This window comes from Peromyscus eremicus, chromosome 16_21 (assembly GCF_949786415.1).
Source record: "Peromyscus eremicus chromosome 16_21, PerEre_H2_v1, whole genome shotgun sequence".
Lineage (NCBI taxonomy): Eukaryota > Metazoa > Chordata > Mammalia > Rodentia > Cricetidae > Peromyscus > Peromyscus eremicus.
Genome location: NC_081432.1, coordinates 17196047 through 17340225, shown reverse-complemented (window position 1 = coordinate 17340225; position 144179 = coordinate 17196047). Strand labels below are relative to the sequence as shown.

The 144179-nt window shown below is 45.0% G+C and overlaps 1 protein-coding gene across 3 annotated transcripts; it reads left to right on the top strand.

Moving 5' to 3' along the window:
• The first annotated feature begins 54566 nt into the window (after positions 1–54566).
• On the top strand, positions 54567–134895 carry Rhobtb1 (Rho related BTB domain containing 1). 3 transcript variants are annotated; one of them, XM_059281305.1, is made up of 11 exons: positions 54567–54694; positions 61375–61425; positions 90376–90577; positions 91171–91274; positions 108846–109031; positions 112769–113739; positions 115651–115769; positions 122772–122922; positions 129087–129175; positions 132028–132133; positions 132656–134895. In XM_059281305.1, the coding sequence occupies exons 3-11, from the start codon at positions 90386–90388 to the stop codon at positions 132823–132825; spliced, it is 2088 nt and encodes a 695-aa protein (XP_059137288.1). In that variant the 5' UTR covers positions 54567–54694; positions 61375–61425; positions 90376–90385; the 3' UTR covers positions 132826–134895. The 3 variants fall into 3 exon arrangements, with proteins under 3 accessions (XP_059137288.1, XP_059137290.1, XP_059137291.1); XM_059281307.1 differs by lacking the exon at positions 54567–54694 and adding an exon at positions 58691–58782; XM_059281308.1 differs by lacking the exons at positions 54567–54694; positions 61375–61425 and adding an exon at positions 65346–65544.
• Positions 134896–144179: the final 9284 nt, after the last annotated feature.

Here is a 144179-nt window from a genome sequence, read left to right as displayed (position 1 = left end):
ATCATGATTTCTCCTCCCTCTTCTTCTCCCTGATTCTCTCCATCTCCCCACCCTTTCAACTCCATGACTTCTTTCTCTCTCTCTTAGGAAAACAAACAGGAAAATAAAAACAAACAAAAGAAGCAAAGAGCACAAGAATTTCATACACACATAAATACATTCATGCACTTGTGTGCCTGCACACACACACACACACACACACACACACACACACACATACATACACGCACGCGCGCACGTGCCACACACCTTAAAAACTCAAAATTTGGGCTAGAGAGATGGCTCAGCTGTTAAGAGCACTGGCTGCTCTTCCAGAGGACCTAGGTTCAATTCCCAGCACCCACATGGCAGCTCACAACTGTCTGTAGTTCCAGTTGCAGGGGATCTGACACCTTCACACAGGCATACACGCAGGAAAACACCAATGCACATAAAACAAAAATAAATTCTTTTAAAAACTCAAAATTAGAAAGCATAATATATAAGCAAATTACCTGTAAAGTAAAAACTGCCCAAACAAAGCAATATGAGACAAAAAAAAATCTTCAAGTTTGTTTTGTGTTGATCTGTTTCATGTGATATTGCTGGGTATGGGGCCTACTCTAAAGAGTGGTTTGTATACCCAGTGAGACTCCCTAGGAGAAAACTAATTTTTCCTTTGTGAGCAGTTTTCATTTAGAGATAGCTTCTTGGTTAAAGATGGGAACTCTTGTCCAGCTCCCCATCTCAGTGCTGGGACCTCAGCTGGTTTGGCCCTATGCACTCTACCATAGCCTCTTATGACTTCATATGTGTGCCAGTCCTGTTATGTCTGGAAGACACTGTTTCTTTGATGTCTTCCACCCCCTCTGGCTCTTACAATCTTTCCTCCTCGTCTTCGACATAATTCCCTATCACTGAAGGGAGGGGTTTGATGAAGACATCCCATTTAGGACTGCGTGTTCCGAGGTCTCTAACTCTCTACACGTTGTCTGCTTGTGGATCTCTGTATTTGTTCCCATCTACTGTAGGAAGAATCTTCTCCAATAGTGGATGAGCAAGACAATGATCTATGGGTACAGAAGAATGTCATTAGGAGTCATTTTATTGCTATGTCCCTTTCACAGAACAGTAGTATTTGTTTTTCCCCTCAGTCCCTGACCTATCTAGCCTCAGGTTCTTGGTCACTCAAGCTGTGTCAGGCATCTCACACAGTGAGCCTTAAATCCAACCAGATAAAAACTGGTTGCTACCACAACTTTTGTGTGACTCTCACACCAGTATATCACGTAGGCAGGTCGTCATTGTAAATGGAAGGGTTTGTATCAGGGTTGGTGTTTACCTCGCTCCTCTAGTAGCATGCAGAGTTCCTTCCAGTAGTACTGTAAACATCAGTCAGTAGAAGTAAAGGTTCTAGTTAGGCACCAGCTTGACTTCTCTGTGTCCAGTGAGATACCTAAGTGTTGTCTCAGGCAAATGGATCTTGCCATCAGCTTGTGGAGAGCAACCAGTAGCTTTAGCAATTGCCTTAGTTGTTTGGGGGTTCCGTTGGGCTCCTTTAGCCAACAACTCAATTAGACACTGGAGGTTTTCATTTTCTTTATCCAGTCATCTGACATCTAGGCTGTTTACAGTTCCTGGCTATTATGAATAGAGCAGCAATGAATATGGATGACCTGTAGTAAGATATAGATAGAGTCCTTTGGATTTATTCCCAAAAGTGGTGTACCTGGATCTTAAGGTAGATCTATTGCCAGCTTCCTGAGAAATCACACTGGTTTCCACAGTGGCTGTACTAGTTTGCACTCCCACCAACAATGGAAGAGTCCTTATTCCATATCCTCACCAGCATGAGCTGTTACTTGCTTTATTGATCTTAGCCATTCTAAAAGATGTGAGTAGTTTTGATTTGCATTTTCCTGATGACTAAGGATGTTTAACATTTTTTTAAGTGTTTCTTAACCATTTGAGTTTCCTCTTTTGATAATCCTCTCTTTAGAACTGTACCCTGTTTTTTAAATTGAATTATTTTTTAATCTAGATTTTTAGTTTTCTATATATTTTGGATATTATCCCTCTATCAGATATGTAGTTGGTAAAAAGAAAAAATCTTTTCCCATTCTGTAGACTGCCATTTTTTTTCCAAATGAAGGTATCCTTTGCCTTACAGAAGCTTTTCAGTTTCATGAGGTCCCATTTATTAATTGTTGATCCTAGTGCCTGTGCTAATGATGTTCTATCCAGAAAGTCTTTTCCTGTGCCAATGAGTTCAAGACTATTCCTCACTTCTCTTCTATCAGGTTCAGCATATCTGGGTTTATGTTGAAGTCTTTGAATCACTTGGAGTTGAGTTTAGTGCAGGATGGTAGATATGGATCTATATGCATTCTTCTACATGCAGCCATCCAGTTTGACCAGCAACATATTGAAGATTCTGGGTTTTTTTTTCCAATGTGTATTCTGGTATTCTGGCTTCTTTGTCAAAACTCTGGTGTCCATGGATATATGGATTCACGTCTGGGTCTTTAATTTGATTCCATTGATTGATGTGTCTGTTTCTATGCCATAATTGGTGTTATTACTATAACTGTAGTACAGCTTAACAGTGGGGATGGTAATATGTAATGAGTCTTTCTCTGTACCGCAAGCTCCCAAATAATGACACAGAGATTTATTATTAATTATGAAAGCTTGGCCTTAGCTTAGGCTTGGACCACTAGATCTTATAGCTTATATTAGCCCATTTATTTTATCTACATTCTGTTGCATGGCTCATCACCTCATCTGCTCATTCTGCTTCCTCTGCATCTGGCTGGCAGCTCCGCATTCTTCTTCCCAGAGTCCTCTCCCTGCCCTGAAGTCCCGCCTAGACCTCCTGTCTAGCTATTGGCCATTCAGTTTTTTCTTACACCAATCACAGAAATACATTTTTCACACAGTGTACAAATATTCTACAACAGTGATACCTCCAGTAGTTCTTTTATTTTTCAGGATTGTTCTAGCTATTCCATTTTTGGCTTTTTTTTTTAAGTGTGAAGCTGAAAATTGTCCTTTTAGTTTTGTGAAGAATTGTGCTGGAATTTTGATAGGGGTTGTGTGGAATCTGTAGATTGGTTTTTATAGGATGGCCATTTTCATATTAATCTTACTGATGAATAAGCATGAAAGATCTTTTAATCTTTTGATATCATCTTTGATATTTTCTTCAATGTCTTAATTTTTATTATAAAGGTTTTCATTTTCTTAGTTTGAGTTATCCCAATATATATACTGAGGTTATTGTCAGAGGTATTGTTTCCCTGACTTCAGTCTGTTGGTCAATTGTATATAGGAGGACTACTGATTTTGTTAATTTTGTATTGTGCCACTTTGCTGAAAGTGGCTGTAGAAGTTCCTGATGAAGTTCTTAGGGTCTTGTGTGTATAAAATCCTTTCTACTTGTATTCTCTTGATCTCCTTCAGGTGCCTTCTTGCTCTGACTAAGACTTCCATTATTATATTGACTAGGTAAGGAGAAAGTAGACAACCTTGTCTTGTTTCTGATTTTAGCAGAAATGCTTTGCTTTTCTCTCTGTTTGGGTTGATGTTGAATGTAGGTCTGCTGCAAATCACCTTTATTATGTTGAGATATGTCCTTTACATCCCCAGTTTCTCCAGAACTTTCATCATGAAGTGATGTTGGATTTCATGAAAGACTTTTTCTGTATCTAATGAGATGCTCATGTGTTTTTTTGTCTTTCAGTCTGTTTATGTGGTGGATTACATTTATCAATTTATATATGTTGAACTATCTCTGCATCTCTGGGATGAATCCTACTTGATCATGCTAAATAATCTTTTTGATATATTCTTAGATTCAATTTGCAGGTGTTTTACTGAAAAGTTTTGTATCTATGATCATAAGGAAAATTGGTCTACAGTTTTCTTTCTTAGTTGGCTTTTCCTGTGGTTTAAGTATCAGGGTAATTGTAGCCTTATATAAAAAATTAAGCAATGTCCCTTTTGTTTCTATATTGTGGAAGTTTTTTAGGAATATTGGTGTTAATTATTTTTTGAACCCATAGGTCTGGGTATTCTGTGATTCATTTTCATTAAATTCTAAAAAGTTTATAAGTTCCTTGTTAATTTCTGTTTTGATCTATATTTCATTCAGTAGTGAACTGCTTAGCTTCTATGAGTTTGTAAAATTTCTACTGTTTCTGTTGTTTCTGATATCCAGCTTTAATCAATGATGGTCAGATAGGATCCATTTTCTTGTATCTGTTGAGACTTGCTTTGTGTCCAAGTATGTGGTCAATTTTGGAAAAAGTTCCATGAGGTGCTAAGACTAAAGTATATTCTTTTGTGTTTGGGTGAGATGTTCTGCAAATATTTGTGAGGTTTGTTTAATTTATAAAATAATTTAACTCCAGCATTTTCTCTGTTTAGCTTTTGTTTGGATGACCTGTCTGGTGGTGAGAGCTGGGTATTGAAGTCTCTATCACTGTGTGAGGGTCAATATGTGATTTTAGTCACAGCAATGTTTCTTTTATTAACTTGAGCACCCTTGTGTTTAGTGTAGAGATGTTTAGAATTGTATCCTCTTGGTGGATTTTTCCTTTAATGACTATGTAGTAACTGTTCCTATCTCTTGTAATTAGTTCTGGATTAAAGTCTATTTTGTGGGATATTAAAATGGCTATACCTGCTTACTTCTTGGGTTGATTTGCCTGAAATATTTTCTTCCATCCTTTTACCCTGAGGTTGTGTTTATCTTTGATGGTAAGTTGTATTTCTTGGATGCAGCAGAAAAATGGATCCTGTTTTGTAATCCAATCTGCCAGTCTGTCTTTTTATTGGGGAATTGAGACCATTAATATTGAGATTTATCAATGAGGGGTATTTGTTGATTTTCATTATTTTGTTGTGGGAGATTGGGTATTTTCCCTCTCTTTTGATTTGCAAGTCTGAGATTATTTATTTTTTGTGTTTTCTTGGGTGTGGTTAACCTCTTCAGGTTGAAGTTGTCCTTTTACCACCTCCTGTAGAGCTAGATGTATAGTTAGATACTGCCTAAATTTGGTTTCATCATGGAATAGTTCTCCTTCTATGACTATTAGGAATGATAGTTTTGCAGGGTATAGTAGTCTAGGTTGGCATCTGTGGTCTCTTAAAGTTTGAAAAGCTTCATGTTATAGCAGGCCCAGTCTTCTTCAGGGTCTTTGAAATATCTTATTCCTCTCATGGAATATTCTTTACCTGGATCCTGAATAACCTTATTCCAAGTCACCTCCTCAATGAACTCTTTACTGATGATCCAGTCCACTCAATTGTTTTTTCTGGGTTTTTTTTTTTTTTGTTAGTCTACAAAACCATGGGTCTCCAGAGACTTTAGCACATACTTGTCACTTACAGCCTCCCACTTACGTTGTCATTTGATTAATTCTTACCCTCCTCTCTACTGGACCAGAAGTCCCTGAAGCCAGAGGTCACACTGGTAAGCCTCCTTTTATCTTCCCAGCATACCTTACAGAACCAAGCATCTAATACCTACCCAACAGACAATAGATCAATCAATTGGATGAGAAAAACCAAAATCAGAAGGTCTTATGGGGCCAATGTACTACAAAGCAATTTTTTAATTTTGGGAGTCAGATTTGCCTTTCAGAATTGGATTAAAAATTTGAAACTCTCTCTTATTAAAAGTTGAAGTACACAGTTTTTTATAATTAATTTTTAAAGGGTCCATGGAGCCTAGGTTAAGAATTAAATATTAAGAACATCTAATTGTACTTGGTAATGAAATATCACAAAAATTAATTACTATAAGTAGCAGTATTTTAATGTTTATGTGCTGATGGTAATCAATTATACGTTGCCTTTGGAATATTTTGCAACCCTCCATAGGGGGAAAGGAACTATCTATAAATGTTATATATTTTATTTATATTCAGGAAAGAATTTAAGGCCTGCAGAGAAAGACTAATAAAAACACATACTGCAGTATAATATAAAATATATTCCAAAAAGGTAAAAAAAAATCAGTCTAAGGAAAAAACTAAGGCTAAGAATACAAGATAGGGCCAGGGGAGAGATTCATATTCAAAATTTATGACAAGAAATTCAACACCCTTGCTGGAAGACAGTAACAAATTTTATTCTCAGGTTTTCAGCCGCCAATGTAGAGGAGAAAAAAATCAGCTATGCCTTACAGAGGGTCGTATTTTATATATGCGTCTGTATGAATACATGTATGTGTAATTTAATAGAAAATGCTTAAAAAAGGGGCCAGTATGCCATGCTAAAAAGTAGGGAGGCGATATTTCCAACCTGCTTGGGCCTAGAACAAGACATAAACATGCTAAGAATGACCAGAATTTGAGGGATTTATAATTAACAGTTCACGATTTTCTGTAATTTTTGTCAGCAGTAGATACTTGGAAAGAGTCTTCATTAAGCTAGGAGAATCAGACATCTGGGTGTTCCCCAACAACCAGGGATCTCCACATCTCCATTTATTACAGCCCCATCTTTTAGGATTTTCATTTATTTTGTGTGTGTGTGCATGTGTGAGAGCATGCACACACAAGGTGCAACACCTTTGTGTGTGTGTGTGTGTGTGTGTGTGTGTGTGTGTGTGTGTGTGTGGTCAGAGGACAAGCCTCTGGTTGTCTCTCTTGCCCCCTTGTGGGACTTGGGGGTCAGACTCAGGTTGCCAGGCCAGCTTCTAAGTGCCTCCATGCAGAAGCCACAATTCCACTTTGTCCTGTATGCAGATACACTCTATTTATTTAATGAAAGGCTTGGGGGCTCTTGCTCCCCCTTAAAAGAACACACACCTAGGATGCTTACTCTCAGGACCTCATCTGAGCCTTCTCAATCAAGCCTCTCTACTTCAGAGAGCTAGTACAGTCACCACCCTCTCCTGATTGAGGATGGGACACTGAATGAATCACACCAACAGGTTTCTTTCTTTCTTAAGTGGAATGCGTTTCTCCCCGGCTCCTTTGTCCTAAATTCAGATCAGACTTCATTTCTTGTTTCAAAAACTGTGGTTCGGACTCTCATAATCCCAAGAGTGCACTCAGGACCCGTACTTGTCCCCTTTAATAATGTGTGTTCGCCAGGGACTCAGAAGGTCTGCATCTTGGATGTAACTAGGCAAAAGTAACTTATGCAACGTTTTAGTTTTTGCCTTGTTATTGAGATCCTTATTCAGTTGCTAGGATTCTGTCACCATATGGAAGTGGAGACAATTATATTACATTTGGTGGCAAGGGTGGTGGGAGCGAGGAAATAAAAAGACATTCCCCAGCACAGCGTTCACAATCCAGAGACTTCAGCACTTTAGAAATCTTTCTCTGCCTTTCTCTCCCCAGCATGTCTCCGCCCTGAGTCCTCCCTTTTCACCTTCCAGTGTCTCCAGCCCGGTGTGAGGAATGACGAAGACGGTCACACTAGGGCTGGAGAGGATGATGTTCAGAACTAGCACATCTTACATAATGAAGCTGAGTGTTCCTGCATAAGAGAAAATTTTGTTTTAAAAAAGGAAAAAAAAAAAACTCTACTACTGTCATCCACCTATTATCTGAGTGGCAAAGGAAGTTCTCCCTGCCTTGATTTCTTAGGTCCACCCAAAGCCATTAGTGGCCTTGCATGGTCTCAGAACCACACCGTCTTTGGATAGTTTAAGCTTGAGACTGTAAGTGGACCTTTCTCACTGCACCTATATACCTGCGTTTAGTTTCCATAAAACATCTGAGTTGATTACCTACTGCCTGCCAGACACTGGTGGGAGGGGACGAATTGCCTCCAATGTCCCCTGCCTTCACTTAGACTGCAGACTAGTGGGGAGAAAAAGAAAAGAATGGCACAAATTAACATGGGATGGAATTGATTTCAAGTGTGTCATGGGAGGGGGAGTGATAGAGATGTAGCACACTTCAGAATGCTTGCCTAGCATGCAAACGGCCCAGGTTCTGTTCCCCAGCACCTCACAAGCTGGATGTGGTGGTATACGACTGTTATCCCAGCACTGTGGAGTTGGAAGCAATGTGTGTCAGAAGTTCAAGGCCATCCCCCAATATATAGTAAGTTTATGGCCAGCCTGGGATACATAAGATGTTGTCTTAATTAGAAAAAGAAAAGAAAACAAGTACTTCAGAAGGAATAGAAGATCCCGGAACACGAGATACAAATGGCACACAAGCATCTCCAGATCCAGAGGGTAGGCAGAGGGCCTGGTGCATTGAGGTTTATAAGACAAGCGTCTAGCAAGAGAGAGCATGCGCAGTATAGGAGCATGAGAGGGAGGGCTGAGCTGCCTGATTCCAGATGTACTCAAGGGCCATTGCCATGGAAACCTCTCCAGCCATGTGCAGTAACCTGCCATGATGCCAGGACTAGTGAGAAGGTTGGGGCTTTATGCTCTTGTTTTTGTTTGTTTGTTTGTTTTTTCTTGGTGGGAGAATTGTGCTTAGTTACTTCTGTTTTCTATTCTGAAAATGTATTTCTGGCTACAACCTGGATGATGAGTGAGCAAAGGACAAAAGTTATATAATGCAGTTGAATGTTTTCAGTGGAGAGATGATGGACCCTGAGCTTGTCAGGGGAAGCAGGTGAGGTGGGTGAGTTTTACAAAGTGGTTAAAGTCAAGGGACTTGGGGAAGGTACTGATGGGGCCATCTTCTGCAGAAGTTATGTGGAGACAATGAGGAAGTGTCAGAAACCAGTGACAAGTGCTGAGTTCAAGGCTAGGTATGTTGATGACACCACAAACTGTCACAAGCAGGAAGGGGATTGTACTCTGGGTGTGGAATTGGTTTAAGGTGACAGGATTTGGTGGCATGATGATGTCACAAGACATCATGCACAGACACTGGATTGTATTATGGTCATATTATGGGTGTGGAGTTTGTCAAAGAAGATAAGAACTTATGATATAAACTTATGAGTCATCTTCCCACTCCTGAGTCTGGTGATGGAGATGATTAGAGAGAGAGAGATTGTAAAATGAGTCAACAAGAAGTCTGGGACAAAAGTCTACAGGAAGTCAAACCCACAATGGCCCTGTATGAGAGGGGGACTCAATAAAGAAGGAAATAACCACAGAAGAATTAGAAGGAGATCCAAGAAATGACTGTGTCATAATGGGCTGGGGATAAGGGTTTCTGAGAGGTGGGAGTGGTCAACTTCCTCAGATAAAGAGGATGGATATACAGGGGTTTTTTTGGGGGGGTGTATGGTGACTCACATTCAGTACTTGGAAAACAGAACCAAGAAAACTGCAAATTCTAGGCCTTATCCGGTCAAATAAAGAAAGGAAGGGAGGAAGAAAGAAAGAAAGAAAGAAAGAGAGAGAGAGAGAGAGAGAGAGAGAGAGAGAGAGAGAGAGAGAAGGAAGGAAGGAAGAGAGAGAGAAAGAGAAAGGAGAGAGAGAGAGAGAGAGAGAGAGAGAGAGAGAGAGAGAGAGAGAGAGAGAGAGAGAGAGAAATAACACTTTGTATATGTTGGGAAACTTTGGAGTTTTTATTTTTCTCTTGAGCTAAGGTAGAGAAGACTGATTGGTAGATAATTGCTTTTGAAATAAAAATAATTGTAAAGCAACATGTACTAAAACTACAGCTGTAATTCATTCTGCCTATGGTTCTTTTCTGTTTTATAATATTTTTTACCTAATCAGTTTTACATGTATCTTTAACCTGTACTCAGGAAGGAAGCATGACGTAAACATGTGACAGGTTGGTGACCATAAGGAAAGGAGAAAAAGTGAGTGGTGTGTGAGCAAGGAACAATGTGGGGTTGTGTGGTCTCAACTGCAAAGAAAATGTGACCCTGGATTCCAGGGACCTTGGCACAGCCCCACCTGCTTCTGCTATCAGTGACCTATTTGTGCCTAGTGTAAATAAGCCAAGGACTGTCCACAAAACACTGTTGACGCCTCTCCTGCTGCTTGGCGTTGCTGTGTGGGGGAAGGTTCCCACAGGCTGACATGTGGAAGAACACATGCTCAGAGACTTCCGTGGGGTGAGTGGCAGTCTGTGTTCCCTCCCTGCTCCTGATGCAACTCGGACATTTGAACCCTCCCCGAGAGACGGTGCAGCGGAGGTCAGTGTCCCAGCACAGTGACCAGGTGGTAAGACAGACGTCAGACTGAAGCATAAGGAGCTGATGATGGAAGGTAAGAACATGGAAGTGAGCCCTGGTGCTTGGTTCTGTGTTTGGGATCTGAAGTGAAAGTGAGAGGTTGGGGACAGGCAGCTGGACAGACATATGGGTAGGTATGCATTTGTTCAGTCAACGAACAGTGTGCTGTCTTACACTTGGTGGCACTTAGGAACAGGAGGCAGGGGGATATTTTTCTGTTCCTTGTGGGAGATCTATCATAAGCATATTGGGCCATAAGATATATGTCCAGGATAATCTCAAATGCATTTACAAATGTGATTTACTAAATTCAGCACTTTTCCTCATAGGTACACTTTTTTTTTCTTTTCTTTTTTTGCTGTTGTCGTTCTTGAGACAGGATTTCTTTGTGTAGCCCTGGCTATCCTTGAACTCATTATGTAGACCAGGCTAGCTTGGAACTCAGAGATCCTCCTGCCTCTGCCTCCCAAGTGCTAGAATTAAAGGCATGCACCACCACGACCCAGCACAGTATGTACACTTTTAACGTGACCTTTATGTAAAGGTCAAACCCATTTGTATTCAGAACAAAGAAATAAGATAGCATGCCCCCAAAAGTATTCCTTTTTTTTTAATCCTCTCTTTTCATTCTTTTTGTCTAACCAACTTGAACAGTCTTACTGTTACCACTTAAGAATCAGAATATATTTTCTAAATAGTATTCTGAACTATATCTTCAGAGTCTTCCAAGGTGCTTTTGAAAAATCAAGGAATTACCAACATTATATCATGCCCACAATGCTTAAGCAGACTGTGACCTCCATGGATGTTAGAAATGTGAATCAATAGGGTGTCTCCAGTTGGGCTATAAACTTCTTGAGAGCAAGGGCTTTGCTGGGTTAGAACCATCCCAAACAAAACCAGAGACCATAAATACAATTGTCATAGAAAAATGCTTAGGGTATCCTTGGTTTGCAAAGGAGGACTCAGCCAAGGATTTAAGAAGATACCAAAAGGAAGTGGTAATGAACTGGGGTAGAGGTAAAGATAGACACAACAGATGAAAGAATGTTATTAACATAGGCTTGAGAGAAAGGAACCAACCTTTCCAGGTGGTGGTGGCAGTGTGGGGAGATAAAATTAGTGACACCACAGAGGTCCTGGGTAAAGTGGTTTGTTCCTGTTGATCTCAGCTCCTGGGAAGCTCTATTGGATGAAAGCTTTGGGCTGGTTCTGTGGGGGATATGTTGGGAGCTATTAGAATTCTCAAACAGAAGGACTTTGAGGCATAGGAAGAACACCCAGACCACATAGAAAACTGAGAAATAATGGAGCTTGGGAACTGGAAGGGAGATGGTAGATGAGGATGAGCTCTGACAATGACCTTGGGTATGTAATGGGAAATCCAACCTCTATGTACAAAGTGGCCATGTTTCAATTTGATGCGTGGAAAATGAAGAGGTACCATTTGGAATGGAGAATAAAGATGGCACAGCCTTTAAGCCAGAGAGAGTGATAATTCCACTATTTAGGTGTAGAACGAAAGGGAAATTCTTCAGAAGAGGGTGAAGATGGGGATCTGGCCCCAGTAAAGATATCAATGACTCTCAATTTGACAGAAATTGCTGCCAGGTGGAGAGCCTGTCAACAGCCCATGCCCGAGGGAAGGGGAATGGGAAGCGAATGTTAGATGAGTGTTCTGGGGGAAGGGCATGAGGTTCCGCAGGAGCCAAGAGAAACATGTGGGTTTGGGGAAGAGACCTTCCCTGGGATGCCTTTCATTGATTCGATCATCTCGTGAGATCTTTTCCCTTTTTCTCCCTCCCCCTTTGGAACAGCCCCACGAAGTGTCTGAGCGGCTGTCAGCAGCATCTCAGAGCTGGGACACAACCCATCTTTCCAGCTCAATGCCCCATTTACTAATGAGCGTTGACTGACCTGGAGTTCCTACAGACTCTCCTCGGGACCGAGAGAGGGATCTCCACAGGGGATCCTGTGGGCCTGAAGAGAGAGCTCAGTGGGTAAACACTTGCTGTGCAGACATGAATCCCCACACAAAAAGCTAGCTGTGGTGCTGTGTGCTTATAACCCAGCACTGAGGGAGCAGAGACAAGAAGATCCCTATGGCCCACTGGCTGGCTGGCCAGCACGGCCTACTTGGTGAGCTTCAGGCCAGTGAGTGATCCTGTCTCAAAGAAACAAGGTGGATGATCCCTGAGGAACCAGAGCCAAAGTTGTCCTCTGGCCTCCATACATATGCATCACACACACACACACACACACACACACACACACACACACACACACACACCACATACATGCACAGAGACCCCACTTCCTGTCTGTTTGTTACAAAGACCCAGAGAAGGGGGAGAGACAAATGATTTACTAATTGAATATTTCTGGCTTACATTTATGATGCTGCTGAGCCAAACTTCAAGTTCATCTCTAGGAATAACACCCTTTTTATAGAAATAATCACTGCCTCCATGAAAAAGTGCTATTTTATCTTTCAATTTTCACATAGTTATTTTATACTTCTAAATAATCCATTTTATCTCAATGTCCCTGTACATGAAAAAAAAATCCAGCAGGATGAAATACTTGCTTTCTCTAGAGAATGTGATAAAGTGACATGACTTCTTCTGAAGGATATTAAAAATTTATGCTTTCCCTTTCCCCAAAGTACCAAGAAATTCAAATACAAATTCTACTTTCAGCTACTTTGACTACATTGACCAGAGTGTGTGTGCATGTATGTATGTGTGTGTGTATGTGTGTGTCTCTGTGTGTGTGTATGTGTATTCTCCTTTTTATTCTCAACAATGCTTTCTGATTTTTACCCCTATCTAACTAATTCTATTTTGGAAACCACATCAAATCCTTAAGGTAGAGTGTCAGGGTACAAACACACTAAGCACCTATTAAAAGAAAACTGAGATCAATTAGCTCTAACAATTTATTCTAGCCTCGTTTTTATTCCCAGCACTACATAAGAAAAAAAAAAAAAAAAGAATGAAGAAAGAAATGAACAGAGTTTCTCCGACCTGACAGCATTCTGGGCCAGATATGTCCAGAAGATCACATCCTTCTGCATAGATAAGTTATATTATAACCAGAGAAAAGAAACCTGGTTGGCTGCAGCTGGCACATGCCTTACATGACCATATTTTGACAACACTCGGCCTCTGATTGGCTGGACGGCTGATGGCTGTGGTTGGCTGGAACGGCAAAGACGCTCTTAGGTGTGCCTATGGTCTGTTTGCATATCCCCTTCCAGCACAGGTCACGATAGCAGGGCGCGCTTTGGGCCAGCCATGAAAATACAGAGGCTAGTTCAGTGCAGCAGCCCCTGTAGTAATAACTGGATAGCTCGCCACTCCTCCTGAGTAGCTGAGGGCATCGTTTCCACCCGAAAGGTGAGGGAACTGAGCACCAGCGATCAAGTTGAAGCATTAATGACACTGGTATAGGATAGAAGTCGGTTGGCACAGATTGGCTGGGCATGCACAAAGCCCTGGGTTCTATTCCCACCACTGTATAAAACCAAGCATGCTGCTGTTGGGGCTTGCCTGTAATCCCAGCACTGGGGATGTAGAGGCATAAGGGTCCAACATTTAAGGTCATCCTCAGCTACATAACAAGCATTGAGGCCAGCCCAAGCTACATAATTTAAAAAAAAAAAAATCCCTTGTGTAGAATTCACTCTGATACCCTGCTTCCAAGGGAGGCCCCTTTGCTCCAACTCTCACCCCCTCTTGCTCTAACTCTTTGGAAGATTTCCAAATGGCATGCCCTGGCTGAGTGGTTCTCGTGCTGACGAAGACTAATCACCGACATATGGAGCTAATATTGTTTCCGAAGTTTCTCCTCATGCTTCCATCTCCTTCCTAGGTTTTACGACAAAGAGCATCTAGAAGTATGCCCTTCATCAGGCTGTCTTCAGTAATAAAAATGGAATCGAAGTTTATTCTCCCCTTTTGCAGGGTAAGTACTAATTTGAGTAACTGAATTAGCTTTGCACTCCACAGTATTTAACCAAAAAAAAAAAAAAAAAAGTAGAAATGTTGCTTGTGCTTTGTAAAGATGGCATGCCTTATGAATAATACCCAGATTTGTCTTAAGGGTGTTTGCATTTAAAAAGAAAAGAAGAATGTTCCATTTTTAAACATTACATTGTGGGTTTTTATAAATTGCAGTTGAACATGTTTCCTCTGATCTAGAATTTGAGTCATTTTGACCTACATAGGAGTTGAGATCATGAAAATAACATGAGTCTTCCTTGCATATTTTATACACAAGTAGAGTTTTGTGCATAAAACTGACATGTGGTCTCTGAAAAGTCATGACCACATATCAAGGAAGATTTAGAAATGGACAGATTGCTGCTCTGTAGCATTGTCTTTCTTCCCAGATGCCCTAGCTTGGTGTATCCACCCCTCTTGGCCTCAGCACTGGCTGTCTTTAACTGGAAAATGCATGATTACTCTGCAAGCAGCTAGAACAAAGATCGGCCCAAATGGGAGAAATTAGCTTTTGAAGAAAGGGCAATGTTGGTGGGTTGTTTTTTTTGGATTTTGTTTTTTTCCCCCAGAGTGACTCTGCTTTGTCTACCTACAAAATCATGTGTTAATTTCAGTCCACATGTGTTTTATTTTTATTTCTGTATTTAGTGTTCCAATGCATAGTTTAAAGAAGAGCCTTCTGTGTGTAACTATAAATATTGTAAACATTTGAGTTATTCCAGGCTTGGGGAAGTGAACATACCTGAATGTGTGTGAGGACTGAATTACAGATAACTCTTAAACAAATGTAGCTTTTATTACGTTTTACTACATAGAGTAACTTCAACAAAACATTACAAAGTAAAAGTCCTTAAGGGGACCCTTTGCAATAAATCATACGAACATTCCATTATTAGCATATAGATTGGATGTATAGAGGAGCTCGGAAAGGGCCAAGGTTCCCTGAAAATGGTTTATTCTGTGTCAGAAAATTATACATAATGCTGAAATTACATGTTTAAAACACCATATCGTATCTACCCATAAATACAACATTTGCAAAGCAAAAGTAAACATAAGCCTGTAAACAAATGATCGGAAGGTTTTTAATGTGCCAGGGCCCTATATTAACTATATGTCATTATGTGTGCATAAATAACTTAAAGAGTAGGTAAGGGGGTGTTTGCCCCTACATCTCAGATTCTGGGGCTTGCACTAATGAATCAGGATCCTATTTACACTATTAATCCCCAAAGTAATTGCTTATTTGAAGAAGTTCTGTCTTGGCAGTTTCTGTTAATTAAATCCATTTGCAGTGTATGCACACTCTTGAAATTCTCCAGTCCTGTTTTTCATAAGCCAAATTCAAATAGGTTCATGTCATAATGTCTTTTATTAAGGCACCGACCTTTCGGTTTTAAGGACATCTCAGAATGGCTATGTACATAAAAACTGCTAAATCAAATTCCCCTATATTTTAGAAAAGTCAACCTATTAAACGTTATTATGTGAAATGTTCTCTTCAAGACGATGGGTAGAGGTTTATGCCGAACACATGTCTGATTTCTAATGTTTCAGTAAGTGCCATTTATTCTGTGGGTTTTTTTTTTTTTCCGGCTTTGACTCTGCAAGTCTATTTTTAACTGTCCCTGTGCCTTCAGGATTTCAAGCAAGCTTCTCAGGGTTCGTGTATTTAAATATATTTTTATGAATTCTTTGAGAATGTCACACACGCTTGTAATGTATTTAGATCATATTCAACCCCTCCTCCCCATAACCCCCATCTTTTTCCAACTTCATATACTTTTTTTTCTTTTATAGATTATAGATAGGGGAAAGAGATGGGGAGAGGAAGAGAGAGGATGTGGGGGATGAAGTGGCATGGTAAATGGGGACTTCAGAGGAAAAATAAGAAAGTACAAGAACAAGTATTCTTTTTTTTTTATTTTAACAACCCACTGAGCCCAACATGTGCTGCCCATATACTCCTGGGTTTGGCGCCTCCATTGGAGTGTGGTTGGCCTACTGGGGGCCACACTCTTAAAGAAAACTGACTCTCCCTCCCCCAGCAGTCATCAGCTGTCAATAGCCCCTCAGCTAGGGCTTGGGGGCCTCATGAACCCCTCCCATCCCATGCTGGAATGCTGACTAGCTTGATCTTGGACAGATCTTCTGCAGACAACCACAGCTGCTGTGAGCTCATGATTGTATCTGTCCTGTGGTCACAGGGCTCCAGACCTTATCACAACTGACTCCATGATGGAAGTACCATTGAGGCCATAACAACTCAGCATGTAGATAGTACCACCTGCCAAAATGAAAACAAAGACCTAATCCATCCAAGCCCATAGTTCCGAAGAAGTTTCTAAGTGTGCTAACCTTGCATTTTGGGTTTTGTGGCTCCATTTCTGAATAACTGTTCTTGTTAGCTGAACTATATCAAGCCAGAACATGGTTTTTGCGCTTTAAAGCTCACCCTGAGAAAGGCTAAGTGATACCCTGCGATCCCAAACACCTAGTGTAGTCACCCAGCTAATAAAGACTTTCTATTGGCTTAAACCCATGTACGAGCAGTCTTATTTGGTGAACACCCCACAATACTGTCATGTCCAGATGACCTTGTTTCCACTCTGTTACTCCATGGCCCCTGACTCTTACAACCCTCCCATTCCCTTTATCCCCTCCCCAAATGGTTCCTGAAAAGGTGCATTTAAAAGATTGATCTGGTCTACCCAACTGGGACACCACAAAAATATGAAGCTAATTCTCATGCTGAAGGGTGAAGTATAAGAATTCACAAAGTTGAGGGGGGTGTTTTAAAGGGTAGAGTTTCCAGAGAGCTTTCAAATATTTGACTGAGAAGTTGGGAAATAAATTCTATAGTCTCTCTACACTACAGAAGTGTTTCTGCCCACCCTTACTTAGAAGCTTGAAAAACATGCTCAAGGGGCAAGAGCAGAATTTTTTAAAGAGGGGGAAAAGTAGCAACCAGGATGGAGGCAGCGTCTGCGAAGTGCCCAGGGGTGGCAATCAGAGTGTGGAAGGGTAGACATGGGCAACAGGGAAAACAGATTTGAACCCAGTGCGGAATCGTGCCTAATAAAACTATCTGGAATCAGCTGTTGCATGCCTATCTAGCTCATTGTGTGCCTAGGCATAATACAGTGTACCTAGTTGTATTCCTCTTTACAAGGAAAACATAGAGAGCAGAATTCAGACACATGTGGGTTCAAATTCCAACATAAGAGTGTACACAAATCAAAGGGGGTGTGTAACATGCTGTCTCGGTTACTTTTCCTGTTGCTGTGATGAAATGCCCTGACAAAGGCAGGAAAGTTAGGAAAGGGAAGATTTGTTTTAGCTTTCAGTTCAAGGTACAGCCCATTGTGGTAGGATACTCAAGAGAAAAGGAACTTGAAGCAGCTGGCCACACTGTGTCCATGAGGAAATAGAGAGGGATGGATGCAAGTTAGTATTCAGCTTGCTTTTTCTACTTTATATAGACCAGGACTCCTGCACAGGGAATGAATGGGTCTGCTCACAATAAAGATAGGTTGTCCCACATCAGTTAATGTAATCGAGATAATCCCCCACAGGCATGCCTACAGGCCCATCCTCAGATAATTCTAGATCCTGTCAAGTTGACAATTAACACTAGCCATCACACAATCCAAACTGAAAAAAAATAAATAAAAAGACAAAGATGGAAAGAAGCGGTACCCTAAAATCGGAGGGAGCCTTACAGTAGCTTTGCCCTAGTTAGTCCTAAAGGACTGTTACCATCTTAACACAGGATTATACTGAAGGTCTAGAAAGGAAAGAAAGCTTGCTATCCTGAAAAACTCAGGTTTCTTAAAAGAAAATAAATTGTATTCAATTAAGTCTCCTTCATTAAGCAATGATCTATGTAAAACTTAATACTAATGGTTTCCTAAGAAGATCCAAGTTTCTTTCTTGCTGGAATCACCCTAAGGAATCATTTTCTCTCACTCAGAGAAAGTACTTGTGTTACCATTTGTATAAATTTTTAATACTGAATAAAATATTAGTGTTTAGCTTAATATTGATTCTAAGCGTAATAGTCCTCCATAATGACACACTAATTGGTTAGAATTAAATCAGACAGATTCAAGAACCCTGAGACTATACCAACTAATACTTGTAATTTTTTTTCATTAGTTTCCAGAATTCCAATTAAAATGGAGTTAATCTGTTGAGTAAAAGATCATGGGACAATATAAGTTCTATGCAGTATGTCATGGACAGCCACTTCCTTCCAGCTCCTCCATCTTCACTATGGAATAGTGGAGTGGAATGGGGGAGGGAGAGGAAAAAGGAGCAGTGAAATTCATATGTGAATTTCATCCATGGAGTAAGAAACTCTGAAGTCCAACTACACCGAGCAATTCATATGCATTGAGATGGTGTACATGCACTGAAGCAGTATCCACATATTGAGGTACTCTACTGAATTAAGGTGGTCTACTATATTGGGGTAGTCTACACGTGTTGAAGCAGTGTGCATGCATTAAGGGAGTCTACAGTATATCATCCTGATATTTCAAGTTGGTCTCTGAGCACTGAGCTCTTTAGCTTACCACCATGATATCTTAGATATCCTCCTTAGACTTCCTGGAGCCATAGTGTTCCCTTCAGTAATATTAGTCCAATAGTATTACCTCCTAAAGTCCTTGAGGAAGCAAGACAGTGCTCAGTGGGTGAGTACCTTTGATCCGCACTGATACTTCATAAGGACTAGAATCTTGATTGCCACCATTAAAGAATACACAGTTGGTAGCTAGTGATTGAGTACAAACCTCAGATGCTGCTGAATATCCTTAGACCACAGGTCCCCACAACAAAGCCTCCTCAGGCCAAGAGGTCAAGGTAGCAAGGCTTAGAAACACTGAATTAAAGACATGCATGGAATTAGCATGGTGTCTGACATAATCGCTCCTCATAAAAATACCAGAACAGGCTGATGTTCTTGTTACCATAATGGAGTTGAGAAGGAAGAAAATCATACTCATGGTGTTAGCCCTGAACACTGCAAACAAAATAGCCAGCCCTTTCGGGGACATCATGCTGACCCAGCCACGTACCTGCTTGAGGTGGCCTGTTTTTAGGTGATGACCCATTTAATGCGTAACTGTTCTAGCCGGCCTGAGGATAGATGGTATCAAAGTTCACCGTCTATCATGTGGTGTCTATGTTCTCAGAAACCGGAATAAAATAGGAAAAGACAGAGTAAGCATTTGGTACATTTTAACTTCTGCTACTAATGGGTCAGGAGTCTTTTGGTGGTCACGTTTGTTTTAAGAAATAGACTGCTGTCTGGACAAACGGAGTTCAGTAAAGTTATCTTCTGCCTAGTGTAAGATCTCATTAACTAGTCTCATGATACATGGCTATTACGATCTCAAACCAAGTTGAATACAACCAAAAAAAATGTTTGGCTTAATGTTACGCTATTTTAAATAGAGATGATTCTTTCTTAACACAAGAAAGGGTCTAAAGACCTGAGCTTACATTTCGGTGTTGGAACCAGTGAGCTCTGTGACCTTGAATAATTTACATAACTCCTCTGAGTTGTTTCCTTGCCTCTTTAATGAGTAGATCATTACCTCATAGGAGTGTTGGGAGAATGAAATGAGACATAAAGCATTTGGCAGATGTTACACAGTTAATAAATGATAATGGTCATTGATTTCATTTTTTTTCTTTGGCTCAAAAGCAATTCTGGGTGTCTTGCATTGACATGGTGGCTGTTGTGACCTTCATCTGTCATTATAAAGGATGACTGTGATGCTTAGAGACATTTCTTTATGAAAATAAACTCAAACAACATCCCCTGTCTCCATAAATAAGACCTTCAACTTAGCCAGGCGTAGTGGCACATGTCTTTAATCCCAGCACTTGGGAGGCAGAAGCAGGCTGATCTCTGTGAGCTCAAGGCCAATCTGGTCTACATGATGTGTTCCAGGACAGCCAGAGCTACGTTAGGGAGACCCTGTCTCAAAAAAAAAAATCCTTCAATTCACTTCACTTAAGTTGATTTGAAAAGGAAGTGCCAATCATAGTGGCACACATTTCTAATGCCACCATTTAAGAGGCTGAGGCAGGAGAATAATGAATTTGAAGGCAGTCTGGGGAACACAGGGAGATATTGCCTGTTTCTAATTTTTTTTTAAGGGAGTAGGTGGGGGAAGAAGAGGAGGAAGAGAACATGCGTATTAAACATGTAATTTCTCAGTGAGAATTTTTCTAAGAAAAAAAGGTGGATTTCCAAAATTAAAGAATAAATGATGTGCCTCTCTTTATGACATATTTAATATAGCTGATAATCCCCTTCTTAATTAGCCATGTAATTATAACTCAACGGAAAATTTCCCTGATGAATGTGGTAACCTACTTCAGAGAGGAAATCGGCACCCTGTGGCCACCCCTACCTCAAACTGTAACACTTTTTCAACCCTAATTTGTTCTTAACCTGAAAAGTCTCAGGAGAGATGAGGAGCAAGCTATTCATAATCTAACATTCCAAGGCCTGAGTGTGGGTTAAATTCACCTGTCACTGGTGTGCTCCATTTCCCATTTCCTTTATTCCTTGGAGACTATTTAATCCTTTTGTGTTCTTGCCACCTGTACGCTCTAAGTCTGAAAATAAAAACAAGACTAAGCCATCCGTGAAGACATAAAGTAATCATTTACCAGTTCTTCTTAACTAAGCAAGAGTCCCTCATCTCTATCTCTCCCAAAGCAAAGGCCTGAACAGCAGTATAAAAGACTGCCTTGACATGTGATGCAGCACTTCTTTCTTTTTTTATATTAATAATTTTTTATTCACTTTACATACCAGTCACAGATCCCCCTCTTCCCTCCTCCCACCCCTCCAACCTCCCCACACACACACACACAGCCCACAACCCCCCATTCCCTCCTACAAGAAGGTAAGGCCTCCCATGGAGAGTCAGCAGAACCTGGTACATTCAGTAGAGGTAGGTCCAAGCCCCTCCCCCAGCCTCAAGGCTGTGTGAGGTGTCCCATCGTGGGTAGTGGACTTCAAAAAGCCTACTCATGCACCAGGGATTGAGCCTGATGCTACTGCCAGGGGGCCCCTTAAGCAGATCAAGCTACACAACTGTCTCGCTTATGCAGAGGGCCTAGTCCAGTCCCATGGAGGCTCCACAGCTGTTGGTCTAAATTTCATGAGTTCCCATTAGTTGGGTTTGGTTGTCTCTGTAGGTTTCCCCATCATGATCTTGATGCCCCTTGCTCATAGAATCTCTCTTCTCTCTCTTCGACTGGACTCCTAGGGTTCAGCCTGGTGTTTGGCTATGAATCTCTGCATCTGCTTCCATCAGTTACTGGAGAAAGGCTCTATGATGACAGTTAGCATATTCACAGATCTGATTACTATAAACCAGTTCAGGCACCCTTTCCACTATTGCTAGTAGTCTAAGCTGGGGTCATCCTTGTGGATTCCTGAGAACTTCCCTAGCACCCAGTTTCTCCCTATCCCCATGATGTCTCCCTCTATCATGGTATCTCTTTCATTGCTCTCCCACTCCATCCCTGTTCCAGCTCAACCATCCTGTTCCCTGTTCCCATATGTTCTTATCCCCCATCCCCTACCCTCCATTGTCCCCCCTCACCCCCAGTTTACTCTTGGAGATCTCATCTATTTCCCCTTCCCAGGGCGATCCATACTAGGGTCCTTTTTGTTAGCTAGCTTCTCTGGAGCTGTGGGTTATAGCCTGGTTATTAGGGCACTTATTTTTACACAAGATTAAGGGAAGGAATTTTTTTAATCTACTCTAGCAATAGATGCTTGAAGTTCCCAAACACGAATGGTGTTTTTATTTCTATTTCTTTGGTTAGTTTTTGGTTGGGTTTTTGTTTGTTTTTATTTTGAGACAGAGTCTCATGTAGCCTAGGCTGGCCTCAAACTCATTATGTTGTTAATAACGATCTGGAACTTGTGACTTTTTCCTTCCTCTACTTCCCCAATGTGCCACCACGCCCAGTTTTAGGCAGTGCTAATGACTGAACCCATTCTAGCTTCTAGAATGCTACGCAAGTACTCTTTTGTTTTGGTTTGGTTTGGCTTTTCATTTTTACCATGTGTTTTATCCGTAGTTATAAATGTGTTCAAACTTAGTACCTGGTTCTGTGAAAAGGCATTGATAACATCACTGAATTCTCACTCATGACAAATTCTACACTTTTGTACCATTACAATATTTGAATGCGTTTTCATCTCATTGCAAAGTCTTATCTTTGGTTAATTTCTGCCTCGGACCCCTTCAGGGTAGGCAGACACAGAATTATTTGTGCTGGTTCATTTCATCGATGTGTGGGCCACCATCTCGCTCACCGCAACCTCTTTGCGATAACAAGTGCTCATCATTTCCTTCTTTGACTCCAAGTCCTCCAGCAGTTCCCTCGTTCATACAGAGTCAGCAGCTCTGACCTCCCTCAGCTCTTTTCATCTGGCTCTCTCCTCCCCCATTCTATTCCATTCCAGCCCCTCTGGAGCCTTTGAGTTCTTCCTGCCTCAGGACTTGCACTTCCGTGGACTGTATCTGCGACATTGGTCCCCAGGAATCCACGTGACTTGATCGCAGAGTCTTCATTCTAGATGTTCTCAACTTCTAGTCTTTGTCGAAATGTTGTCTTCTCCAGATGATCTTTGTCGTCCCCTCTCCCTGAACATGCACTCTCTCCCTGCCCTTTTTCCCTTCCTGATTGATTCCTCTGGCTGGTATCTGTCACCCTCTGATAAACTTTCTAATTAACTCCCTTTTCCTGTCTCCCTTCTTAGCACATGAACTCAAAGAGGACATTGATTTCTGTGGGTTTTGCCCGTTGAATCCCAACCGCTGCACTCACTGATGGATATTAGTTACATGGTTTATAACTTTATTAACCTTATTTCTCTACCCTCAAAGATTTGTTTCCCTCTTACTGATTTTTTTTGTCCTGGTATTCTACCTTTGTCATGGTTCCATTATGCTAAGACCCCCAAGTTGCTTAAGTAACCCTAAGCAGAAAGAATAACACAAGAGGTGGTACCAAACCTGATCTCAAATTGGGCTTTACTACAGAGCCATAGGGACAAAGACAGAGTGGTACTGGCGCAAAAACAGACACTTTAACAGTTCAACCAGGAAAACGTTGCTCCCTTCTAGATTTAGGAAATAGAAGGAATTTCATTTTTCTTGCTTTTACCCCTGTGGAGTTTAACAGGGCAAGTTTGCATTTCAGCCATGCTCCTCTCCCTAGTATTTTTCCTATCAAACAAGGACACAGTTATCACCTAAATGGTAAGTTAGTTAGGACAAATTAGATTCCCGATGAGAATACTCACGGGTGAGTCATAATGGGGGGGAGGGGGTGTATGGTGTAAACACCAAGTCTCCAAATAGTTAAATGAAAGAAAACATGAAGATAAGTTTCGTTCAAAGCTGAGAATATTTTTCCTCCACACATAGAACAAATATTGGGCACTTAAAACCTGATCCAAGAAAATATCTACCTTCCCACAACAAGAAAGCTGTAAATATAGCTCATGACCAAAGATCACTCACGGTTTATTCTTAATGATAGCACATGATACGTTGGGAAGACTAGCAGACATCTCTGGCCAGCTGTTCATCATTTTGCAGTAGAAGAGGAAGAATTTTTGTATCTATGTCCTCCATTAAATGACTCAAGGAGAGAAACATTTATGGTGTTTTATCATTTAGCAAAAGGACCTTGGAAATATTAAAGATGTGGTGAGCGGATTCCAGATTTGCTGAAGTCAATCTTCTTGATAATAAGCTTCCGTTTAGAACAACAAGAAAGGAATTCCAGCCTATGCTGCTCAGTCCTCTCTTGTGCCCTCGAGTGGTGTTTCTAAGCATGAGGGAAAAAAGGCAGATTTATCTCAGAAAGCCTACAACATTTTGAGCAGCTCCACAGCTATATGACCTTGATTCGCCTCCCTGATGCTGGCCCTGCCCTGTAGGTTGGCACTACAGGTCTGTTTAATGCAAATATGCAGAGATCCACTAGCCCCAATTTCACATAACTCTCCACCTCAATCTGTAACTTGCAATAAAGCAAAGCCCAGAGCATGTTAATATATCTTCTACCTAATTAAAGAAAACCTCAACCTCTATTCCCTTTGCCATACTGTGTCCTGACAAGTGAGAAAGCTTATGCCCTTTGAAAGAAGCCTTTGGGAAATGTCCCTAGGGATATGAACAGCTAAGAACTTTGTCTCAGAAAATGGTGGAGTGAGCCAGGAAAGTGTTTTAACATAACCAGTCTCTCCTGTGAAGCTTTGAAGGGTTCTGAAGACACCATTAAAAATTAAATAAAAAGCCTCAGCTTGCATTTGTGCATGCTTCAATAGGCAAAAAGTTATATTTAATGCAGAGGGTGTTGAATCTGAATTAGTACAAATATTATTAATTTAATGTTCATACTGCATTTTATGGTTTATAAACTGGTTTGCCATAATTTTATACATTTTCCTCACAGCAGCACTATAAAATATATCAGCATTTTATTTTTTCCGCTTGATGGATGAGGCAAGCCTTAATAAGTGATTCATTTCTTTCCTGTGCATATTGGTTAACTGGTAAATGATTAATTTATGTCTACATGAACTTCATCACTCAGAGTATTTATTTAAGTGTGAGTTGGTATTTATTTTGCCTGCAAAGCATCACAGTATCCAATTATATATGCATGCTTTAAAGGCAGTAAAGCAGCCACCAAAGGCTAATGCAACATTAAGTCAGATTTTAAATCCATAGTAAATTCCAAGTTAAGGTATTTAAATCAGCCACCCTCCTTTCTCCCCACTCAGGTTCATATGGGTGAGAAATGGCTCCTCCATTAAATGGCAAAGTGGCACCTGGGTAATCACCAAGGAAAGATGCATTGAGATTTTTCAGAGTTCAAATATTAACTAAAGAAAGAACCCAAAGACTGATCCACTGCACTCAGTGAGGGCAGAAGAATAATTGAATCCTTTCATTTGTATCTGCCTGCAGAACGGTTTCGCGAGTGTGAGGATCTGATTTTTCTCCCTTCCTTCCTCTTTTAGGGATCTTCATCAACTTCACACCCATAAAATTGCTCTTTCTGTGGTCTTTCTTTAGCTTCCTAGGGCCCTGATAAAATTTTCTGACAGAAGCAGCTTACAGGAGGAAGGGGTAATTTTAGCTCACAGTTCAAGGTACCACCCATTGTGGTGGGAAAGGCAAAGTGGCATGAGCTTGAAGCAGCTGGTCACGTGACATCCACAATTAGGAAGTAGAGAGGGATGCATGCTTGCTATTCCTCAGCTAACCTTCTCGAGTTTTCATAGTCCTGGATCCCAGGCAAGGAATGGTGCCACCCACAGTTAAGACGGGTGTTCCCATATCAACCCAGCCATCACCCACAGGCATCCCAGAGGTCCACTCCCCAGCTGACCATAGGTTCCATAGAGTTGACAATGAACGATGTCACAGTCTGCTCATGTAGAGAAGTGTGGATAACCACATACAGGTGATGTGCTGAGATTTTCCTTTAAGAAAGTAAAAGTTCTTTGTATCATCCTCAGCATCACTCACTCTTCAGCATCATCCAGGGCTGCTTTGTATCATCCTTAGCATCACTCACTCTTCAGCATCATCCAGGGCCATTGAGTTAAAATCTTTCCCAGTGTATGATGTGCCCAGAATCCAGGATTTTCAAAATGCTCCCTCCCTGAGCACTTTTTCAGCTGATGGGTCTTCTACCATGCTGCTCCAGATAACCCTATCACAATACTTCTACCATGATGCCCTTGTCATATGTCATGATGCCCCTGAAATAGTGTTCCTACCACAAAGTCCCTCTCATGTTGCCCCTACCATGACACCCCTGAAATGATGCTCCCATCATGCTGCAACTTCAGTCCTACAACTTAGAATGGAGAATCCCCAGAAAGCTAAGCACTCTTGTTGCATCAATTGTTTTAGAGGCAATTAGAAATGTGCTTTCTTTACATGGTAACGTGTGATGTTTTTGTCCTTCATCTACAGACCTCAGTGCTCTTCAACTGAGGCAATAAAACTAACAAGATTTTCTTTTAATGTGTGCCAAAGAGTCCCTGTCCTAATCTCACCTGCAAGAATTTCTCAAAAATTCTAAATATTGACATCCTGTGAGCCGTCAAAGGGAGCTGATGGAAAACACATTGTGTGGGCAGAATACTTAAACTCTTCCAGGATTCAGAAATTCTCTCTCAAATTTAAAATACTCTTGGAATCACTAAGTACTTCAAATCCAGGAAGTGCTCTGAGGTGGATTTAATGGAAATAGTTTTATTTTTTATGATTTCTGTACATATGGAAATACAAAAATCCATCATCTTAGGTACACCAATGAGATGGCCTGGTATCACATTTCTTAGTTCATGTGCTTTGCTATGGAGCCTTTCAATCATAGCAGAGAAAAAGCTTAAAACAAGAGGCATTAATAGAAAGAAATGTCACTGAAATCTTCTCTGTGGGCTTTTGCTTAAGGATTAAATATAGCAACAACAAAAGGAGTCCAGAATATAGCTTCCTAACTCAGAATTAGCTGACCGGGTTTTTCTGGATTATTTTTATACAACAATGACTACACATATATAGATTATATGTATGGAAAGAGAAAATCTGGACTCTCTAGTCATTTTACTCTGTTATAAAAAACAGAAAAAGACATACATGCAATGAAAATAAACATTCCAAATATAAACATATAAAGTATAGAAATCCCATGTTTTCAAAAATCCCCTTCAGCTGGCGAGAAGGCTGATAAGATATTCTCCCAGCTCTCTAGCTATCCCAGCGTTCCTTGTGAAACAAGCTGAGAATTGTTGACAGAGCTTGCTCTCCTCATGTACTTTTATTCGACATGTATTGCAGGTTCCAAATTGGACATATCATTTCCCCTTGGGAACTCCATATCCTTACCCAGCCTTACAAGAGAGTTGGGAGCTTACACACTTTCCAGTATACCAGTGAAGTGAATGGGTGGAGAAGCCGATGAGATTTCTCCTGTGCCCTCCTTCTCCATCGACTGTCTCATAACATGGGACGCAAGCAGGCGTGGTTCCCAGTTCTCCAGTGCTGCGCTTGGTCTCTAGGTTCTCAGTTTTGCAATACAGGGACCCATCAATATGGCCTTCTCTGTTCCCTTGCCATCTTTGTACATAATTCAGATAGCTTTTGCCAAAAGGAAACTTTTCAACGGCTTTTTTTTCTAATTTATCTATTTTTAAGTTTCCATAAAAGTATGACGTTGATTGTGTTTGCCTTTCTCTTTGTCCTGGCTCCTTTTCTCACGAGTCCCCTTCGTTTCCTAGACACTTTCCCCTGTATTTTCATGTCCCATATGCATACATGATTTTAGGTGTCTATATAAATTCTGGGAACCACGAATGAGAAACTGTGACGTGCATCATTCTGAAACTGACGATTTGCTCAACATTCTTATGTGGAAATGTTGAAAACTAACGGCGGTCACAAGTGAGAACCCTGTATTCTCTTTGAAGGCGAGCTGATATTGAATCAGGTCGCCACGATTTATCAGAACAGCGCATGGAGAATGTGCTGACCCTCGTTTGGCTACCTGATAGAGAGTAGAATGTTTACACAACTATTACCTAGAATTTCCCTTTCAGCTTAACACTCTCGTGTTTAATCCATTCGTGTGTAACTTAAAAGTCCTCATGAGTAAACATTCCTATCCCTCAGAAGTTGGTGTATTCCTTATTGGAGTGGGGAGATTCAAAAAGTTAGGTAAGAATAGTATCTTAATGTAGAAAGAAGACCAAGAGAGGGTAATATCAGGTGATGAGGAGGGATGGAGAGTAAGCAAAAAGATATATGGGACATGGAAGAGGGACAGAGTCCAGCCTAGGAAGGGCTACAAGGGAGACAGGAGTAGAGGAGCTTCAGGAGAGGGAGGAAAGAGACCCACAGAACACAATCAGTTTAAGAATGTCATGATGGCGTCTAATACGTCATACGCTGATTTTGAAAAGATAGTCTACAAAATCTATTGTATCTTTCTAGCAGTTGAAAGAGTAAGATCCTAGCCTAATATAGGAATCCCTCCATGGGAGGAAGGCAGAGAGAGAGAGAGAGAGAGAGAGAAAGAGAGAGAGAGAGAGAGAGAGAGAGAGAGAGAGAGAGAGAGAGAGAGAGAGAGGGAGGGAGAACAGCATTAACCTCTCATAACTCTAAAATACTGGCTGTTTCTGCCTTCCATCTTATCCCCATGCTCTGGACTCGGACTGTGGAACCTATTCATTGATTACAGTTCCCTCTCCTGTGAGTACATCTGCTGCTGAGTAGAAAAACACACCAATGAGTCGGTACCACTCGTTAGCTTAATGCTGCTTCTCTGTCAATAACGTGCTGGCATTCTGCTGTAGAGACAAATGTGCTGTAACCAGCGAGATCATTGCAGATGACACAGCTCTCAGACTCTGCCATATGGAGAAGGAAGTCTTGTTTCTAGAACATGAGGCCAGAGAGCTATTTCTCATTCTTTTTGCTCGTAAAATATAATCTTCCCCATATATGCTATCACCACGCCTTCCATCCAACAGAAAAAAAAAAAAGAAGAAGAGTATTTGTAGGCAGTTACCACCAGTTCAACACTGTCCTTCGAGAAGCAGGTTCACCTAGCCAGTAACAAGGCACGTTTAGCTCCTCCAGTCTCGTCAACTGGACAATCTCTGCTTAGAGTCCATCATCCACAACACAGGACAGACCCAGGAGAACTGAACTGGGAATGAATCCTTTGGCTAATAGACAGTAAATACCCCTTCTAGTGACTGCTTCTTTAAAAAATAATAATAATAATAATAATTCAAATCCCATGGCCAGAAAAATAGGTATTCTGTGAATGACCCTATTGTTTCTTTAGACACATAGCAAAACTTTGTATATGTACACACAAATAAATGAAGTGGTTACCAAGACGTGATTCAGTTAGTGGAGTGTTTCTGTAGCATGTGTGAGGCCTTGGCTTTGATTACCAGAGCCATGTAAACTGGACGTGTTAGCTCTTGCCTCTAGTCCCAACACTTGGGAGGCAGGGACAGGACTTCCAAGGTCTCAGCCTGGGCTACATGAGACTGAGACCCTACATAATAAATAAATGAATAAACAAACAGAGTCTACTGAATAGTCCTTATTTAACTAGTTCAGCAGAGGTCCTAAGCCTGCCTGATGGGAACTGGCGGCAGAGGAGAGAGGACCCAATGTTGAGAGGCTCTGGGAGCTCCTCAAGTGAAGTATCGTGGGTTCTGCTCATGCATATCAGACATTCAGAATATCGTGTTTCATGTTACATATAAAGAGAGTTCTAGAAATTGCTTCTCCATTTCCAGAAACAATAGTCATCAAATGACCTGCATTTGGCCACTTTTATTTGATTCAATAAGATCACCCTTAAGCTCACAGGTAAATTATTTTGCCTAAACTGGCCTAAAAGTCTAAGAAGATATCATCAGAGGTTGAAGGTTTTACCCCCTGCATCCTTACCTCACGTCAGTGTGTGGTACCCCTCCTCACGTTGAAGACACCCATGCTAACGTATAGCTCAAGCCATTGCCCATATGTCCCCGGGATTCCTCTTACACAAGGCACACAACACTAACTCTGGTTATAGTTTCTCATCCTTATCACACTAGGCTTAAACTCTGAGCTTGTCAGGGCCTCCCAGGCTCCAGGTTTCTTCTCTATGCATCCCCCACAACTCTGACAGCATCACCCAGGTCTTTGATGTTATTTCCCTCAATCACAAAGCCCAAATGATGAGGCATGGGGCTTCAGCTCCGCAGCAGACTGCTTTCTGAGGATACACAAGGCCCTGGGATTGGGGTTCTGATGTTTTTAATGATTAAATCCCCAAACAACATTTTCAATATCCCTGCAGGAATGAAGTATTGATTCAAAACAAAAGCAAAAAGAAGCCTCCATCCAGAAGCGAGGAGAGGGGATGGTTTTTCTCTCTTGGGTGCTATTCTGAATAGAGACAGGAAGCTGAGCTCAATGACCTCATGGTGACCTGGAAGCTGTGAAATTTTGTGATCATTGATGCTCCTAGCATCCCATCCTCATCCAACGCTAACATCTAATCTGCTCTAAGCTATGAGCGTGTTTAACAGATGAAAACATCTTCACTGAGGATTCCGCTTGTTTTCTCGGCAATGATTTCCTTAGCCATCATTTACATTTACAGTCAGGGAAGTCACTATCCTATCCATAGGAAGCTATAAAGGAAAAATCACCAGTCATTCTGTGTAATGATCCACAATCTGTCTTCGACTCATGCCTTTATCACTGTTTTAGAAATATTTAGGCATGGTTAAAGGGTTCTCATGTGCTACATTTTTTTCCCCTAAGAACCTACGATGATTCCTACTTTCTACACTCCGATTGTTTCTATTTAAACACGGCCTTTTTAACATCAGTGGCCCTTCTACTTCCAAATGAGACTGCCTTCCATAGAGCAGACAGCATCTGTCAAGGTGACGTGGGGAAGATCAGCAGAGGCTGTGTTAGCCAGTGCCAGCCCTTCTCAATTAATCCACCAGGACTGAGTTTGCGTACTAAGCCCGTGACGCCATTTGGAACACAGAAGTTGGGTTATTCATCTTCATGATGTTGAGTCAGCTGTTTCTTTACGGGTTTGTTTTTATTATGCGTGTGTGAGTGTATCTCAAACTGCCTGTGCATTTGTGTAGTGCCCACAGAGGCCAGAAGAGGGTGTTGGATCCCCTGCAGCATGACTCAGCAGGTGGTTGTGAGGTGGCTTCCCATTGCAGGTGCAGTGAATCAAATTTGGGTCTTCTGCAAGATTAGTCAGTGTTCTCAACTGCTGAGGCCTCTTCCCAGGCCCTGGGCTGTTTCAGAATCTGTGGGAAAGTTCAGTGGTTGTTTCCACAACCCAGAATGAATTACAGAATCCACATGCATCTGTCTGAGTTCCAGTATTACTGTTTGTTAGATTATTGCTATTAATGAGGCTATGAGCAGAGTGTTCCACAAAAACGTCCCAACCTGTGGCTGGGGAGATGGCTCAGCTGGTAAAGCCCTTGTCATACAATCACAAAGACCTGAGTTCAGATCCCCACGAATCCACATACAAAGCTGGGCGTGTGGGTGCATGCCTGTCAACCCAACACTAACAGAAGAGGTGGAAACAACAGGCACATTCAGGCTCACTGCCCAGCCAGTTGAGCCAAATATGTCATGTCTGGATTCAGTGAAAAGACTCATGTCTCTAAAAGACAAAATAGTACAGAGGTTGACCTCTGACCTCCACATGCACACATACACATGCACCTACGCACACAAAGATGCATACACATAAACAACTACACACACACACACACACACACACACACCCCTTACCCTGACCATTACATGTACTATTCTTATTGAATCGTTGTAACAATTATTTGAAGTGTTACCACATGAAAACAGTGGACCATGTGTATAGTCTGGGACCTTGTTTTCTGATACTGACTTTGACTGCTCATGAACATTTCCACAAGCAGTTGTCCAGTATTCAGCGTATTATTTTGTGGTTGTTGTCTGTTCCAACTGTAGCTTGGATGCTAGGGAACAAACACAGCAAGCCATAGCATTAATCTTCAGTTGTAAAAGCCCCATTTGTGTTGTGACACACATACCAATATAAAGCAGGCAGGAAAGAAAATGCTTCGCAAGCTCCTTTCTGAGCTTGGTATTGTTGAAGAATAATGGGCTCTTACATTATTTGGTGACATCTTGGAAGGGCAGAAAGAATTCTACTCAGGTCAGAAATGATTCCAACATTACCTACTGGACTATTTTTAAACAAAAATTAGTTCCTTGGGTAAGTATGTGTCCTTGAACTTAGCACAGTTGCTAAAAAGTGATAAAATATTGAATTAATGTTCGGTACATATCCTAATGGAATTATCAACAAATACCTAACATTAAATAGAGAAAATACACGGTAGAATTCATAGTTCCGTCTCTTAAATAAACACAGGACTACTGGGCAGAATAATGAGTTTCAGCCCTGCAGGAGGTGGCATCTGTCCTTACTGAATATAAATAGCTACCCACCGTTCACATCACCTAAACTTTGTGTGCTCGAAATGAGGAGTAGAGAGAGTTCAATGGTTAAGAGCGTATACTGCTCTTGCGGAAGACCCTGGCTCAGTTCCCAGAACCCATGTTGGGTGCTTCACAATCACCTGTAACTCAAGTTCCAGAGGATCTGCAACATCTGGCCTCCACAGGCACCTGCACTTGTGTATGCACGCACATACACACATACATTTACACACACACACACACACACACACACACACACACACAATGTAAAAATGAAACGAATCCAAAAGAAGTACTAAAAGGCATTTCTAATGCAGTATAGCTGTCACCACCAACTCTCTGTGGGGACACAGACATGCACACAAAGCCCTCAAACCAATATTAAGTAATACAAGCATTGCTGACCTTTATGACATCATGCTAAGTGACAGTACCACAGGCTCACCATAGGCTGGCCCCTCAGACATATAGAGCAGGAGATGAAACGGGAAACCAAGTCTCCAGGTGGTGGGGGGGGTGGTATTTTCAGTTGATCTTATATCTATCAATCAGGCAGTGGCCCATTTTTTTTTCCTTGCTGATGTCAAAACTGAGATGACTTAGCCCAGCATGGTGGTCCATGCCTGTATTCACAGTACATGAGAAGTAGAGTAAAAAGAATGGAGAGTTGGAGGCCATCCTGGAAGCCATGTTCAAAGGAAAACAGTGATGTGGGTTGATCAGCTGGAAGCCCTGTAGTGCCCTCCAGCAGTCACCCTGAGGTCAGAGGATTTAGTCTAAGAACATCCTCATTCTTTTTCCCCAGCTCCTCAAAGTACATAATACAAGCCACCCTCTGACTAATCAGAAATAAAGGGTTGGTGAGCAACTCTCAACCTGATGACTGGAGATTAGAAGAAACCCCGGAGGCCACGACTGTCCTACATCCTCTCCTGACGTCTGTCATGAGCTAGAAACTTCATGAACAGGAGGAGTTCTATCCTAGTTAATAGGACGTCCAGCATTTCGGACATGATGTGTCTCTGTAGACCCCACTTACTGCTCTTAAACTTAAGCCTTGCCACTAACGAACTGCTGGCTTCCTCCATGATAAGCTCCTGTCTGTTCCCCTCTCTCCCTTCGGTTTTTCTCATCAGCATCTCAATCGCTTTCCTTAGAACATTCTCTGAGTCGCTTTAATGTTGGAAAACATGGGGTATCGTCTAAAAAGCGCTCTCGTAAAACACCAGCAGCAATAACTTCCTTTTAGCTCGGTCTACGGCTGAAGTTGGCATTCATGGCTGCTCCATCAGACCAAACGTTCCTCACGTATCTAGTGAGAGTCACACATGCCCCACCCAGTGGCTTCAGGGTTAGGATTCGTCTTTTGGAATTTCTTTCTGTGAATGTTAGCTCATTTAATCTGATTAAGACTGATTTTTTTTTTAAGACACTGTTTCCTTCCCCCTTTTAAAAAATCAGACCCCAGTTGCTACACCTTCTTCCTCCTCCCCAACTCTTTCCCAAAGACAGAGGACAATGGGCCAGTAAATCTCACTCTCACTGGAAACTTCGGTTCGTTCATTGTCCCAACTGCCAGTTTGGGAACATAAGGCGTATCCTACTTTTAAAATCAAAACACTCAAAATCTGGTAATTTGGGTATATTCCTATTTTAAGACTTAAGAATTATCTCTATCTGGAGACAAAATTCCTATTTATACACTAGCCACTACCATTTTGAATTGAATCAGGCCACATGTCACACCCATGTGGCACTCCTCCACAGTAGCTTCCTGTGGGCATAGTTGGCATCCTCCATGTTTCTAGAACCATCATTAGAATCTGTCTGGGGAAAGGCAGAGAACCTCAGAGAGCCTGTTTCCCTGTGGTCAATGGATGGAGTTATATACGAACTAGTTATAAGAGAAAAAGGAGGGCTCAGCCCAGCTCTTTAACAAAATTGGAAGAAAACTGGGTGAGGGTATGGAGAAAGAGGCTGAGAGAGAAGATTCAACTCAGGTCCTTGAGGTCTTGCTCCTCTGGGTTCCAAAGAAGAAAACCCCTCTGCAGGGCCAAATTCTCTCAGGCCATGACCTCTCTTCTATGAGCCCAGTATGACCCGTACTTCTTCCTTCAGGAAGCTTCTTTGGAAATTGAAGGCAAACGGGAATTTCACTGGGGTTACTTTTGAAGATCCAGAGAAAGTCCTGATGGCCACACCTCGCATTCAATAAAAGCCTGGTCATCAACAGAGGTCCTTCAAAATCACTGTTTGTTCCAGGGTGAAATCATTTCTAAAGAATGGAGACTGTACACCCACAGGGACCAAATTCCCACCAGCCAGATCATGAAGGCGCGGAGCACGGGAGCTGTCCTCCTAACACCCACCAGGCGGATCATGAAGGCATGGAGCACGGAAGCTGTCCTCCACACTCTCCTTACTCATCTTAGTAAATCTCTGCATGATTTTCTCAAGGACATCTTTGTCCCTGACACAATCATGCAGAGATTTATTTTAGTTTCTGACTCGCCTGGACTATCATACTTCGGGATTTTCAAAAAACCCATCCACACTATGTAAGCCTCTAGTTAAGACTCCTACATCCCCTTGGAGGTCAACTGATCCCCATGTCTGAAACAATCACACTGCTTCACTCCTTTGCCCAGGACCCTGCTTGATTTTGATTTTTTTTCTAAAAAGTGCCATTATTGTCCACTTCATTATTACCACTCCAGCATCACTTAGAACCAAGGATTTGTTCCTATTTGTACCTAGATGATGTAGACACCCAGAAGTTTCCCCATAAGCAGATGTTCCAGCCATGACGTGAAAATGGAGCGTAAAGCAGAAAAGCACATTCCCAGGGAAAGGGATCCAGAGCCCTGGTGGGGACTGCTTCATCTCACTCTCAACTGTCTTTCACTAGTGACTCCTGTGTGAAATCATGGGAGAACTTGGTTGACTGTTCCCTTTGTTTGGGTGTTTACACTACAATCAGAATTATCCTGATCAACTGAAAAAATCAAATCAAATTACTTGATGGGAATGGCAGGATGGCTCAGCCCAAAGGTTCTTGCTGCCAAGCTGTAAGAAGACCTGAGTGTGAGCCTCAGGACCCGTGTGTGACAGAAGAAATAAACCAGCTTCTGGAAGTTTCCCCCTGACCTCTGTGTGTGCAAAGTGACATATGTATGCCCCCCGCAAAACAATAAATGAATAAATAAATAAATAAATAAATAAATAAATAAATAAATTATGTAAATTTTAAATCACTTGACACACAACCGTAGAAAGTTTAAACAAAATTACTCATGGTGCCAACACCAGAAGAAGCTAGTACTAAAAGGTCGATGATTTTTTTTTTAAGGATGTTTGGAATTTTTGCCAACTTCTCTATCTTTTCCAGGCATTTTCTCTCTCACATTCTGCACCGTAGAATCCTCTAGTCTGTTCTCTGAACTTTTAAAAATCTGTTCTCATAAATTTGTCATAGTTGCCTGATTTTTTTTCAGATATAGTTCATCACTGTTTCAAAAGGGAAAAAAAATCTGTTTAGCATTCTTTAAAGTTCCTGTTTCTTCTGGGTGGCCGACTACTTCTTACCTGAGGAGTGAGAATTTGATTTTCTTTTTAAAATATCAATTCCTCTTTTTATTTGCTCACGTTTGGGGAGGAGGAAATTGCCAATGGCAAGTCGAGGGGCCCTCAGAAATCCCGAGTTCAGCAGAAAATCAGTTCCAGAATCCATGGATAGAGGCTTTCTCATCAAAATGCTTGTCCCATTACTCCAACACTGTGAGAACTGAGGTGCTGGGGGGGGGGCCTCACTGGTAGAGGATGCACCATGCATATTGCCCTTGGTTCCATCCCCAACATTTTGTCGAGGCTAAGAGGTGCTCAGCAGTAAAGGACATTTGTTGCCCTTGCAGAGAATCTGGGTTTGGTTCCCAGCACCATGTCAGGCTGCTCACCACGGCCTGTAACTCTTACCCCAGGGGAATCCAACACCCAAATCTGGTTCCTCTATACAGGTGGTGTGAGTAAACTCACACAGGGTAAAACACACACACACACACACACACACACACACACACACACACACACACATATTTTTAAAAGAAAACCTATTTTGTGCCAAATACTGTCTCAAGCAGTTGAGATGCTAAAATGAAAGCACCACTCAAGAAAAGTTCATAATTTTGCACATATTTGTAGACCACCTATTATGTTCCATGCATTATGCTAGGTACATAAACTGGAAGGAATATAATTTCAACAAGAGTCTGCACACTCTGGCTTATAGAATGCTGAATCATCTCGGGGTAGAGCAATAATGGCTCAGTGATTAAGAGCACTTGTTGCTCTTCCAGAGGACCGGGATTCAGTTCCCAGCACCAACATAGTGGATCACAGCCATCAACCATCTATAACTCAGTTCTAGGGGAGCAGATGCCTCTTCTGGTCTCTGTCATCACCAAGCATGCATGAGATGCACAGAAATGCCTGCAGGCAAAATAGTTACACACAAAATAAATAAATCTTTTTTTTAAAAAATGCTGGGTCATTGTATTGTCTAGGGTTTTTTGGTTTTTTGTTTGTTTGTTTGTTTGGTTTGGTTTTTTGAGACAGGGTTTCTCTTTATAGTTTTGGTCCCTGACCTGGATCTTGCTCTGTAGAACAGGCTGGCCTCAACCTCACAGAGATCTGCCTGGCTCCGCCTCCCAAGTGCTGGGGTTAAAGGCATGTGCCACCACCGCCCAGTGTATTGGCTAGTTTTATGTCAACTTGACATAAGCTTGAATCATCTGAGAGGAGGGAGCCTCAATTAAGAAAACGCCTCCATAAGATCAGGCTGTAGGCAAGCCTGTAGGACATTTTCTTAATTAGTGATTGATGAGGAAGGTCCAGCCCATTGTGGGTGGTGCCATCCCTAGGCTGGTGGTCCTGGATTCTCTATAAGAAAGCAAGCTGAGAAAACCATGAGAAGCAAGTCAATAAGCAGCACTCCTCCATAACCTCTGCATCAGCTCCTGCCTCCAGGTCCCTACAGTTTGAGTTTCTGTTCTGACTTCCTTTGATGATGAACTGCGATGTGGAAGTATAAGCTGAATAAACCCTTTCCTAAGTTTCTTTGGCCAAAGTGTTTCATCATAACAATAAAAACACCGACTGAGACCAGTTGGTACCAGGATAGAGAGGGATGCTGTGACAGACCTGACCATGTTGTTTTGGGGAGGATTGTGGCAGGACTTTGGAACTTTGGACTAAAAGAGCCAATGAGTGTTGAGAACTCAGTGAGCTGTTCTGAGGGAGCTTGGAAGATAAGAATGTTAGAGCAGTGCAGACAATGGAGGCCTGGCTTGTGAAGTTCCAGAGGGAAGCAAAGACTCCACCCTCTCCACCGGGCCACTTGTGTGAAGAATCTGTGGTGTCTGGCCAGCTGGAGCTGACGAATCAGCTGTGATTAACAAGAGACCAGAACCACAAAAGTGAAAACTTTGCTTTGCTGGGATAACCAGTGCTGGTCAGCTGGAGCTGAAGAATCAGCTGTGATTAAGAAGAAACCAGCGTCATTGAGGTGAACTCTTCTGGGAAGTGTTTCCTGAGAGTCAGCACATACAAGCTGTGTTCCAAAGGTGCCCAAGGTTGTACCTCGTATTGGCAGCTGAACTTGGTAGTGTGAAGAGTCTCTCTGGTGGTGCTGGTTTTGAAGGCATGAAGGGGTCTTGTAGAGCAGCTGAGGCTTGGCATTGTGAAACACCAGGAGAGGCCATTGGTGAAGGTGCAGCCTGGGGGCAGGGGGGGCAGTTGAAGGCCCAGGATTGAAGGGGTCATGCTGAGAAGTTGAGGCTTGGCACCATGAAGAGAAGCCATTGGTGAAAGTGCAGCCCAGTTGGAGCAGAAGACTCTGGCATTTTAGAGATGCCAGTACCATGAGATGACCACCAAGAACAGCAGCAGCCTTGGAATAGAGCCAGCAGAAGCCTGGAAGACAAGCTGTGTGTGTCACAGAGAGTGAAGCCAGAGAAGTGACCCAAGCCTCTTAGAGGAGCCCAGAAGACTGTGAGTGAATCCCAGATAGTTGGACATTGAGTTATTCACACTGTTGGAATGTGGTTTTGCTATGTTCAGATTGTGACTGTGCCCTGGCTCTTCCCTCTTGAAGTGAGAAGGTATTTAATTTAATTTTGATTTTTACAGGAGCCCACAGCTGAAAGACTTGAACTTTTATAACAGATTTTGGATTTTTAGAGAAATCGGATATTTAAAACAGACTGAAGTTTTAATGTGCTTGAATTTGTAAGGACTGTGGGACTTTTTTAAGTTATTAATGTTTTATTGTGATACCAATATTAACATGCTATCTTGGAGATAAATGAGAAAGGAAAGTCCTAACTGAAAAATGATGTGTTTGTATGTCAAGTTGACAAGGGGTCAGTTGTGCTGGCTGGTTGTTTTGCAACTTGACACAAGCTAGAGTCACATGAGAGAAGGGTACCTCAATTGAAAAAAAATGCCTCCATATGATCTGGCTGTAGGCAGGCCTGTAAGGCATTTTCTTCATTAGTGATGGGGGAGCGCCCAGCCCATTGTGAGTGGGGCCATCCCTGGGCTGATGGTCCTGAGTTCTATAAGAAAGCAGACTGAACTTTGGGGAGCAAGCCAGTAAGCAGCACCCCTCCATGGCCTTTGCTGAGCTCCTGCCTCCAGGTTCCTGCCCTGCTTGAGTTCCTGTCCTGACTTCCTCTGATGATGAACAGTGACAGGGGAGTATGAGCCGAATAAACCCTTTCTTCTCCAGGAATTTTATCACAGCAGTAGTAACCCCAACTAAGACAGCCATGCTGTTTATCTATAAACCTGAGATAATCGTTTCCACCTAAAGGACTATGAATGGGTAAAGAAAAATAAACCATTCTGGATCCTAGCAGTACAAAAAGGAGCAACTGGGATTGGGGATTTAGCTCAGTGGTAGAGCACTTGCTTAGCAAGCACAAGGCCCTGGGTTTGGTCCTCAGCTCCGGAAAAAAAAAAAAAAAGAGCAATTATATTTCCTATTCTCGAGATACTTGAAGTCTAGTAGATAATATGCATAAAACAAATTGTTTCAGCAGTACTTACTGATCCCCTTAAATTCTGTGTAAGAGTAAAATGTGATGCCCTTGGCTTAAGTTGAAAATATCATAGGTCAAAAGGCATTCGAGGCTGGGGAGATGGCTCAGTCAGTAAAAGGCTTGCTGCGCTAGCATGGGGATCTGAGTTCAATCCCCAACACCTCCATAAAATCCAGATTGTGACAGCAGTATTGGTAACCCCGGAACTGGGGAGCTAGGGACTGGTAGAACCCTAAGGCTTCATGGCCAGGCAGCCGAGCTCAATCAGTGAACTCCATGTTCAGTGAGAGACTCTGTCTCAAAACATGAGATGGAGACCAGTAGTGGAAGACACTAGATGTTGAACCCTGTCTTCCACGGGCACACATGCATGTGCACACACACACACATGAATCTCACGGCTTCCCAACTCAGTACTGTACAGCATGGTGCTTGACCTCCAAGACCTCAGGCAGTTGGGCGTCTTGTTGTCAATGTCTGCCATTGTAAAAGAATGCCATGCTGAATGTTGCTAGCCCAAAAGAACACGAAGATTTTAAAAAAAAAAAAAAAGTGGTTTCTGTTAAGTATATTTATCACTTTCACATCAACTTAAAGACCAAAGATCCAAACTTCCGAAATGGCGCCTTCTTTCTCCTGTATGCTCGGATTTCCTTAACATATAGTGCCTGTTGAGCAAGGACAAGCTCAACCAATGCTAAATGGATAGGCAATTAGATGTCCTGGAAGTAGCTTGCTTTTCCTGAAGTTGTGAAATTATCCCCCAAACACAGAAGTTTCGTTTGTAAGTCATTTAAACTCTCCACTAAGATTTATGGGGGGGAGGGGCTGGAGAGACAGCTTAGCCATTAAGAGCATCTGTTGCTCTTCCAGAAGACCTAGGTTCTGTTTCCAGCACCCACATGGTAGGCCACAACGTCTGTGACTCCAGTTCCAGGGGATCCAATGCCCTCTTCTGTTCTCTGAGGGCACCAGGCCTGGAAGCAGTACAGACATACAAATAGACAAAACACTCATACACATAAATATAGAGAGTACATATCTATATATGGATATAGATATATACTAAATATAGATATAGATAATATAAAGTTAGGGGACGGAACAGATAGTATCCCTAGTTTTCCAAGTGTTTTCCAAAGAAGGTTGAAGTTGCATCGCTGCGTAAAAAGAAAAAAAAAATCACGAGTTGATGTTTTCCCTATGTGTGAAATTAGTAAAGCTTCTTGCCCAGAAATAAGTATCAATTTGGCAAGTGGGGAAATGTTTGCATATTTTCCTCTGAACGAACTGACTTCATGAAAAGGGAAGGAGCTGGAGTTTCTGGTTTCTGGGGCCCTGGAAGCTAAGAGCTGAAAGTATAAACAATGACTAACACATTAGTCATCATCCACAGCTGTTCCCTAGCAGGACAAGGAATAACAGCCTTGAAGAATCAGGCTTGGCAAGACAAAGAATGTATCTGAAAGAGTGAGTGTCAGTTAGATGGCCCTGGAAAAGCATGTGGCCCGAGGGATTTTACTCTGTGTTGTTCGGATAGATACCCACGAACCGATTTTGATTAGTTTTTAATTGTCTTCCTTCATAAAAGCTGAACAGATGAGACAATTTTCCAGAAACTTGACTCATTTCTCACATGTCCCCTAGAGGGCAGCAGTGGCCCAAAACACGGGCCAAGACCGAAATCTTTGGCGCCAATCTGCTTCCCCCAGTCAAGTTGTCAGTGATGTGTTTGTTTCTATTAGTGTCTATCTAGGGGAACCATTAAATATTAGAAAACAATGTAGTGAGTACATTTTACAAAGTTTGGAGGGAGTTATGTTTTTTGTTTTGTTTGGTTTTGTTTTTCTGTATAGGAACTGTACACACCTAGGGGTCAATGGTGACCTTTCACAGGGGTCACCTAAGACCATCAGAAAACGCAGGCATTTACATTACAATTCATAACAGTAGCAAAACTACAGTCACGAAGGAGCAACAAAAATAATTTTATGGTTGTGGGGGGGTCACCACAACATGAGGAACTGTATGAAAGGGTCTCGGCGCTAGAGGGTTGAGGACCACTGCTCTAAGTGATCCTGTTCCTGTGGGTTTTGTGCATGTAGAGAACAGAGGTGTGAGATGGCTGAGGAGGGTGACAGGATGTGTCAAAGTCCCTGCCGTTTGTGGAGAAATCGAAACAACCCCCAGGTCTTACCAAGCAGCCGTTCCTTCATACTTTCACCCTGCAGTTACCAAGTGTGTAAGAGTTGGTTGTCTGGCACATTTGGTACGGCGGATTGCAAAGTACTTTAGGTGGCTCACAATTTAGAAACGGAAGCGGCATGGTTTGATACAGGAAGGATGACCATTCAATTTACAGACTGTAGTAGCAATGTTCATTTCAGAAACACTCCTTTCATATACTTGGATTTCTTCAGGAGCAGCACAGCTCTGAAATACTCTTCCTGCCGTGGTAGGACACAGGGCTTGGTGCTGAGGAGGTGGTAGCCAGCCAGCGCTGCGGGCATCCCAGACAGACGAAGGAAGGAGAACCTGAGTGTGCGCTTTCTGAATGTTGAGAACTTCCTTAGTTAATGTTGCTCTTTAAATATTTCATTGTGCCCAGAGACATTTTTTTGTGCAAAGAGTGCAACTTTGAAAAGACAGTGAGGTTACCTCCAGAGCTTCCCATAATCCCTGTGAATTTCTCTTCCGGGATCTCTCCTGCTGTGTTCAGGTTGTTTGCCAAGTAGACTCCTTTCTTCTCTTTCATGTAGTGAGTTAAGGGCAAGACGGAAGCCACAAGAACTCAAGGAAGGGGTGCGCGGTGTCAGAACTGTGACTTGGTCCCTATGGGGTGAGCCAGGTGGGGTTCTATACGGAATGCGGGGCAAGGAAAACCGTCTCCCCACACAGCAGTGTGTGGCTCTGAGGACCTTTTTGCCATAGCTTTTCCTCAAATCCAGTGGTGTGTCCTGTCCCCACATGATGGCTTGTCTGAGCTTGTCACTCACTGAATATGACATGTGTGGGAAACTACTTCAGAGCAGCCACTGTTTCCCTAGCTGCCATCCAGAACTATGGCAGCCAGAACTTTATATATGTGCTAGGAAATGATCGCAATTGCAACAAGCTGGCTGGGCAGTGTCTATGATGGTCTACTGCTAGGTTGGGAATGACGGCCCCTAGTCCCTTGGAACTGGTGGCTATTTTAAGTGGCATTGACTCTGAGGAGTCAAACAGAATCACAAGGTTGACAGTTTGATACTTAGGGCAAGTCTGACTTGGGAAGGGGCTGAAACTGACAAATGGAACCAGGGCCTGTGGTTGGTTTACTTTGTTTGTGTTGTTGTTTTTGTTTTGTTTTGTTTTGTTCTGACACAAGGTCTTAGTCTATAGCCCAGAGTGGTCCAGAGCTCCCTATGGAGCCCAGACTGGAGCTCATGGCAGTCCCCTCACCCCGGACACCCAAGAGCTGGAGTCATAGGTGTGAATCATCCCTCCCAGCAACCATAGCATTTAAAAAAAGAAATTATACTTACCCCAAATTGGCCAGCCCAGCAGTTACAGTCAGGATAGTGGTGCATTGTCTAAAGACTTTACCAGAGAAGCCTTTAAATACTTCTGGGATGAAAACTTCTCTAAATAAAAACAGAAAATTATTTAAGAAAAAGACCCAGACCATTTAAGATCTATTTTACTATTTATTTGTGTGTGTGTGTGTGCATGTGTGTTTGCACAAGTGTGCATGTACATATATCTGTGGGTGTCCTCGGAGGCCAGAAGAGGGAGTTGCATTCCCCTGAAGCTGGAGATAAAGATGATTATGAGCTGGCTGGTGTGGGTGCTGAGAACTGAGCTCAGGTCCTCTGCAAGTACCATCAGTGCTCTTAACTGCTGAGCCTTCTCTCCAGCCCACATCACATTTTTTTTTTTTTTTTTTTTTTGGTTTTTCGAGACAGGGTTTCTCTGTGTAGCTTTGCGCCTTTCCTGGAACTCGCTTTGGAGACCAGGCTAGCCTCGAACTCACAGAGATCCGCCTGGCTCTGCCTCCCGAGTGCTGGGATTAAAGGCGTGCGCCACCACCGCCCGGCCACATTTATTTTTTTATGGGAAAAAAATACTGTATAATTTGATTCTTCCTGAAGTGTGGATATTCCATCTGAAATATGAAGGAAAATGTTTTTGTATAAAGACTATGCTAAGGCAACTCACATCCACCTATAACTCCAATTCCAGGGAGTCTGATGCCCTCTTCTGGCCTTCACCAATATCTTCATGCATGTGGGACACACCACACACACACACACACACACACACACACACACACACACACACACACACGAGAGAGAGAGAGAGAGAGAGAGAGAGAGAGAGAGAGAGCAAGAGAGAGAGAGACAGAAACAGAGACAGAGACAGAGAGACAGAGACAGACAGACAGAGACAGACAGAGACAGAGAACTCTTGTGGAGAGAAAATACACTAGTTGATGCAGACAAGCTGATGTGGCCTTTACCCAGTAAGCTGGCCATGTTTTATACTTGTGACACCAAGTGGCTGCTGTGACACTATCACTCCTCTCTCCTCAGCCACAGTATAATCACTGTGCCTGTTCCAGCCCATGATCTGCTCTAGGACAGTGTCTCTTTTTCAGTTAGGGAGGGTCAGATTGGACGTCACCAGATAAGCAGACCCCTTTAAATTTGGTCCCAACAAAGCGCTCTACAACGCTGTCCTCATGGCAGCTCCGTAATCTGACTCCAGATTAATTTTCTTCCCTATGTCTCATTTTAATCATCTGCACAGCAGGTCAACCACAAAAGGAGTGAAGGCAGGTCCTTTAAAAGCATTGTTTGTGTTCATTGCATTTAATAATGTTGCAAGAAGATATTAATAGAATAGTGGCCCGTCCTGCTTAGAGCCCATAGTGTATGAAAGTATTCTCACCTCATACAATGTATTTGAACCAGGTGGGTGTCGTGATGTCTGTCTTTCAGAATTCAAGAGCTCGAGCAAGTTTCCAAGGACCACAGAACCTGCAAGCTACTGAGTTGCTTCCCAGGCAAACTTTCTCACTCTGGACCCAGGTCTGGATGAGATCGTGTTGACTACACCATTGTGTTAACTTTATTACATGAAGCAGCCTGTTAGGTAGTTTAAATGGTAGTGTAAAATATTCACAATGGTGCCATTGTCGTGTGCCGGGCAATGTAGCCAATGCATAGTTAGTAGAGATTGACTTTTGTAGAGGAGAGAGCGGAGCCTCAGAGAAGCTTCATAGGCTGTCCAAAGTTATACAGCTCCTAATGGTGGAGCCCCCTTCCATGCGGATGAGTCCAGAGCCACAGAAAACCCCTTCTTTCTAGTACCACCGTTCTTCTCTGGGCTTTCCTCCTCTGACTGGCCTCTTTTTAAGCCCCAGTGAGCATTTCTGTGATGGCTGCTGTCTCAGTACGCCATTCCATTGAACGCAAAGTTTCTAACCTGTTTCTGCTGAAAGTGAAACCTCTCTATTCTGAAGTTCATTTGCATAAACTCTACATCCTGTTCCCACTGAACCAACTGCAGTCACCCCAGAAGTCCCAGGCCCCTTGGAAAATGACAGCTTCATAACTGCTTTTTTAGTGGGTTGGAGTTTAGGGAACAAAGAAAGGTTGGGTACAGTACAGGTGGTTCTGGAGACCCGACAGTGGGTGGTGGTGACCCTACCCACGTCCCAAGCCCAAGTCATTGTGGAGGTAAGGAAGCATTATATAAAGAATGAGTTTGCCAGAGACCACCATCCTTCCTGGCCAGAATGGTAGTGGAGAAACTTCTGGGTGGGACAATAGATATGAGAGGCAGAAACCCATGGAGCAGCAGCCAAGGATGCCACTCACTGGCACGAAAGGGGGGGGGGGGTGACAGGCAAATGGCTGCAGAGCACACCAGTCAACTGTAACACAAATTATGACTTGAAATGTAGTTTCATAGAAATAAGAAAATTTGGGGTATGCCATGAGACTATGATCCAAGAGAAACTATAATTCAAACCCTGCTCTGAGCATTTTGTTTCTTTGTTGTTTTTTGAGACAACATCTCTCTGTAGTATAGCCCTGGATATCCTGGAACTCACTATGTAGAGCAGGCTGGCCTCGAACTCACAAAGATCTGCTTGCCTCTGCCTCCCTGGGATTAAAGACATGTGCCATTTCACCTGGCTTCTCTAGCCATTGCTATTATAATACTCAGTCCAACTATATAGTCCAAACTCTCAAGTGGTGGCTGTGAACACAACCTTTGAGAAGAAACCCAGTCATTCAGTTTTGTCCCCGTGAGAAGCTGATTTACAACTGGCAAAAGCCACATCTGATTACAGGCATCAGACTCTTGTGGTGTGACTCATGTAAACACACCATTTGATTGAATTCCCAGCACGATCAATAGGGGTTTCTAGTTGCTACATCAATTGCCTTCCACAGAAAGTCTACGGAAGCATCATTTAATTCGATTTCTTACTTGCTACTTCTGACACTTAAGAAACGCCATCATATCCCTTTACGTGTGGTAATGAAATCATGGGTATATTACCAAGATTAGAACTCACAAGGATGTCTGCCCTTCTGATTTTCTTCCTGCTAAAATTAGCAGGCTTCTTACAGTGCCACCTGTGAGGGTTCTGTGAGATGAGGAATTTCAAAACTTTCCACACCTTTCTACACCTACCAATCACCCTGTCAGAACAAATTGGTTTTTCTAGTCTCTGTTTATCATCGCAGCATTTTGGAGCCTAATAGCTAATTTCTGAGAATATTAACACATCTACCTATAATGAGTGTTCAATATGTGCAGGAAACATGTTAAATGTGTAGAAATTTGTTTAATCTTCCAAGAAACACTCTGAAGTTTCTTTCCATGACACAACTGTGGAAACCAAGGCACAGCATATTGATGGAAGAGGATAGAGCCAAGACTGGATTCTAGTACTGATTTAATCCTAATCCTACTGGAGGTAGAAGGATCAGAGTTCAAGGCCATCCTCAGTTACATAAAGACCTTGAGGCCAGCACTGGATACAAAGTTGGAGGAAGAGGGAGATTTTAGCATGGTAAAGTTGTTACCAATTTATAAAACCAGTGGATGGATGGATGGATGGATGGATGGATGGGTGGGTGGATGGGTGGATGGATAGACTGATAGATAATAAGTGGATAGATAGAAGGATGGATGGATAATCAATAGATGGATAGACGGATAAAAGGATAGATGGATGATGGATGGATGGATGAATGGATGGATCATTGGCTAATAAGTGAATAGATAAAAGGATAGATGGATGGATGAATAGATGGATGAATGGATGGATGGATGGATCAATGGATAATGAATGGATAGATAGAAGGATAGATGGATAGATGGATGAAAGGATGGATGGTGGGTTATGGCTGATGGATGAATGGGTGGTGGATACATATATTTAAAAATACAGCAATAGCTATTTTTATTCATTTATTTGACAGGTTTCAAAATAAGCCCAGGCAGGTAGACTATTTCTACCTACTTGACTGAAAAGTGGTAGGGACAATATCAGCACTTGAGTGTGACACATTCCCCCTGCTAAGTGCTGTGAGGCCTGAGCTAGTCAGCCTTTCATTTGTTTCCATTTTGTTTCAGCATTTAGAATCCAGGCTGAAAGACATTACCAGCAATATCATCCCTTTGTCCAACTACATGTAAAGTACTCAGCAGTCACATTTTCATCATCTCACTGTCTGAGTCCCAGCTCACTGACAGAGCTTTTGAAGTTACCTAGAGTGAACATTGTTACATGGCAACCACCATCTGGCATTGTTCCTCTGGGGGTAGTTATAGATCCTGTGGACTTTGCCTTCTCCCACATCTCTCGAAAAAGATTCCTCCCAGCAAATGCTATACTATACTGCACTCAGGGGCTGGATGCAGGAGAATTAGAAGTTCAAGGCCATCTTTGGTTACACAGAGAGCTCAAGTTTAGTCTTGGGTATGTGAGATCCTGACTCACAAAAATGAGCATGCCATACTGTAAGTGCCCATTCTGAAAGCAAGAGCCGTGCCTGTGTGGTAGGGGGCCTTCCACTCTGAAGAGCATAGGTCTAGTATGCCTTCCCTCTGCTTTAAACCAGCATGTGAATCAAAGATGGATGATGAGTTTCACCAGCTGCTGGTGGAGATGTACTGGGATGGTCATGTGGTTTTCTCTTCTGTTAAGGCAGTCTTTATTGGTTTTTTGAGCAGGAGTCCTGCTGATCTCACAGCCTTCCAACTATACATGTGTTCTACTGAAGTAAGCACCCACACTATTGGGTTTTTAAGTTGTGTTTATTATTACTAATTGTGTGTGTGTGTGTGTGTGTGTGTGTGTGTGTGTGTGTAAGACAGAGATAGAGGGAGGGATGGAGAGATGGGAGAGGGAGGGAAGGAGAGAAGGAGAGAAAAGGAATTGTGATGTATGTGTCTGTAACACCTTCAGGGCTCCTGTTTTCCTCCCACTGAGTTCCAAGCATTGAACTTACGCCATCAGGTTGTATAGCAAGCGCCTTTACCCACTCTGGAGGCCACATTACTGCTATTTGGATGCTAACTCAGCCTCGCATTGTTCAGCAACCCCTTGCTCTAGATATACTCTTATATAGATTGTGCGTTCTGTTTGCTACCATTTTGTTTCGGATTTGTGAGTTTGTGTTTGTGATAACCTGGTCAGATTTTATCAAGAGTGAGTTGAGTCTTACTCTTGAGTTATTGACCCCAGGTATTATATTATAACATGTGTGTGTGTTTGTGTTTGTTGTATTTAAGATGTATAAGTAATCCTCCTGAATTTGAGTGCAATTTTCACAACTAACCTTGCAGAAAGGGGCTGGGAGGGGCTGGGGAGATGTCTCCATAAATAATGTTCTTGACATGCAAGCATGAAGACATGTAAAAGCTGTGCACTACAGCAGGCCAGTGCTGGGGGAGGGTGAAGCCAGGAGGGCCTTGGGTGTTTGCTGGCCAGCCAGTGTAACCTCGTCAATGAGTTCCGGGCTCAGTGGGAGACCTGTCTCAGAAAATAAGGTAGACCGAGAATAACAGAGGAAGATACCTAACGTCACCCTCCGGCCTCCACAAGCATGCAGCCCCATGTAGAAGGATTTGTGCTATGTAAGGAGAGCTGGCAATTATCTGTGGTATGGAGTAACCTAGGACAGCTACTCCTTGAATAATTGACCACAGTGACCCATATGTCTTTCCGATCCCAAGAAGCCATCCTTGCTGCATATGTCACATGGTTGGTCCAGGCTGGGCAGTGTTCTTACATTATTTACTCTCATGTTTACAGTATGCTCAGCTGAACATTATAGATCAATGGTCGACATGTTAACCACTGAGATCCCCCTGTGGATATGGATGGGCACCTCAACACATACTATTGCCCTAGAATAAATGCATAATTTGTACTTTCATATGTAAATGCTCGCCCCCCAAGAAGTCCTGACAGGAGAAATATAACCTTAAGAAACAGATCAAATAAGAAGTGTCTACTGAGCTGGCTGGGTGCTCAGAAGCTAAAGGGTTAGTGCCCACTGGAGCTGACTATTTCTCGTTCAGCAAGTCTATCGAACTTTGGGAATTGCTCCTTGACTAGGCTATCTTACCTACTGTTCACCGCTAAATTATTTGGATAATTCAGAAGGAGAATTTTATCTGCTTTCCTTCTATCCAGTTGTTCTTCTGTCTCTACTCACCCTTTCCATTCAAAAATTGCCAGATTCGCAAGTAAAAAAGACCACCACTGATATAAACAACGAATAATCTTTACTACATGTGTAGAACACTACATAGAATATTTGAATGTAATTGAGTGTCTTCTGTGTTATTTGGAGACCCTAAACTCAAACCAAATGAGCCACTTAGAAGTCATTAATGAAACTTTCATCTTCATTTAGTAATGAGTATCCAGAAGACATCTGTCCTTGTTGAACACATATTTTATGTTTTCCATGAGTATGAAGTGCTTTGGAAACCACTCTCTCTTCCATCTTTCTAGAATTCTTTTAGAAGGAAAGTGGCATGCTCTGGAATGCTTCTCAGGCATAAACTCTTCTCTGCAGTCCAAGCACTTTCGTTTGACTGGTAAGTTGACTGTGTCCTGGCAAGGGACACAGTGCACCCCAGAGAGTTCTCCTACGGGGACCCCAAACAGTCCAGCTAAGTGTCATCAACCATGTACACGCTAGTGGTCAGGCCCCACCACACCCTGTCTTGGGATTCAAGAATTGAAATCAAAATCAAAAGTCAGTTGAACACTGATTTTTGGTTTCCTGTGAGTGTCTCACTTATACAAATACCTTTAGCTACTCCAGGGCCAAGAAACCAGAGGAAAAATACAAGAGACACGGTGTCTTTAGCAAGGACACTGTATTGGCGCAGAATAGGAAGAAATGTCATTTTTAAGCCAATGGTCTGCACACATTTGTATAGCTGGCTCTCCCACCAGGTAGATATGGATATTTGAACATCGAAAGATATTCTTTATTTGAATAATTAAGAATAACTGGCATAATGGCTGGGAGCCCAGCTCCCTACCTCACCCATGTTGCCCATTGTAGATAAATTGTACTTCATAGCCACTCCATCTGGTGAAGCAGGCTGTTTCAGCTGTACGGCTTTCCCTTTGTATCAATCTGTTATCGCTGGCATTAGGTGAAACACTGCTATCTCCTCTTGCCTCCTAGGAAGTGGAGCGATGACTTCATCTCTTCAGGAAATAGCAAGGAATGAACTTCATGCAAGGTAGCTCCTTTGTCTTGGTGGCAGGAAAGTAATATCATTCAGGGACACCACTTGTCAAAGACCATAAGGGACTTCGAGTTCTTACCTTGTAAATACCAGAGCCCTTCGACTCTCTCTGGCTTCAAATGCAAACTATGATGCACTGTAGACTTCTGGCAAGTGGCTTTGCCTTTCTGAATCTAGGCTTACTCATCTATAAAATAGGAATTTTAATGCTACCTTCCCATAAAGCCACTATGAGGAGTTCATGACTGTCAAAGTCTTGGGCCCCACACCTAACACATAGTAGGTGCTTACTAAATGTTAGCTGGTAGTACAGATATAAAATCATGCATGCTAATGACATGTCAATCTTTGTCAAATGTGTTTTTAGATCTCAAAGTGACCCTTCATGGGTAATGTATGTTGGCAGTGATTACAGGAGGACAAACGGACACTCTTCCTTTACAGCCTCAACTTTGTTAAATATGTGGCCTGTATATATGATTAGAGAAAAAAGGAATCCTGCAAAAAAAAAAAAAAAAAGTGTTGTTTATCATGACATTCAAAATGCTTGGGATCAGAAACCTTTCAGATTTTGGATTTTTGTTGGAGTGTGGAATTTATTATACTGACATAATGAGCTATCTTGGGTATAGAAACAAGTCTAAACAGGAAATGCATTTGTATTTCATAAGCCTTATACATATAGCTGTAAGTTATTATATATTTTCATTGATTTTGTGCACAAAACAGTCTTCTAATATGAAAATTTCCACAGTGATAGCATGTCAGCACTCAAAAGTTGTTGGAATTTGCAGTATTTTGTATTTTCAGATTAGGGATGCTCAACTTAGGGTTGAAACTATGGCATCTTGGGAGACAGCTCAGTTGGTAAAGTGTTTGCAAGCATGAGGACCCAAAATCAACACGCAAAGGCAGAGTATGGTGTCCAGTGTTTTCCATCCCAGCACTGGGGAGCAGAAACAGGCAGATCCCTAGGGCTCACTGAACAGTCTAGCCTCATTCGAGTGGATGAGCCCTAGGTCTTACTGAGAGACCTTGACTCTGCAAAACAAAGTAGATGGCTTCTGAAGAACATGATCTCTGGCCTCCACAGGCATGTGTACCCACCTCCACACACATGTGTGCATGTATGTGTACACAAGGGCACAGAGACACTACGATAGAGAGAGAGAGACAGAAACAAAGAGTCCAAAAGATGGATGGATGGATGGACGGACGGACGGACGACAGACAGACAGACAGACAGACAGATAGATAGATAGATAGATAGATAGATAGATAGATAGATAGATAGATAGATAGAAAAAAAACTATTGGCTTTTCTGCCCATGGTGCTGTTTGAATTACTCTGGGCAAAGATGAAAACTGAAAGGAAACTTGCATGCCTCTCCTCCAAACCCTAGGTTCCTTAAGACCGATCCTGTAACAGAAGTGTCCTGGCCCCTGGCCTCCTTGGCTTATATGTACAAGAGAAGAAACACAAAGTTGATCCTGACGCGCTTAACCGATTATGTCACTCACAGAAATGCAGTTAACGGCTTGCCCATGAAGGGGAACTTACCAAGTGATAAATGACCTGTGAAATATTCAACATAAATCTTCTCAGAGCTAAGAAGAGCCCCTGGTGTTATCTGTCCAAACTGATCTTCACAAGCCCCCAGGAGGAAGTCGGGCATCTGCACACTTGTGTTAGGAGCACGTTGGAAAGGCATTGCACCCATTGAAGACAAGCCTCACGGCTTAGTCTTTCTCTGGCCATGGTAGGTGTCCTTCAAGGGCACTGGTATTTCTTTGTGTACTCATTTTTTTAAGGGAAATCTATTTAGAACTCAGTGTGCTTAAAAATATTTGTACTTAAAAATATTTGCTTACACGAGGGCTAAGAGCAGGCATGGAATTTGAGGTTAGTCAGAGTGGTTCCCCTCTCACAGGAACAAGTCACTCGGCCTCTGGAAAACCTCACATCTCAGTCTCTTGTGTTGGAGATAGTGTATTTCAATGTTGTTCTTTAGATCAAATGGCACATACATTAAACATACTAAGTGAGCAAGCGAGTGTGATATGAATACAGGATATGGGTGGAATTGTTTTCCTAAAGTGAGGGGTTTTGTGCGCATGTATATACAGTGTACTTACTTTTCTGGTTTCTGCATGGAGGACAGTTCACTTCTGTGGGTGGAGAAACACACAGCAGCTGGACATCGGTAACAGCAAGACTCCCAGAGCTGGAGTTACAGGCAGTTGTGAGCCAACCGATGTGTGTGCTGGGAACTGGACTCAGGTTCTCTGCGTGAGCAGTTGTGTGCTTTGAACCACTGTGCCCCACACATGGCACTTCTCAATGGCCTCCTGAGCCCATTTTCATATTTCTAGATCTGTGCTCACCTTTACCTTCTACATCAACATTCTTCCATTTACCATTAGCAACTGTTCAGTAAGGAATCACTCCTGCCTTCCTGTGGCTTTCGGACCACTACGTGCACACACACTGAATAAAATCACATGACTACTTAATGGATGGCTAAAATGCAGCTGTTTTTCTTTTTTTTTCTCTCTTATTTCTGTTCCTTTTAATGTATGTTTAGGGATTTTTTTTTTGGTTGTTTTTGGTGGTGGCAGTGGTGGTGGGGGGCTGGAGTTGATCCTTGTTTGGTGATAATAACCAATTATTATGTATAACGGCCAGGCAAGAGAGCTTTAAACATGCCATGGCACATGAATGTTATTTATTTTTAATCAGGTAAAACTGAAAAATAGCTTTAACATATTTTGTAATATTGACAGTGAATGTGCTTGTCAGTTTGTCCCTGAAATAAATGTCCTTTACAGACACAGAACATTTTTTTTTCCAAGAAAGAATCATATTGTTAACTTTAAAAAGCTGACAGCACACACTGGACTCGGATCTTTTCCGGTCTCTACTTCCATAATGGAGCAAAGGGCAGCTGGCTCCTGCCTCCTGGCCACGCCGAGCTAACTCAGTGAGGGCTAGCGTGGCCAGAGACTTTTGACTAGAAGAAGGATGTAGTTAGGACTTCCAGGCTTGCAAAATCACATGTTCAACAAACTCATCCAACACCAACAGGAAATCCAAAAAACAATGCATAGAGGAAGAATATTATGACACCCTCCATGCATGCCATAATATGTTGTGTGGACTCAATCTTGTCTAGTTTCATTCACTGATATCTAGAAAAATAGAAATTGTGCTATGAATTTTGGCCTGAAAAAAAATTAAGAAGTACAGAATCTTTAATATATTGATCTTTAAGTGGGTAACCACCCAAATCCCACGGTCAGTTTAGCCTATTATCTTTTTCTACTATTATCCTTTAAAATATGAGTTTGTCCACCCAACCATCCTAGGATGGAGCTAAATACACACAGATCTACAAGAGTTGGTGATGCCATCTACCTGCAGTTTTTAGGAAAACAGGGTAAGTGATGTTGTCTCCCACAAACCAGCGGAGCTCTGGTGTCCTCCAGAGCTCACAGCAGAAAGCAGCAAGAGTTGGGGACCTCTACGGTTGCAGGGTTGACTTGAAAAACACTTGCAGCAAATTAATTTTATAGTAGGGCACCCCACACACAGCTGGGTCACCCAGAACTAAGGGCTTTTATTCTTACTCAAGCGAATGTAGCTTCATACAAAACCCTTCTGTGGTGCTGAAGACAGAAAAGATGGTTTCATATGGCAGATGATATATCAACTGCGCAAAAGTTGGGGACATGGCCCCAAGAGAGGAAGCTGGGAAATACCTGTCCTAGTTGGTCTGGCTAGCGCAACTTGTAGACATGTTGTTCCAACATTTGGATACTGGATAAAAGGATATCTGCAGAAATGGGGTCCCGAGAGGTCATTTCCTCTTGGGGCCATCAACACAGCATTTTGGAAGTGCGCAGACTTGCATCTCTGCCCGCTTGTCACTAACCAAAGACGGGCCTGAGGATGGAGCAGTTCAGATCAACCCTATGGCTCTGAAAGCCTGGCATCCAGAGTGCGTTAGACAAAGCTGCTTGGAATGGCTTATTAAATCCAGCACCCTGCCTTACCCTGAACAATTCTTTAGAGGCATCAGTCGGTAGAGGCAGCCTGCCCACGTGCCACCAGCCACTTCGTCTCTTAAGGTACCACAATGTTCTTGGCCATTGCAACAGCAGCTCTGTCAACCCAGCAATCTCCCCCAACAGCTGTTTTTTTTAAAAAAACAAAACAAAACAAAACAAAACAAAACAAAAAAACACAAACCTTTGACCAAATGCAGCTGTTCTTTAAAACTCGGCCCATTGGCCAGTGTATTTTCTCCCGAGTCTTCACTTCCCTGTAAGCGCTTATCTGAAACGACTCCCTGGCACCTGCCACTCATTGTCCAGGCAAACTTCCATACCGCCAGCTGGGCATCAGATCTGGCATCCCAGACCAATGAGTGGACAGTGGAAGCTTGCACACCCCAGTGGTCCAAGCTGCCCACTGGAGGAAACATTTGCGCCTGCGCAAGAGGGAGGGGCGTTGGCTCCTCGGGCTGTCGGTTACAGACCGCTAAAATGAGGACTTAATACCACGTGACTGAGAAAACTCTCTCCATGGGAATTTCATGTAAGTAATCCCACATACTCACTGATATACTGAAAAAAAGATTCGGGCAATAGAAGCCCTGAGCACTTGTAATAGAGTTGATGATAAGAGTTTTCCTTGGGGCGTGGGGGCAGTGGAGCTGTGCATATTTAGTTTGCAATTTGAAAATTATGACCCCAGAATGTTTTTTTTTATTTAATTCAACAATAAAGAGCAGGAGGATTGGCTCAGCAGCTGTGAGCCTTGCAGCTCTTGCAGAGGACTAGAGTTCAGATCCCAGAAGCCACTGTTGGGCGTCTCTCAACCACCTTCAAACTCCGGCTCAAGGGATCTGACGCCCTCTTCTGGCTTTGGCAAGCACCTGCACTCAGGTGCGCATACGCCTAGGCAGACACAAGTACACATGCTTAAACATAAAAATAAGTATTTAAAAAAAAACAAAAATTAAGAGTATTCAACAAAAGAAAGGCAACTCACCTATAAAATAACCTAAGACATGAACATATCTCTCAGCAAGGAGGAGAGAAGTGTGGTCAGTTAGCCCAGGTAGAGATGTTTGACAGTGTTGTTAGTGTTAGTGTTAGGAAAATGCAACTCGAAACCACAATGAGTTCTTCTCACCACTACTGAGCAGTAATTTTGTAAACAAACAAAGTGATGATACCAAATGCTACTGGTGGAAATGTAAGACATACAGTCATTCTGGAAATAAAGTCTGACAGCTTATTTAACACTTGATTCAGGATTTGGCATTCTTAAGCATTCATCTCAAAGGGGGGGAAAAAACCAGCCACACAAAAACTTGTGTACAAATGTTTATGGAAGCGTTTTTTAATTGATGCAAAATATTGAAAGAACTTGAATGTCATTCCATGGGTGAAGGAACACACTCTGGTATGTCCATATAATAGACCCTTAGTCAGCAATGAAAGGATTATGGATGCAGGCAACACCCTGGATGGACCTCCAGGGCAGTATATGCAGTGAAAAAATTCAATCTGAAAATATTACACATTAATATTCCAAATAGTATGTCTCATCGTGGTAAAAATCTAGAAATGGGGGGAAGATTAATGGTTGCAGGGGAATCATGAATGCCAAAGGGTCAGTAACAAATGGTTTTATTGGTAATTAAATAACACTTGTATATGTAAATTGTGGTACTTAAGCTTTTAATTTATTATTTGTGTGTGTGTGTGTGTGTGTGTGTGTGTACATAAGCACACACATGTGAGATGGCTGACCTAGAATGTTTTTGGTTGTTAGTGTTGTTTTGGCTAGGGGATGTTTTATTTTGTTTTTTTTCGGGGGGGGGGCTGTTTTGTTTTGTGTTTTGGGGTGTTTTGTTATTGTTTTTTGTTCTTTCTGGCTTGGGTTTTTTGGGGGGCAATGTCATTGGTAAAATGCCTACCATAAAAATTCTAACATTACTTTTGGGCAAAAAAACAAGTATTTGGAGAGAAAAAAGTGTTGACTAATTGCCACTGAGGCATCAATTCTTGTTATGTGAGGTGAACGGTATTGATTGTGTTAGCAAACAGCAGTTTTTGACCAGAAAGGCCGGTTCATCTGTGGGCTGGAGCACAGATGAGGTCTTGCATGATGCTGCATATCCACTTAGTTCCTCTTCTCTCTTAGTTTTTTTCTCTCTTTCCTGCTGGTGGTTACAGCACATGCAGTATGCCCAGCCAGTCCTCCACCTTCACAAATCAGAAGTCATGTGTGTGAAGTATGGGGCTGCACGGCCCTGGATGTAGACGGCAGTGTCTTCTTGAGATCCCTGTTCTCGCTTGGAAAAAATTTCCAACTGTTTTTCCTCTGCTATATCTGAAGTCACAGTTACTAACAATCTCTTTTCCTGGAACTTCTTCCAAGCATTTCCCCTCAGGTTCAGGTATTCCATGAGGCCCATTCCAAAAATGGCTAGTAGCCGTTCCGTGCCCACTTCACAAGGATGGCCCTTTGGGAGCTCAGGAGAGAGGCAGGCAGAAGAACCCCAAGAGTATGCACAGTAGTGTCTTCCTACTCTCAGCAGGATGCCTGATGCTTCAAAAAAACATTGCCACTTATGCTTTTTATTGTTTGTGTGCGTGTGCAGATGTGTGCACATGCTCACGTGAGGGAGAGGGTAATGAGTGGTACACATCTGTGCTCTTGCTTGTGAAGTCCACAAGTCAACCTTAGGGTTGTGTCATAGGAGCTGCCTCTCCCCACCCCCATCCTGCTTTTTGAGGCAAGGTCTGTCACTGGGACTAGGGGCTGCTGAATCAGCTAGGCTTCGAACCAGTGAGCTCTAGGCGTCCTGCTGTCCCCCACCCCACCAGTATAGGGAATCACAGGGACATGCCAATATGCCAGGCTTTTTGCATGAGTGCTGAAGATCCAACTCGGGTGGGTCCCCATGCTCATGTGGCAAGGACTTTGCTGAGCCATCTTGCCACACCCATCATTTTAATGTATGACTGGGGAAGTGAAAGACACCGAAGAGGACCGGATGTCACAAAGACAGTTAGTGATAAGACCAGCCCCGGATGACCCAGGCACAAATGTCAGCAAACTAACAACATGAAGCTATTCCCCGATGCATGTGGGGGCCGCAATACATATTGCTTCCCGCTTTTTAGTTACTGCCCCATTCCTCAGTGCCCAGGGTGGCTTGAAAAAAAAAGTGACCTGTCTTGAAGTAGAACTGCTTGCTAACGGTGACAGGGTCAATGAACTTTCCCTAAGAAACACATCCATGAAGAGAATGTTTATTGGTTGAGTCTTTCAACATGGCTTCCCTTTAAAACAGACTGAGGGAAGTCTGTTCCTTGAAGCCAATGACCACATCCCTTCATGAATCCACCTTTCATGTCTCAGATACCAGACTTTGATTCCTCCTCTTTCTAGTATCAAAAAGTTAGGGCCTTGATGACCCCATTTCCAGCAACAGTGCATTAAAGATTGCCTAGAACGCACAGGTTGTCCACACTACATTTTCTTGTAAAAACATTTAATTTACCCAGCATGTTGGTGGTACAAGCCTGCAGTCAATGTGCCCAAGAGGTGGAGGCAGGGGGAGGCAGGAGTTCAAGGCCAGCCTTGGCAACATGGCAAGTTTGAGATCAGCTTTGGTTACAGGAGACTCTGAATCTAAGGGAGGGGCAGGGAATTACCAAAGGGACTGAGATTCATTCAGGAATTGTAGGGAGGAAGAGAAATCCATCTATAAAAACCAAAGGTGATTTCCTGAGATGGGGAAGGGAGGTATTACTGCAAGAGAAGTAAGTTTGTTGTTTTCTTTAGGGGAGACTTGGAATATAACACAAAGAAATCGCCTGTACATTAAAACAGACCTTCCCCGCCCTCCCGAAATCTTGGCACAGTGCCTTACCTAAGAACTGATTGAGGCCGAGGATGCAGCGTGGCCATCTTTGTGTCCGCCTTGGTGCTCAGCCTTCACAAGGGTTTATAAACGTAACACATCCCTAGCTGAAGGCATTCACACCCTAATCCCCCAGCTGTCTTTTTGCAGGACTGGAGTGAGCGGATTACAGAGTTGAGCCTAACAGGCAGTTTAGAAGGCAGACTAAAAGTTCCCTGCAGGCAGGAGCCAAATTAGTTGTGTCCACTGCCACCTCCTTAGAGTTTGGCGTGATGCTTGACATCCCTAGGCACCTAGGCGTTTCTTATGTGTATGCATGAAAAATAGCCATGATTTTGCCCTCAGAACTCGGCTTGAACGTCCAGCACGTCCCTGAAAAGGGCTAGCTGGCTTTGGTTTCCAAGAATCGACCCAGGAGAGACCGATATCAGCTTCAGATCTTACCCTCAACCTCTCCAAAAGGAGCTATAAAGCGCTTGGTTTCTGGGGTCTAGGTTAGCAGGGCGTCCCCCCCACACACACACACACACCGCCTCCTTCAGGGACCCCTCAAGCCCAGAGGAGGGGAAGGTGACCAGGAGGGGGAGAGCCAGCCCGCACGTGCAGCGCCCAGGGGAGGAGGCTGGGCCAGTGCAGCGCTTAGTCAGCAGCTGGGCTTGGTTTTGAAACAAAAGCCAATGTCCTCCCTCCGAGTCTGCGGCCGGTCAGTTCCTAGGGGGAAGAAAGCTATGCTGCCCAGCCGGTTAGTGGCCCAACTTACTTTTCCTGAGCCCGGGACTGAGGGCCAGCGGATGTTCGGGAGTGGGTGGGATGCTGCGGGGAGGGGGCGCGGGGACAGCTCTCACACACCCTGCCCTGCTCTGGCGTCTGCTTGGCCCGAGACCCGGTCCCTGGGGGTGCCAGGCACACGCTCGTCCCGGCCAAGCACCCTGGAGCCCAGGCCCCTCCGGTGTGCGTGCAGCCGAGGCACCTTCGCCACCTCGCGTCCCATAGCTCAGACACACCAGGCCCTGGTTTCATGAATGAAATCCAATCGTGTGGTTATAAATAGCCGCCAAGGCTGCTCACGTCACAGTGGAGAGAGGGAGCGGATCGGAGGCCGCCACCGCCGTTGCTCGCTCCGTGCCGGGGCTCAGGGTTCCGCCCGGTGCCCCGCCTGGCCGGGGACGGGGGGCGGGAGGAGGGCAGGGCTGGAGGCAACAGCGACGCGGGGACGAGGCCCGTGGCCTGGGCCGGGACGCGGACTTGGACGCGGCCGGGCGCGGCTGTGCCATGCTGCCTTTGTGCCACGCCGGGCGGGTGGCGCGCGGCGCGCAGGGTCCCCGCGTCCCCGCGAGCGCGCGCGGCGGGGGCCGCTGCTGAGCGGCGGAGGGAGCCGGGTCTCGCTCGGCTGCAGGGTAGGTGGTTGTGTCGTGCAGAGTCCCCAGTGCAGAGCCCCAGCTCCCGATCGCCCCGCGGGTGGTAGGTGGGGACCCCCGGCCCCTGTGTCCCAGCGACATGTTGCGGGAGCAAGCTGATGGGAGGCAGGGGACAGTCCCCTCCCAGGCGCGTGAGCTGAAGAGATACCCGCCCCAGCCGCACCCCTAACTTGTAGCTTCTGAGAACACGTACAACAGGCACCTTCGGAGGCTGGCTGCACCGGGGCGGGTGCTGCCGCGCCCCCCACCCCCACCCCCGGGAAGGCGCCTTTTCCTCGAAGGACCATGGCGGGGGAACCCGGGACCCGAGAAGCGAGGTGCTCTGATCCCTTGGGCGCTCACACTGCCGGGAGCGGTGCTTTCGGGTTCACGGCGACGCCCCTCGCCCTCCCCCCACCCCAAGCCCTGTGACCAGGGAGTCGGTTGTGAGTTGCTGTGACAACCGGTACATGCTGCCTGTGAGGGGCTTGCACACACCTGAACTTGTGGGGGGGCTTCAGCTTACTAGGTTCACAGCCAGGTGTAGGGGGAGATGTACAGAAGAGATCCACACCCACCCACCACACCCCACACCCCCAAAAAACAAGCGGAAGAAAGGCAAGACTGTGTAAAAATATATCATTCGATCCCGCTGTTGGCCGTGCGGTTTCCATCCCGTCTCAAACTACTCAACGGAGGAGCAAAGTCAATATTTAGACTTGGACAAGCCAGAAAGTTAGGAGGGAGCGAGCGCCAAGCACAGGGTTTTGACTTGGCTTTGCACGTCAGCACACAAGCTGTGCCTTTGGAGCTGACTGTGTTGGGTGGGGAGGGAGGGGGTTCATGAAGGTTGACGCATACACACCGGCACAGAAAGCTGGGGAACTCTAGAAAGCAGCAAGCAGGGGAGTCATCCTGACTTTGAACCTCCCTGGCCTGTGTTTTGGGGGAGCCGCTGAGCTCTTGTTGGGTGCTCAGCCTGGGGTTTCATTGGCTCTGGAGGTTCTCCACCGGGGTGCTGCCTACTATTGGAAACAAAGAAGAGACTCAAAACCGTCCCAAGCTTCCAGAGGCGTTCCGCTTTGCCAAGGGCAGATAGTAAGCCATCAACAGGCTCCTGAGTTCGCTTATGAACACTACTTTGAGACTCGGTGCTGTATTTCACCTTCTATGATAGTTTAGACGCCCTGTGAGAGCCGGTGGTTCCTACCACATAAACTCAAGCTTTTAGACTGTCAAGAACATCTGCAGGTTGCTCCACAGGTGGAGCGAGCAGTCAATTATTATATTAAACAAGGTTCCCCCAGAGATTCCTGGATTATATTTTAATGTTAACATGGGTACATGTTTGACCCACCCCACCCCAGTGTAGAAGGCTTTGGGCCACCATTGGGGGTGGAGAGGGTTATCAGCCGTCTTTTAGGCTTACCTGCTCTTATCTTCCAAGATTGAGAAGGTAGTGGGCATTTCAAGACATAGGGCTATGTGTAATCACAAAGAGGCACAGAAACACACAGAAACTAGTTGGTATTACTGAATTAGTACTGCCACAAAAAAAAATAATAATAGAAGAACCCATAACTGCTTGCTTTGGGTGATATTGTTTAAAAATAACATTTTGAAGGAAAATCTCTCGCCCCCTTCACTGACTTCTGCATCCTAAAAAGCCGGCATCACTGAGCCTCCCATCCATTTGCAGCTAAGTGCTTTTTCTGTACCATCCCCAAATGCTCAGAAATATACTTTTGTGGATGCTATGAAATGTTAACATAGCTATTTCAGGATACACTTGACCCAAAGAAATGCCAGTGTATGCATGGCATCAGCCAAAATCAGGTTGACGTGGAGAGAGACACAAAGCATGCTAAAAAACCATGAGCTCCCTCGGGCTGCTGGCTCGCAGTGAGATTTCAACAGTGTTTCTCTCTGTTCCCTAGGTAAGTCCAGCTGTGAGCAGGGACTTCTGTTCTTCACTTCCAGCGAGCCAGGTCAGTGTCTCTGTGCAAACCCACAAACACAGATGGATGGTGCGGCCTCCGGTGCTGAATGTGTGTTTTAGAACGGGTTTCTTAGTCTTGTGTCTTGAAAGAATTGGGTTTTTATGTTGTTTATCGGAAACAACACGAGTTGGTGGTTGGTTGAAATCATTCTATTTTTCTCTGTGAGGAAAACAATGCTCATGTGACCCTTGTGCCCCTCACTCCTTCCTATGTGTTTTGGTTTTTTTGTTTGTTTGTTTTTACTTGAAAATCAAAATGGTGCTAGACAATTGAGAATCCTAGGAATCTGTGTGTCAGTAATGGAGACTTGAGTCAACTTCATCTTAGCCTTCAGGACATAGAAGAAAACTCAACAGAATAATAGTGGATATTTGTTGAGTATGAGTCAAAATTTGGGTAGTATTTGGTTCTGTACATTTATGTTTTTATTCTACATATGTGTGTGTTCATATGAATGGACAAACATATATAAATATCTTCATACATATACATACATGTACATATATGCATATATAATCTTGTGGTATGCAACCACTTTTGATTAATTTTTAAAATATTATCTTACTCTAAAACATAAACTCCTACTTGAAAAATTCTTCTTCAGCAGGGAGACTGAGGCCAAGAAAGGTTAAAGGATTTCTTGAACTCAATAGCTACAGATCACCCAATGACACTCAATGGTACAACTGTTTCTGTAGAGTAGATCCCACTCTCTTAAGTAAAAGTAGGTACTTCTTGGCATGGATCTGTTAAAGATAAGAATTTTTATCATGGCGGGGGGAGGGGTTCTGACTCCTAAAAAGTTTCCAAGCAGATTTAAGAGATAAGATGTTAGACATTTCCCATATGACAAAGTGCAGAATAAATCATGGTCGCACACGAAAGGGCCAGAGGCTGATTGGGAGGTCCACAGAACTTTCATAAGACTTTCAGCTTTTGCTGTTCTGTGAGATTATTTTTAATTCCATGTACCAAGCACAAGTTTTCACCTACACAGATGATAAATGAGCACTTGGGAATAGGCAGGACATAGAAGTTCAAACCATCAGAGATTGTACTGCTGTTTTGGAGCCATGGAGTTACAGGACCATGGAGGCAGAGACACTGTTTCTTACAAGGCATCCCAGCTTCAAAGCTGTCACTCTGCAGAACATCTTTGATAAAACACTACAGTGTGACATGGAGTTCTTCCAAACTTCTATGTGCCTGCAGTGTTCTGCTTACAGCAGATAGGTTTGGATACATAATAGATAAATCCCAACCCAAGTTCTGAAAAGGGCCAGTATCTAAAGTTATGGACACTTTCAGTTTGCACCCGCATTGACAGCATCTCTTGCCTCTACTTCCCCCCTTGCTCTTTTTTAAAGAATAATTTGTAACAGTTGTTAATCCTTCTCGGGGAATTTAAACACAGAGTCATTAACAATGAAGTAGGGAACAGATTACTAAGGAGATCTCTAGATGCCGTCTTTTTCATGTACTGACAGCCCCAGCTCACCTAATCGAATTATAAAAGCACAGTGAGTTAAGGGGTATCTTTGATCAATTAAAAGGTAGTTACGTGCTATTCTATAAGAGCTTGGTCTATAAAAGCCGTTATATCCTAGACCATTACAAGACAGATCATATTCCATGGTTTGTATTGGGGAGCTCCCATTACAGGCCAGGACCTCACCATTAACTGATATATGGCTAGCTGTGATAAATGATTTGCCATAAAAAATAATCAATATGACAATCATGAGTCTATAATTTATTTAAAGTAGTCAAATTACATAATGTTGGAGCCAAAAAGAACCTTAGAATTAGCATGCTATCTCTAATGATAATTACTCAGTTAGCAGTCAGCTGTTTGCTTTTTTGGACACCAGCAGGCTTTGGTTACTGTGTGTGGCTTGTCTCTTGTAAAACAAGAAACATTTGGAACCTTGCTGGCTTCCTTTGGTTAAACTGACTTGTAGAAAACACACAGACCTAAGCCTGGGAGATGGCGCGGTCTGGAAAGTGCTTGTGCTACAAACACGAGGCCCTGAATTGGATTTCCCAGGACCTACCTTAAAAGAAAAAGCTGAGCATGCTTGTAATTCCATTGCTAGGGAGGCAGGGACCGATGGTTCCCTGGGGCTCCATGGTCAGTCAGCCTAGATCAGCAGATCTCAGCCTAGTGAGAGATGCTGTCTGTAAAAAAAAGAAAGAAAGAAAAGGAAAAAAAAAAAAACAACAAGATGGACAGTGCCTGGGGAACAAGAGCCAGAGGAGAGGTTCTGTGGCCTCCATGTGCATCGCGCATGTGCACAAACAGACAGACAGACAGACACACACACACACACACACACACAAACACACACACACAAATCCTCACCTCTCTGTTGGTATTGTGACAATAGAAGGCCTCCCTTTAGCTTCCCAAAGCTGGTGATTTTGAATCTGCTCTTGTTCCCACCTTCTTTGACCCACCAAGGCTCTTCATCAACCTCACAACACGGAAAAAAAAAAACTTGGAGAAGGAATTTGAAATAAGTCACAAACGGCTAAGGAACAACAAAACCAGGGAGGCAGGAGAGGGATGAGGTGTGGGAGTGGAAGGAGATGAGGGGGAGAGAGAAAGCTTGGAGGGTGGCAGGAGACAGCACCCAAATGGACAGAATGGCCACAGATTGGTGATCTGGGAATTGTTCTAGTCTGTAAATCACATAAAGCCAGTGACTAACATAAAAACCAGATGCTTCTCCCAGCCCCTCTGTTCCCTGGCCACCTTGGGGCAGAACTCGGGAAATGGGCCAGTCAAGATGGGAAATGAAGGGCGAGCATGGCCTTGGTGTCCCCAGACATCCGTGGCATTGCCTGTCTTCAGGTATTCCTTCTAGCTGTGACTCAGACACCGAGGTCCAAGAGGGTGAACCGCCCAGAGGTCCAGACAGAGCAATTGGCACTTCTCTACCCTGCTCTTGAGTTCATTCCGAGTACAGTGGCAAGATCCCAGTGCTGAAGTGTTTGGACCTCGGGCTCTATCTGTCGGTGGAGAAGTTTCCTTTGAATTCTTAGCCATTCATAAGGCAAAGCGAGTGCCCCCCCCGCCCCCCGCCGCCAGCTATAACAATGAGGACTTCTTACATTCTTCCAAGACGCCAAGCATTTGACTGCTCTATGACTGATACTCATTTTCATTATCAATTACAATTTTACAGAAGCAAAATGGGAGGAGAGAAGGAGGACAGGGACTATGAGACCTTCAGTTAAGGAGCTAATAGGAAACAGAGCTCGAACTGATTGGACTTTAGTCTGCCCAGGGACTTGAATGCACTCTTGATGAACTCCTGGAAAGGGGCACTTTAAACTATTGCATTCCAGGTTACTCTTGCAAGGGAAGAAACTCTCTATGTAGGGTACAGCTAGCAAATACATAACTTGAGGTACCTGGCCATCTTGCCTGGACAAATCTGCTGACTGCAGGTCATTTCTCATGTATGTTGATAGAAGTCACAGACATAAACACTCCAGCCAATGAGGGTTGAATCATGGAGTCAGGAAAGTCCTTATAAGGTCACTTGTGTCAGCCTCACTCTGGGGACAGAGCCCTGGCTGGCACCAGGAAAGTGATGTAACTTGACCACTCTCATAGTTAATAAGTGACTTCTCCTGAACTCAGCCCAGGTCTCTCAATCCAACCCCAGGCTCCATCCCGTTACATAACACCACCTAGAAAGTGCCAAGGCTTCTGCACTCTCCAGCTTTGCCACAGTTCCAAATAGTGAGTCCAAACTCCACACACACACAGCCTAAGTCATGTTCCGCAAAGAGTGATAAGGGGGTGCCAGTGGGATGCTGATACCGCGGGCACTAGGAGCAGCCCTCCTTATCAGCAGAGATGTCAACACAGAACGTTCCTTTTTCTCCTAATCAGAGCATAACTCTCTAAGCTCTGATCCCGTCCAAGCCGTCTCAGCTGAACAACCCATCCGGAGCTTTGTAATTTTGTCTCCGCTCTGGCTGCTACTAGCTGGGTGCTTTGGGTGAAATATGCTTTGGACTTCACTCTCCTTGCCCGAAAACGGCAGCGGTATATAGCCTCATCCTGCGGATTATGAGGATGTCCTGAAATCACAGGTACAGACTGCATTAGTGGGTGCTCACCAAGGTTAGCTGTCTTCTTGGCCTTCCTGGAATATCTCAACAGGAAGCACTGTAACGTATTTGGAAAGTTGTATTTTGTCGCTTAGTTTACTGGTGCCAATATATCCTGATGCTACAAGAACAGTTACCGTAATGTCTCCTCTAGTAATCGTTTGTGTAAAGTCAGAGTGAGTGTTCTCTCTCCTTCCTTCCCTCTTCTTCTCCCTCTGCCTTTCTCCTCTCTCTCTCTCTCTCTCTCTCTCTCTCTCTCTCTCTCTCTCTCTCTCTCTCCCTCCCTCTCCCCTCTCCTTCTCTCTCCCCCGCCTCCCACCTCCGTCTTCTTCTTCTTTTCCCTCCTACCTCTCTGTCTCCTCCCAAGGCACATCCACAGTTGCATTTCTTTCTCCTGTGAGTCTTGAATCACGAGAGTTTCTATGAACTCTTTCATTGGTTTAGACTCTGCCCTAAACTAGATCTGGGTCTCTCATTCCCTCCCAGACTGTTAGAACTGCTTGGTTCTAACATATTTTTTCACATGGACTTTGCATCTCCCAGCAACTGCAATATTTCCCACCCAGTAACCAAGACAGATATCCAGAGATGGTCATGGCTCACAGAAAACTTTTGCTTTCAATTTTGAAGCATGTCAGAGTTCCCTGCTTCCTTTTCAGTTAGCGGAGTGTTGAGTATTATGGTCTGCTGTTTTGTTTTGTTTTTTTCCTCTGTGCCATGTGTTGCTGTTAGGTGAATAGATAGAAAAGCATAACACTGCAATTTCACCCTTCCCCCTCTGCCTGGCCTAATGATTAGCCTGGCCTAAATGACACCTCTGGGAAGCAGTTCAGCACACGCCTCTCCCCAGCTGCCACCTTGTCATGTGGCTCTTGCTGCTCTGCTCTGGACTTTTGGAACCGAGTCTTGGCAACACATCCTGTCTATCACACAGCAGAGGGAAGCTGCCGGGACTGCTTTTTACCTTCACTCATACCTGTTTTTTTCCTTCTGCATTAATAATTCAATGGCCTCAAATGGACTTCTTTTTCTTGATGGCACAGTTACCGCTCGGTAGTTGACATGTGTGTAGTGCAAGATGGGTGCAGCCATTGTGTGTTTCCCTGGTACAACGAAGCAGCTAAGCTAGGGCCCTGTGCTTTCCAATCACCAGTTGATGTATAGTCCCTAACTCTCATTACTAATCTCAGATGAGTTGAGCTTTGGTTTCAGTTCTTAACAAGGAGTTAATTTTGCTGGAACCTAGGCTCCAATTTTATTAATGTGCATGAATGGGAATTTTGGGGGAAAGATAGTCTGATTCAGGAGCTCTGAGGTGGGACCTGGCATCAGAGTCTTTCAACAAGCCAGTGAGATTTGCAGGTAGTTACCTCAGGGTATCTCACGAGCTTGTACTGGACAGGCTGTGGCTGGACCCCTCGCCTAAGTTTGTCTGCTTGAGTCTTAACCATGGAAGAAGTGGAAACAGTGGTGTGCTGGGAGATAATTGTGTCAGCTACTCTCATTGCTTTGAGAAAACTCTTGACGGGGGCAACTTAAGGGAGGAAGGGTTTATATAGTCTTACAGTTTGTGGGGAAGGCATTCCAGCCAGAGTGTGAGGCATCTGATCACATCACATCTGCAGTCAGGAAGGAGAGCGAGACGGAGGCTGGTGCTCAGCTTGCTCTCTCCTTTTTATTCCAAGACCCCAGAGCATGGGCTGGTGTCAGCCACCTCCACGATGAGTTCTCCCTCTTCAGTTAAACCTCTCCATAAATGTTTTCACAGCCATACCCAGATGCCTGTTCCCATGGTGATCCTAAATCCACTCAAGTTAACAAGAAAGATTGACCACCACAAGAACTACTGCATATACATGCATCAAACTAAGTATAAGAGCTTCCAGAGGTTGGAAATATAGCCTAGTGCTGGAGTGTGTGCTTAACATGTCCAAGGCTCTGGGCCCAGTTCCCAGCATATGCATACATGCATACCCACGCAAACACTAATGACATCAAGACTGACTGTAGAACAAACAATTAACAGGCAATAATAACATTCACCACACCTCTTACTATAACTCTTACATTAATAATTGTTTCTTACTGAATGGTCTTGTCACACACACACATACACACACACACACACACACACACACACACACACACACACACACGCACACACGCACACGTACGCGCGTGAACTCTTCTGTCCACAGCCAACAGACGGTTAATCTGGAAGTGGAGTTCCGTTCCCACACAAGTGTTTTGTTGTCTTTCACAATGACGAGTCGGACAGAAGTGAAACCACAGAAGCAAAGGTCCAAGCTGCACCAAGCATTTGATGGTGTGAGGGGGTCTGTGCCCAAACGGGTGGACGTGTTTACACTCTGCAAAGACATTCCCTCAGATGAACTATTCACAATCTAACAGTGACGCACACAGCACGCTTTTTATGTTACTCTGCAGAGCAGTAAAGTGAGCCCTGACATGTGGTGGCCAGTTCCTGTGGTGTTAACGCTTCTGAGGTGACAGAGCTCAGAGATGCCACAGAAACATACTCTTCTACAGCATTTCCACCCCACACCTAAGAATGCAGCCACTACCTCTACGGCATAAATTCCGCATATATATTTTTAGTTACTCTATTCTTACTGTGTGGGTGTTTTGCCTGCGTGTATATCTGTGCCCCACGTGGGTGCCCAGTGCCCACAGAGGCCAGAGGAAGGCATCAGATTCTTTGGAACTGGAGTTACAAGGGGTTGTGAGCTGCCATGTGGGTGCTAGGGATCAAATTTGGGTCCTTGCCAAGGGCAGCCAGTGTTCTTCACTGCTGAACCACCCCTCTGAGCCCAGCATAGATTCTAATAAAATATAAAACAATCAGAAAATGATAGTTTTGAGGACTTAGTATAGTTTTATTTAACTGTGAGTTTCTACAACTTTTTTTTTTTTAATGCTGACATTTTTAGTGGATTTGTCAAATTCTGCACTTTGCTCTTGTGAACTAGTAGGGCCTGGCCCCAGAACACTGAGAGTTCTGTGGTTCTCAACTTTGGCCTTACCTTGCCTGGGATACCCTGAGGGACTTCCTCCCTCCAGTTTTAATCTTAGTTACAGATGTGTTCCATGTGGATGCTAGGGATCTGAACTCAGGTCCTCACTGTACTAGCTAAGGTCTCTTGCTAGCCTCTCCTGCACACTTTATAGTGCCTAGCTTCTTTTCCCCGGTGTTGTGTATGTGAGATCCATCCTTAATGAATGTAGCAAGACTTCCTCCACGTTTAGTGGTGTAGAGTATTCTATTGTATGACTGGATCTCAATTTATTATTGGCTTATCCATTCTACATGTAATGGGTCGTTTCCAGCGGCTGGTCCCTATGAACTGAAGTGCCAAGAACATTCTGGTATCGATAGTAGCATTATTCTAATCAAAACAAATCCCCCACTGACTCTGCTGGGCATCAGATTTCTTTCCTGACTTCTGTCCAGCCACCCTTCTCTCCTCGTATAGCATAGCCAAAGGCATTGGTCCCTTCGTGGGAAAGTGCCTTTACCCCACTAAGTCCTGAGGCCATGGCTTCCGTTGATCATAGACTGTCCTCCTGACTGTTGGCCATGCAGGGTTCCCAGCTGCCCCTCTCATCGGGGTGTCTGCACGTATTCTAGAGAGCCATGACATCTGGCTTCACATCGCTAAGCAGGGAGAGAGTAACAGATAGTGTGGCAATGGAACCAAAGGCCAAGCTTGGCAGCTGGTCAGCAAGGCTCCTAGAGAGAGGCTTCAGCTCAGGGAAATGGTTTCCCAGTGTGTATCAAACAAAAATCAACAGTGGACTCCCTTGACTGGAAGTCCACCAAGCACTCTGCCCTGACATGACTTGGTCTGGAGATAGCGTTGCCCTTTGGCTGTTCAGCAGGTGACCCCTGCCTTTAAGGTATCATTTGGGGAAATTTATGGACAGAGGAGAGGAGAGGTAGGGAAGAAGATAGAGGAAAAGAGAGCGAGATTTTTTTTCATCTGCTTAGAAGTGAGCACATCCTAACCCTAACTGGCATAATACAGTTTGCTCAGTGTTTAGCTGTTCAGCCATAGGGCGTCTTCAGCAAATGCCTATGTTGCAGAGAATCGCCCTCTGACAGATCTGGAGAAGGTTTTCCGTGAACCAACTACAAAGCGCCATCAGCTCCTCGTCATCTTAGCACCGGTGTTGTTATTCTTCACTCCAAATTGGAATCCTGCTTTCTCCCAGAAGTGTTTTATGGCCCAGCCATCACTTTAAAGAACTGACCAGCCTTGTCATTATTAACCAAGTTTTCCCAGCCTGCTCTTTGCCACAACTCAGCCACATGGTAACTTTGAAAGGTATCTGTAAAAAAAGAGGCTCCAAGTATAACGTACATGTAGAGTCCATGAAAAGCATCTGAAGATCACAAGCGTGCATCAGGATACACCTTCTTAAACGGCATAGCCACAGAACTTACAATCAAGAGCCAGAACGCCAGGCAGGCCTGAAAGTGGAGGCAAGAGATTCAAAAGGTTAAAGGTCATCCTCAGGTACATGTCAGTCACAGACTAGCCTAGGTTATGTGATACCTTTTCTAAAACAAAAACAAGTTGAGGGAGGTAGGAATTTGACTCAGTTGCTAAAATACTTGCCATGTAAACATAAAGACCTGAGTTGAGATCTCCAAGATCTCCACGAAAAGCTGGGTGCCATGGTGCACCCTCATATTAGGATGGGGATCCTGCAATCCCCGTATTGGGATGGGGTAGGGGTGGACAGGCAAATTTTTGGAACTCACTGACTTAGCCAGTCTTCCAACTCCAAGTTCAGTGAGAGACCCTGCCTCAAAATAGAAGATGGGAAGTGGCTGAGGAAGACACTGACCTTTGAACTCTACATGCACACATAGGCACATGCACATTCATATACCACTCACATAAAAATGTTAAAAATAAAATTTTAAGAACCACCAAGAATACCATCAACACTTGCCTGCACCTCCCACCCCACCACGGTTGACGGGCTAAATCCCACACCCAGGGTGAGCCCTTCACCAACAGACCCTGACTCTGCATTAGACTGCCACCTCACCTGAGCTAACTAATGCCGGTTTCAGGCCCATCCCTGTCACCCATGGATCTGAAAACTCATGGAAAGTCACCCTTTCCCGTACAATAATAGTGTGAAACCTGTGCATGAGTGTGCATCAGTATTTATATGCCTATGACCTCGGAAACACAGACATGCACACAGCATGCCAGGTGGGAAGTCCAGAGTTGCTTCCCTCTTAACGAATGTCAGTTTCAGGCATACTGCATCGCTGACCCATGATTAAAGTAGTGTAACGGTGGTTGATTCCTGCAGAATCCATTTGCTTTCTAACTCCTTCAATTTGTTCATTTCTGTTAGCATAAATATTTTCTTTGGATGCTCAAACTTTCAAAGCCAAGAATTCTTCCTCTTCTGCTAGAAATAGAATTGTATGTGTTTGTTCTGAGTGGCCTCGGCTGTCTTTTTATTTAGTTCAGTTTCCATGTCTGGCATTCAGCAAAATATCATTTTGATTTCTGGTTGGTTTTAGGGTTTTCTCTTTTGCTTTTTTTTTTCATTTGAAAGCCTGTGTCAAAGAAAAAAACATGCTGACCGCACTTTGCAAACATGTCTTTTTAAGCAGCTTAAGCATCTTCAAAAATCATTTTTAGGGGTCTGGAGAGATGGCTCAGAGGTTAGGAGTGCTTGCTACCCTTGCTCTTGCAGGGGACCTGGGTTCAATTCCCAGCACCCATATGGCAGCTTACAACTGTCTGTAACTCCAGCTCCAGGAGCTCTGACACCCTCTTCCAGCCTCTGAAAGACCAGGCACACACAGGCAAGATACCCATACACAGAAAAATTAAAATTAAACATTAAAACAATAACAATATTTTTTAGGGGCTGGAGCAGTGGCTTGGTGGGAAAAAACCATTTGCTATCCACGCATGAGGACCTGAGTTTGTATCCCAGGACCCCTATGTGAAGCTGAGCATGGCCCTTTGTGCCTTCAACTCCAGTGCTGTGGCTATGAAAACAGAAAGGTCACTGGGCCTGCTGGCCAGCAGCCTATCCTCAGGTTCAGTGAGACCCTGTCTAAAGGAAGTAAGGGATAGAATAATAGAGCAGGACACACACACACACACACACACACACACACACACACACACCACTAATAATAATAATAGTTTTATAACTAGCACACTGAGTATAATTCGCAATATGTGGTTACATTATACTGTCCTTATATTTTTAAAACCTGAATACTTTCCTTTATACAAGTAATGCACACTGAACACAGTAGCGCACACCTTTAATACCAGCACTGGTGGTGGCAGATGCAGGTGGATCTCTGGGAGTTCAAGGCCATCTTAGTCTACACGGTGAGCTCCAGGAGAGCCAGGGCTACATAATAAGACCCTGTTTCGAAAACACTCAAAATAAATAAAAGCAGTACTTTGTAAAGAGTGCTACTATCCTGCCATGGAAGAATGAAGTACTGACTTACTGATGCCAGCCACAACGTGGATTAACTTGAAAACATTTGCTGAGGGGAGGAAGACAAATAGAGAAGAGCCTAGACTGCATGACTCCATTCATGAGAAATGTCACGAGCAGGCAAATTCACCAACAGAAGGATTAGTGGTGGTCAGAGCCGGGGTGAGTGACAGCTGGGATGAACTGACAGGATGCTAAGGTTTCTTTAGGGGGTGATGGGCTGTCACTGCATATGATGGTCATTGTCTAACTGGGAATATTAAATAAATAAATAAACTATTAATTTTTTTTTTTTTTTTAGTTTTTTTAAGACAGGGTTTCTCTGTGTAGTTTTGATGCCTGTCCTGGAACTCACTCTGTAGACCAGGTTGGCCTCAAACTCAGAGATCCACCTGGATCTGCCTCCCAGTGATTGGTTTGAAGGCGTTGCTGGGATTAAAGGCATGCGCCACCGCTGCTGCCTAGCAAATTATACATTTTTAAAGGAGTAAGATTTACAGTGTGTGAATTTGGCCCCAGTGTCTTTTTAAAGGTCACATAAATACATATCATATAAATACAAATCACAAAAAAATAGGTTGAAGATGTAGAAACAAACAAACAAACAAAAGGCAGAAAAATGTCGGGAACGGGGGGCTGGGAGATGGCTTGGTGAGTCACAGGTGCTTGCACACAAATGTGGGGACAGGAGCTGGAATCTCCAGAACCCACATTAAAAGCCAGGCAGGCCTGGTGACCCACCTGCGACCCCGACACTTGGCAGACAGAGACAGAGATGGATCCCTTGGGACAAGCTGGCCTAGCCAGATTGGTGAACTCCAGGTTCATCAAGAGACCTTGCCCGGATAAGTAAAGTAGAGAGCAATCACAAAAGACAGCAGATGTCAACCTCTGACCTACACACACACACACACACACACACACACACACACACACACACGCACGCACGCACACCATGCGCATCCACACACACGTACCCACACACATGCACATGGAGAGAAACGATAGGAGTGAGCCCTTGCTGTTTCATCCAGCAGCAGCTACTGCTGTCTGCTTCTTCTTTCCCTTCCAGTATGTTCTCTGCATTATTGTTACGACCGAAGAGGTTGATGTTGTTTTCCAAGATGACAGGGACATCATGTCTACATTACTACACTCTAAGTAGTCATGCGTGGGTATTGCCACTCACTAACAAGGCCGGAGCCCAAGGAAGGTCCATTAAGTTGGCGATAGGTCTTACATAATGGATGGGAAGGGCAGGAAGCAGGCAGGCTGTGATGGCTCCTCCTGCAGGAGGAAAGGAAGGATGTCCCCGGGGAAAGACAGAGGGCCTGGTGGCCAGAGAGACACTCTGGTGGGTGCCAGGAAAGAGGGAGCCCGAGGGACAAGCACTCTGAGGAGAATGTTTTCCAAGTTGTGCTATGAGGCTCACACATTCTGTAGAGCACACTTTTCTGGAATCCCTTGCCCGTTGTGGTGGGCATGCCCCATCACAGAGACAGGGCTCCATACAAGGGAAGGATGAGGTCCCTGCTTTTAGACTATGCCTCCTTGCGCATTTGATAGAGCCCTACTATATTTGCTTTAGTTCCCTTGAATATTTGCTTTCCCTCTATACTTGCAGAAACACAACGTTTATCAACAGCCTGAGATCAGGCTTCCCGAGTATGAGGCATACAGAAGCGATTCAAATACTTTACAAGCATGATCTAATCTAATCTTCAAACAACCTTGTAGGGGGAAGTCTCTCGGTGCCGCCCGGGGCCCACGGTCTGGACAAATCTCTCCCACCTGCAGTCCTGCAGCTGCTTATAAAACAATCACTCAGAGGCTTATTTTAATTACAAACTGTGTGGCCTATGGCTCAGACTTCTTGCTAGCTAGCTCTTACAACTTAACTCGACCCATGTCCACTACGGTTTGCCACATGGCTTACCTGTTCTCTCACATCTTGCTTCTCCTGGCAGCAGCTCCTCTGACTCTGCCTTTCTTCTCTCTCTCTCTCTCTCTCTCTCTCTCTCTCTCTCTCTCTCTCTCTCTCTCTCTTCTCTGATTTCCCACCTGGCTCCATCCTACCCTGCCATAGGCCACTGCAGGTTATTTATTAACTAATAAGAGTAACACATATTCAAAACATTCAGGAAGATGTTCCACAGCACTTTTCCTTTTCTGTCTAATCAAAATGGAAGGTTTTAACTTTAATATAGTAAAATTACATATAACAAAACAGTTATCAAGCAAGAATTACAGTTACAATAGCTAGTCTATTTGTATTTGGCAAAATTAAATACCCTATCATCTGTCCTGTCTTTGTGAGTCTAAAGTTTCATATGCAATTTATCTTTTATTGTAACCAAGGAAAACTATAACTATCTAGTTTTCAATTACATCAAAGACCCCAGAAGGATATATTATCTGAGTAAACAGGAAGTGCATTGTAAGCAACTTCCAAAATTCTAGAAATGACAGAGACATGTGGCTGTCTGGACAGTCATCCAAAGTTCCTCTGCAACATTGGGGCATCCATCTTCAGTCTACAGGCCTAGAGTCTTTGGCATATTTTTCAGTGAAGCAGGAAATTTGAAAGATTGTCTCGCCTATTGGCAAAGTTCATCAGTCGCTTCTCTCTGTATCCTGCAGAATGTGTGGCAGTTTCTTTTGTGAAGCAGGAACCTGAAGGACCATCTTGCCTTATTTTGGCAAAGTTCAGTGGTCACTTTTCTATGGGTCCTGTATGTCCAGTTTATATAACATACTGTCAAGCAATCCAGGCAAGAGCAGTGTCTTACCCAAATGGCTAACTTTTGCCACAAAGAAAGGAAACTCCATATGGAGTTTCTTCAATGCCCATCACCTTCTCTAAAGTAGATTGGTGCTGCCAGGAGCAGACATGTCTCAATGTCCAGAAAAGTCTGTTCTTAAAACATTTTAAATGCCATATTCTGTAGGTCTTTGAAGTATCTGAAGATTACCTACCTAATTGAAATATATCTATGTGTACCTAGAAAACTTAACCAACATGACTATAAATTTGATTATCATAGATGACTATTAATCTGTATTTCTTAATTATATATTACAATTTTAAATAAATTGCATAAACATAATACCTTAAACAAGAATAGAAATATATATATAGTATAACAAAATTAACTTTAAATTTGTATTAATAAACCAAATCCATACTAATGTAAAATAGGTAAGATTAATAGTTCTATTTTGAATTAAAGTAGATTCAATAACCTACATTTTCATTCTATCATTTCTATATCCCCTTTTCTTTTTAGAATGAGATCCATGAATCTAATCTCCTTTGTTCAGATTTTTTTTCTGACCATTATCCATAATAACTCGTAACCAACCCCTCTAAACAAATAACAGATATACGTAAACTATCTTTGAGAATGTGGACATAGTTCTCTAGACTACTTCCTGCTGATTGGAGGCATTGGTAATCTTATAGGAACCCTGAGAAAATTATGATTCTGGTCAAGTCCTGACTGGAGTAGTCTGTGAGGCTGGATCATCTCAGCCAGAAATCTTGAAGCCTTTCTGGATACAGAACTCAAAGGAAACTGCAACAGAGGCACTCTAGAACATTGAATCATCTGGGCCATCTGCTCTCAATGGAGATTTTTCAGGGAGTCTTTGATCAAACCGTATTAACCTGGAAGCAATCCACAGGTTCTCATCTTCTGTGGAAACAAAAGCAGGACCTCCTTTCCAAAGCAACATATCCTTAGACCCAAATTTTGAAGTCAAGATACCTTTAAAATATATATATTGGTTTAACTTAGTAGCCCCTACAGTCAAATGTCTCTCTGCAGTTGAAAATCTCAAAGACAACACAATAATATGCAGTATCCAGACTCTCTGTGTAATTTCCATCTTCAGTGACTCTTAGCTCTGTCCCAGAATCTCTTCTTAAGTTCTCTCAGGTTTTAGGTGGAAACTCTTGCCCCACATTGGGCACCACTTGTTATGATCAATCCATGTCAGTCTATTTAATGGGTAATTGGGATTTATTAAGATATAAATTGGGGAATACACTCACGAATACAAAACTGAGTAAACAGCTAGAGTCCTCCTCTGTTCTGTCTGGGAGTGAATGCACCTGGTTGTACAGTGTCTGATCACACCAAGAAGAAGAACCTGACCCCTCTCCTTTTTCTTTTAAGAGTCATATATGAAGGCAAAAAGCATCATCTCCTTTGGGCCATATAGCCCAAGGTCATGGATGGAGCAAATAGCACTATACAACCTCTTGAGTGGGGCTAACCCCAATTTATAGAGGAAATGAAGGCTTGGTTTAAGAAATATGCCCATACTTTCTGTGGAGGTGCATGCCTTTAATTCTAGCAGTTGGGCAGCAGAGGCAGAGGCAGGTGGATCGCTGTGAGCTCCAGGCCAGTCAAAACACACAGTGAGACATATCTCGAAACAAAGAAGTGGTCGCAAGGAGGAGATGAAGGAAGAGAGGGAAGGAAGGAAGGGGGGAGGGAATAGAGAAGGAAGGAAGGAAGGAAAGAAGGAAAGAAGGAAAGAAGGAAAGAAGGAAAGAAGGAAGGAAGGAAAATCCCCAAGATCACACAGCAAGCTTTTTTGTAAATTCACTCCCCTCTTGCTATCAATTTGGGTTGCTTTGTTGAGTGTGTGTGTGTGTGTGTGTGTGTGTGTGTGTGTGTGTGTGGTGTGTGTGTGTGTGTGTGTGTATGTGTGTAGTGTGCATGTGTGTATATACATGTGTGGAACCCAGAAGTTGACAACAGTTGACTTCCTCCATCACGTTACTTTTTACTTTTTAAGTCACATTACTCAGGGTCTCACCGGACTGGATGTAGAACTTGCAGATTCTGCTAGCGTGTCTAGTCAGGGAAGCCCCAGAGTTCCTCCTGCCTCCACTTTCCTAGTGCTGGGATTATAAGCACTCACTGCTGAGCCCAGAGTTTTGGTGGGTGCCAGGGATCAAACACGGATCTTCCTGTCTATGCAGCAAACTCTCACCAAGAAAGCTAATTCCTCTGACCCTGACTTCTGCTATTCTTAATAAACACATGATAGATATGTCTTCTAAAAGTGATGGACATTTATGGAGCTATTTCCTCAGCTGGATGTTTCAGGAAGCAGTCCCTTCATGTCATAAGAGTTCAGGTGGCAGTGGTTATAAAACTTTCCCTTTTGAGTCATTAATTTCTTTGTGATCGAAATATTTGGTCCATAGAATTTGTACTTTGTGTGTGGAGGGGGAGTTAATTTGCATGATCTCAGGTGTGCTAAACACACTTGAAGGAAGGTTTGCTGCCTTCTTTAGATTTGAAAACACCCAGGAAGCCTATCGACTCTGCTGCTTGTCACTCAAGCCCCACGCCTGATGCTCGTTCATTTTCACTCTTACTCTGTCATTGATTGGCTTTGATTTTTCAGCCCACAGGCTTCAATTACTCCTGTGAGCTTTTCCTTGAAGTCGCCGTTTTCTTCCTGTGCACCGTGTGCCCTTTGATTTATTAAGATTTGTTATCGCTTTGATGTTTCTGTTAGAAATCGCCCTTTTTTTTTGCTTTCCAAGAGATACGTTTTGTACATACACAATGTCGTTGCCTGATTCAGATTGATTCGGCTGTCTGGTTGTTTTTCCTGTCTCCTAACATATCCCAGGCTGGGCCTGAAACCCCCTCATCCACCTCTCAGCACTAGGACTTGTTGTTCATGACCCTGCCCACACCTGGTTTACCCCGTCTCCTCTGGTCTATCAAGTTGTTCTTTGCTCCCTTCAGAACAAACACTACCTGGGAGATGTGTTTTGACATCCAGCCCTTTGGTTATCTGCTACCCCATCACGGCCTTCAATTCTGTGTACAGAAGGACTTCTGGTGTCCGGCCTGCCCCTCACAAGTCCTGCCATGTTCCCACGTCTGCTGTTTATTACCACCCAAGTTTTGTTTTGTTTTTGACAGGGAGCCCCTTCTGTCACTCTCAGGCTGCCTTCACTTCTCTTGTCTCATTTCCTGCACGACCTCATTTGCTGTTTGCTTACACATAGTTTAGCTTCACTGGTATTGGTCACATCTTTAATTTTCTTTTCTTCTGTTATTTCTCATAGATAATCCAGGGTTTGTAACAGGCCTCATAGGTCTTTCTCCATCCATTAAAAAAAAAAGGAAGGAAGAAAAAAGCAAGAGAGAGAGAGAAAGGAAAGAAAGAAAGAAAGAAAGAAAGAAAGAAAGAAAGAAAGAAAGAAAGAAAGAAAGAGAAAGATCCTAATGGTTGAGGATTGAAGTACATGCCAAGTCCCCCTGGTTATCCTTAGCTCTGTCAGAGTCCCCAGCAGCCATCCAGTTCTGGCGAAGACAGAAGTTAATGAATATGTTACAGACGGAGAGAGACTCTGGAAGTGAGATAAGGACACGAGTGAGCAGTGTGGCAGCTTGTTCACACTTGGAAAGCGCCCCTCACTCCACCCCTCCTTACCCTTACATTACAGCGGCTCCCCTCACAGCATCTAGATAGAAAGGCCTGGGCAAGCAGGTAGGGGACACTAGGATAGTACAGAAATCCCCGTTCCATGCTCAGATCTCTATATCTGGCCATCTTCAGTAAGAGGCCACGGGGCTGCTCCATGCTGAGGGCAACATGTCCATCTCTCAGCCTCTAATGTCCCCGCAATCTATTTTTCCAGCCATGTTCCTAGTCATCCCAGCGCTCATGATTCCGTCATGGTTATGTGTGATGAAGAAATGCTGCTTGCTGCTGGGACCAGTTCTTTCCCTTTGAAAATGGGCAGGCCACAGGCCACAGGCCACGAGTACATTTCTTGCTTGGCTCCCTGGAAGAGATTTGGCAGGTGCCCTTCAACTTCCGGCGTACAGCTACTCCTCGCCCTCCTTTCTGATACTGTTGTTGAAGCCAGCTAATTGCACTATACGGCCTGGCTTCCATATCTGTTACCAGTCCTTCTCCATATCTCATTGGTGCCTATGCCTCTTCTTCGTCCTTTCTAGCCAGGTTCACCAGACTCACAAGAAGGGTTTGAAAACCCTTTGGATTGGGTGCTAATGCCTGAAAGGAAATGGGAACTTCACTGTAGCTCTCTATATAAATATTATTAAAGTCTATAAATGGGTGGTAGGTGTTGGGGCACAATAATCACCAAGTTCTTTTATTGTTCCCAACCAAATAATGCCCTTAGTGCCTCTTGCCTGTATTGGTTGGCACTCTTCCTTGTCCCTTGACGTCCCATTCTGTGAAGGGACCTGATCTTGATCCTCATGGTTCCCTGTGGCCCGGCTTCTTCCTCCAGATCATTGGCTGCATTGGTCCAGGAGGGTGGAGGGAACAGAGGTGGGGAACAGGATCCGGACGGCTGTGGGTTTGACGGAGACAGACCTCCGGGAGACAGACTTCAGTGAATCAGCTCAACTGTATTCCAGAGTGTAAGGAATATACAGGGTTGGGGAGCCTGGGGACAAACCCTAATTTGCATTAAGTGGCATGCTCCTCTCACAAGGCTCCCAGCACGAGTCTTAGTTATCATATGTGCAGTAGGGGAGTCTTCTAGCAGGAATCTGTGCCAAGGGTCGAGCTAAAGATACATCAGGCATCTGGCTTAGAGACAGCTTTCAGATAAGGTCAGTCCTCCAGGCCCAGGGACATTCTCCAGATAAGAGCAGGTAGAGAACAGGAAGTTTCTCTGGGGAGGGAGGGTGTCTCCATGTCTTTGAACTTCTGGAAAAATCTGCCAGGCCAGGATAGGTTGCAACCTCTGACCTGCCAGCAAGGCCTTCCAACAGTTCCCATGGTAATGGATGCCCTTCTTGCCAAGGGACAGTAGTGGGTGTGATGCCACCTGCCAAGTGCTGCTCTCATGATGGGCCACAATGGATGTCCCTTAAAGCGTTCCTCTCACCCACCACAGTCTTAGCCACTTGCTACCCTCAAGGCCACTGGGCTTAATAATGAGTCAGCAGAGGCAGCTGCATGTGAGTTCTCTGCCAACCCCAGGTACAAGGTTTCCTAGGGAGAGTAGGGTGGTTGAACGTCTGTGCCCGACTCGACATTTACTGAAAGGTGCACGTGGGCAAGGTACTGGGAAAATATTTAAAGAGTAAAAGAAAAACCTTCTGACAGCAAAAATGTGTAGTCTACAGCTAGAAATACGGCTAAGCAGCGTGCTTACACAATGTGCATAAAGCCCTGGGGTCAATCACCAGCACCACAGAAATCTGGCACTGGGGAGGTAGAGGCAGGAGGTTCAGAAGTTCAAGGTCACCCTTGGCTACATAACGAGGTGGAGGCCAACTTGAGATCCTATCTCAAAATAATAAAAAGAATGAATGTATGATCCTGGTGGGGTATAAGCAGAACACATAGAAATGTAATCATCTGTCTTACAAATTGGGATATGATAAAGACCCCAGGAGGCGGTGTACAATTCATCGATGATCTTCCAAGACCCATCCAGGGCCCGCCTACTTGACTATCTCTGTGGATCCCACCCTAGTCAGAGAGACAATCCCTTTATCATGGTCCCTTTGCCCTTTCTTTTCTCCGTTCTGGTGGCAGCCTTGTGATTCTCGTGGCGCCTCTTGAAAGCCTGTCAGTACCTGCTGCTCTTCTGTGGGACTGCCATTCTTACAGCATTTGGAGTCACTCCGAAGTCCAGACTGTAACTCCAAACTCCCGTGAGCTGTGGAGTAAAGGGATGACCTGGCCCATGCCTGCCCATCATCACTCTGTCTTCTCCTGGTTCCATCTGCAGAGACCTCCTGACCTTTCTGCCTTGTGACTGGGAGCCTCTCAACTCTTGAAAGCAAGAAAATGGAGCCTCTTCATAGAGGCCTGTTCTGCAGGCCTAAACTCAAGCCTCTCTCTCTCTCTCTCTCTCTCTCTCTCTCTCTCTCTCTCTCTCTCACACACACACACACACACACACACACACACACACACACAAACACACACACACACACACACATAGTCTTTCATGGTCTTTGAGGAACTCAGCACATCTGTATGCACTTGACTCTGAAGTCCAGGATAGCAACCCATACCCTTGACCCAGTCACTCCTATATATCCACAAGCCTGCATACATTTCTGTAGTTGGCCCAGAAGGAAAAAACAGTTTTAGTCAGTGGGTGAGGATGAGCTGTGGTGTAAGCAGAGCCATCCAAGAGAGCGTTACATGGCCTACTTGTAGGAGAAAGTAGGCCAGCCTATCTAGAATGGAGCACACAGCCTAGTTGAGGTGGTTAGATCTAGTCTAGAGGTTCACAATTGGTGGGTGGGGCAGGGTCTCCCTGTATAGCCTTGACTGATCTCAAAGCCGAGATCCTCCTGCCTCGGCTTCCCAAGTGGTAGAATTTACAAGTGTACACTACCCCAAGTCCAGAATTTGTATATATATTATAAGGGTTTTTTTTTCATTTTTATTACTTTTATTTAGTGTGTGTGTGTGTGTGTGTGTGTGTGTGTGTGTGAGAGAGAGAGAGAGAGAGAGAGAGAGACAGACAGACAGACAGACAGACAGAGACAGAGAGACTTACACATGTACATGTCATGGCCCAGTTGTGACAGACAGAGGACAGTTTTTTTGGTTCTGTTATTTTATTTTATTTTATTTTATTTTCAAGACAAGGTTTCTCTGTGTAGCTTTGCTCCTTTCCTGGAACTCACTCTGTAGCCCAGGCTGGCCTCGAACTCACAGAGATCCACCTGGCTCTGCCTCCTGAGGGCTGGGATTAAAGGCATGTGCCACCACCGCCCGGCTCAGAGGACAGTTTCTGGGAGTCTTTTCTCTCCTTCCATCATACACATCCCAGGAATTGAGCTCAGGTCATCAGCCTGGGCAGCCAGGCACCTTTACCCAGTGAGCCCTCTCTCAGGCTCCATCTTTTAAGCTTTCTTTTTCTTTCTTCAGTGAAGGCAACTTAAGTGTAGCTGAGGTAGAAGAGAAAGTTTATGCCCATTGCTGACTCAAAACTCACCGACCTCGAGTTTAAAAAAAAAAACAAAAACAGAAAACATGGCCTTGCTGTTATCACAGGACTCAAGGAAGGGGCCGTGAGGGGATGTGTTGAAAAGTACCATTTCATTTCCAAAGGGCGGCCCTGGGTTTCCTGGTGCCCCCAGGGCCTCTGTCCAGCATCCTGTTATTTAAGTTTCTCATGAAAACACTTAATCGAACTTAAAAGGTTGTGATGGGACAGTTCTGCTGACTTGGATGACTTTATCCGAGAGATCGCGTCTCAGCGGCCTTGACTGGAAGCTCTGGCCTGGCCCTGACTGCCCCTTTCCCAGCCCTGAGTGCATTCTCCATGACAGTGAAGATGCTTGCCTCATGTATAGACCAGCCCCTGCCTGCCCAGATCACAACTGAGAGCGCAGCCCGACACCCTCTGCAGAAAGGAAAATGGGCCGACGTCTGTCTGTCATTGCTATTATGCGGTTTCTGGCACTTCCCTTTCGTTCACAGCAATAGCAGAAAGTTTTCAATTCTTCTTCAGTGCAGACTCCTCCAATACCAGAATTGTATTCTTGGTTCTGCCACTATTTTTGCTGATCACCAACCTAAACAATGTCTTACGTTGTGGATTATTGGTTTCTCTCGGGAACAAGAAAAATGGAGCTGTAGAAGCTACCTGTGCATGGATGGCGCTGGAGGCCTCAGTCAGAATCACGAGTTCAAGAGAGATGGGGGAAGGGATGACGGGAGAGGCAGCACACCCCGATAATGGTTGTTCCAAATTAATGAAGGTGAAAGTTCTTTCACAAATGATAGGCCCGCCCCACACTCCCTAAGATATGAATTTCTTAATGAGGGAGGAGTCTTGCGGCCTCGTCTGCGCGTACTATGTGACCAGACAGAGAGAGAAAGAAATATGGGACCAGATGGCACAGTTAGGCATGGCTTATGGAAGAGGTATATTGCACATTAGCACACAGCTGAACTCTAGAGCTATGTAATGTGACTGGGTAAATGAGATAGGCATTTGGGATGTATCAACTTTACCAGAAAGTAGAAATAAAGCTCAGACACTTCTGCTCCAAGCATCTGTCAGTCAGGGAATGGAGCAAACTGGTCCATGGAGAAGAAGGGTAGCTGGGAAATCCTCTAGAGGTAATAGTATCTGAAAACAGTTTTAAGGAGTAAATAGAATTTTCCAGATGAGCAAGAAGTCGAGGAGGGGCAGAAGAAGGGATAAAGCCTATAAAGGTGCCTGGTCAGGTCTCAAACTGCACTTAGAATTGAAGGAAGCCACTGGGAGGCTAACGCATGCAGCACTGATGTCCACTGCCGCTGGAACAAATGACCAAACACTGAGTGAGATGAAGCAACATGCATTTACTAACCCTCAACGCTGGAGATCAAAGGTCTTCCTGCTTTAAGCATTGGTGGGCTCTGTTCCTTCCGGAGGCTGGTGAAGAGAATGGGCCTTACCCTTTCTCCTTTCCAGAGCTCACCTGCATTCCTGGCTCTGTGGCCTGTTTCCTTCCTTTTCAAAGCCAGCGGAAAAGCATCTCCATAGTTCTCTCCAGCCTGGATCTGCTTTTTGCTTCTCTCACATTTAAAAAGCACACTCAAGAGTACATTGGGTCCAAAGAGTAGCCACTTCACAAAATCCTTCTGTAGCTCTTAAGGGTCCCATGCCATGGAACAAATCACATTCAGAGGGACTAAGAAAAGGATTTCAGGCGCTGTTACTCTGCAAATGATAAATGCCATGTAGGAGGCAGAGGGTGGTGGCGTGGAGGAAAGTTGTTGTGATCCGCCAACATGGTGTGGAAAAGATCCAGCATCCAAGGAAGGCTTGCGTGCCAATTTACATTGATTGTCAACCTGACAGGGTCTAGAACCACCCTCTGGTCATGGCTTGTGTGTAGATTAGGTCGATGTCGAAAGACCCGCCTGAAAATGTAGGCAGCACTGTTCTGGGCGAAAGTCTCAAACAGAATAGAAAGAAGAAAGTGAGCTGAGAACCAGTGTTCATTTCTTTCTCTCTCTCCTTTTGACTGCTGATGCAATGCGTCCAACCGCCTCCAGCGCCTGCCGCCACACCTGCCCCGCCATGACTGACTGTACTCTCAAACTGGGATTCCGAACAAACCCCTTCTTCCTTGAGATGTTATTGTCAGGTGTTGGGTCACAGGACTGATATTAGCGTAGGCATCGGAGTTCTGGAGATTTTCATAACAGATGTGTTTCAGGTCATTGCCGCTACATAACAAGCCACCCCCAAAACTTGCTGTCTTTAGAACAATAAGATGCTTTCCCTGTTGGCCTCCCCTAGCTCATTCATAAAAGTACTCCCAACTGGAGGGTCAGTGAAGCTGGGAGAGCTGCATAACCTTGGGGACGGCCAAGGTTATGGGTTCTTGAGCTCTCTGTTCAGCCGGGCCAGCAGCCTTGGCTGGTCTCCTCAGGACAGTGTCCCAGCAGCATGACTATGGGACTATGGAACCCTGGAGCCTGAACTCACATGACTGCAAGGTTCACCCGAGTTTGAGAGGAAGGGAAATGGATTGCCCCTGCTGATGGTGCTGTACTTTCTCACATCGGGAGGCACTGGTGTTAAAGACAGTAGTGTTGCATGGGGTGTTGCACTCTGACATTTGAGATTAGAGAGGTAAGATGTTCCTCGGGACAGCAATACTCAAAGGAATTAATTAATGGAGTGTGATTTAAGTGCCATAGATTCTGAAGTGAGGAAGCTACAGGCTGGGGCACAAAACACCTAATCCTGCGGCTAAAAAGCAGAGACAGTGGCAGATGGAGAGGAGTGGCCCACGGTCCAGATCCTGCTAGTTCACAGCAGGGAAAGTGTGGGATGGCCACACCAATGACGTGGTTCTGGAGACCACGAGGACCGTGACCACAGCATATAAGTCTGTCTCATGAGGAATGGACACGCAGGGCCCAGAGTCACTTCCTCTAGCTCTTCCATCCCCAACCTCCAAATCTGCCTGCTGACTTGCCAGTCATAAAATAAATTCCCCATTTCTGACATCCAGACAGGGTGAGTAGAGGCTCCGAGGCATATTTTTAACCCTTAGCTTCCGTGTCCTCCAAGTTTGTTGAAGTAGGAAATGCAGTAAACAGGTCAGTTTACAGCTACCATTTCTGGCTTTCTTTTCTCCTCAGATATTTCTCTAAAGGCAAAAGAGTGCTCACACAGATGAGCAGGATTTATGACGGTGAAATGTATTAGCTCTGTTAAATGGATAACATTTATCACTCCCATTGTAAGTAAATAAAAATCAGAAAGCCGACAACGATCCCCCAGATAGTCCTAAGAACTCACTCAACCATAGCATGTAGATATGAATAAACTGGAGCCCATTACAAGTAGAGAAGGATGAAATTGCTTGTTCTTGCCATTGCTTCCAGGACTGAGTGTCTGTCTGTTTATGTGTGACCTGTGAACAGCTGATTTGCTGGCATCCTGGGAAGGCCTCATTTGGCCTCTCTGGCTGTAGCTTTGAATTCTTGCAATACTTTTTTGATTATTGTATACACAGAAAAAGAAATGTTTACTCTGAATGAAGTACTGAGGCTGTGAGGGAGTTCGGGAGTACTTCACTGCAAACTCCACCTCTGCAGCCGAGTTCACTGTGAGCAGTGAAACCCACACATTCCCGTTGCTCTCCCTCATCCATGATCTCCTGTTGATGTGAGTCAGTATGATCTGATCCTAAGTAGACTGCAGGGATTAGAATCCCTATGGATGTTATTTTCACCTTTGACCCCATTGGGTTTTTTTTTTCTTTTAGAATATGGCATAAATATGTCCTAAAAATGAGAATAACTTTTGCAGTTAGAGCTTGTCTTACTTAAGATTTCTGTTGCTGTGAAGAGAAACCATATTCTATAAAGGAAAACATTTAACTGGGGCTGGCTTACAGTTTCAAGGTTCAGTCCATCTTCACCATGGTGGGAAGCATGGCGGTATGCAGGCAGCCGTGGTACTGGAGAAGTAACTGAGAGTTCTACATCTTGATGCACAGGCAGAAGGAAACTGTCACACTAGGCCCAGCTTGAGCATGAGACCTCACAGCCCATCTCCACAGTGACACACCTACTCCAACAAGGCCACACTTCCTAATAGTGCCACTCCCTATGGGCCAGGCACTCACACACATGAGTCTACGTGGGCCATTTCTACTCACACCACCACAGAGCCGAAATATGAAACATGAAGGGCTTGTGACCACCTCAAAGGCATACGTAAAAGCAACATGGCTTTTTATTTCACCAGGTTATTACTAATCCACGTGACTTGGGAGCTCCTCTTCAGAGTCTGCCGGCAGAGCCAGGTTGCTGATAGACAAGAAAGCCAATTCTATGTTTTTAATTTCTTAGCCTACTTGTCTCTAAATCCAGGCATTCTTCTAAGCCATCTGTCTTTCAAAACAATCATATCCCCCGGCAAATACTGAGATTGTCCTACCGCTTAGAACATTCAAGGCAATGGACCCCAGTGTCAAAGTTGTGGGGCCCCCAATGAAGCCAGTTTCCTGGCTCACCCCCACCTTTTTGGCAACATCACCAGGATGATGTCAAATAATTTGGTAGTTTTGATTCCTCCTTGATTCGTTGGGTCAGGTCAGCTATTCCTCATCTTGTGCTGACTTTCTGCAGTATCCAGTGAGTTATCCTTGAGTTAGCTCTTACAAAATCCGTCCTTTGGGGAGATCTCTGTCCTATTTACTTGGTGAGTTTACCTCTGATGCTGGCTTCCTTCCTCGCTGTATTTTGATGTCCTTTGAAAGTATCCATCTTCCTCATCATGGAGTCACAGACTACACTCAGAACTTACACATCAGTCTGCTTAAGTCTCTTTCACTGGCTCATGATTCCCTCTGAGCAGATGAAAATAATGAGGCCCAAGAAGTAAACCCCACCCAGTGTCAGGGGACAGGAAAGGAGCTGCAAGGATTCAAACTCACTCCATCTGAGGCACCGCTGTTGACCCTCACCACTTTGGTTATCAGGTCATATGATTCACTTTTCAGTTTATTCTTCTCTCATATATTACATCCTGACTGCAGTTTCCCCTCCCTCCTCTCTTCCCAGTCCTCCCTCCACCCACCTCCCCTCTCCCCCAGGATCTACTCCTCCTCTGTTTCCCTTCAGAAAAGAGCAGGCCTTCCAGAGACGTCAACATAACATGACACAATAAGACCAGGCACAAACCCTCCTATCAAGGCTGGACTAGGCAACCCAGTAGGAGGAAAAGGTCCCTCAAGCAGGCAAAAGAATCAGAGACAGCCCCTGCTCCCGCTGTTAGGAGTCCCATAAGAAGACCAAGCTACACAACCAGAACATATATGCAGAAGACCTAGGTCAGACACATACAGGCTCCCTGACATATAACAGTAGCAAAATTACAGTTGTGAAGTAGCAACAAACATAATTTATGGTCGGAGTCACCACAACATAAGGAACTGTATTAAAGGGTCATAGCACTAGGAAAGTTCAGAACCACTGATCTAAAGTGATCTCACCCTTGTGGTTTTATTAATCATGTTATTAATCATGAACTAGCCCAAGCTGCAAGTGTACATTTATATATTTGCATTCTGCAATGTCAGAGAACAGAACAGCCACTAGATAGACATAGAGGCCAGAAAATGGTGGCACACACACCTTTAATCCTAGCACTCCGGAGGCAGAGATCCATCCAGATCTCTGTGAGTTCCATAATTCTTTATCACGTGTCGATCCTAGCCTTTGGGTACACTTAGCAATTTTTTGTTTGTTTGTTTGTTTTTGTTTTTTGTTTTTTGTTTTCCTGAGATAGGGTTTCTCTCTGTAGCTCTAGAGCCTTTCCTGGAACTCACTCTGTAGCCCAGGTTGGCCTCGAACTCACAAAGATCCATCCGCCTGCCTCTGCCTTCCCAGTGCTGGGATTAAAGTCGTGCACCACCACTCCCTGGCTAGCAATTTTATCTTTGGTCTCTAGACATAGGTGATATTCCCTAGATGAAATATTGAAAAAAATAAAAGCTTTTAGGCTTTTTAGCAGCAGTTCAGCTGAGATCCATTCCAGGTGAGGACTCAGAGGCTTTCAATCTGAGGATTCATGGAAACAGGATTGGATGAGGAGTTGTTGAGGTGAGGTTAGCTATGGCTTGTTCTTGGTTAGAAATGCCAAACTCATGCTTCTAGCACATTGCTCTCTGTTACTCAAGGAAATAAAAATACCATGGAATCATAAGACAGAATGTTAAAGAGATCAGTTGCAGGAGCCATCACACCTGGCTGATCATCAGGATTAGACTTTTGTTTTTGTATTCTAGATTTCTTTTTTTAGTGTGGCCAGATGGGGAACTGCTGGGTATTTTCAGCCTCTTCGTGCTACACAAACCACAGGTCAAACTCTAACCAAACCACACATCTGCCCCTCGAGTCCTTCCTGCGAAGCCGTTCTCCAGCCTCTGGTTCCACAACTGCCTGGGACAATGTCGCTGTGGATAACAGACGGCATTTCAGAACTGCTTCACCTCCCAGCAAGGCCCGACTGTGAGACGGCGGCCCCTCAGTGGAAACGCTCCACCTTCTGTTTTTAATCATCCAAAGGATGGCTGTCCTCAAATCATTTGAGTTCAGTTCTACTGGGTCCCAGTTAGGTAGAAGGCTCTTTCCTCTGGACATTTCCTAAAATCATTGCCAACTCGGAAAATGACCATCAGACCAATTTGCTCAGGTTAGACCTCTTCGAGGGGCCAGTTATAACTGACTCATCGAAATCTGACATCATCCCTTAAGCCTGCCCGCAGGAAGGCGATCGTTTTCTGTTGTGTGGAGGGCCTGGCTCCAGAAAGCATGGCTGCCATAGCAGCTTCTCTTCCTCCTTCTCTTGAGACCCGACACTTTTGGTTTGTTCATGTGTTTTGTTTTGTTGAGACATGATACGGGTATGTGGTGATGTTGTGTCCCCCAATATATTGTGCACCCTAATAAATTTATCTGGGGTCAGAGAACGGAACAGCCACTAGGTAGACATAGAGGCCAGAAAACAGTGGCACTCACACCTTTAATCCTAGCACTCCGGGGGCAGAGATCCATCCGGATCTCTGTGACTTCAAGGCCACACTGGAAACAGAGCCAGGCATGGTGACACATACCTATAATCCCAGGACTCATGTCTTGCTTGGGAAAGACACAGGCCTTTAATCTCAGGAAGTGATGGCAGGAAGCAGAAAGGTATATAAGGCGTGACGATCAGAACTAGAGGCTTTTTTAGCTTTTAGGGTTTTTAGCAGCAGTTCAGCTGAGATCCATTCCGGGTGAGGACTCAGAGGCTTTCAATCTGAGGATTCATGGAAACAGGATCGGATGAGGAGTTGTTGAGGTGAGGTTAGCTGTGGCTTGTTCTGCTTCTCTGATCTTTCAGCGTTCACCCCAATATCTGGCTCCGGGTTTGTTTTTATTAATACTGGTACGTGCCCCCAGGCTAGCCTGGAGCTTACACTCCTCCTTAGCATGACAAAAGCCAGGGTTAGAAGTGTGAGTCACCACCCTGGGTCTGCAACCCGTCTTTTAACCTCCCCTGGTATTTCAGGAAGGTCTCACATGCTTTGCCCTCCTGGCTGGGTCTGCCTTTGCCCTATGTTCCAGATTCCTTGATGAAAAAACCCTGAGGGGGAGGGATGGCTTCCGTATAGCTAGCTTTGGTGAGCTCTCTTGAGAATACTTTGTTGTGTCAATACAGTCACTATAAATAGTGGATGAATGGACATAAGTTAATTTCATTAGCATGTCGTAATTCAACCTGGAGCTTCCTGTTTGCTCATACCCAGGCAGTTTTGCAGCCCAGGTTTTGGTTCTCACCTAGGCCACCGTAGCCATTATGAACTTGCGTATGCCGTCTCAATGCCAGACACTGCGTAGCTTAAAGATTGTGGCGGGGTGAATGATAGTGTTTCTTGGGCAGCCAAGAGTCAGGTGTCAAAGCTCGACCCTATAGGTGACCAGGTTCACTAGCTGGTCAACACGTGTGGCTGGGGAGCTATGACCGTGTGCCCGCAGTGCCTGGACCCGTCTGCGGTAGGCAGGTTATGTTTAGAGAAAACCAAGGAGAAAATAACACGTTCACCGGAATAAACTGCTCGGGGTCAAAATACCAGCGTGGTGTTTTTGTTCTAGTGTGAGATATAAAAAGAAAGCTTGAGTTTCACTTCCAAACTCCTTGCCCGTGCTCAGGCGCCTCCAAGGACGTGGCTGAACAAAGGCAAACTGTGGGGAGTTGCTGTGGAAAGCCTTGGCCCCACTCATGTGGCACCCATCATCATCTTCTTACAGAGCTTTATAAATGGACACTGACATGGACTACGAAAGACCCAACGTTGAAACCATCAAGTGCGTGGTCGTGGGCGACAACGCCGTGGGGAAGACTCGCCTGATCTGTGCCCGGGCGTGCAACACCACACTGACGCAGTACCAGCTGCTGGCCACCCATGTGCCCACCGTGTGGGCCATTGACCAGTACCGTGTTTGCCAGGAGGTAAGGAACACAGGTCTAGCCTCAGCTACGTACATAGCCAGCCTGAACTACTGGAGCCCCTGCCTCGAGAACGAACAGAAAGCTAAATGTAATAGTAATCTGCCCGGCACGGTGGCCCAGTGTTCAAGAAGCTAAGGTAGGAGGGTGGAGAAATTCAAGGCTAGCTTGGGCTAGAGGAAGAAAAAAAAGAAGGAAGGAAGGAAGGAAAGAAGGAAGGAAGGAAACTTTAAAATAATGCTTAGGCCGTCACTCCTGTTTGCTGTTTATTAGTCTGATCAAAAATGAAGGAGGCAAGTGGTTATGTTGCACATCTAAAACAGAAGGGTTCTGTGTGGTACCAGAAAAATAAAAAAGCAAAGTGGAAACTTGGGGGTGTGGCTATGGCACACCAAAGAAGTCTGAGTCACACAATGGGGAAGGTGAATTAGGAGTTGTCTTGTGTCCCTCTAGACAGTGGAAAGACCTGGAGAATGTCCCTGCGGAACACCATACCACCCCCTCACCCTCCACCCCGCCCTCACCCCATCACACTCCCTCTCTTCCGTGCCCCCTCTCTCACACTCGTTTTTTATGTCCCCCCTCTCCTCCCACAGGTCCTGGAGCGGTCCAGGGATGTCGTTGATGAAGTGAGCATTTCTCTCAGGCTTTGGGACACTTTCGGAGATCACCACAAAGACAGGCGTTTTGCATACGGCAGGTAAAACAGGGCCAGGGAAGCCTGTGGTGGCGTCCAGTTTCCTATCCCTCTCCACAGTGGGTTAGGAGAACACCGACAGGCAGGCCGTGCAGCCTTGCAATGTGCTGGGCTCTGGGCCGTGCCTCGGTTAGGAATTAAATGGACAGTATTGTTTTCTGGTATCGAGGATAACCAAGTCCTCCTCCTCATTCACAAAGTCTGTCCCTGAAACTCCCAGATAGCCGAGCTGGGCCATTTGCAACACCAGCATCCATCTGGTCCTCCAGTTCCGAGTCAGTCTTACCTTCTGACTTCTTCCACAGTACTGGCTTCCTTTTAGGAGGTGTTGCCTGAAAAGCATTTCTGACTTTGATTTAAAGGTCGCTCGTAAAAGAAAGAAAAGCATCTGAAAAGCCCTTCTCGGGGCGTGATTCCAAAATGAACGGAAGCATTCGTGTCTTTTTTTTTTTTTTTTTTTTTTCATTCAAAGAGAAAGAGAGAAGGAGATACCCAGTAAAAGGAAGATAAATCCGGAAGGACACTCACGTGGGTAGGGACAGTCAAAGGGCCTTCCCACGTTCAGCACCGTCTTGTCACCATCACTCCGTTCGGTCTCTCTGAGAACGCGTCACAGCCCTCTGAACCCACACAGGGCAATCCCTATTCCTGCCCCATTGTTAACTGACCTGTGTCATCTTAAGTTAGACTGGAGTAGCACTGTTTAGTTGTCCTTTCCTAACATCCCACACCATGTGACCTCAGAGCGCCAGAGTACATTCTCCCTCCTAGGGATAAAGACAAAACATTCTGACAGATCCCCGTTCTCCAGCCCTGGACAATCTCTCAACAAACCACAAGTGTGCGTTTCATTTTTCCTCTGGTGCCACAAGACAGGTCAGTTTTGTCTGGAATGTGTAAGGTAGCCACCCAATTTTAGGCCTAAGGATTTTTTGATTTTTTTTTAAATTTCCTTTCTAAATTACATTGTATTAATTAACTAATTAATTAATTAATTTTGTCATATGTGCGTGCACAACAGGGCAAATGTGTGGAGATCAGGGGACAATTTGCTAGTCTTGGTTATCTCTTCCCACTATGTAGGTCGAAAGCATCAAACTCCAGTCATGGGACTTGGCAGCAAGTGCCTTGATCAACTGAGCCATCTTACCCCTGTGCCTTTTCTTTCTTGAGACAGAGTCACACTCTATAAACCGCCACCCCACCCCCCACCCCTCAGCATCCTGAGTATTGGAATGACTGACAGGCTGGCTAACTTTATAGGTGTGTCTAAAACAATGGGCAAACTGCTTGGAAGCATTTGCCTTGCTCCTGGGAAAGTTCCCATAATTGGGGGAGGGGCAGGGAACCTGCAACGTAAGCCAGTTTGTTCAAGGAGACTCAGAAAGAAGGGTGTGGAAGCGGACGTAATTTTCCATTAAGTTTGATCTTTGACAATGTATGTACGCATAACACATTCTGATTAGTCTCAACTCCATAGGCTCTCTTATGATTCTCCAATTCCTGTTAACCTCCCTCCTTCTTTTAATTCTCTTTCCCAGATCCACGTCTTGTTTGTTGGTTTTGTGACCCACCGAGTTTAGCCAGGGCCATCTACCTTACCAGAGGTTGGCATTCGAGGAGTGAGACGCCCCCTAGGCACCTCCCCCTCCACGTCTGACCCTAAAGTAGGCTCAGCGTCAACGTACTCGTGAGGGCACATGCATGTCACCACATGCATTTGGAGGTTTGGGAGTTGGTTCTCTCTCCTTACACCAGGCGAAGCCTGGAGACTGAACTCAGGTCGTCAGGCTTAGAGGCAAAAAGAGCCTTTACCAGCTGAACCACCTCCCTTGCCCATCCCTCTATTATATTCTTTCCGCCCCCTCTTCCGAAATGATCCACGGACCTTTGAGCGGATGGTAGAAATGTCTTGTTTGGGCCTGAGCGGTCACGACACTTTTTTCTCTCTTCAAGCAGTCTAACATCTCTGCATGCACCACCACAATCCCTGTTTTTAATGTCCCCTCTGTAGCAGAACTTTTCAACTTAGTAGCTGGCACGATAGGCTCCTCTCCCTAAATGTCCTGGGGGTTTTGATGTTGTTTGGGTTTGGTTGGGTTTGGGGTTTTTGTTTGTTTGTTGTATTTTGTTTTGTTTTTCCAGTAATGTTTTTGATCATCATCTGGAGTCTTTTTGTTGTGGGTTTTTGTCTCTTTGGTTTGGGGGTTTTTTTTTGTTTGTTTGTTTCATGTTTGTTTGGCCTCACATTGTTCTGCACATAAAAACTAATAAATCCACGTGCACTTACCAAGCACTCAGGTTTACATCTGTGATTTTAAAGATGCATCAGTTGATAAAGAAGTCTTTGAACACAGGAAAGACAGGTGCAATCGGTGTGACGGACTTTCAGAATCCCACTCCCAAGAAAGCACCTTGCAAGGAGAAGCACAGGATGCACTCACTGGGGTATTCTTGGCAAACTAGCCACCTGCTTCAGCAGCACTGTGCTCTGTTGGCACTCCAACATTTGTGTTTGAGACACACAGTGTGATGTGGCCCACTTCACATAAGTTGCACGGTGTTGACGGGAGCTATTTTGCTCTCGTGAGACTTTTTAACAGCCCCACGACGACCTCACAAAGTGTACAGTGGGCCTTGTCCTGCCCCATGACAGAGCTAGAGTTGCCTGTCCCCTCACCCCCAACAAAGCAAGCTGCTCTTTCCTGGCACTCCATGGGCTCGGGGTTCATTGCTCTGTGCCCATGCCCTAAGGTGCTGTCACCCACACCCTCTTCCCACCGACATGGAAAAATAGCCAGTGATCCCCCAGACAGCACACTGGGGTCAGGGCCTTGGTTCTTGTGAGGAGGCTTCCTGCTGCCTGTCTGCTCTTACCTCGTATTTCCTCTGTCCCTTCCCATGCTCGCAGACTCCACCCAGCAGAGACTAGAACCCAGACCTACCCCATCTCAGCCACCAGCATTGTTCTAGAAACGCTGAATACATGACATTGTATTAATTCAGTGCCCAGAAAGCTACACTTTTTTTTTTTTTTTTGGAAAATTTGGTAGCAGTAGGAGTTCCTTTTATTCTGTAGAAGGCTTCAGTCACCTCTTTTCATTGCTGTGAGAGTCCTTGAACTTCATAATGACTTCCCTTTTTAGTTTTATATCATTTATGGAGGGAAAAAAAGCATAATTGCAGTTCCAGCTAATCACTTTGATGTGGAAAACCTGCTTTGGGTGTGTGTGTGTGTGTGTGTGTGTGTGTGTGTGTGTGTGTGTGTGCAAGCGTACACCTGAATGTATATAGGTGTACCACATGTGTGCAGAACACTCAGAGGTCAGAAGAGGGTGTCAGATCCCCTGGAACTGGGCTTACAAACTGTTCTAAGCAGCTATACGTATGTCGAGAACCAACCCCAGGTCCTCTGCAGGGAGAGAAGTGTTCTTGAGCACTGCATCGTGTCCCAGTCCCCACATCTGTTCTGGTGTGCTTGTTTTTGTTTTACTTATGTTTTTTCCTGTACTTGGTGTGAGCCCGTCAATGGGACAAGCAACCAGCATAAACTTGGAGGCACCCGGGATACATTCCAAGGCACGTGGAACCTTGTTAAAATCATTAACTGGGATTCCTGGAGTGGCCCCGAGAGAAACCAGACTCCTGTCAAGATGTCTTAGGCCTCAATGCTGGCTTTCTCTGCTTCTCAGCACAAAGGAATTTCACATGTTACCCCTCCAGTATTCCATGCATGGAAGGGTCTGTTTTCTAGAGCAATCCAGCAGGTCCAGTAGGACTCAGCGGCAGGCAGTTGGCCAACTTGGATTTGAAAACTTTCTAACGTGGTTTAACTGTACACAGAATGCCATCACTCTCTTTGTGGCTTACTAGCAACTATTTAACCCTACACCCACCCCCACTTTGCCTGCCAGAAAAAAAAAAAAATAGCTCCAGTGTATCAAAGGTCTTCCTAGATCTCAGCCAACAGGGCAAGGAGTTCTTGCCAACTTTGTGTAGCTCATCCCCTGGGGAACCCTAGGAGGCAGATGGTCCCTACGCTACAGGTGAGGACTCCTCACCTGTTTCCCAGTCCCGAGTCTCAAGGGGCAGGCTCTCCTGCAGCTCTCCAGGACTTGGGGCTCCCCCGCGCCCCCGCTTCCCCCACATCAACTCATCTCCACCTCATTTTAGATAGGATGCCGCCGAAAATCACCCCACACTGGGGAGCAGAGTTTCTGTGTGTCCTTCCGTATTTATGCAAAGGCTTAAGACTAGAATCGCTGTCCGCAGTTGACCTTCTGGATCCTTTGCCTTCAGGGAGACAAGTTACCCATCCCAGCACAACAGCTGTTGGGGTCTTAAGACTGCCCACGCACCATCCGCTTGTGGATGAACCTTTAAAGCTCTTCTCTGGTTCTTTTCAAATGTCAAGAACAAAACCATACATAGTGACCAGGATTGGCATCAGCTCTTCTCGTTTTTTTGGCAAGGAAGAGCCTCTTCTTAAAGGGATATCACTCATCATCTCTGAGAATGACAGGTCACGATTTGATTCCAGGCACCCTAAAAAAGGTTGACAAAAGGGATGGGCTGTGACTTTAGGGAAATACACGGGACGTTCAATCCCCCTCCTCCGAGCCCAGCTCATGTACGTAATACTGACGTCACTGTTTCCTTGGCTGATCCGCCCTGGCGTCAGACACCCCAAGCCATCTGGTGGGTGCTAAAGGTGTCAGCAACAGCTGTAGCATAAGCTAAGCAGCTCTGGAGCCAGATCTGAGCTCCTGCCCTGCACCCTCCATATCCTCTCCCACCTTGTTGTCGTGGTGACCCTGTGATGCCAGCTCATTTCACAGTCGAGGAAGCAGCTACAGGAAGGCCAAGGTCAGGCCGCTGAGACAGAGCTGACCTGAGCTCCACCTTCCCTGTCTGCTGAACTGCAAAGCCCACATCCTGCCGCAGCGCCTCACCCGTGGCTAGTGGTGGTGCTAGGTGTGGCCCACTCACTTGACGCTTCCTTCTGGTCTCCTCCATCTCACACTGTCTGTGTGGAAAGTGGAGACCCGGCATTCCTCATCTCCTCAGCTGTGGTCTCCCAGGGCTTCTAGTAATTTCCTTAACCCTCAGCAAATAATCCAACTCTCTGTATGCACCCGGAAGCAGCCAAGCATGAGTATTTCACTGTGAGTAGAGATGACACACCCAAAGTTTTTTAAAAAAAAAATACACATATGATGTGCCTACATGTATATGTGTGTGTGTACACATGTGTATGCAGATGCATGGGCACATGTGTGCGCATACATATGGAGGCCTGAAGGTGGTGTTGGAAATGTTATGCAATCATTTTTGTCTTATTCTTCAAAGCCGGGTCTCTCAGTCAAATCCAGAGCTCACCAACACAGCTGATCCAGCTAGCCAGCTTACTCTAGGGATCCCCGGTCTCTGCTTGCTAAGAGCTGGGATTACGGTCAAGCCACCGTAACACCCATGTGGCACTTACATGGGTTCTTTGCTTTTGTGGCATGCACTTTAGCCACTGAGCCGTCTGCCCCGCCCTCAAGGAAACATCTTGAGAATGATTGGGAATTCTGGGTGATTGGGGAAGGAGGACATTTTCCCTCCCAAACAGGTAACTGAACAATTCAGAGCCAGCATTAACTGCCCTCATCACCAGCAGTTCTGTACATATTTACAGTCTAATTGGACTCATTGAAGGCACGCTATACTCTTATAAAGATTTCTCTCCGGCACTGTTTGCCCCTACGCGGAGCAGTACAGTGTGTCTGTGTGTTTGAAATGATAACATTAATCAGAGCTGCGGTTTCTGGGTGTCTGTTTAGATAAGATGGTTTGGGTTTCATGTTAAAAGTCCATGAAATCAGAGATGGCATGGATACACTTAGTTTCCAGTACTTCACGGAGGCCCTTTAAAATATTCAAGACTCTGGTGGCCCAGGGTTTGTGTCTTTGCCTGAGCTTAATGGCCAATAACAAGAGAAAAGTAAGAACCGATGAGTGTGGATCTGTTGGAGTCTTTCTGCGTTTGCCTGGCCCATCTGGGAACATTCTGGATGATTTCAGGGTGGCAAACAGCCTGTTGTACCTCAGATATGTCAGGAGGAGGTTGGCTGGGGTCAAGACAAGACAAAACAAATGAATAGCTTGGGCTGCAAATGTAAATAGTTTTAAAGGCAGAATCATCATTGGCTTGCTATTTTTCTCTTCCACCTCAAGCTGACCGTGGCCCTGCTATGGACCTGGCCTTTGTTTGAAATGGTGATGTCTTATTCACCGTGGATTTATTTTCAGTTTTTTAAAAAGTATTATTCATCTGGGTGGCTGAGTGTATTTGTCCTTCCCTGCATTTTGTACTCAACTCAGGTGACCTGTGCTCTACTCCAGCCCCCAGCCCTGACAGAAGGCCTTACAAATGGACACAGGGTAGAGAAAGGGAGAAGGCTACAGATGTACTTTACAGACTGCTACCCAAAGCATAGCCTTCGTGTGTTAGTACCACATGGGTCTAGGAAAGTGATTAGAGCTTGTGCCCTGAAGACGCCATGTCCTGCGGCTTCTGTAACACAAGGAACTGAACGTTGCTGTGGCCTTATAATAAGTCCTCAGTTCTTTGAGCAGAGATGCAGGCACTCCCTGGGAAGCTATATAAGAGAGTGTTAGTATTCGCACTTGGGTGCACCTCAGCATGGTACTTGTTCTAGAGTTAGAGTTCTGGGGTGAGATAAACCAGCATGGTGTAGCTGGAGTTTTCCTGTGTCCACCCAGCTCCTGCAGCAGCTCAAGCCCAAGTAAACACACAGAGACTTACATTACTTATAAACTGTATGGCTGTGGCAGGCTTCTTGCTATCTAGTTCTTATATCTTAAACTAACCCATTTCTATTAATCTATAAGTTGCCACGTGGCTTGTGGCTTACCAGTATTTTTACGTCTTATTTCCTGTGTGTCTGGCTGGCGACTCCTCACTCCGCCTTCCTATTCCCAGAACTCTCCTCTCTGCTTATCCTGCCTATACTATACTTCCTGCCTGGCTACTGGCCAATCAGCATTTTATTTAACAAACAAATCAGAGCAACACACATTCACAGCATACAGAGCGATATCCACAGCAGCATGGTCATGAAGTAAGTGGCCCTCAGCTACATATAGGTGACCACTCTTCAGGAACTGTAGTGTTTTTCTTTACCAAACCTCAACACTGAGAAATGGGCACTGGGTAGAAAAGTGTGACGCCATTCAGATAAAATTCTAGAAAAGATAATCTAGTCGTGTAGAGACGATGGGTTGGTTCTGTCTTTCATTGCTGGGACAAACTGAGAAAAGCAACTCAAGGAAGGAAGAGTTCATTTGCCTTGCAGTTCAAGAAAGGATGCAGCCCACCCCAGTGGAGAATCACGGGACACCTGGGAGCATCGAGTGACGGCTCACATTGTGTCTACAGTCAGAAAGCAGAAAACAAACATAAAGTAGGGCCTATCTGTAGAACTTCAAATCCCCACCCCCAGGGACCTCCTTCCTCCACTGAGGCTCCATCTCCTTCCAAAACAGCATCACCAGCTGGAGCCATCAAACACAAGAGCCTGTGAGACACATTTCACATTCAAACCCCAAAAGGAAGGATGGACTACCAAACTTTAGGAGGGAACTCAGGAGTGATGGAAATGTTACCTCTAAGTGTGATCATGGTTTTGTGGAGAATAGAGACGTCAGAACTGACCAAATTAAATACACTACAGATGAATACTGAAAGCTTAATGTATTTCGATGTTATCTCCATGAAGTTTAAGATGAGGAAATGTAGAATTGGAGCCTCAGGAACTGATATAGAAAATGGAATTTATAGGCTCCCAAAGCTAATGACAGAACACTATTCTCCGGCTACACAAAGCCATGCTGGCTGTCTTCTCCCAGCGTGAGCCCCCAGCCCAGGGGCTGGCTGGCTGATGGCAGGGACCACGCGTAGCCTGTGTTTGTGTTCATCTCTTCTTGAAGGTTCATCTCTCTTGAGTACCATGTGACAGTGAGATAGAGAACACTCGGTTCCATGAGAGGTTTCTGTATCTTCTATTTCTGTCTCCCACAGCTGTCTGCTCAGGTTGTAGAGTACGTAGCAGAAACCTGTGGAGTGTGTGAGTGACCTGTGTGGGAACCTAACCAGCTGCCCCGTCTGGGAACCGGGGTGCAGAGGAATGGGGGTGTACCATTGCTTGTCTGTCGTTCTGTCTTGGGTCTCATCCTCTCTCTCCAGCTTTATCTTGCTGTAGGCAAACCAACCACGTCATCAGAACTTGCCTCCCTTCCCTGTTTCCACTGAATTTCATTGTTTTTGTGAATATTCTTAAACAGAAGATTTGTATAGATAGATATGGATGATTTTCCAATTAAAAGGTCACTTCTTCTCTGGGTATCACTTCCCCGAATTTCGTTAGAATAATTTTTATAACAGTTTTCTTTCTTTATTTGTGTGTGTGTGTGTGTGTGTGTGTGTGTGTGTGAAAGAGAGAGAGAGCGCCAGAGAGAGAGAGAGAGTATACATGCTAATAGCAGGGATATTAAGCAAAACAGTTGAAACTGGATCATTACCATAATATATGTACCCCAAATAATAAAATACACTAGGCTTAAATACTTACAGGCAATTTCAAACATTACATGTATGGCCATGTATGCATTCAGAGCTTGAGCCCACAGCTGTAAGGCTGCTGTGGAGCCTGGTCATCTCACAGTCTTCCCACCCTGCCCTCTGGACCTCCCTCAGCTGCTGTTCCAGGCGAACCTTCCTGCTCTGAAATAGAGCAGCTTGGGCTAGAATCGGAAGAATGAGGCATCAACAGAGCAAGGGATCCCTGTGCCTGGCCAAGCCCTCTCCCCACACAACTCAGGAGCACTCAGCACTCGGTGAGAAAGAGATAATGCTTCCTGCACTGCTGTGGCTCACATGGGCAAGGTGCTGGTCATGTGGCCGGAGAAGTGGTCACGTGGGCGTCACATGGTAGCTTGGCCAGGAAAGCGTAGCTAGACCCAAGAGAAGCCCCCAAGAGAGTCACAATGAGGCTGCTGATATGGGCAAAGAGAATAATGGTTGCCTTCTTTGGACTCTTTTTTTTTTCCTTTACTAACTGAAAGCTTTAGAAATTGGGTCAAGTTTGCAGCATTGGCTTTTCAATATAGAGTAAGAGGAATTAAAAAACAAAAACAAAAACAAAAAAATGCCAGTTTGTGTTGTTTCTGTATTGGGCTTTTCTGGTGAGGAAATAGATTCCAGGCCACAGTGCTGTTCCTTTCAAACTAGGTAGGTCAGAGGCAGGAGACTGTTGAGTAACTCTGTGGTCAGTCATTCTAGAACCTTCTCTCAGAAACGCCGGACCATAAGGCACAGCCGTGGGCCAAAAGGAAACTCCATCTCGCTCTTACTGATTGTAGCCTCCAAGGTCTTTTTCTGGGTGGGTTCTGAACCCGTTTCCATGTTTGTCCAGTTGGTCCTGTCTGCTACAGAGCGTGTTCTCGGATATTCTTCTTAGGAAGTTTACTAACCCTGCCAGCGACACTTAATGCTAGTCACCCGTGACAAGTGTCTCTAAAGTAAGCCCAGAACTGCACTCTTCCTCTCCGAAGAAGAAAACCGCACAACGGACACATTTCTAGGCTGCAGGAAGATGAATAGGAAAAAGAGAATAGTGAGTTGTCTCTCAAATCTATCCCGTTGACTTCAGAGACTCACCGAGTTGGGGTGCATGCTAGGTGAGTGTGTGTGTGTGTGTGTGTGTGTGTGTGTGTGTGTGTTTAAAAGCAAGATGGCCTTTGTAATTGAGGGCATCCCTGAGCCTTAATCTAGCTGTAATCTCCTGGAATTAATCCAAAAATCACCCTGCTCTCTTCTTTACATTTCTTTGGCTTCTGAAGATAATCTCATGCCTGGGGGGGAAAAAAAAAAAAAAAAACAAAAAAAAAACACACATTGTTCCTCTGCAGTTAGGAAAATGGCCAATGGATTTTTTTTAAACAAATTCAAGTAATTTTTAAGAAAGCGTTTTAACTGGTTAACCTCTGCTCGTGTCCCCAAGGCATCACCTGGCGGGCTTCCAGGAACAACAGTCTGAGGAATTGTAATGGCTCACATTCTGTTTTCATTCCGTACTTAAACTCCAGCTGATCCCCTGCCCGACTTCATGTAGCCTAGTTTCGTTTCTTTCAGATTCGAAGTCTGCAGACATCTGTGTACCCTCAAATGTCTTGAACGCTTGGATACCTCGCAGGCCCTTTGATGGGATAAAAGCAATCGAAGGAACATGGGGGAGAAAAAAAAAAAAAATCCTGAAAATGAGCTAGCTCCTGGTACCGTGGGCAGTTAGCTGCATCCATTAGAGCCGTTCCTCGGTGACCACGCTGAATAATAGTGAGACATCTTAGATGCTTCTTGTGCCACTAAGTCTCATCCTGGATCTGGTCATTCCAGCCCTGCCGGCATGACCTTCTGTAGCCACCTGCTACCTGCACCCATCTCACCTCCCAAGGCCAGGCAAGGGTACCACCACCCATCTTGGGTACCGCCTCTTCTCGGGCCCCTGCTTCTCCCGGCATTTCCTCTCCCCGACCCCTGATCCTTGGCCACTCCGTCACCAATTTAATCAGCTCTCTCGTCATGACGGTAACATCAGCTTACTAAACTAGAAATGATATCACGCCATCCCACTCAGAAACACCACTCAGAAGCCTACCAGCTCACCGGAAGCCAGAGTCACACACACACACACACACACACACACACACACACACACATATACACACCCGAGAGTCCTCCCACCTCAGTCCCTCTGCGGTTCTGCTTCTCCCGCCTTCCTCCTCCCCATTGTGCTCCAGCAATGTGCCTCTCTTCCCTCAGGGAAGCATCCTAGGCATGCCTGCCTCGGGGCCTCGCCTGCGAGCTAGCTGTGGCTTTGAACTCTTTCCCCACAGCTGGCAGGCCTGGTCCCTCCCTTCCTTCAGTTATTTACTGAAATGTCAACCTCAGAGAGGCTCTCCCCAGAGGTCTCTCTCTTTTTTTTTTTTTTATCACCCTCAGCTCTATCCCCGGCTATCGCTGTCCCCTTTCTCTGTTCCGTGTTCCGGTTGGCTCTGGCCACCAATTCTGTGTGTTTCTCTTGACTGTTGTCTTGATCCTCCAGTGTGCAGGCATGAGAGAGGATAGACAGGACAAGGACAGCTGTCCCCAGTGTCTCCGAGAGAGCCTGGTACGCAGTGGGCTGTCACTATTATGTCTGGAAGGAACGGCTAGTTCTGAGGCACGGTGAGGGACAAAGCGAGCCCTGGTACCTTCAGACTCAAGAGGGTCCCCGAGAAGTCTGAGCAGAACTCGCCTTCCCATCAAGCTCAGAAAAAGGTGGCTGGTTGACAGTTTGGCCTCCCAAGAGTCCTGGGCATTAATCCCAGAGACTTCCCACCTAGCACCGCAAGAGACCATCCAGGGTTTCCTGGATCCACCGCTGGCCTCACCACTCGGCAACTGAAGGGATGTGTCTCTGGTGTTTAGCTTTGAGGATAACTAAGAAGGACCAGAGAGCGGAAGTTGGGAGAGTTTCTATGTCATGTCACGTCAGTCAGGCATTCAATGAGGCTGTTGACACCATTTGTTTTAATCAGTTGATGGCACTTCACTCAATGTGACTCTTGTTCTGGTTCTCCTGGTAACGACTGCGTGCCACGGAAGACCACACTGCCTCGTGGTGGGAAGCAAATGGCGTGGGACCGCTAGATGACAGGCACCTTAGTTGCTCTCTTACCGCTGCCACAAAATGCCTGACAGGCGTAACTTAACAGAGAGAGGGTCTCTTTGGGCTCCCAGTGTGGAAGAAGCAGCTCTGTGGCTCCAACTGTGGTGACAAGGACGTCCACAGTCAGGAAGCAGAGAGACACCAACGCTGGCGCTCAGCTCCATCTCTCAGGTTTATCCCCAGCTGTCATCCATCATTCAGGTCTTCCCTCCTCAGATAAACTCCTCAGAAACCTGCCCTCGCAGACACACGCAAAGGTGTGTGTCCTGCGAGATTCTGAATCCTCCTTAGTGGTCAAGGTTAACCATGGTAATAGCCCACCCCTTTGGTTGGTGGGGCCGCTCACTGCCATGGCATTTGTACTAGGGTGGAGGAACCAGCCATTTCTAACACTCTACTGTTGTCTGCAGCCTCTGGCGACACTGGCGGGCTGTCGCTGCTACCGGCCCACTCCTAAGAGCGTGGCTTGCTCTGGCCAGATTTCTGTTTGGGCGGAGGGAGCCGGGTCTAACATGTCACTTCCTGGTGAAACTGCAAGAAGTCTTCCTGGAAGACTGTAGTCACGCATGCTAATCACTCCCAAATCTGGATATATTTCAGGATGTTTTGACAGTTTCCCCCACATAACATCTGTACTTAAAGAAGCCTCACTGCTCTTGGTAAAGTATTGGCTTGATTTCTCCGCTCACATCCGGGGCCCTGCATGGTTCTGCCCTGCTCCCCCCAGAACTCCCAACCAGGCGCCCCCACCCCCCCCCCACCCCCCAACAGGCCTGTCCATCCTCCATGAGTTCGAGCTTCCCCAGCCATCCATCTCCAGCCCGGTCGTGTGCACCATCTCTGACAACTCCCTCTACATCTCATACACCCAGGCTGCTCCCCTACTAAAACCTGGAGCCGTCTGCTCCAACCCTCTGCCATGCTCCCAGCTGTCCTGTGCTGTTTCAATGTGTCTGTTTGCATAACACCGTCAGAGTACAATGCATGAGAGGTGTGTGGTCGATGTGAATGGTTTTGAAACGTTTCGGGAAAGAACCTACCTCAGTTATCAGCCGGGAAAGGGAACTCGAAGACCCACGGGTGGATGTCAGGAACTCCTTGCTTGAATCTTGGCTAGAGGTGGACTCCTGTATATTGGCCAAGAAAGCCTGTTCAGATGTGACTATGACCCCTACCTGTATAAAGATCATGGGGTCCCTCCCACCACCACTAGAAAAGTGAAAGTAGGTGTAGGCCATGGTGGTTTATAATGTGGTAAGATCTGAACACAGAATAAAACTCTTAAAAGAACATATGGGTAATTAAAAGAAGGCAGTCCCATACAGAATGTGGGAAAATATCACACAGGCTTCTTCTAAGCTTCAAATATTAGTCTTGCATGAGATCCACCCTGAGCTGAGCTCCCTGGAGAAGGGCACGTGGCCACCCTACTCTCTGTGTTCTGGAGGCCAGGTAGACTACACTTTCCTTTGCACTACCTGTCAAATCAGTCTGCTGTGACGCTTTTAGATAAAAGATGATTTGGGGTTTCTTCTTCACTTAACCAGCTAAGGTAAAGAAACCTAGCCCCCCCCCCCCCCCCCACCGGGCCTCTCAGCGTGATACCCGTGGCAAGGCCGATGGGCCCAGCAGTTTAGAAATTGCATTCCTAACAATCAGTGCCTTTCAGCCTCTGGTAGCTTCTCCAGGCTCTTCCCACCCAGGGCCTGGACTTGTAAAAACAGCCTTTGAGACCCCTGCTATTTGCTGTTGAGTCTGGCTCCAGACAAGGTATGTGGGGAGGACGGCCTTTCTCAGATTTCTTTAATGTTCCAACAAAGATTAGCCCTGGCCTGGAATGAACACTTCCCGTTACCCTAACATCTCTAACAATCCTTCAAGTGCTGTCTTTGGCCAGTGTTTCCCCCAAAAGACAACTGAGGAAGTATGCCTCTGGGGTTTGTTTAATATACAAAGAAAAACAGATCTTGGCCCCTACCGTCTTGGATGACTTGGCCCCTCTCCACCCCTGCCCCTCTCTCCTGATGCTGGGCATGCCCAATTGTTCTACCATTGATTTCGGACTAATTTGCTGTTAACCGATCAAAATATATTACTTTGTGGACATGACTTTTTTATGATGGCACCCAAGTGAAATATACTGATATTTCTCCCTTAGGAACAAGAAATCATTTTTCCCTTTAAAAAAAATGCATTCAATGATTCAATGTGTTAATGAACAAAAGGACACGTTCTCAGCCCCCTGTGTGTTTCTGGCTATCTCTAATAAGCCCATTTATCCCAGTCACAATTTTTTAAATAAAAGTCAATACAATGTGCATTCCAAATCTCCTCCTGTACCCTTCTCACTACCCAAATTCTGGGGTTTAAAGCCCAGTCCACCCAGGGCTTGGTCTCTGAATTCTCAGGTTTTCTACCCCAGGTAGCTGTAGAATTCCGCTGAAATCCTATCATTCTTTTTCCAGCTGAAATAGAGCCTGAGGTCACTTCTAGACAACCCTGACTGCCAAGTCTGTCCAAACGTCCTCCTCACACTCTCCACAATTATTTTTACATCCACTCTACAAAACGAAACAAAACAAAACAAAACAGAAACAGAGCCATGGAGACAGAGCTTCTCGGAGCTGCTTTTTCCTTTTTATCTTCCCTAGGAGGGGCATTTTTAAATCCGGGTTTATGTCAGACACTGAACAGGCCCCACACAAGAATGCGTATCTCTAAACTCCTTGGAATCCTGCCCCAACCTGGAGATATTCTTAGCCGAGAGTCTCCTGCTTTCTTGAACTAGGTAGAAGGAAAGGCTGGAGTCTAGAAGGAATAAACAGAATTCTCTAAATAGTTACTTGATTTTTTTTTTTCGAAATGGTCAAATATTTATATGCTATTTTCTAGTTTGTTTTTTTTTAAATTTACAATATGATGAGGTAGTTAATATTATTTGTGTTTTTATTTTTTATTATTAATTCGATTTATTCATTTATTTTTACATCCCAACCATAGTTACCTCTCCCTTCTCTCCTCTCACCCATCCCCAATCCACTCCTCCTCTGTTTCTGTCTTAGTTACTTGATTTTAAGGAGTGTTTAGGCCACAGAGGATGCTGACATATTGCCAGTTAGACAAGGGCATTTGGAAGGAGGCATCTCTGTCTATGGCCTCATCTCTTTGACAATTGACTCTTAGCCTTTGTTGGAATTTGTCCTTTGGATGGCAAGACCTGAGGATAAAATTCTGCTTAGAGCACACACCAGGCTTCTCCCACGTTTGTGTCTAGATCAACATGGTTTAAACAAAAGCAAGTTAATAGTTAATCTTACCTTTAACTGATTTCAGTCTAAAGTAATGGGCATAGTTTTCTCTTAGCAGCTAGATAAGAAAACAAAAGAAAGACGTTATTCTAAGATACACATAAAATTTTTATTCAGTGGGTTATTTTAACATCTATAATAGTGTTTTTCTCAATTCAACTTGCTCTTACATTTTGAGCGAACATATTTGCAGAATATCGGATCTTTTCCCAGTTCCCCTACAGATTTCAAGCATTTAGACACCAAAGCCACGGGGTAGGACAGAACACTGATAACTCTGGCCCTGCATTGTGTCGTGGCCTTGTGTAGCTATCAGTAGATTCCATTTGTCTGTCCACCACCATCAGCCCCTCCCAGGTCCTGTCTGGGCTTGCTTGCAGGTCACCCGGATAGTTAACTCCCATGTGTTGCATGTCATGAGTGGTAACACGGTTACCTTGGCAACCAAGCCAGCTCTGATTTCAAAACCTCACTTTGCTACATAATAAAATTAGATAGCAGAATTGACATTTAGTTATGTGTCTGTCATAGAAATGAAGTTCTTAGAATGATTCTCCTCACAGCTGTATGCCTTAACATGGAAACTGAAGGCACCAATTACAATAAATATATAATATATATTACATACACGCACAGACACACACATACACACACACACACACACACACACACGTAGTCCTCAAGTTGAAAAATGAATATATTTGCTTAATTCATTGTCTGCGATGCTGAACCAGACATATTATTCTTACCATGTCAAAAATTCTGTGATGGCTTTATCTTATGATCAGAACAAAGCTTACAGTAGGACTTCGTTAGATACCCAATATAAACAGGGTGATGAATAATAGAAAACTAAGCCTGTCAAAAAAAGTAATATTTGAAGCATTTTTGGCTTTAATGGATACTGTTATTTATGCTGATTGGAAGTACGGCTGAGTACAAAATATTCTAGTAACTAAATCAGAATCTCAAAGACAAGCTATGTCTCCTTTTCATTTATATATTTATGCATATTTTACACATATTATTTACATATTATTCCAGCATCCTAGAGCCTTTGATAATATCTTTACATTGAGATTATTCTAACCACGCAGAACAACAGTCACCTGCTTTGAGTCCTGGGTTTTCTTTTGTAATGTGAGACCATCCTAAACTCGGGACTGTCCCCTCTGTTTGCCGCGGTCTGGTGCAATTTTTTTTTTCCCCTACAAATACACGGAAAGACTCAACTTGAGAATTACATTTAATGCAAGCCCCCTGCCGTACTCTGCATCAGAGGCGACTATTTTTAGAAATTCTGTAGCTGCCTGCATACATTCGTTTGTCTCCATTGATATGTAGGAAGGAAAGCTCATTAATGATTTAAGAAGAGTTATTTTTTTATTCATAGACTTGACTCTTCCCATCACATAAACAATAAAGGCAATAAATTAACATCTCATAAAGTCGTGAGTTTATTGCTGAGTTTGTTTGCAAGTCTCGACTCCCCGAGCATAAACGTTCCTGCTCTCACTCCGCTGCTTGGCTGTTCTAAAAACGGTCACTCGTATTTTAACCCAGAAGGGAGGTTATTATTCCTGCCTGCCAGCTACCATCAACTACCATATTTGAGCAACTGTCTTACTCAACAATTCTTTGACTTCTAGAATGGTAAGTTATACTATAAAAACAGAAGCTCCCAATGCCAAATTTAAGTAGAAGCTTTTTTCCCCTACCCCTTCTTTTTCCCATGTACCTGTTGTGTGTCACCTGTAACATGGGAGGGGTCTGATTCCCATGTTCTCTGACCATATCAGCCCTCCACTGACTTCATCTTCTTGCTTTACACCTAATTTAAAAAAAAAAAAAACAAAAAAACAAAAAAAAAAACCCGCAAATTCCTGCCAAGTCAGGGTCTCTCTGTTCGGAAGCAGTTAAGGGGTTGTGCTTTGTATCTGTGTGCGTGAGCAAGAAGGGCCAGCATCCTTCTTTGTATTTGCTGACGCCACGCAGCAAATACTGCTGACATCTCCACCAGCTGTTTGCTCTCTCATTGGGTTGGACATCTTCGCCTTTGTGTTTTATGAAGGGGGTATAAGAAGGTGGTCTTCATCGTTTCCTTTTATCTTGCAACTATTTCTCATGAGCAGAAATAGTTCAGCATGTGGGAATTCCAGGACTGAACTCCTTCAGGTAGCCGTCTCTTGGGAAAGTCACTTCTGGGGGGGGGGGGGGGGCGGCGGCGGCTGAGCGCATCCACATTCTGCAGTGAGATGTGAAAATGAGCCGCAAGGCTGTGTTGGGGCTGGAATGCGGGGGCTTAGCGGGCTGTGTGCATGACTCATAGACGTATTTACTATCCGGCCCTTTTTAAAACAAAAAAAAATATATTATTTTTAACTGTGACGTCATATTGTCAGATAAGTGGGAGAAGAGAGAGGGACCATAATGGATGGCTAGAGAGACACACAGAAAGGTGATGTGAGCCCTGTCTGTGGTTTCCTTTTCAGGTCTGACGTTGTGGTCCTCTGTTTTTCAATCGCAAATCCCAACTCCCTAAATCATGTGAAGACTATGTGGTATCAAGAAATCAAGCACTTTTGCCCTCGAACACCTGTTGTCCTTGTTGGCTGCCAGCTAGACCTCCGCTATGCCGACCTGGAAGCCGTTAACCGGGCCAGACGCCCCTTAGCAAGGTAAGCCAAGGACCCCCGCATGCAGCTGGCACCTCAGTGAGGAAATAGGTTTTTTTGGTTTTTTGTTTGTTGGTTTTGGTTTTTTCGAGACAGGGTTTCTCTGTGTAGCTTTGGAGCCTGTCCTGGAACTCACTCTGTAGACCAGGCTGGCCTCCAACTCACAGAGATCTGCCTGGCTCTGCCTCCCGAGTGCTAGGATTAAAGGTGTGCGCCACCACCGCCCAGCGAGGAAATAGTTTTCAGGTACCTCAGATTTTCAGTGGCCACTGAGGCTACACCTCTCAGCCATCGACGTTCACAAAGTCAGTCAGCCATTCATCCTGAAGCTGAGGCCCTGATGCCTCCCCAGGCTCACCAGAGTCACACTCCAGTCTCATCAAATGGTTCACCACTGCTTCAAGGGAATTCCACGGTATGAAATGGGGTGTATGGAAGTGCTTTGGAGGAAGTACTCTATTTGAATGACGTCCTATACAGAATGTTAGCCACCCAGGGTGGCATCGTTCTTGAAATGATGCCTACTTAGAATAAAGAATCAAGCTCAGAAGGATCAGCCACAGCTGTTGGCCATTATCACATCCCAACAGGGATGTGCTTTCATTCCCATGACCACATGTCTAGGTTGGTTTTGGTGGTGGTGTTAGTGTTTCTCTGGCTTCTGGTGTTCTGCGCAGTATTGGAGAGTGAGCCTAAGGCCTTCCACATTCTAGGCAGACCAGACATTCTACCACTGAATCATGGCCCCATTCCTCTTTTAACTTTTAACTTAGAGCCGGGTAGGGTCTCGCTACATTTCTTAGCTTACTCTGTAGCGTAGCCTGGGTTTGAACTTGTGATCTTCCTTCCTCGGCATCCTGAGCTGCTGAGACTACAGGCCCATACCACTAGGCCTGGGCTGGTGTCCAGTTTTTTAAAATCATGTGGAGCTGAGCCTAACAACACTCGTTTTGTGATCCCAGTACTTGAGAAGCAGAGGCAGGTGGATCTCCATGAGTTTGAGGCCAACTTGGTCCACAGAGCTGCACAGTGAGACCCCACCTCAAAAAGTAAACAAAAGCAAACCCCTAAAAATCACATGGAGCTCTACTTGCAGAAAAGCAAACATAAGGAGTGGAGAGATGGCTCAGCAGTTAAGAGCACTGGCTGCCCTTCCAGAGGTCCTGAGTTCAATTCCCAGCACCCACATGGTGGCTCACAACCATCTATAATGAGATCTGGTGCCTTCTTCTGGCATAAAGTTATACATGCAGATAGAGCACGCGGATACATAAAATAAGTAAGTAAATAAACTTTTAAAAAGGAAAGCAAAAGCCAGGCTGTGGTGGAGCACACCTTTAATCCTAGCACTCGGGAGGCAGAGCCAGGCAGATCTCTGTGAGTTCGAGGCCAGCCTGGTCTACAGAGCAAGATCCAGGACAGAGAAACCCTGTCTCAAAAAAAAAAAAAAAAAAAAAAAAAAAGAAAGAAAGAAAGAAAAGAAAGCAAACATGACTTTTTAAACGTATCTAATCCTTATGTTAACAAAGTGTCAGAATTTAAAATAAAACAAATTAGAAGGGTTTTTTTTGTTGTTTTTTTTTTTACTGTGTCCACAGTACGGATACCAATTTTGGAAAGAAATAGAATTCGTAAAAACCTGTGCCCTCAGAAGTTACTCTTGTATAAAACAATTTTGTCTGTTTCACACCCATATTCTCTGCTGAAGGGCAAAACTCCCACCAAATTCCGATAGCAATGCTTTGCTTCCGTATTTACCCAGTTGGCTGACCACAAACCTTCTCTGGACCCCATTTTTTATGCTTATTGCAGTGACAACCTTTGAGATACTTTCAGACGATTTCTGGTGCTCCAAAGGCATCCTGGGTAAAACTTGGAAAGCACTTCATGTTCGGTCTCCACAATCCCTCTGTTCCTACATGCATGGACTAGAAATGGAATGTTCAGAATCACCTGGGTGTGGGGGTGACTGCAGAGGGTAGCAGAACCGGCCAAGTAGCAGACAGGACAGTCCCTTATAGGGAGCGACTTAGGGATTTCACAAAGTGGGGCATTGGAGCCAAGCTTCGGGTTAATCAATTAGCAAATTTCGAGTCAGCCCCGAGGACAAAGTTCACACAGGGCCCACAGGAAGAGGCCTAAAGTTGAACCTTCTTCCCTGGGTCTTTCCACTCTCGTCAGCACCCTGAGGTGTGACCTCCCTCCCTCCCCCCTGGTCTTCAAATCCAAATTCCATCCACTTTTATCATTGGTCTCCTGGACCAGGGCCTGGGAAGCGTGTGACTTTTGGTGTCAAAGGCGAAGTATTTCAGATCAGTTGCTTAAGAGCGTCTGTCGGAATCGAGCGTGCATTTCTTACGGAACTGTAGCAGATCACATCTTGTCAGTTCTGGAACCTTCCCCCGGTTATGTCACAAGCCCAGCACTGCAGTGCTTATATTGGCCTTCCTGGGTCTGATTAACTTGTAAATGAGTTTTGTGTGCCAGACCAAAAAAGGGCGTGGGCTTTGTTCCACTGGCTTTGCGGGAACAGGAGACAGTAACACAGAATTGCAGGCTCAGCCGTACCCTTGCTATTATTTTAGTACTTTTCTTGCAGGGGTGGAACTCTGAGCTCTAAGTGTGGATTCTGAGGAGAGGCTATCTTAGTTAGGATTTCTATGGCTGTGAAGAGACACCATGACCACAGCAACTCTTAAAAAGAAAACATTTAATTGGGGTGGCTCGGTTACAGTTTCAGAGGTTCAGTCCATTATCATCACGGCAGGGAGCATGGCGGCGCGCAGACAGATCCACATGGTGCTGGCTATGTCTTGGCTTGTGCCGGACAGTGTCCTGAGCCCACCCCCACAATGACACACATCCTCCAACAAGGCCATACCCACTCCAACAAAGCCACACCTCCTAATAGTGCCACTCCCTATGAGATTATGGGGGCCAGTTACATTCAAAGTACCACAAAGGCCAACTAAGAGACTTATATACCGGTCTAAAGAAAAGATCGATGAAGGCCTGATGGAAATGGAAGGGAGGAATATATGAAAGAGGACTCATGAATGCAACAGAGAGACTTTAGAAGCCACTGGACATGGATCACTGAACCAAGAGTGGGGAAGCCTGTACACTAACCACTTAGTAGAAATTTCTAGTAGCTTATAGATACTCCATAGGCAAACCAATTAAACTTCCTGCCTCTGTTTCTTCTCACTACAGAGTGAAAACAGTACTCCATAGAACACTCAGATAGTGCGGGGGGGGGGGGGGGGGGGTGCATGATGAAGTTATAAAAATGAAGCATGCAACGATGAAGGTGGCCATTGGCAGTGATAACTTTTATCAAGCACCAAGAACAATGCTAAATGTATTCATTATCGCATTCAAACCTCTTCTTTCAGGGGCCCATGCTCTCCAAAGTTGGAAAACCAAGGCTTAAAGAGGTTAGACAACTTGCTCAAGATCACATAGGTAACAAAGGCCAATCCTTTTGTTACCATAGTTACTACTAACAGCATACGCTTTTTTTTACAGTCATAAATCCTTTATCTTGGAATGTCCATTGATGATGAGTTTTCAAGACCCTTGCAGGATTTTAGATGTAAAAATTTAAGAAGTGAATGAAGTTTTAGTTATATAATTCAACTTTTAGGGATTTAGAAATTTAGATGCCACACCCTTTCTTTTTTTTTTTTCCTTAAAAGAAAGTTGATTATGTGTATTTTTTTTTAATTCTCTTATTTCAGGCCCATAAAGAGAGGTGACATTTTGCCCCCAGAAAAAGGCCGAGAGGTGGCGAAGGAACTTGGCATCCCTTACTACGAGACCAGCGTGTTTGACCAGTTCGGCATCAAGGATGTCTTCGACAATGCTATCCGCGCAGCCCTCATCTCCCGCCGGCACCTGCAGTTCTGGAAATCCCACTTGAAAAAAGTCCAGAAGCCTCTGCTTCAGGCGCCCTTCCTACCTCCGAAAGCCCCTCCCCCGGTCATCAAGGTCCCCGAGTGTTCGTCCACGGGGACAAGCGATGCTGCCTGTTTACTGGACAACCCTCTATGCGCTGACGTCCTCTTCATTCTCCAGGACCAGGAGTACATCTTCGCGCACCGCATTTACCTCGCTACCTCTTCTTCCAAATTCTACGACCTTTTTTTAATGGAGTGTGAAGAATCCCCCAGTTGGGGTGGGGGAGCTGGTGAGGAGGTGCCATGCAGGGATTGTCACGGGCGGATGCAGGGTATTGGTCCAGCCGAGGAAGGGAAGAAAAGTCCCCAGAGGACCCCTCAGGCTGGCCCAGGAGCATCTTCAGGCCAGGACCTGCCGGAGAGCCTAGCTTTGCAGACCGAGGCCTCAGGTTCTGAGGCACAGGCCCTGTCTGGCTGGAGCAAGGGATTTGTCAGCATGCACAAAGAGGTGCGGGTCAACCCCATTTCTAAGCGGGTGGGCCCAGTGACCGTTGTCAGGTTGGACCCATCGATGCAGTCAGGCCCTTTCCGGACCCTGCTACGATTCCTCTACACTGGGCAGCTAGATGAGAAGGAGAAAGATTTGCTGGGGTTGGCTCAGATGGCCGAGGTCCTGGAGATGTTCGATCTGAGGATGATGGTGGAGAACATCATGAACAAGGAAGCCTTTATGAACCAGGAGATCACAAAAGCCTTCCATGTCAGGAAAGCCAATCGGATCAAAGAGTGTCTCAGCAAGGGCACCTTCTCAGGTGAGCAGGGCCCCAGGGAGCCATCAAGCAAGGCCTTTGTGCTAGGTGGGGGGTGGGGGGGATGATCAAATGCTAGCTAAACTGAGCAGGAGAACGAATAAAGATAATATCAGACCCAAGAGGTAGTCCTCCCACCTTGCAGATGTTGAGAAACAAGGGACTGAGAAGCCAGGTCACTAAGTCAGTTAAGTGGTAATAGTGAGGTCATGAACTCAAGCCTTGCCACTCCAGAAACCTAGTCACTCGATCTCCAGTGCACAGGGTAGATTAGGTGACCCTGCGCCTCCCTCCAGGGGCTTGAAGCTCCAACTACCTGGCTTCGGGATCTGTTCCATGACCAATGTCCATTGTCCCATTCTTCTCCATTGTCCCTGCATCATTGATGTCTGGTCCTGAGGTCACTGAAGTCCCAGAGACAAGTTGCATTACCACCACCACCACCACCACCAACACCACCACCACCAACAACAACCACTGCCACACCCCAGCCGCCTGATTTGTGCCCTTGCACTCCTGAGCCCTGCTCTTTCTTCTTTCATCTCGGGCAACTATGCCACACACAGCCATTGGTGCCCTTCCAAATGAGCACACTCCTTAGAGACTGCACCCGGTCTGATTTACTGACCTTTGCTTGGTTCTGTCTGTCTGGTACATGTGTACTATTTTTATTCTAGAATTTTCGTCTCGGGACGTGTGTGCGGGTGTGGGTGGAAGTGGACTTTTCTGCAACGTTGACTTCCTGAGTTCTGTTGACTGGGCTCCCTCGGTTTTCGTCTTTGTCTCCCATAATCCCTGCCATGGAACTACACATTCCGTGACCTGATACTGAGTCACACTATTCATTTTAAAGCAAGGAGTGGGGAACATTTACTGCAAACATTGGTTGCCATGGTGTGGAAGCAGCTCTTGAGTGTTACTGAAAAGAATGTGTTGCAAATATGTACTCGATTAACTGGGAGACATTAAATCTGATTGAATCCCTCGCTAAGACTGCCCAGATAGAGCCAAGCAAGAATGGGGGTCCACATAGGACTCCTTTATGAAAGGGAGGCCCTGGCATGTCACTCAGGGGTGACTGAGACATCTGAGCTAGATAATGGATGGCATCAGTACATTGTTCTATTTTCTTAGCTATACTCAATCATGATGCAGTTCTTTTTAAGTTGTTGCTGTTCTTAGGAATTTCCTGATAAAGAAATTGGGAATGAAGTGTTACCTTCAGTTCACACACACACACACACACACACACACACACACACATGCACACACGCACACACACAGTGTGTGTATGTAGAGGGGGTGTAACTAGGGCACATGCGGCCAAATAGTAACAAGAGATAGACGGACAAGTCTTGTATATGCTGAACATCTATCCCTAGTGCCTGAAAATCTAAGACCCCAAATGCTCCAAATTCCAACTTTTTGAATGTCACCCTGTGGAATAAAGTAAAAACATTTATCCCAGTCCCTGGGCACAGGGATACAGAAGTAATCGTGAATGTTAATTTAAAAGGTCATCTTACAAATGCACAGTAAATTAAACAATTAACTATGTCTTATGTTGATTGAAATTACTTACAGGCTATGTATACAAGGTGTCTATGAGACATACGTATGTGTAAATGTGTCAAACGCTGTATAAACCCCAAATCTAAAGCACAAAATGATAATCCTCTCCTTTCTACTACTTTCCGGCCCTGAGAATTTGTGTTGTGATCCTGCGTGCAATTTTTCAAGGTACACTCTTTGCTGTGGGAGCTGGATGTGTCGGAAGTACGGATTGAAGTAGGATCAGTAAACCTGGAAGAGGGAGTGAGAGATACAGCTTGATGGATGTACACGGAGCAGAAGGCTGGGGGTGAAACCCCTGGGAAAATTGGCTCACGCTTTTGTTTCCTCCGTCCTTGGCAGATGTGACATTCACCTTGGATGATGGAGCCATCAGTGCCCACAAACCACTGCTGATCTGTAGCTGCGAGTGGATGGCCGCCATGTTTGGGGGGTCCTTTGTGGAAAGCGCCAACAGTGAGGTACGTGCCTTGGAAGCCCGGAATGTTTAAGTAGCCAGACAATTCCCCTTGAACAGCTTCCAGGAAGTAGTTGCTCAGGCTGTGGTTTAGTGTGAAGTGTCATAGTGTGAAGACACCTTGCTGTGTCTATAGGCTGTTTGTTGGTCACTAGTGTGAGAACACAAGGTGCTTAGGATGCACTCATACACCTTTCTTCCACTAAAGAGTCATGACTGGCCATACTTTCTAACAAACATCAACAAGACAGGCAGGGTAGTGTCAAAAACGAGTACAAAAGCCTGTCCTCTAGAAGTCTGCGGGAGTAAAAAGATCCTCAGTCAATGGAGGACCAGCACTGTCCTTAGCCAGACAGGAGACCTTGCCCAACCCAGTTGCTGTGCCTCGGGCATGTCACCTGCAACCTGATGAATGTCCCTAGTGATCCCTGAGGTCCAGCTGTGAGCCACAGCATTTGCGGCTCAGCCCCGATTTTTCCACGTTGCCGGGGTGGGGAGTGGGGGGTGCAGGGGGCAGGGGGACTAGAAGTGTTTCTTTTGTATAAGGAAATGAGAGTTGGTTGAGTGTTCACTGCTCTGGGCACACTTTTCAAAGTGTGTGGGTCCAGCAGAAGCAGACGGGCCCTACCCTCCCAAAGAAAGACCTTTAGAATGTCTCAAGCAGTATCTGGAAGACACTGTCTTTATCTTTGTACGAACACTGCTGGAAGGAAAAAAAAAAAAAAAAGAAAAAGAAAAGAAAAGAAAATCCATGCAAGCCTTTCTAACCAAGTGTAGGTGGAGCAAGCACTTCTGTTGAGTCTTGTAATATTCCTTAATATCTTTTTTTTTTTTCTAAAAAAAAAAAAAAAAACACAACACGGGGACACCCCATCAAGTTTATTGTCCTTAGGGGCTAGCCTTGCTTATCTCAGCATCTCTCCCAACTTTCAAAAGAAACACTACAAACAAAGGCTGACTTTTCAAAAGGGGTTCTCCCAGGGGTGCAGTGGGAACACTCCCACGGTGCCCCAGGGGCCTGCATTTGCATCTCCAAGCAGGGAAAGAGAATCCTAGAATCACAAGGCAGGAATGGCTGGGGCTGAGAAGGTCATTGGGCCATCCTCCTGCTCCCAGAAAAACAGCACAGCAGCTGCTACGAAATCTCACCCCAGAAAGGAGCCCTGCCCTTTGAGGGGAAGGCTTCCGGAACAATTACCCCAGCAGCCTCTCCCGGCATCCTTAGGAAACCAGGAAGTCCTCTGATTGGCTAAACCTCCCTCCTGGGCGCTCAAAGGTATGAGACGTTTAAAGGAAGGCATCTCGGTACATGAGAGCTACACAAAAAAGCCCCCCCTCACCCCCCCGCCCCGTGACCCAAAACATAAACCTTCACCCCCAGGCTGGATGGCCTGGAACAAGTGGCTTCTGCACTCTGAGTCTCCCTCGGTAAAGCACTCAATCGTGACCCGGATGTAGTTGTGAGATGTGTAAGAGAGATGTGTTTATACAGTAATTCCTGAGCGTTTAGTCCATGCTAGCCACCACAGATCGGCTGGTACTGGTGCTGATGGAAGTATTGCCCTCTTACAAGAAAGACTGGGGTAGCGCCCCCCTCCCCCCACATCTGACCTCCAGTGATTGGCATTTTCTGGTGTGCACCCCTCGTCTTTCTAGCCCACCACACCTGCTGTTGGTGCCTTTATGCGAATGAAGCCTAACGATCGAGGTCAGGACCCCAGGCACAGAGCAACACAGTGTCAGCGCTGACCCAAGGGATGCTAATCTCCTTTATCCCTTCACAGAAGGGACCTCTAATCTCTCCAGATTAACATGTGCAGCAGAGGTAACCAAAACAAAACCTATCGGCGCGCACAGCACGTGTGAGCACACACCTGACTTACAAGTGTGAGCGCGAGCAACCGTGCCTTACACGGTGATCGACCCACTGGAAGTGGCCACCTGTTCAGCAGGGTTCTGAAAGGAACCTAGGTCCCAGCCCTCCCCTCTCAGGACTGAAGCTAAAAGTAACACAGGCAGAGACTGCAGCCACTGGGGGATTTAAAAAAAAAAAAAAAAAACGACCACTAACGGAGTCACCAAAATTCCTTGAGCCCTAGCAACGCCATCCGCTGTTGACATTTCCGCTTCCTGTCCCTTTCCTCTGTTCCTAAGAGAGACCATAAGAGGTGTTCATGAACTCGCATCTCAGTGTGACTGTGACCTGGGGCCAGTGGCCAGCCTTCTCTAAACCTGCTTCCTCATCTATTAGATGAGAATGACGGGCGAAAATTCTCCTGAGGGTAGGCAAAGTGTGGAAGTGCACGTGCCGTGCCTGGAGTATAGGTAACACCCAGCAAATGTTGTCACCCCCATTAAATTTTCTCACTGGGAGTAAGGACACTTGTCCTGTAAACAGCTCCAGAATAAACAAAAAAACTACCAGCCACCAGGCCTTAATCCCAGCACTCAGGAGGTAGAGGCAGGTGGATCTCTGAGTTCAAGGCCAACCTGGTCTAGGGAGCAAGTTCCAGGATGGCCAGGGCTACACAGAGAAACCCCATCTTGAAAAAAAACAGAACAAAACAAAGAAGCTGCCAGACCATCTTCGAATCTAAGACAGGGAGGTAGCAGTGGGCACAGATAGAAGTGAGCCTTAGGAAATGGTCACAAAATCCTCTAGGAAGAGCTGTACTCCACCCTTATCCTTGGGAATTAGCCTTTCTAGGTCATCTTTTTAAAGTTGTTGACTTTTTTTAAGATTTATTTTTATTTTTTGTGTATGGGTGTTTTGCCTGCATGTGATGTCTACCTGTGTGCAGTGCCCAAGGAGGTCAGAAGAGGATGTCAGATCCTCTGGAACTGGACTTAAAACTGGTGTCAGCCATCACCTGGGTGCGGGGAATCGAACTCCAGACCTCTGCAAGAGCAGCCAGTGCTCTTGACCACTGCACCATCTTTCCAGCCCTTCTCGGTCATCTTTTAAGTCTGTTTTGTCTTAGGGAACTCTGACTTAGCCCCTGAAATTCAGCCCATTTGGGGGTGGGGGCGGGGTACAGAGAGGACCTTTATACATGTGTATCGAGAAAAGAGGACAGTGAGCCATGAATGTTAGATTAAATTTTTCATTTAATACAGAAGGAGACATTTCCATTTTACTTTTTTCCTTCGTTACTTTTAGTGTAGCAGTAAGTCTCATTCTTTCCCACTGAGGTACTCAGCAAGCAGTTCACTTCAAATGTTTGGCAGGTTATGGTAAGGAGTGGGCTAGCTCTAGAATACGTGCTTGCTCTGTGTGAGACAGGCTCTAATGACGGGGCCTAATGGTCTGAGCTAATCTTCACAATGACAATGTTAAACCAACTAAAGAATATGGGCATCGATTGGGGGTAGCATTCTCCTCCTCTTTGGTCATTCCAGGGTTTTCTGGAGGTGGCTTGAGTAAGTAGGTTGGAGACATGGTGTTCTGTCCCTTGTGGCTCTGCACTTGGGTTATTTTCAAGGGCTGTAAGTAGATCTCCCCATTGTTAGATGGTTACTTCTAAGTGCAGAGATCACAGAAACAGGATTTGGATTTTGCTTTGTTTTATAAAAAAGCAATCAGCAATGAGGAGGAAATACATGTTATGAAAGTGTTTTGTGTTTCTCCTCCTCTGTTGATGACCCCTAAGGGGTCCCTAAGATGACCGGCCAAATGAGTCATCACTTCAAAGGTGTTGACGTCATATTAATGAAAGGGAAGCAGCTGGTCTCTGGTGATTATACACATCAGAGCGCTCTCAGGATGCTGGAGTCTGGTCTCCTGTTTCCAGAAACAACTCCTTTCTACTTAGGATGTCCCTAGTCACATCTGTATTCCCAATGCCTATTTTGTCTTTGCTGAACAGCCCGGAAAGCACTCAGCATAGCAAGCCAAGGTAACCTGGGAGGTTTCGAAACCCAGTCTCGGTGAAGGAGTAACTCCAGCGTGCGTTCTGAATTCTTCCCTAGTCACAGATGAGGAACCTGAGGGTCAGAAAGAGTGGGTGACTTACTGAGGCTCCAGTACTTATTGGTGTGCCCCCAGGCCACATCTTGGCATACCTCTGGGCCAGCCCACACACTCTTACTCTATCCCCTCAGGACACAGTGCATACCTCCATTTCTGAAAGAGCAGATCCCCATAGCACATGCTCTCTATCCTGACATCTACGATTATAGCTCTTAACATCTTATAAAACACGGATGCTTTTACTATAAACTTGGTTAAATATGGAAGTCTGGCACCCTAGCATTCAAGTACCTAAAAATTCCCACATACCTAAAATTTCCCATGAATCCAAACACCATTCTAGAGATGAAATCTCACTGTGTGTTTACACACATAGAGGAGCCTGTGGCTTCTGTCAGTTAGTTATTGGTGTAGTATAAATGTATATGCCTTTAAACATATATGTGTGTGAAAGCAAACACGTAAGTATGCCCAAGGTTAGATGTACATTGAAATATGTTATTGCTGTGTCACATAGCCGGGTGAAGGGGATGAGCAGCGTTATAACATTGGCACATCACAGATGGACCAGCGTGGGTTGTCACAGTCTGTCCTGGAAACCAAAGGGACAGGAGAGGGGCCAAGTGTCAGCAGCAGCAAATGACAGCCTTCGCTCCGTGCTATTTTAAGATGATCCTATCAGTTTTGACTCCTCACATCCTGTCACCGCAGGGGTTGTCCTGGGGCCTTGGAATGATGGGCGGTAGTAACAACCCGGGTGCTTATTTACTGGAATCATCATGGTTTTCGTTCGATGCCTGTGTCTGAGAGCAGGGGATAAACTGCTTAGTATTTCTAGGAGCTTGTTTCTAAGCCTTCCTCATGGCATGTTGAAGAACAACTCTACCTGGAAGGATAGTCCTTCTCTGATGTGGCCAGTGACTGCCAGGAGAATAACTTCCAAAGTGGCAATAGCTTTATTCTGGAAAGGTCATCCATGAGCCCACGTAGACGATGAAGGAGATACAGGCATGTGTGGGCAGGTGCATTTGCTGCATCCTCTCTTCATGTGTGTTTATATATGAAGTGACTAATCCCACAGCACAGATGCAATCATGTATATACAGAGAGATGGAACCATACATAATACATATATACTTACATAAAGATATATACATACATATATATTATGTATATATGTATTTTTTCTATGCCGTATTCTGTTTTGTTAAGTGCGAGAGTTAAGAAGTCTACAACGGTTCATCCTTTCAAATTAGAACCTTAGTTCCCAGAACTACTTGTGCAGTCCAGGGCTTTATTATTCTGCAACCCAAAGCAATGCCATAAGGAGATTCCAGGTTACAGAGCATTGCAGGGCGTGAACTTCAGAACTGCACTCCCTGTGTTTAAATCCCAGTCCTTGCCGACTAACTCTACAACCTTGGACACAAAACTTGGCCTCCTTGACTGCTACGTCCTTGTCCACAAAATAGCAAAATTAATAGTCTCTTCTTCCTAGGCCAGATGTAAGAGTGATATTAGACGGTGTGTGTGGAAAGCTGGGCATAGGAGCTCCTATTAAAGTAACATTCCAGTCAGAAAAACAAGGGGTGCCATTCTGTACCATGTCAGTCCCCCACCCTGTGGAGTATCTTAGAGTTTTATTGTATTGCTGTGATGAAACACCATGACCATGGTACTTCTTGTGAAGGACAACATTTAACTGGGGGTGGCTTACAGTTCAGACGTTTAGTCCATTATTGTCATGGCAGGAAGTATGGTGGCATGCAGGTGCTGGAGTGGTGGCTGAGAGGTCTCCATCTTTACCGGCAGGAAGCATGAAGAGCAAGTGAGCCTCTAGGCCTGGCTGGAGCTTCTGGAACCTCCAAGCCTACCCCCAGTGACACACTTTATCCAATAAGGCCACACCTACAAGGCCACACCTCCTCCAACAAGGCCACACCTCCTCCAACAAGGCCACACCCACTCCAACAAGGCCATACCCCCCTAATAGTGCTATTCCCTACAAGCCTGTGGGAGCCATTTTCATTCAAACCACCTGGTGGAGTTAGTGAAGATCTGAAATACAGTGTGTATCCCCACTGACCTGCGCTCCCCCCACCGTCCCCCTCCCGCCCCCTCCACCATACAGGACTGAGGCCTCTGTTCATTCCCTGACCTCTCAGAAAGTGTAACACGGCCGGGCAGTGGCGGTGGTGGTGGTGGTGGTGGTGGTGGTACATGGCTTTGATCCCAGTACTAGGGAGGCAGAGCCAGGCGGATCTCTGTAAGTTTGAGGGCCAGCCTGGTCTACAGAGTGACATCCAGGACAGGCACCAAAACTACACAGAGAAACCTTGTCTCGAAAAAAACCACAATAGCTCCAGATACATGGGACAGAGGCTGTGGGCAGTCCGCAGGGGGTCAATGCCCCACCCACACCCAACCAAAACTGTGTCTCTAGGTGTACCAGGCCAGGAGTCTTTTGGCTACTCTAGACCTGCTGAAACCTAGTGTTATATCTGCAGTTCTGGTCCATGTGATTGTGGGAGAAAATACTGAAGAACAGACAGAATGCTGGCAGATGCTTCAGGGTCATCAGAATGCAACGCGGCACTGTGCAGCTAGTGTGGCCATCCTCCTGTGTTTGGCCACCCAGGAGAAGGGGCTCTTTCCTGTCTGTAGCAGTCTGGCTAACAGCTTCCCATCCGAGTCACATTGCCAGAAGATTTCTCTCTCCTCAATGGAGTCTCTTCAGGTTCTTGGCAGGGAGGGCCCGTAATGTCCCATTTGTCTGATTTATAGGCCCAAATAGCCATTTAAAAAAAAAAATAAAGAGACTTCACCCCAGGCTCTGTCAGGTAGCAACACTCTTTTGTCACCTACAAATCAAGCTGTTAGGTTGACAGCTGTAAATACCGAAGGCCCCCTCAGCACAGCCTCAGAGCAGTGCCTCAGGTTGGGTCACGTGGTGGGGATGTTTCTAAGACCCCTAGCCGGCAGGTGGGCAGTCCCCAGTTCCCGCAGCAGCACTGAGCCTTCTGTACACTGTTGCAGGTGCATCTCCCCAATATAGACAAGATGTCGATGCAGGCGGTGTTGGAATACCTCTACACCAAGCAGTTGTCGCCCACCTTGGACCTGGACCCCCTGGAGTTAATTGCCTTGGCAAACAGATTTTGCCTGCCACACTTGGTTGCACTCGTAGGTAAGGCTGGTGACTTGGTGTCTGATAGCCACGCTGGTCAAAATCACACTCCAAGAAAATATGTGATGGCTAATAAAGATCAGACGCTAATGTCCATCACTCCAAAGAGAACAGTCCTGGGCGGGTGGGAGAAGACAGCCCTGTCTGTCAGTCAGCCTAATTTGAGGCAAGGAGCATCTCGTAAACTCCCCTGTGATAGGTCCCGTTAGGCAATGAAGGTGTAAATGTACAATCGTGGGCACCTGGCTTTGGAGGTACATGCTGAATCTTACATGGACCACAAACTCTGAAATCAAGCCAATGGGTCAGCATTACTCCATGACACATCCTGTGCAGAGGTGTAGCCTTTGAGGGAGGAACGTTCACAAGAGTGGCAGAGAATAGAGGATCCAAAGCCAGCTTCCCCAGGGTCCCATCCTAGGCCCTTGGCTTCCCCCAAGGGTGACTTGTCCTTTGTGTAACTTGAGCTCTGCATCTCAGCCTTCTCTCTCTTTAAAATGGGTACATTAGCTGCCACCAAGCTGTGAAGATTAACTGGGTAAATATATGAAGTCCTTAGAACACTGGCTGGCACACAGAAAGCATTATGTGTTTGGTTTTGATCAGTTTTTTTCTTTTTTCTTTTCTTCTTTTTTCTCTGAGACAGGGTTTCTCTGTGTAGCTCTGGCTATCCTAGAACTTGCTCTGTAGACCAGGTTGGCCTCGAACTCACAGAGATCCACCTGCCTCTGCCTCCTGAGTGCTGGGATTAAAGGCGAGCACCACCACCGCCGCCACCAGGCTTGCTCTTTTTCTTAAAGCTATTTCTGAAAATGTTCTGACATTGTCAAGTTCATTTCAGGAGGAGGGGAAAAAAAGATTTGGCTTAGCTTCAGAAGTCTTTTCTGTAACTTCTCCATTTGTTCAGTGTGTAAACTGGATCAGGTCTGGGTGGAATATCTATGCATTTAAAATCCCTTATTTGAAAATGTTAAGCCTCATGCTTCCTTCCCCAGAGGTGATGGTCAGCAGGCTGGGTGCGTCTCCCTATACCTGCTTGGTTCTTGATTCTAGGGAAAGTTGAGACACGCTGTCGTTTACTGGTCTTCCTCATGCGCTGGGAGACTTGTCTGTGCCCACTAGGCTGTTAGTAAAAACTGAATAGCTAAGTCAATGAGCAGAGAGGAGGCCAGCCCATTCAATATCTTCTATACCTTCTGGCACTGACTTTCAATATTTCTCTGCCCTCCTACACACAAATTACCTGGAAATAAGGGTCTCTTTTCTTCTTGCTTCTTCCCCAATTTAAAAGGAAGAATTTGTACCCAGGTGTGATGATGGAGCATACTTTTAGCCCCAGCACTCAAGAGGCAGAGGCAGGCAGATCTACTTGAATTCAAGGCTAGCTAGCTTGGTCTACAGAGCGAGTTCTAGGACAGCAGGGCTACACGGAGAAACCTTGTCTCGAAAAAACAAAGAACAAACAAAAACAAAAACAAAATGAACGAACAAGCAAAATAGGAAAAAAAAATCTTTTCCCCAATATACTGAAGCCATAGATCTAAATGAATATATTACTTTTCATACATTAACTTCAGGAAGTTGCGGTGAGAATTCCCTTTTCAGAAATGTGAGTTGCAATCCCAGGTAGCCACACACAGGTTATGCAAAGGTCCTTTGAAGATAAATTTGATTTTTTTTTAAATAGACAAAAAGTAACTTGGAACCAAATATGTTGCATCTGGTCTGTGTTCAGTGTCAGCACAGTAGTGCTATTATTTAAAGATTAAATCGGACACTGATAACATGGGGTTGATTTCAACGTGCAAGATTTTTTTTAAGTGGCCCTAAGAAAGCTTTTGTGGGAACTCACTCCAGTCTTCCTGCATGATGTTATAAAATCCTGCTGGTACTGATCCACATACCTTCCCAACACAGCTCCTTGAGTCACCTACGGTATTTGGTGTGCAGAGTCTAAGCAAAGCCTTTGGACTGGTGGTTCTCCACCTGTGGGTCCAGACCCCTTTGGCAAACCTCCGTCTCCAAATATATTTAGATTACGATTCGTAACAGTAGCAAAATTCCAGTTCTGAAGTAGCCACGAAAATAACGTTATGATTGGGGGTCAGCACAGCATGAGGAACTGGATTCAAGGGCCACAGCATCAGGAAGGTTGAGGACCACTGGTTTAGACTATCTTCGCAGCATCTTTCAGCCTCTGTTCCTAGACTGGAAACGCTTTACAAACCAGTGTTAAATACATTTCAAAAAGAAATATCGCTGCTTTGGTCACTTTTCTCATCACTGTGACAAATACCGACACAACCTAAAGGAAGGAAGGGTCTGCTGTGGCCCAGGACTCGAGGGCACACTTCATCTCAGCCGGGCGGCAGGGGTCACAGCTGTCACACTGCATCTGCGTCCCAGAAACAGAACTGTACGGTAGGGATCTGTTTTCCTCATTTCCATTCGGTCTGGGAACTCAGCCCAGAGGATGGCACCACCACGCTCAGGTGGAGGGGGGGGGGTCTTCCCACCATGGTCAGACCTTCCCCAAACCACCCTTATAGACACACCCGGGAGTGTGTCTCCATGGTGATTCCCAGAGCCTGCGGAGTTGACAGTCACGATCAACCATCCACATCTGCTGTTACTTAGAGAGCCCAGATGACTTTGCCTGGAAATTTAGCTCTAAGTAGTTCTATGAATCTGTCCAGCTGAGGTAGGGCCGTATCAAAGAAAGCATCAGCTTGCGCAAACAAGTGTGTGGGCTCAAGAACACAGAGCCAGGTAGGAGGCGGGCATGCCCGGACACGGTAGGTAGGCACACCTCAGACAGTGAGGGGTCAGCCCCAGGCCACGGTAGCATGAAATTCCTGGTATCTCAGTGAATTATTAAAATTACATGGACAGCAAGCTACAGTCTGTTAAAACAGCATTACTTCTAGACAGTGGAGAAACTTCAACCAAAAAAATTAATAAAGATTGCTTTAAAAAAATAAAAATTAAGCTAACCCATCAGCTCAGCCTCTAGCCATAATGCAGTCTTCATGCCTGGGTCCTGGTGGATGTAGTTGATCAAAGTGGTGGGATTCAAGGTCACAACAGCTGATGCAGCTTTTTCTGATCAAATGACAGTGACATTTGGCTCACTGGCTGACCCTTCTCTTCATAGGAGGCTACGTGGTAGCGTGGGGATTCTGTTTAATGCTGATTTTCCCACAGTAGAATTTCTCTCAAAACTGAGGTCAATCCCCCTAAACCCACCAGTTCTTTTGTGGGGTTTTTTTTTTGTATGTATATGCAGTACACTTGCATGTGTGCATGTGTGTGGCCACACCTGTATGTGGGTACTCATCCCTGTGTGTGCTCACGTATGTGGAGGCCCAAAGTTGACATCAGGTACCTCCATCGATCAGTCTCCATTTTAGAGGCAGGATCTCTTGCTGAACCCGGGTCTCACCAGCTCTGAGTCGTCTAGCGGGCCATCTTGCTCCAGGGATGCTCTGTCTCTGCCTCCCATTGCTCAGATTATAGGCAGCTGCCGTAAAGCCTGGCTCTTTCAAGGGTTCTAAGGACCCAAACTCTGGTTCTCAAGCTTGCCTGGCAAGGGTTTTGACTGAGTTAACCCCGCAACCCTGTCACCCGTTTACCAGAGAGTTTATAGACAATATTCAAAGTCCATTGTCTTTGCCACGGTATGCAGTGTGACTGGTTGCTTGAGTTCTCCTTGACTTCACTGAGATGATGGAGCATGATTTGGGATTGTAAGCCAAATAAACCCTCTCTTCCTTAAGCTGCTTTGGGTCAGAGTGTTTTATCACAGCAATAGAAATTGAAGCTAGGAATGTGGGCTTCCAATACTTAGGATATCATTCTGTGGCCAGACGCTCTACCCTCCAGCTTTGCTGTTCCATTTAGGGAACTTAGGAGAACAGGGAAGGCCTCAAAGAAAAGAGATTCACTTCAGCCTAGCCCAGATTCACTTCAGCCTAGCCGTCAGCTGCCTCAGCCCCCCACAAGATGTCTGGGCTGTCCTTTGATACTTTGAAGCCAGCCGGGAGGAGTTCTCTCTACCTCTGCAGGCCCTGGGTGGTGTCGCCTTCAGTACAAGGCTGTTCTTTTCATGCTGAGGGTCTCTTACCTAGGGAGTCCTCATCCATGACCTCAACTGGAACTTCTGAGTGACTTATTATAGCTCCTCATTAGCACTTACTGTGTTGCCTCCATTCATCTATTCTGGTGACAGGGTCTTTCCTCAAATCCCACAAATCAGCCTCTGCCTCTGTAGAACTGAAGGGAGTTGGCCTTGCTCTGGAGTGGGTGTGGCTGGAGTTGGCTTTACCCTGGAGTGGGCATGGCTGGAGTTGGCCTTGCTCTGGAGTGGGCGTGGCTGGAGTTGGCCTTGCTCTGGAGTGGGCGTGGCTGGAGTGGGCCTTACCCTGGAGTGGGCGTGGCTGGAGTTGGCCTTGCTCTGGAGTGGGCGTGGCTGGAGGAGGCCTTGCTCTGGAGTGGGCGTGGCTGGAGGGATGATGCAGCTGGGTTGCTCTTCTATCCAGACCACCAGCAAGCCCCTCTCCATTTCCTTCAGGGGCTTACCTTGCATTCACAACTGGCGGGCTAGCTTTGGGGCTATCCTGGCTTTGGACACACCTTCCTGACTAAGCCTAATCATTTCTATCTTTGGGGTTAAAATGAGAGCTTTGCGGTGGTTCCTTTCTCTCACTTGAACCTGTAGAAGCCATGGTAAGCTTGTTTTTGAGGTTGTTATATCTCAAGGGATTGGAAGGCTTAAAAAGAGACAGATAAAGTGGGGAGTGTAAGCCTGCCAGTGGGACAGTCAGGATACACAAAATGTTTATCTATTAAGCTTGCTTGTCTTACATGTGTCCAGTACCAATCATGTTTCATCATTTAATAACAATTAAAAAGTTTGAAATAGCTTAAGAATTACCAGAATGGAGCACAGAGGCACAAAGTAAGCACACACAATTGGGAAACCAGTGAACTGGCCTGTGGCAGGATGAACACGGACTTTGAATTCATTAAAAAATAAAAACAAAACCTACAATCAAAGTAAAGAGAATCCACAAACTAAGAGTGGTCAGCCTACAGTGCAGGGAGTCACCCCAGCACCCCACAGATGCTATCATCGTAGAGAGTTAGAAAACTTCACACACCCATGTTAACCTGGGGCTGGAAACTGCCCAAGCAGAGGCAAGAAACAGTCACCCCAGCCTCAGAACCGCAATTTATACTCTAATGGAAGGAGCTGGGCACAGGCCCTAAAGCAGACATGTCTCTCTCGAACTGGAGCTTTGTTACTTAGGACCAACGGCCTTCGCCATCTTTATATTCCAAGAGATAGAACTTTGGCTGATCTGTCTGTAATTGTCGAGACACATTTCATTTTGTTCATTGAGGTCTCATGTAGCCCAGGCTGGCCTCAGACTCAGGGTATAGCTGAGGACAACTTTGAACTTCTGATTCTCCTGCCTCCACTTCACAAGTGTTGGGATTGCAGGTGTGGACCACCACAGCTGATGTATGTGGTGCTGGGGCTCAAACCCAAGTCTTCAGGCCTGCTAGGCAAGCGCTCTGCCAACTCAGCTCCATCCTCGGTTTTCAATTCCCCAAGTAGACTCGCTCCTCTGTCGTTCAGTCTTTGCTGGCAAAAGATAACAAGCCTTTAAGACATACGCAAACAGGACTGTGTCTGGAGTTAGGGGTAGCCTATAAACATGCTAGACTTCCCAGAACCACACTGTCCAGTAGAACCATCTGCCAGCAATGGATGTGTCCTCTGTCTGCACATTCCAAGGGGGTAGGCATGTATGGCTCTTGAGCATTTAACAGGGCTACTTAGCTTAATAAGGAGCTAAGTATGAATTATCTGAGTTTAAATAGTCACATATAGCCCGTGGTTGTCATCCTAGGTGGGGTCATGACGATCTGGAGAATTCTAACTATTCTAGAAGCATAGACCAGAGGTCCTGGAGACATAGGTGTCTTGGTTGGATACAGATAGGCCACCCAGTGGAATCAGCCCAGGGTTCTTTTCCAATGTCTTCCCAGAACTGTGCCTACTATCTCCTCTTTTCTCAAGTGGCCCAAACCAGCTCCTCCAGGCCAGGTGTCTGGCTTGGGGTGGGCAGTTTAACCCTGTCCTGCCCTCTCTTTCACAGAGCAGCATGCTGTCCAGGAGCTCACCAAGGCCGCTGTGAGTGGAGTTGGCATCGATGGTGAAGTGCTTTCTTACTTGGAACTGGCACAGGTACGTTTGTGGGCCCTTACCTTCCATCCCTGTTATGTATCCCACGAGCCCACTTTAATACCGATAAAAACATCCCGGGTTGGGGATTTAGCTCAGTGGTAGGCAAGCGCAAGGCCCTGGGTTCAATCCTCAGCTCAAAAAAAAAAAAAAAAAAAATCCCATCTGTCCAAATAAGGATGTCACAGAGGTGTGCCTTCATGTTGAAAAAAAAAATCAGAAAGTTTTACATTTCAGTCAGCTTTCCACCTGCCAGGCTGCCTTTGAAAGAACAAGGACCCCTTCCCCAGTACCATCCTCACCCTCCTGAGGCAGTGGTTTCATGTGTAAGAGGACCACTCACTGGCTTTAGTTCCAAAAAGCATTGTAAGTCCCCCTGTAAATGAACAGTTTGCTGAAGGTCCCCTGGAATTTTCTAAGATCAGTTTGTTGTTATTGGTGTCCACGATCCCTACACAAACATTCATGCATGTATGTAGATACACACACACACACACAGACACACAGACACACACACACACAGACACAGACACACAGACACACAGACACACACACACACACACACACACACACACACACACACACACACACCTCTTCCAGAGAAGGGTAAATCCAACTAAAGGTTTAGACACAAAGATAAATTCTGTCTTGGCTTCCTCATCCGTAAGACACAAGGATGGCAAACCTTGACCTCGCAACCTTACGGACTGAGAATCAAGGGAGAAAGAATGTTCAAGAAAAAGCCCTGAAGATGGGAGTTCTCTTGCACCACAGAGTATGTAGGCAGAATGACCTAGTCCCAGCCTGGACTTATCAACAGTAGTTTACACTCTGGGGGCAGAGAATGAGAAATAAGTTCTGAACTCACTTTTCTTTCCCCTTCTGCCTGAGGAGTCGGGCTCCCTTTGCTCTCTCTCAGTAAGGACAGTGCGAACTCAGTCTTAGGTCAGGCCATGTAAGTGGACATTGCCCAATGACAGGAGAGGAGGTGGCCTCAGGAAGAGGTAGCGGGACTATAGCAGGTGCTGCTAAGCCCAGCCAAGTGTGGCCATAGGTGATGGCTCGGGTCACCGGGAGAAGGTAGGCTGGGAGCTGGGACAGCCACTTCCCTCTGACTTGACAAGTATTGGTTGTGTGATTCCCGAGTCCCAGGCACGACCCTCAAGTGTATCCAGGCAGCAGATTCCCCACAGCCACAGGGAAGTGGGAGCACAGATCCTAAAACCCAACCTGAAAACCCACTGGGTGGAGACCGAAAGCTGAGGGTGGATGCATGGTTGAAGCTCCAAGGCCTCGTCAGAACTAGTTGTCCAAAATTTGAAACTGGAGGTCTTTGGAGACACCTGCTCCCCAAATTTGAGGGATAATTTATAACTGGACTCTATCCATAAGTATCCTGCGTAGAAGAAATTGAAATGACTCAGAATGCCCTACTGGGCAATTCACTGGAAGTAAAGATGTAACCTTTTCTGTCTTCCCTCTTGGCTCCTCCCTGTCTTCCTACACACTGGTGACAGGCTGTGGTATGATTACTACCAAGCCCTGACAGACCCTGGCAGGAAGTTAGCATGATGTCTGTATCATAGCCCATGTGTTAGCCTTCAACTCAAAGAGGGTTTATCATATAATGGAACCCTGATCTGTTGCCCTTGCTAATTTCTATGGTGTAAATTCTCCCACTGTGGACACCAAGACTGAGTCACTGAACTCAAATCGGAGGGAACAAGTCATGCAGCCAGTTCCCTGAGCTGGTGAACTGCCTCCCAGCACCCCACTGCCCCAAATTTATGTTCAGAGTTAAACTGAACATGAAGAAAAAGCTTGAAGGACCAGCCTCCAACCACCTCCATGGTTGGGGTTGTGGGTTCTTGCCTCCCTGGGGTGGCTTTTAAAGGATGAAGAGCCAAGCCTCAGAAGAACCACACTGTCATTCCCAGGTTCCCCGTTAGCCAAAGAAATACACAGGATGAGTGAAGAAGGGCAAGGGTGTCCTGCCAGGTCAAGGAGACCCGGGGGAGTGGACCATCTGGTTTGGGGACATCAGGCCATCACTTCGACCTCAGCGGCCACCTCCCCAGGCAGCTGCTCAGAAAAGCTTGATGGAGCATGCGAATCCTCCCACCTCACCCACACCCCACACGCCTGCTCTTACGTAACCAGAGGGCAGGTACAAGACAGCTGTGGCACGCTGTCTTTCTTCTTGCCTTTCGATCTTTGGCCCCAGCAAGCTAAGCTCTGACATGTGACACGGAGTATTCCATTGCTAAGGCTCCCTAAACAGAGATGGCATCGTTCTGTCTGGTACCTTCCAGAGGGCATGCACGGCCACCTATCACCAGAGGGCCAAGGGGCAGGCCGGGCAGGACAGCCGGGCATACTTTAAACTCTGATTGTGATATGGTGTTTATTTTGGGGACCATCTATCTCAGTAGGCAGTGAGGGAAAGTACGTGAACACTGTACTTGGCTGACATCAGAGCCACAGTCAAAGTCAGAACCCTGAGGTCGAAGCAAGAGCTTTGTTGTATTAGTTCTACAGGCTTTTTTATTTCTCTTCCCTTCTCCCACCCTCACAATAGTTCTCATTTCTTTGTAGACTTGCTTTAAATTTTCGTAACATTTAGTGTGTGTGTGTGTGTGTGTGTGTGTGTGTGTGTGTGTGTGTGTGCCACTGAATGCCTGTGAAGGTCAGAGGAATTGCCAGGGTCAGGCCTCTCCTTCCTCCATGGAGTCCCAGAAATCAAACTCAGTCATCAGGCTTGGCAGCAAGCCCCTTTACCTGCTGAGCCATGCCACTGGCCCATTCATTGCCTTGCTTCAGCAGAGCCTGACCCCACTTTGGTCTCTTTCCTGCAGTTTCACAACGCCAACCAGCTAGCCGCCTGGTGTTTACACCACATCTGCACCAACTACAACAGTGTCTGTTCCAAGTTCCGCAAGGAAATCAAATCCAAGTCAGCAGGTAAGAGTCGGGAGTGTGCATGCGCGCTTCCCGCCGTCCAGCCCTTACCCTTTCCAAAGCCTTGGGAGGGACCAGACACGGTGGGCACTGTGTGGTCAGTCCCTCTTGAGTGTGTGGTAGGTCACATATGCAAGTGATGTGACCCAAAGAATCGTAGTTTAGGGGCTCTCTTTGCAGAACGTCTCCCTTGGAGAATGGAGGAGGGACTGGAATTCAGGGGGCCCATTGCAGAGCAGGCCGAGGCAGTTAGCAATTGGCCTCCCCTCATTTACGGATGGACAAGCAGGGCCAAGCTGCAAACTCTGGAGAAAGTCAAGAGGTTCAGGGTCTCTGTTTCTAGCCCGGATTTTACATCTCAGACATTAACGTCATCATCTGCAGACAGCCCTGCTCATAGCTCCTGCCACGTCAGGGTGTGGGGAGCTTTATGAGGAGCATGGGACAGGGACTCAGCATCCAGGACAGTCAGGGGGCGGCAGGAATCACAGACACTATCTTCCCTCTCCTCCCCCCCCCACCCAGAAAACCAAGAGTACTTTGAGCGGCACCGCTGGCCCCCCGTGTGGTACCTGAAGGAGGAAGACCACTACCAGCGTGTGAAGAGGGAGCGAGAGAAGGAGGACCTGGCGCTGAAGAAGCACTATTCGAGGAGAAAGTGGTGTTTCTGGCACTCGTCCCCAGCTGTCGCCTGAAGAGGAGAGAGGGGGACAGTCCTCCTCTCGGCGACCTCCACTGTTGACAGCTCTACCTACCGTAGAAACCAGTCTCCTTAGCCATCGGCGCGGTTAGGGTTTGGGGCACTGGCTTCTCCACCTGTGTGCATTTATCTCCATCAGGATCAAAGCACAAGCTCGACATCCTTGAGCCTGGACATAAAAGGAAGCTGACTGGCTCACCGCATTCCTTCAACCCATACCTGTTTTTTGGGGTTTTTTGTTTGTTTGTTTGTTTTTGGTTTTTTTTGTTAGGAAGCTTAATACACTTTAGTCCATTATTTTATTCCTTTTTATACAAAGACAAACAAATCCAGCTTTCACGTTTCAGATTCCGGATTGGAAAGTATTTTTATATGGTCTCTTGTATTTCGTTGCAATGACAATACTGTGTATTACTTTAATTTCATAGGCCACGCATTGACCGCGAAGTTGCCCCGTGAGTCTCTCGGCCCCACGTGACCACCGCAGAGCATTATTCATAATTACAGAGTTATCTTTTTGTTGTGAGGCAAAGGGTTGGGCTGAAATCCCCCCAGAGTACAGGCTGGAAGCGCTTAATCTTTGTTCTGATGAACGACATTGGTATAATTACCTATTTACAAGATTTTTCTATTTAAGTGCTAGTAATTATATGGTTATCTGTGCCATATAAACTATGGTGAGGGCAAACATCCTACTGTTTAAGTTGTCTAGATTCAAGAGGATAATTCTCCTAATCATCAGAAGGGCTTATTAAATTCCAGTGCCATCAGGGGCAAGATGGGCTGGCAGACCTGGGTACCGACGACAGAGTTCAAGTGCTGCTGCTGGATGGCTGTGTCAGGGTTGGTGGCTCTCAGTGTCCTGTGATTTTGCTGGGCTTCTACTGGCAAACCCTTTGGGAACCTGAACAGAGATGAGCCAAGGGGAAAAGACTCGTCCCGCTGTCTACAGGTCTGGCACCTCAGCCCTCACACCCGTGGCCAACTTCACTTTGTAAAGACACGGATTTTTTTTTTTAACTCTTCCCAGGGAAAATTCAGGTCACCACTCAAGTAGGCCAAGGCAGACCACCTGCTTCTACAGCAGTCCCACAGAGCCTGTGAAAGCACAAAGCTGGAGGCCGGGGCCTGCTTTCTCCAGCAGTGAAAGGAGCCAAATCCCAAGAGCCTAGGAAATGGTGCTATTGTGTGGTAGGTAGTTCTGACCCCGTGTCCTTTGGGAAGTTCAGTGTTAGTACAGAACGTGAAGAGCAGGGGAGCTCTCAAGAGGCATCAACATCATTGCCCCTCGGCAGATTAAAATGTTACAGTACACACATTCACTCACACGCGTGTACACACACACACACACACACACACACACACCATTAGAGAGTCATAGCGCCACAGCTGCCTTGGGATGCTGTGTGCTAGACACTGGGGCTCATCCTGTTGGGAGGTCACCTTACTGATGCTAAGGGCTATTGATTTTTTTGTTTGTTTGTTTTTGTTTTCTAGTTTTTTTTTCTGAAGATGAAAAGAAGACAGTCGAGTTCAAACTCCAAATGCCATATGCATTTGAAAATCTGTGTAGAGCACAGGCAGGCATTTGTTTCTGGCATGACTACATACCAGATACAAGAGCTTAGAAAGACCCAGGAATGCACCACCCTCTCATGGTAGAGAGGGAGCAGCGGAAGAGGGAGGCTGATAAAGCCTTCCCCCTTTACTTTGTTAATAGGGTGAATAACTAGTGGACAGAAAGAGTAGGTAGAATGGGAAGGTTATATGTCAGGACTCGGGGAGAAACGGCATATAGCCACCTTCAGATCTTAGAGGTTGTGTTTTCAGTGAGTAGTGCTAGTTGAATTTTAACAACCAAAGCTCCATCTGATTGTACTCTTGCCAAAACATAACAGACACATACATGAACATGGGGCATAAGCAATAATACCCACTCATGTTCTTCACAGCTGCTGGAACCAAGTGGCCGGTTCATTTGGTTGACTGATTAGCCTTTAACCATGGTGGTTTGTTTCATGTTTTTTATTTCACAAAAAGCCAATAAAATTGTTTAGCTATATAAAAAAAATGCCTCCAGTTTTGTGTATTTTGTGTATTGTGCAAAATCCTCGTGTGTCGTTTAATAGCTTTTTTAAAGTTATCAATCCCCAAAGGTGCTTCACCACTGGAGCTTGTGTTGAACTAACAAAGCTTCAATGACTGTCATTTGTGGTTATTTCCAGTGGAAAACCCCAGGCCAACGTATAGATGAGGTATGTGCCACCTTGCTCTTTCTCGGACAATACCATGTGTCACTTGGCATTGTGTGGTCTTGGGGAGTGGTGATCATGACATCTTTGTTCTATTGGAATGGTTGAAATCAGAGTTTGGAAAATTCTGACAGCAATTAAGTCAAAGGTCTGGAATTGGTAGGCCCATGAAAAAGTCCTTCAGAAGCAGGTCCAAGGAAGACTCTGGCAGAATCTGTCCATAACGTGTAGATATAAGGTTACTGAAGCTTCAAGGAAGTATCTTTAACGAGATCTCACAGAGTGGCTGAGTTTTTTGTAACTCCGGGGGAAAGAGTCAACCCTTGTAAGAAACAGTCATGGGAGACCAGCATAGAGATGTGTCCACACCTTTCACACAGTTACGAGTTCCAACTGTGGCATGTTGCACATAGGCATACCAGTGCAGTCCAAACCCGCACAGAGTTCTGCTGGACAGCCTGCAGGGATCTCAATACCCTTAGAGAAGTGTCTTGGGGGTAACAGATCCTACTGGCCTCAAAGGAGCTGAAACATTCTGCAAACAGTCAAATGCAAAAGCCCAATGATTCTAAAATCTCAAGTTGTACAAATTCAGCTCTCCTGTCTCGGACACAGGCTAAACAGAACGAAGTGTACAGAGGGAAAACCAGCCGAATCCCAAGTTTGGGAATTTTGGTAAGTGTAATGTTTCTGAAAGGAATGTTTCTAAGTCAAGACTCACAAGCCTTTCCCTTGAATTACTTCTAGAATAAATACACATACATGCACACATACAGACAGAAATGCATGCATACAGACAGACAGAAATGCATGCATATACATATGCATTTGACTGTTGTCTAAAAGTTGTTGTTGAGGAAAAGGTTAGCCATGAAGAACACGCATATGCAGTGTGTGTGTTTGTTTGCAAAACTTTCAGTTAGCTATCACAAAGCAACACCACAGAGCAAAACCAAAAAGCCAAAGAGGCAGGAACATTGGGAAAAAAGCATGGGAGTTGAGTTAAGCACCTTAGGCCACAGATGTATTCTCTTCCAAGGTGCTCATTTATAAGGTGACCCCATATCTCAAAACCTCATTGGCTTTTTTTTAATGAAGACTTTCGTATTCGTTGCAATAACTCGCTATGGATGTGATACAGTGGGCAAACTTACAAACACCATGAGTTTATCTGACTCTAGCCTCTGGAGCCTGAGACATCCAGGAGAATGTGTCCAGCATCTGCTAGTGTGTAGGAAGAGTCACCTGACTGTGTCACAACATGGTAGAGAACACTGTGAGGCCAGACAGAGCCAACCCATGTCAGTGTAGGACTCTCTTGTAAAGCCTCCAGTCTCTTGGTGGGGACATGAAACTTGCAGTAGCCATGCTCATTAGCACCTAGTTGCAGGGTCTTCTTTGGTTCATGTAAGTTTTATGTTTCTCCCATAACCTCACGTTCAATCTCTGCCCTTAACACGCAAGTGTCCTTCGGTGTGTTTCAGGTCATCATCGTCTTGCCAATGCGTTCCCCCACAAACCGCCATCTGTCATCTGTTTTGATGATTTTCTGGTTTAGAAACCCAGCCACACGGCAGTAAGTGCCGTCCACCTTTTGCTTCCTGCTGCCCCCTAATATTCTAAGCACTTATATTCTACCTGGTTCCTGTCACCCTCATTTTGCATGCATTTTCATGCAAAGCCAAGGTGAATGGATCTTGAGCGTGATAGTAACAATACACTTTCCCATGCTCTTTCAATTTCATTGAAATGTTTCTTTGCCATGCCCAACTGGGTGGACCAATGCTGAACTCATCCCCATTCTGTTTCCCATTCCATTGGTGATGGGAATGCTGGTCAATTCACACACACACACACCCTACCCCAATCCATTCCTACAGTGAGCCTTTTTCCCACGCCTTGGAACCAAAATTCAAATAAGGATTCCAGGTCCCTCTCCAGACATAACTAATCACAACCTTAAGAGCAGATGGGCCTGCATGGAAATGCTGGCTTTGATGATGAAAGTCCTGGCCTACTGCTGCTCCAAAACAACATGATTCAGCAGATGCTGGCAGACTCTGACCCAGCCAGGCGACAGACTGTCCTCTGACCAGCAAGAGGAGAAACTAGGTTTAGCTTCCTGCCACCTGAGAAGCTTAAATAGGTTTTCCTGACGGTGCATATTATGAGCTATAAGGATGAGTTATTTGGTCTTGTCTGGCCGTTCTCTTTTTTTAAGGTCATCTAACCCTCATGAACGGCAAGAAACCAAGACGATTGCTTTCCCATAGTCCCTTGAATACTGGTTTCCTGGCTTTGAAGGACTCTCCAGTTTTTAATCCATTCACAATTTGATACATACAGTTATCAAAACATCATCTTGCGCACTATACATCTGTGCAATTGCAACTTTTATTTGCCAATTATATCATGGGTCTCAGGGGAAAATAATTCCTGAGCGAGCCTGTCCACATACCCTGAAAACTGCCTTCTAATTTTGTCATTACACATAGCTCAAGAAAATATAACTTGGGGCTGGAGAGATGGCTCAGAGGTTAAGAGCACTGGCTGCTCTTCCAGAGGTCCTGAGTTCAATTCCCAGCAACCACATGGTGGCTCACAACCATCCATAATGAGATCTGGTGCCCTCTTCTGGCCTGCAAGCATATATGTAGGCAGAACACTGTGTACATGATAAATAAATAAATCTTAAGAAAAAGAAAGAAAAAAGAAAATATAACCCACCACTGTTCACACTGCCTTGCAAATCCTCCATACTCTGTCTTGAGAAAGAGCTTCTCTTTCTCCTAGTGTTCTGTCCCAGGTGGCAAATACCACCACTTACACTTACAAGATGAAGGTCTTGGACCACTGATTGCTCTGTCAACCTCGCCCACATTGAATGCTTGGACCCCATCCACACCACCACCAAGATTCCCCTTCACTTTAGATACCTGGGTGATTTCTTTAAGTAAAAAAGCAGCTGAAATATTTAATTTTTAGAATAAAGGACTTGCCAATCAGAGTGAAAGGAAGAGAGGAAAGGCAGGGTGGGTAAGAGGGGAGGGAGCGGAGGGAAGGAAAGGGAAAGGGAGGGGAGATTGCTATTCCATCTCCAGCAATGCCAATTCCGTTGACTTCTATTGCCTCCATTTTGCATACATTTGCATACATTTACATACAGAGCATGGGTGGTTAGATTTCCAGTATGCTATTTACAGTACGCTTTCTTGATGCTCTTTCCATTTCACTCAAATCCTTCTTCCCTATACCCAACTGGGTGGACCAATGCTGCCCACCTTGGCACTACTCTACCAGAGCCCAAAAGACGAAGGAGAGAACCATCCTAACTAGACATGATATTTGGAGCCTCACGTGACCGCCATGCACTGAGGTAAGTGCCTTGCACTTGTCTCCCTGTAGTCTCGAAGCATTTTCTTACACAGACCATGAGATGAAGGTGGTTCACACACAAATGATTTACTTGGGAAATGCCCTTGGAAGGTGAATAGAAAGGGAGGCAGCAGGGCAGGTTAAGAAGCCAAGCTGGAGAGGGGGTGATTTTGAGAAGTCCCACTCAACTGGCCTCAAAGATGCTGGGGAAGCAGATTACTAGGTCACCTTGGGCTAAGTGCTCAGGTGGTGCAGGGGGCAGCGGATGAGTGTCCTCCAGGCAGCCCAGGCCCTCTGAGGTAGGAGAATTAGGACAGTGGCCCCAAGAGCACACAGCAAATCCTGCAATGAGTCTTGGATGTGAGCTCTTAAAGGCAAACAGAGGGCATGGCGGCCTGAGGAAGAGATGTGAGAAAGAGGAGCTTAAGCCAAGGACACCTGAAAGGGCTCCATTACCTCCACCTCATCATCTTTATTCTGAGATTCCCCAAGCCCCTCCCCCAAACTCTTTGATATGCTCTGTCCCCTTTGAAACTTGTGTTGAAATTTGATTGCCATAGTGGCGGCATTTGGAAGTGAGACCTTCTATAGGTCACACACAGAGTCTCTTTCAGTATAGGTTTAGATACAAAAGTCAACCCTGCCCCTCAAATTTTGTCTCTTCCCACACACGCCCCCTGAGCCCCTCCACTTTTCCCTCAGGTCACTGAAAATCATGAGACCCTCCATAGCTACAGCTTCCAACTTTTGACTTGCCAGACCCCAGAATCATGAACCAAATAAACATCTGTTGTTTGTTTTGAACGTACTGCAGGTACTTTGTCAAGGGAACAGACCACAGACCGAAGCAGAAGAGGCACCTTGGTGGAAGTACCCTGTGCTGGGGAATAACTGTGGTTGAAGAAAACTCATCCTTGTGTTACCTCCCAAAAAAAACCTCTCAGGTCTATTTGAGGAACATCAAAATATAAGTTCATCTAAATTTTTCCAAGTCCCAGAACCTTAAACAGTCATTCCCCCAGCCCCAAACATACGTAAAACTGTATCTGAAAAGGTGCTATTGTGTTGTGTGATATTTGTTTGTGTTCTGACAAATAAAGCTTGCCTGGAGATCGGAGAAGCAAACGAGCAGCCACCAGTGACTTCTTACCTCTATGGATCCTCTGACCGAATGGGAGCCGAGATCCTGTCTCCACCTCCCTAGTGCTGGGATCAAAGGCTCTGTTTCTCTTTTAGACAGGTTCAATCTTGAGTAGCCCAGGATGGCCTTCAACTCCTCATCTTCCTGCTTCCTCCTCCCAAGTGCTGGGATTAAAAGTGTGTACCACCACGGCCTGGACTCTACAGTTAACTAGTGGCTTAGCTCTGCCCTCTGATCTCCAGGCAAGCTTTATCTGTTAGAGCACAAACAAATTATCATACAACACCACTGGTTTACCCTAACCCGTGTAAAAACATAACATAACGAATTGCATTAACCTAGACAAATTTCTACCACACACACATCTTGTAAACTAATGACAATTTCTAAAAATGCCCAGAATCTAAATTCTAAATCTCCCTTACCCCTGCCACCTTCTCTCACACATGTATGAGAGAACCAGTCCGGAAGATCAGAAACTAAAGCTTTGAGGTAAGCTTCAAAATTTGTGTTTTAGCGGGTCTAGCTGGCACATGTACTCAGGGGACTGAGGCTGTAGGACTGTTAAGAGTTTGAAGCCAATCTAGGCTACATAGTGAGACCTTGTTTGAACAAAGGAGATTAAAAAAAAAATTAAATAGTACTTTTTTTTTGGGGGGGGGGTCTTTCGAGACAGGGTTTCTCTGTGTAGTTTTGGTGCATGTCCTGGATCTCACTCTATAGACCAGGCTGGCCTTGAACTCACAGAGATCTGCTAGGGATGCTGTGAATGTGTTGCTCTGATTGATTGATAAATAAAATGCTGATTGGCCAGTTTAGCCAGGCAGGAAGTATAGTATAGTCAGGATAAGGAGAATTCTGGGAGGTGGAAGGCTGAGGCAGGGAGACGCTACCAGCTGCCACAAGGAGAAGCATGATGTAAGGTACCAGTAAGCCACGAGCCATGTTGCAAGGTATAGATTTATAGAAATGGGTTAATTTAAGATATAAGAACAGATAGCAAGAAGCCTGCCACGGCCATACAGTTTATAAGTAATATAAGTCTCTGTGTGTTTACTTGGGGGACAAGAGTGAGAGAGATTTGTCCCGATTGCTGGCAGGCCAGGACACAGGAAAACTTCAGCTACAGAGATCCGCCTGGCTCTGCCTCCCGAGTGCTGGGATTAAAGGCATGCGTCACCACTGCCCGGCTTAAATAGATTTTCTTTCTTCAAATATGTTTATTAATTCTTTGGGAATTCCACACAGTGTGTCTTTATCATAATTCTCTACTCCCACCCCTCACTCTAACCCCTCCCAGATTGCCACAGTTCACTGTCTAATTCTTATTTTTCCATACTACCTTTAAAGAAATAAAATACCTATTGCTCAGTGCCTGTGACTAGGATCTATTCTAGACCCTAGGTTTTCATAAATAGCAGAGAATTCTTCCAACTGCTCAGATCCTGAGCAGGCAGTAACTTGCAGCATGAGGCATCTCTCTTGGGATGGGATATTCTGGTTTCACTCAAGTATTTGTATCAGGATAGGATAGTTGTGTTGATGGGGTCTTCCTGCAGTTGGCTAGTATAGAGAGGAAAGGCAGCTAAGCTCCTCCTAGTGAGGAGCTATTTACTTTTCCTACGTCTTAGTTGTTTCTGAGTGACAGGTACATTGACAATCTCTGTGTGTAATGGTCATCTGTGTGAAGGCAGGCTCTGTCTAAAAATGGAATTCCCCTCTCAGTCCCCTGGGTATCATCCTTGGGTAGAAATGATTGTCTTCATCACCAATTGAAGGAGAGAGATCCTGTCTTAGGAACATCAGGAATGAGCAAGCCGCTGAGGAGACAAATATGAAAACATGCTTCCATTGGGAATATCGTGGCCCAGAATCCACAAAGGAGATCGGAGCCTTCTAGATCTCAAACAGCTCCAGAACCCATTTCTTTTAGATTCCCTAGTTTTCTAGTTTGGTTTCTGTTACTGTGATAAAACATTCTGTTCAGAAGCAACTTGGGAAGGAAAGGGTTCATTTGACTTAAAGATTACAAGTCTATATTAGGGGAAGCCAAGGCAGGAACCTGAGGCAGAAACCTGGAGGAATGAACTGAATTAGAGACCATAAGGAAATGCTGCTTTCCATCTTGCTCAGTCTACTTTCTTATCCAGACCAGGACCATCAGCCTAGGGAATGACACAACCCACAGTGGACTGGCCTCTCTCACATCAGTCACCATTCAAGGCAATTCTCCACGGACAGGTCCACATCTCAATCTGATAGAGGAAATTTCTCAGTTGAGGTTCCTTCTTCTCAAGTGACTCTGATTTGTGTCAGGTTGAAAATAAAAACTAGGGCTGGAGAGATAGCTCAGAGGTTAAGATCACTGGCTGCTCTTCCAGAGGTCCTGAGTTCAATTCCCAGCAACCAACCATGTGGTGGCTCACAACCGTCTGTAATGAGATCTGGTGCCCTCCTCTGGCCTGCAGGCATGCATGCAGGCAGAACACTGTGTACATAATAAATAAATAAATCTTTAAAAAAGAAAAGAGAGAAAAGGAAGGGAAAGGAAAGAAAAGCTAACCAGTATACCTGGTAACAAAGTCCTTCTTCACCTAAGCCTGGAGAAAATGCCCGACCCTGTGTAAGTCCATTGGCTTTGACTGCCATGCATACAGATCACGGATCAAGATGTTTGGATTGAGAGGAACAGAATGTATCCAGTGTTCAAATGCCACAGTCACACAGACTGAATGCCCACACTCCCAGAGCTTTGGGTCTGGAGCTGACTTTCCCAGCCACTATATTTTGCCAGGAGGTAACTTTTAGAAACCCCTTCTGCCAGCAAGGTGCTGATCATGTGCCTCTCATCTCTCATTGTTGAAGGCTTGGTTGATCAGCTCTCTTTGACAAAATCTTGGCCCAAATATTATTATAAATCATTTCAATTCATCCAGAACTTTTTGAACTTCTAAGACAGAAACAGCCTCAGTCTCTGGCATCAGAGATCTGCACGGATCTAGTTGTAACAATAAAAACACAGCATAATTAATGGTACAGGTCAGATGTGGTAAACAGGTCCTGTTTCATCTGTTAAGTCCAGTCAGTAATGAATGGTTGTCTTGTGCAATTCTGAGGTACAATCCAGGGTTAAGGGCAGAGAGGCTGAGATTGCTTCACAGTGTGTGACATGGCTCTGAAAATAGGACTAATATCATGATTGGCAAATGTTTATTATCTGCACTGGCGCCAACCTAATATGTGCCGGGCACTCCTCTGAGCACCAAATCACAGAATTTGCAACCTGTGGTGGGAGATACACAATGAAAACAACACATATGCATCTTTCTTTCTTAAGATTTTTTTTTCATTTTACATACCAACCACGGTTCCCTCCTCCCTCCTCTCCTCCCACTCCCCATCCACTCTCAGAAAAGGGTAAGGCCTCCCATGGGAGTCAACAAAGCCTGGCATATCAAATTGAGGCAGGACCAAGCCCCATCCCACTGCATCAAGACTGAGCAAGGTATCCCACCATAGGGGATGGGATCCAAAAAGCCAGTTCATGCAGCGGGGATAACACATACGCATCTTTACGGTACAAGAGCTATAAAGAAATAAAACATAAAAGGATAGGGAAGGATATACGCTCCAGTGGGTGGTGGTGGGGGAGGGCTTGAGATCTGAATTGTGTGAATTGGAATTTGGGAAGGATACATAAGAGACAGTTTATCTCAAAGCTAAGATTTGAAGGGTGGACATGACTCAACACAGGGGCTGGAATCATGTGGAAGTGTCTACAGGCATGTATTTTGTGTGTCTCAAGTAACACCTCAACAGAACTACATAGGACTCTCCAAATAAATTAAGTGAGTAGGGTCGAATACACATATGGAGACAGAGCTTCCAAAGGCTGAGGGAAAGGCATGCATAAAAGCCACAGGCAAGAATACTCTTGAGATAGCAGAAGTTTGTCCAGAGGACCTGAGGCATTGTGGGAAGTGGGTAAAGGAAGGTGTTGCAGAGTATCTTGGTAGTCATCAAGCCACTCAGAGTGGCAGTTACATTAGATGACTCCGCATACTTCTGAAATCCAGACATAGGCAGGACCTGGTGACACACGCCTTTAGTCCCAGCACTTGGGAGGGAGAGGCAAGCAAATCTCTATGATTTTGAGGACAGTCTGGTTTACACAGGGAGTTTAAGGTCAGCCAGGGATACACAGGGAGATCCTGTCTAAAAAAAAAAAAAAAAAAAATCCAGACTTCCAGGCAGGCACCAAGTCAGTAGAAGGAATGTCAAATGCGCATGTGGAATAGGAGACAGTGTGGCCATCATCTGCCTTGATAGCTTGGAGTGGAAGAGTCTGGTTTTGCAGAGCTGGGTCAGAATCTTAGCTGAAGCACTTACTAAAGCTGATGATAATCTCTTGAACCTCAGGCCTCAGGTTCGTCATCCGTGAAGTGACATCAGAGTCAGAAGCTGGGCACAAATGTGGAAATGAATTGGTTAAATAAACCCCAGCCTCCTCTCCTTACCCAACACCTTTCCTGTCTGCATCAACAATAAGAGGGGATTTTGGTCCAGGCCAATGCCTTGTGC

Bases quoted from the DNA above. Each gene is read 5' to 3' on its own strand.
- Rhobtb1 (XM_059281305.1), top strand. From the start codon at position 90,386: ATGGACACTGACATGGACTACGAAAGACCCAACGTTGAAACCATCAAG. The intron at 90,578-91,170 runs GTAAGGAACACA...CTCCTCCCACAG, and splicing joins AGTACCGTGTTTGCCAGGAG to GTCCTGGAGCGGTCCAGGGA. The intron at 91,275-108,845 runs GTAAAACAGGGC...TTTCCTTTTCAG, and splicing joins AGGCGTTTTGCATACGGCAG to GTCTGACGTTGTGGTCCTCT.